The following is a 144,179-nucleotide window of genomic DNA, read 5'->3' on the forward strand; positions in this document are numbered from 1 at the left end:
ATGCTGGAGACACTGGGGGCAATGCTGGGGACACTGGGGGCAATGCTGGAGGGCACACTGGGGCAGATGATTGCTGGAGACACTGGGGCAGATTGCTGGACACTGGGGGCAATGCTGGAGAAACTGGGGCAATGCTGGAGACACTGGGGCAGATTGCTGGACACACTAGGGGCAATGCTGGAGGACACACTGGGGCAGATGATTGCTGGACACACTGGGGGCAATGCTGGATACACTGGGGGCAATGCTGGATACACTGGGGGCAATGCTGGAGACACTGGGGGCAATGCTGGAGACACTGGGGGCAATGCTGGAGACACTGGGGCAATGCTGGAGACACTGGGGCAGATTGCTGGACACACTGGGGGCAATGCTGGAGGACACACTGGGGCAGATGATTGCTGGACATACTGGGGGCAATGCTGGACACACTGGGGGCAATGCTGGAGGACACACTGGGGCAGATGATTGCTGGAGACACTGGGGGCAATGCTGGAGGACACACTGGGGCAGATGATTGCTGGAGACACTGGGGCAGATTTCTGGACACTAGGGGCAATGCTGGAGACACTGGGGCAGCTTGCTGGACATACTGGGGCAATGCTAGAGACACTGGGGCAGATTGCTGGACACACTGGGGGCAATGCTGGAGGACACACTGGGTCAGATGATTGCTGGACACACTGGGAGCAATGCTGGAGACACTGGATGCAATGCTGGAGACACTGGGGCAGATTGCTGGACACACTGGAGGCAATGCTGGAGGACACACTGGGGCAGATGATTGCTGGAGACACTGGGGGCAATGCTGGAGACACTGGGGCAATGCTGGAGACACTGGGCAGATTGCTGGACACACTAGAGGCAATGCTGGAGGACACACTGGGGCAGATGATTGCTGGAGACACTGGGGGCAATGCTGGAGACACTGGGGCAATGCTGGAGACACTGGGGCAGATGATTGCTGGACACACTGGGGCAATGCTGGAGACAATGGGGGCAATGCTGGAGACACTGGGGGCAATGCTGGAGACACTGGGGCAATGTTGGAGACACTGGGGCAGATGGCTGGAGACACTGGGGCAATGCTGGATACACTGGGGCAGATTGCTGGACACACTGGGGGCAATGCTGGAGGACACACTGGGGAAGATGATTGCTGGAGACACTTGGGCAATGCTGGAGACACTGGGGCAGATTGCTGGACACACTGGGGGTAATATGCTGGACACACTAGGGGTAATATGCTGGACACACTGGGGCAGATTGCTGGACACACTGGGGGCAATATGCTGGACATACTGGGGCAGATTGTTGAACACACTGTCTGGGGGCAATGCTGGACATAGGGGCTAATTAAGGGATATTATTACTGCAGTGATGTATTTATTTTATTTTTGAGTATACTGTTTTAAATGGGGGGGTGGTCCTGTTACTGTGCAGAGTGACACTATGTCGCCTTTTTTTCTTCATGTGGTGTAATGTAGAAGTTGGGAAAAATTAAGTAATGTGTTCTGCAAGCGGAGCTCGAGATAACTGTGTTATTTCCTGCAGAGACGAGTCCTGGCTGGAAGAAATGATGGCGGTCTGTGCTGGATGAAAGATGAAGGACTTCACCTAGAGATGTCACTGGTGAGTCAGTGTTACCTATACACTGACACTATACACTGTATACTATACACAGAGGTCCTATGTACAATGTCACCAGTGATCACCGTGTTACCTATACATTATATACAGAGCTCCTGTGTATAATGTCACTGGTGATCACTGTATTACCTATACATTATATACAGAGCTCCTGTGTATAATACCACCAGTGATCTCTGTATTACCTCTACACAGACACTGCATACTAAGTACAGATCTCCTGTGAATACTGGCACTTATGGTGATAGTATTGTGTTGTTGTTTTTTTATTACTGATCAGTATTGTAGTATTCATTCACTATGTGGTGGTAATATGTGGTCTGGAAATGGTGTTGCGGTATTTGTCCCTTGTATGTGCTATTTGGTCTCCAAGTGGTGGTAATATGTGGTCTTGACATGGTGCGGTGGTATTTGTTCCTTGTATGTGATATTATTCGATCACTGTGGTTGTAATTTGTGGTCTGGTCATGGTGCGGTGGTATTTGTTCCTTGTATGTGATATTGGTCATTTTAAAAATTGAAAAACAAATCCAAATATACCTAAATTGTATTGGATATTTTAACAAATATTTAATAGGTTACAGTAGAGTAGGGCCCGGCCATTTTTCTGGAATAATCTGGTTCAGGTATCACATGACCCCCGTCACATGACGGGGGGGGGCCCACAGTGTCTGAACAGCCTGGGGCCCTGGCTACCCTTAATCCACCCCTGGCTGGGAGTCCTCATGTGTTTTTTAGCAAACTCTATGCGGACTTCCATATGTCTTGCACTGAGGAGAGGCTTTTGTCGGACCACTTTGCCATAAAGGCCTGACTGGTGGAGGGCTGCAGTGATAGCTGACTTTGTGGAACTTTCTCCCATCTTCCTACTGCATTTGTGGAGCTCAGCCACAGTGATCTTGGGGTTCTTCTTTACCTCTCTCACCAAGGCTCTTGTCCCATGATTGCTCAGTTTGGCTGGAGGGCCAGGTCTAGGCTAGACTTCTGGTAGTCCCAAACTTCTTCCATTTAAGGATTATGCAGGCCACTGTGCTCTTAGGAACCTTGAGTACTGCAGAAATTATGTTGTAACGTTGTCCAGATCTGTGCCTTGCCACAATTCCGTCTCTGAGCTCCTTGGCCAGTTCCTTTGACCTTATAATCCTCATTTGGTCTGACAAGCACTGTGAGCTGTGAGGTCTCATATAGACAGGTGTGTGCCTTTCCATATCAAGTCCTATCAGTTTAATTAAACACAGCTGGACTCCAATGAAGGAGTAGAACCATCTCAAGGAGGATCACAAGGAAATCGACAGCATGTGACTTAAATATGAGTGTCTGAGCAAAGGGTCTGAATACTTATGGCCATGTGATATTTCAGTTCTCAGACGCCTGGGCATCTTTTTGAGCATTTTGTAAACAGTTTTGCTTAAAAAATGCTAGCGTTTTCTTCATTGTTTAATGGGTGTAAAAAAAAAAAGTCTTAAAATTACCAAAAAATAATAAAAAAGTTTACAGAAAGCACCAACAAAAAACATTAACAAAACGTTTCCTGAAATGTTAACAAATGCTTCAGGGTTTAATACTAGAAATGACAGCAATTCCTGCAGTGTCTTTTGCTTGAAAAGCAGACATTGCTGACTATCTGAAAAAAAGTAAACTTAACATATCTTTAGAGAGGTTGTACAGCCCTAATTTTTTTTCTTAAAGGACAAGTGTTACCTCGGAAAATGCTATTTATCTGCAGATATAGGGTTAATCTGCAGGAAAATAGTGTTACAAAGCGGCTCACTCACCTTACTGCAAATGTGGCTACTTATTTTCTGCAATGACTCTTTCAGTCATGGAGTCATGGTTTGCATGGATCGGCTGCAGGCACCGTTCACTATACTAACAGCAAAGCCGGCTGTCAATCAAAGTGTTGGGTCGTGCCTACAGACCTTGCTCACTATACTGTGCTGTGAGCGGTGACTGTAACCTCTCTGTGCACGCCTCCATGACTAAAAGCCAGTGGCTCAGGGAAGGAAATAAGCTAATTTTCTCTCAATTACACTTTCAGCCGAGCAGCATTGTAACTCTATTTACTAGCAGATTAACCCTATATCTGTAGTTATATAGCGTTTTCCGAAATGACAAGGTCCTTTCAAACACCCTGGATGCTTTGAAGTAATTAAATAATACTCAATTTACAGATCTCCGTCACTCTTTTTCCAAAACTGCCTGAGCAAACTATCGCATCCTGTAAATCTTGTTATGTCTGAGCAGGGCCCAAAGTATTTTAGTGCCCTATGCAGATTAAGCCAATGGCAACCCCCCACCCCAAAGCAAAGGAATTGCTCGGAGACTAAAGCAACAGGACCCCTAATGCCCCTCCCTTCTTCCCCTACAATGGGTTAGGTCGCAAACTCTGATGACTACTTCCATCAGAATTGTTACCTTTTTCACACAAAAATGGCATCAGTAAAAAATAAGTGGTGTACTTTAGAGATGTGACTTAACTTGGAGTGCAATTTCAAACTTATATAAAGAATCAATCATTGTTTCTGGACCATTTAAACAATACTGTGGAGAAAATATTGATATTCATCTCTGAGATCCTACTGTATATTTTAAATGCCAAAGGATAGTTTTGGAAATTATTAAAGCATAACTATAATAGGGGCAGTTTGGTTTCCATTAAGGTTGTTCTTGTGATGTATTCTGGTTCTGGTGACATATTCATGTAGTGATGGTTGTTCTGGTTCTGTATTCATGAAGTGCTGATGGTTATGGTGATATATTCATCACCAGATACATCATCAGTACTTGAAAACAAAGCCCAAGTCATCATCAGTATATAATTAGAGCACCGGAGCCATATACATGAATAAGGCACCAGAAACATCATCAGTAAATAAATAAGTCACCAGAAACACCATCAGTACATGAATACATCACCAGAACAACCATCAATACATGACTACATCACCATAACCACCATTAGTACATGAATTGTCAGGAATGTGTCAGATGCAAGAGTCCCTCTGCGTCTGGCTGCAGAAGGTCTCTGCATTTGGCATTGTAGACGCCTTCTTAATCTTTCTGACTTTTGGACCTAGTGGCAACCTCCCTCTGGCTCTAATTGACACACCTGGACCTGTGTGTTTATAGACTCTCAGTCTGCTTCAGGGAGCCGCCGGTGATATTCACATTTTCCTTTGTAAAGGCTTGGATCTATAGCAGTCGGCTTACTTCCTCTCTGGTGCTCCTGGAGGACGTTTGGTGCTACCTCTCTGGAGTCTGCTCAAGTTAAGTTTCCCCCCCTTTTTTGTCTCCCTTCCTGTCTTTAGCGTACAATAGGGACTGACCAGTGCTATTCAGGGCCTAGCTCTATAGATATACAGGCCTTAGGTTTCCTGCTCGGTGACTGGTGTGGAACCAATATAGGGACGGTAGGGTAGACAGGGTGCTATTGGATCTGCCTAGCGGTCTCCACTCCCCCTTTCCCTAGTGTTTGGGCTTCCTTCCCCTTAACACTTCATGTTGCACTTAGTTTGCCCACACTGTGCGTGACATGAATGCATCATTAGATCCATCATCAGTACATGAATACATTAACAGACCCACAAACAGTACTTGACTATGTCACCTAAACCACCATCAGTAAATTAATACGTCACCAAAACCACAATTGGTACATGAATACATCACCAGAACCTCTATAAGTACATGAATATATGACCAGAACCAAGAGTTCTTGAATACATGAACCAAGCTCAGTACAACGATCAATTGTAATATCAAGTGAGCACCATAAACAATTGTATCACATGAACGTACAACCCTACAGCTCCCAGTATGTCCTTAACAATGGTAAGGAGATAATTTGGAGTTGCTAATAACAACTGTCATCAGATTGAGGACCATACAAGAACCACATTACTCATGAGAATTAGTCAGTATTACAACTAAACATTTACATTCGGGTACCTTATAGATTACATCTTCTGTGGAGTCGTTTGTCATGGGTTTATCGCAACAGAGAAGAGACAGAAGACCACAGGGTCTGATTTCTCCTTCTCCTGCATGGATCAGAAGCACTTCACCTTCATATTAAATGGTGTAAGTCTATTTTAGCAATGCAGGGGTTAATCTGCTCAATTGAGACCTCCTGGAAGCTTTCCTGCATTAAAGCTCTCTGCATTAAAGCTCTCTGCTGTGCACTGTTAACCATTCCCATCTGATATATAATTTGGGTCCTCTAGAGATAACTTTTGCTGCATTGTTGGTGGTTGTTGGTGGTTATTATTGGAGAAGGGGTTTGGTGGATTTATTTATTGTTGCTAGGTTTTGAGTGTGTGATAATTCCCTTTTTCCCCTACTTTTGTTTAACACAATCCTCCACTCCCAGATGCATTCCTTTGTTGTCTGTGTGAGTATATTTGTATGTTTGGTATTTTTCGTTATCCCTGTTCGTATTACCTTGTTAGTCTGGTTGGTGTATTATTTTCCATACTGCTCCCCTCTTCCCTGGATTGGGGAAGGGTGCAGACTGAGGGCGGATTTAGGAGCTAAGGCAAGGTACGTGGCATCAGAAGTAATCTGGGGAACAGGGCAAGCTAGGGCACCCTAGCATTAGGGATAGGGAAGGATCTCCTGGTCCCAGGACTCCCAAAAGAGTCATGACATTGTCTCTTTCTTTTCATCTCCATCTTGTTTAGATCACATGATGACTTTCATCCCCAGCTGTTCTCTGCAGATCTCCCTCTTATCTGGTCTTTTGCAGCACATCCCGGCACAGTACCCTATTATGACCCTAAATAAGCCTTCTATGGAATATGGCCTCCACACTGCCTACCATTATCATCTATAACTGCCACACCATCCGCCCTCATGAACCACGGCCTATTCCATGGCTGTCCTCTCTCTAACTTTCCATTACACTTTCTATATCTCCACATTGTCCCCCCGCCATGCTGACCCATCCATATTGTGCCTCCATTTCACGCTGTCCCCTCTCCATATCCATTCTGTGCCCCTTTTCACACTATGCCCTCATATTGCCCACCACATTGCCTTCTTAAAACTGTAACTATTCCTCACACTTAATGATGTACGGTTTGATATTCACAACAAGGCGCCAATAGTATAGTCAGCACTACAGCCCTAGTGTATACTATGATGTCCACCATAGACCCCCCCATAAATAGTATGATGTCCAAAACAGCCTCCATGTATACTATGACGGCCACCACAGCACCCTATACAATATTATGGCCCAGAAACAGCACCTTAAATTCACCACAGCCCCCTATCCAGTATGGTCACCACAGCCCCCAGTATAATGACCTCCACAGCCCCATATTGTTAGGTGTCGAGTTCCCGCCACTGCACAAGGGGAATCTCAAACCATATCCGCTGCGGTCTCCCATTCTCCTCCAGCCGCAGTGGAGCCTGCTCAGCAGTCGTCTGTCCCAGCATCTTGCTCAAGCTGATACTGTGCGGCTAGTTACTGCTGTCCTTCCAGGCTCAGCCATTGTAACCAGTACTGATCAGCAGCGAGCAGGCATCCCTGGGACTAAGTCCTGCTTTTCTGCTTCTGAGCATGCCCAAGGGACGGCCTCTCATTTTAGGTCGGGGGTCACATGCTCAGGTCCTGTAGCAGCTCCTATTGGACCACTAGGAAGGTCCTGGAGAGCTTCCGCTATAAAAAGTTTGCATGGCCGCACGGCTATGCACTAGTATAAACTTATTATTGTGTGTGTGTGGATGTATGCCTGTCGATGGATGAAAGCTCTGAATCATTCCCATCCCTAGTGTTGTTGACTGTTCGCGAATGGTGTAAGCTACCTAGTGCCTGACAGTGCTTTCCCGCACAGCTAGCACACGATACAGCGTCTGATAGCAGTGACCGCCAGTGCGGCGCCGTACACTAATAGAGCGCTTTCCTGGCCCAAGTGTGGGTGGTTAGTGGCGTCTGCCAGAGCGGCACTGCACGCACTCTTGTGCAGTAAATTATTGTTTCTGTTAATCTCTGACACCCCAGTAGGCGGTGTCGAGCGCAAGAGGTCTAGAGGAACTCTTTCCCTGAGTCTTGGGACAGAGTTCTGTGACTCGTTGCTTGCACTCTTTGTGCGGTACCGCAGCCCTGTGACACAACAGGGTTCGCTTCCTTCATACCGGCTGAAGTTAACCTGTGTGTGTATCCACATTATACCGCCATATAGTCCGTCATTACTCAGCAGCAGGTTCCATCTCTGCATGGTGGACTCCGGGCTGCACCTTATACCATCCTTATAATTACTTGGTGCGTTCCGCTAGCCCTAACACATATACAGTATAGTCACCAGAGCTCCTCATATACTTTTCTGTCCCCCCTTCACAGCCCCTCATTTCATGGCCCCTCTTTTTATACCAACCCCACACAGCCTCTCATTTTATTCCCCCCTTCTGTATAACCCATTTTATTCCCCATCTGCACAGCCCCTCATTTTATTCCAGTTTATTCCCATCTGCACAACCCCTCTATTTATTCACCCCATCTACACAGCCCCTCATTTTGTTTTCCCTCATCTGCACCCCACTCAGTATATTCCACCCTCTTCATAGTTCCAGTTTATTCCCCCATCTGCACCCCACTCAGTATATTCCGTCTGCATAGTTCCGCAGTTTATTCCCCCATCTGCACAGCCCCAGTGTGTATTCACCCTCATCTGCACAGCCCCTCAGTTTATTCTTCCACTCTGCACAGCCTCTCAGTATATTCCCTCATCTGCAGGGCCCCACAGTTTATTCCCCCATCAGCACAGCCCTGCAGTTTATTTCCATCTGCACAGCCCCATTTTATTCTCCCCCATCTGCACAGCCCCTCAGTTTATTGCCCCTCTCTGCACAGCCCCTCAGTATATTCCCCATCTGTACAGCCACTCAGTATATTCCCCATTCTGCACAACCCCACAGTTTATTCCATCTGCACAGCAACAGTTTATACTCCCCCATCTGCACAGACCCTCATTTTATTCCCCCTTTCTGAACAGACCCTCATTTTATTCTCCCCATGTGCACAGCCCCTTATGTTATTCCCCCATCTGCAAAGCCCTTCCTCTTATTTTATCCCCTCCTTGCACAGCCCCTCATTTTACGACCGCCTTCCACAGTAATATAAGAATTAACAAAAAAAAAGCTCAAACTCACACAATCCAGGCTCCTGGTCCTCTGTCTTCTCTTCTGTGAAGTGCAGCGGTGGATGGTGCAATGACATCACTACATCACGCTGCCCCTGTCCTCTGCGTGCGCCTTCTCCAACAAGGTACAGACAGGAAGAGGCCTGTGGCTTGGTGAACGTCCCAGTGGAGCAGAGGACATTACAGCTCCTCTGCTCCTGCCCCGGGTGGCGCGGCTCTGACATCAATTATATTCACGTCTGACAGATGCAAATTTAATTGAGTCCAGGGAGGGAGCGACAGCCAGGGCGCCGGCTGAGAGATAGCTAAGCTGTGTCAGTGACTGATACTGCTACCCTATGTGCCATCACTATGCTGAATGTCTGCATTCAGAGGAAGGTGGTGGGCGGCTGCAGGTATTCAGAAATGTTTTTTTCAAAGTGTGCCCATCTCGGGTAGGCAGGAGATAGGACCCTAGTTAGGTACCTACTAGTGATGAGCGAATATACTCGTTACTCGAGATTTCCCGAGCACGCTAAGGTGTCCTCCGAGTATTTTTTAGTGCTCAGAGTTTTAGTTTTTAGCGCCGCAACTGAATGATTTACATCTGTTAGCCAGCATAAGTACTGTACATGTGGGGGTTGCCTGGTTGCTAGGGAATCCCCACATGTACTTATGTTGGCTAACAGTTGTAAATCATTCAGCTGTGGCGCTAAAAACTAAAACTCCGAGCACTAAAAAATACCCGGAGGACACCCGAGCATGCTCTGGAAATCTCCAGTAACGAGTATATTCCCTCATCATTAGTACCTACCACTTGTCCCAGCCCTGTGTCTGAGCGATCATGTGACCACTGCAGTTAGTTACTACTGGGACGCAGTCAGACGGCTGTATAAATCGGACTGAGACTGGAACACAGAGCACGGACTGGTCGACGGCTCTCCCAAACTGAATGCGACAGCTTCATATATTTCTATGCAGTTGTCACTCTCAGGTTGGGATAGCCGCAGCCAGTCTGATTTATACAGCTGTCTCACTGCGCCCGTGCAACCAGTTTTGTTTGGCTGCAGCGTTTAGGAACAAACAGGAAGTACAAACACTGGCAGAAGACCAGAGCAGTCCTGGAACAGGAGCGACAGGAGATTGGTATGGTAAGTATCATTTTTCTTATTATTCTAAAGCATTTGAGTGTTTTTTTAAACCAAAAAAATGCATAACCTGTAGTAAAACAAAAAAGAACTCACAAAAAGCATAAACATACATATTAAAATTTTTGATACGTTGCTGTATAAAGCTAAGCAGAATTCTGAAAGTTAAGAGCAGACACACAAGGTTACAATGGAACAGGTGACATTTGTAAATGATACTGGTTGTGGAGCTTTGCTCACTGGTGCATGAAGCCCATATACAGTATATTGCAATATTTCTCAGCGTCGTAATTTAATTCCTAGAACAGAAACTACAGAGGTTTATGGGAAGGTTGAGGTATGAAAGTCTTATGGGAGGGTTTCAAAAACAACAGGGTGTGGGTTAGGAGATGATTTGGAGTTAAAACGTGTGTGTCTTGAATAACCAAATAGTTTCTATAATGCTTGGCTTCACCTAGATTTTCAGCTTAGAACTGGAATTCAGAATCTCCAAACTTTTACAATTATGTAGAATAACTTTAACACATATGATTTCCTTAATTTAAATTTTCGATTAATAAAAAGAATACAAAATGTTCTTTGTAGGTAAAACCACTTCTATAGAAAAGTGACAATGGTGCACGAGCACTTTTATTAGCCATTTCTATCGGAATAGCAGCAATGACCAGAGTGGTAGAGAGTGAAGTGTTGGTAAACTGATAAGTCGTTTGGCGGCATTTCCTATTGTTACTTTTGCAGAAGCCACCATCGCAACAAAACACAAAATAGTACATGTGGCTTCCTTCAGCACAACCCAAAATGAATACAGAGCACCCCCCCTAAACAAGTACAGATACATAAATACAAAATATTAATAGGCACATAAGACCAATTAAAAATATATGGACTCCACACCAGACCCATCCCCTGGTTTACATGCCCCAGAGGTGTTTCTGCCTGTTTACAGACCCACGACCAGAACCTGGGAGTTACATCTCCACTGAGACCTGCTCTTTTGATGTCTGCTTCTGTCACCAAGCATCGTCTAGTCATTTTGTTGGCAGTGTTGATGATGAAGAAATGTCAGGACCAAAAGCTCTGGGCGGTGCAAACTTTGTCCAGCTAGAAATGCTGGTAGGGCTGGGAGCTATATTGCTGCCAAGTTTGTTAGTATGGGTGTGTGTGCTGTTCTTTAGGAGTAATAAGCTCCATGCTTTGGCCAATGGGTCAGCATGGCACCTTACTTAATTCCCAGCATACTACTAGGAGGTGCCAGTTATAAATTATACTTGCTTTGGATCAGCCAGTGTGTTTCCCATTTCTGACTGTGGTCCATGTTTAGACTTGTTTAGACAATCCTCCTGACTATTACCTTCCTGTCCCTTACCTCCCGGTGGTCTTGACATTGCTTCCTGACAATCCTCTGCCAACTCACCCCTCTAGTCAGCAGCTACTCTGTGGACTCAAGCCAGGATCCCTGTACAGGAGTTAAAGCGTGAAGGCCAACTCCGGGATTTGAGAGAACTAAGCCTGTTTACAAAAGCCTTCTTAAAAGCTGCAAGGCTACCATGCACAGTGCCCTTGTGAGACTTTATTTAGTCAAGTCGCAACATCACCAACAGACTCAAGACCAGACCTCTATATACACCAATGAAATAAAATACCTCCCCCTATTTCTATGCCTCACATCTGAACGCCACTGCAGACAATGTCCTCAAACTCTTAGATGCCAGGATGATGCCTTCAGTCAGGCTCAGCAATGGGGGGAGCACAGGAACAAGGAAGGGTGAGTATATAGGCGTCCTACATTTACTTGTTCATCGAAGAGATCTTCCTTTTTCGGAGTCTTCAGGACATTTTGCAAGAGTTGGCAAGTGCAAGCATTTGAACCAAAAGCTGGAGTGAATCTACAAGAGTATAAAAAGGAAAGATTTCCTTTTCTTTGGATTCCCAACTATATTTGTTTCAAAGGCTGCCAATAAAATCTTCCACAAAAGATGCATGTGTGGTTACAGCCTTGAGCCGACTAAACATCTGTGTCGTAGGAGCGAAAAAGATTAAAGATATGTTGGATCAGTTTAGCAGTGGGGCTTATTCTCACTGACATCCTTATTACTTATGTTTGATCTCTGGATTCCATATCATAGGCCTTATTTAGAACAGGAAGGTATATAGGTGGGTTGTTTGGGGGTGAAAAAAGCTATTAACCTACAGATATGGAGTTAATCTGCAGGTTACTAGCGTTCTGAACTTGCCCGATGCCCACCCTTAGAGCAGGGAGGAAATTAACTGTATCCCCCTAGGCAGCGTTCGACTTACAGTCATAAGGGTCCACCTCCTTAAAAGACCATTTTGAAATAAAATTTCAGGGGGCTGCCTGACTGTGGCTTTACCATATTGTTTGTTATGAAGTTGATACATTAATACACATAATGGGCGAATGTATGACAAGTCCAGTCATGTTGTAATAAAGGTAGCTAACTAGCCACAACCCTATTATTAGGCAAAAACTCTCACAGCAGTCGTCAGCTATACAATAAATATAGAGTGAGAAATTAGAAATTTAGCAAATTTTTTACTCTAGTTTTTTTAGAGCACCTTTTTTAAAACAATGAGACATTAAGAGTATTTTCTGACAGTTTTTTTCTGGGATATTAAAGCAGATCCACATAGAAATCCACTCCGCATTAACACACCCTCATAACGAGCCTAATAAATGTCAAATGATTGTTGTTCCAAACACAGGCTTACATAAAGAATCATACTTTTAGGTTGGGCTTTGTGTGCGACACTGATGCAACCACAATGTCGGTTTAATGGAGCACAGTCTTGTTGGAAATACTGATTTTTGGGGGCAAAATCATGAGCTCAATTTAAATACTGTAACAGCTGCTTTATGACGCTTTTTTGGATGCAATGCAGTCATCATGCCATGTACTCATACCGTTACATACAAACTAAAGGCCTCCATACACATTGGACCCGATCTGTGCCCCGTACTGATAAATACAGACTAAAGGGCCCCATACACCCTAGACCCAGTGTCGACAGGTTCAACCAACGATCTAATGTGTATGGGGCGCAAGCCAACTGATGGTCGGGAGAGATGACGAATGTGCCTGTCCAATTTCGGACTGAGGATCACATTATTCTCAACAGAGATAAGCCGCCAGTCCCAGTCGTGGGAACGAGCACTCGTGTGTATGGGAACGTTGGCTAACATGGCTGTCTGCTGAACGATCGGCCGGAGCATTGTTCGGCAGACAGCCATCTGGTGAGTATGGCCAGCTTTAAATAAGTGGGACAAAAAATGAAATTCAGTATTTAGTCTGCATCATGCGAGTTCTGCATTTTTCTTCCTTCCGTGCTTTTCTATTGCATTTTACTGGTTATCTTCATCTAGAATTTCTTCTATAATGGTAATACACTTTTGATCGACAATAGGGATATCATAAAACTGTATCCCATACATCATTATTAGGCCGGGATCACACATGCGAGAAATACAGCCGAGTCTCACATGATAATACAAGGCATTGCCGCCGTCACTCAGGAGCGGAGCGTGCGGCCGCATAGCAATACGTGCAGCTGCACACTCCGCTCCTGAGTGCCGGGTATTAACATGCGAGATTCGGCCGTATTTCTCGCATGTGTGATCCCGGCCTTATAGTGATAGTCCACTTCCACATGGACTAACTTGCTGGCACACAGAACCTCCATAAATGATCCATGACTCAAATTTACGTAGCATCTAGACCTGAGGTTTTAAACGGATATTCTGGTTGGAAGAAATTATCACCCATCCTTAGGATAAGTGATAACTGTGAGATTGATAGTGTCTGACCGCTAAAATCATCACCGAGTGTAGAAAGGAGCACATTTATCCCCATTAGTATAGACTGGCAGTGCACATGCTTGATCACCGCTCCATTCATTCTCTATTGGACTGATGGGTTTCTCCAGCAGCCTCATAGAGAATGAATGGAGGGGTGCACTGCCACTCCATTAACCACTATCGGGGTAAAGGTGCCCTGATGTGAAGGTGATAACAGGAATAAGTCATTAATGCGAGTATATGATAAATCATCAGATATTCATCTGTAATGTCTCCCATTCCTGTTCTGCATAGTTATCCACGTGTCCGTGTCTTACATTCCTATGACATCTGTGTTTATATATCAGCAATTAATAAAACGTACAAGACCAAGTCCAGATTCCAATGTAAAGGGCCTAGTGCGTGCCGGCCCGCACACGTAGGTGACATGCGCTCCTCAGGACGAGGCCGAAAGTCACAGAGAATCAAATAGACGCTTGGTTTGCAAAAAATGGCACAAAATTTGCACCCAGATTTCTGTTGTACATAAAACCCCTCTTGGGGAGACCGGAGCACAATGCGATAAAAAATGGCGACTTTTTATAAACTTGCACTTGACAGAATCAACCAAAAAAATATGGAAACCAGAAAGCATGCCACATTGATAAGTATAAGAGAACAAATCCCCCCAAAATCATAACATAGGCTGTAAAAAAGGCGAGAAACACCAAACATGCACCAATGAATCAGCCTGTGCTCCTGGAGATGTATGGCTCCAATACAGCCAGTGCTATGTGCAACCATCCTGCCTATCAGCAGCTGACAACACCCAAACCTCCTCTGGCTGACCTCATTAGCGCACTGTACACATCCCTCCTGCACTGACCTTATTGGGCGGAGTTATGACTTGTGACCTTCATAGGAGGAGTCAGGAGTAGCATGTGACCGTGGCGTCAACTTTTTATTTTTCGTTTTTGACCTTCTAGGGCGTGGCTAGGGACTCAGGCAGCGCTGTGACCCCGCCCACTCTAATCCGCCCTCGCCACGCTATTGGCTGCTGCAGAGCCGGGGGGTTGCTCTGTATCTCCTGAGTACGCGAACCGGAAGCGCCTCTTGCGCCAGCTGGTTGTCATTTCTCTGTGTGCTCGGTGCTGACTAGAAGGACGGGGAGGAGCAGCGGAGACGGACAGAGCCTGGCGAAAGGGATTGTAATCCCCCCGTCCGCCGCTCCCCGAGACCCACACCGAGAGCCCGTTGTCCTTCTTCTCCCCTGACACATACGCACGGCTGTCACCGGAGCCAACCATATGCTGTAATGTCACAGGGACTGGGAGGCGAGCTGCAGCGCTAGGCACGTCGTCTGGAGAGCTGCTGTCACTGAGGAGCTGCTTCTTCGTGAGGTAATGGTCGGTGAGCTGGGCGAGCTGCTTCCGACGTCAGCTTACTCTCTGTCTATTCTGGGCAGGCAGCTGAGAGGAGGAGACGAGCGCACCGAGGCCAGTGCCAGCCTCTCCAGTGCCAGCCTCTCCAGTGCTGCCCTTCATGGAGTGAACCCAGCCCAGTTCCACTAAACCAAAGAGCCATTTGGTAGCTTGCCCCCCCTCATCCTTCATCCCCCTCCTGAGGTAAATGTCTGGCGACAATTGCCACCAGTAGAGAAGCTTCTGTGGAGATTTGGCCTCAAGAAGAAAAAGCAAGACCCGTCTATATTTGCCCCCCAAAAATCAGGAATAAATGGGGGATTACGGCTTTGGAGTGCTGGTGCAAAATAACACTGGGAATAAATCTGCTTTTCCAGTCAGGTTTCACCCTCACCTTCAGCCGCCTCACCACCATCAGAACGCCAGCCCGAGCCCCGCCGCCTTCATCAATAACACCCCTGCCAACGGCAACAGTGCGGGCTCGGCCTGGCTCTTTCCTGCCCCGGCCGCCCATAACATTCAGGATGAGATCCTGGGCTCCGACAAATCCAAGTCCCAACAGGAACAGCAAGAGTCCTTAGAAAAACAGCAGCTGTCCCCGAGCCAAAGCCAAGAGGCCGGGATCCTACCTGACCCTGAGAAGGTGAAATCTGAGGAAAATCAAGGAGACAGCTCTTCAGAAAGTGGCAAGGAAAAAATAAGGATCGAGTCGCCTGTGTTGGCAGGGTTTGATTACCAAGAGGCGTCCGGGCTGGGGTCTTCTAACCAGACCTTGACCTCCTCCGCATCCCCCCTCACAGGCTTCAGCAATTGGTCAGCTGCTATCGCCCCTTCTTCTAACACTATCATTAATGAGGATGCCAGTTTCTTCCACCAGGGAGGGGTCACTGCTGCTTCGGCTAATAATGGTGCTTTGCTGTTTCAGAATTTCCCTCACCACGTGAGCCCTGGCTTCGGAGGTAGCTTTTCTCCACAGATTGGACCCATGTCCCAACATCACCCCCACCACCCACATTTTCAGCACCACCATAACCAACATCAACAGCAAAGGAGGTCTCCTGCCAGTCCGCACCCACCTCCGTTCCCCCACCGAAATGCTGCTTTTAACCAACTCCCCCATTTGGCCAATAATCTTAATAAACCTCCCTCTCCATGGAGCAGCTACCAAAGCCCTTCACCGACACCATCTTCTTCATGGAGCCCTGGTGGCAGTGGATATGGAGGATGGGGTGGGTCCCAAGGTAGGGACCACCGTAGAGGACTTAACGGAGGAATAACACCCTTGAATTCCATCTCGCCCTTAAAGAAGAATTTTGGGAATAACCACATCCAGTTGCAGAAGTATGCCAGGCCCAGTTCTGCCTTTGCACAAAAATCTTGGATGGAAGACAGCCTGAACAGAGCCGACAACATATTTCCTTTTGCGGTGAGGATATACGTGTGTTGTGTGTCTCAAAATTTGTGGACCTTATGTGTTTTAAAGATCTGTCACCGGGTCAAAGGTGGCCAGTTTTTGCCTTTATATTATGACCTATTCTCTATTGAGTATTTCTCTTTAAAATCTGCCATATGGTTTCAGAAACATGGGCCTTTTAATTTAGTGCGCCCGGTATGGTAATTTTTTTAATGGTTTCTACAAGGAGGCGTGGCTCACGGGATAATAATGCAGAGCAACCTAAAGTCACGCCCCCTTCTGAAGACCAGAAAAATTAGCAATGAATATATAGGCCCATATCTTTTGGATTTGTATGGCGGTGTTAAAGGGGAGCAGCAGGAATAAAATTAGAGCAAAAATTCCTATTTTCTGTTTAATGATGCATCATGCTAATTGTAGCCCCAGCGAAAATGGCACCGGTTAAGTCCAGCCACCAGGTCACATGTAAAAATGATGCCACTATCTTCTCTAGTGTTGATGCTATTAATATATGACCCTACATGTCCATGGATTTAATCCCGGAAGACCCAGTTACATTGTAGATTACCACAATGAGAGGTATGCTGTGCACCACTGTGGACTGCTTTCCCTCACCGATCATTAGACCTGGTTCTGATCCGTACACGTCTGTCCAGCTTCTCGCATTTCCATTTGGGTGCCTGTGCCAATATCAATAGTTGCGTCATGATTGACCTTGAAATATTGCAGCAGAGCTCCAGTCCTTGTCCATGGCTCAGCGTTTGGTGATGGGCTCCGTACATTGCAGATAGCACATCAGCTGCTGGCACTGGCCCATGGCCTCAGTCCCTTTTAAAAATAGACAAGGGATCCTTATTGTTTCCATAACAAAGGTTGTGGCTGCAGATTTTCGGGTCAGCTGATGATACATCTCCCTTCCTGTGATACAGGCTAATGGGGACTATTTATAGCCCTGGTATGTAAGAATGTGCTAAGCGCTGCTGACTGCATTCCTGCACTTTGATGCCATACATGCAGCGTGGAGGGTAGATATCTTATACACATCGGATACAGACCCATGCCAAAAGACAAACCCAGCTTTACTGCATCCGTATGCTTGTCCTCGCACCTACCATGTATTGTTTACTGCAGGTACTGTACTTAGAGGCTGAGATGTAAGAACCTCTAGTACAGCAACAATGAAGGGGTGCAATCATTGCATTTATTAATATGTGAACACCCACCCGGCCCCCTGTGTGTGAGCAGTTTTATGCAGTGATGTTCATAAGCCAACCCTGCCCCAATGCCTGCAGTGAATTTCTAGTCTTGGCAGTCAGTGGGTTACTACGACTGCTGGATTATGGCATGGTGGCTTGCAGTGTTCCATTTTAGGTAAGTGCATAAAGAAGGCATGTCATGTTCCACACAGTTCACAATATGACGCAATTCATAAATCCCCTTATTACATAACCGCACCAGTGTCCATCCAGTGTGCATTATTAATTGCCGTCACTCTGTTCTTGGTTCTTCAGCCATTTTTTTTTCCTAACAGGGAAAGATATTGAGGAAGATTTACTATGGCCAGTGCGCCAAGACTGACATAATTGCCACATTTATACTTTTTTTTTTTCCTTTTTGCAGGGGAACATGATAAATGTAGTTCATCTTATGGCTGTTAGCTTTCTACATGATCTCTAGTTGTATATTCCTTACTTTACAGATGAAGCTGAATTGCTCAAATTGTACTTCTAATTTAAATGCTTTTCTGGGTTTTTCTGGCTTTTCATTGCCTATTAATAAGCACATAATATAAAATCTAACCTCACATTTCAGATCTAGGCTTTGGCGGTCCCTGACAGCCCCTTCAGTTAGTCTTGTGCTGCATATTATTCATGTGACCACTGAGGCCAATGATTGGCTGCAGTGGTCAAGTGAACAATGTTTGGCTAGAGTTGACTCTGGTGCAGCTTCCATGTCGGTAGTTTGTTGCTGGTGGGTTGTAGAGTTATGAACCTCCTACACCCTGTGGCATCCCGGGCACCCCTTCTTATTAATAGGTACCTGTGACGTCATGCCTGCATCGAGCTTTAATGTTCTGTTACTAATCAGAAGAAATGCTGGGGATCGCAGCTGGTAGGATGATGTTTTTGTATTGCTATGGACTGTTGGCCACGGATTTTGAAGGTAAAATATATAATATGACCTAGTAATAGGCAAATTTCATGAAATGCTGGAACACTCCTTCAAGGTATGCACTTCTTGCTTGCCCTTTGCCTGGGTACCATTTTTCCATTGAAGTATTGATGATGAACCCTATGAGCATCTCACTGCAGCCTCTGCGTTGTCCTATGCTGACAGTTACTTTGTTACAATCTATTAGTAACGTAGTCCTGTAACAGCAGTTTACACTGTTGCTACATTGCTACCATAGGAATAGCTATAAATATTCAGGTTACTGTAGAATCACGGTCACTGCTGACACTTTTGTCCTTCAGAGGTTGATTGTCATTGCTTTGTATTATTTTGTCCTACTCACTTGTGAATAAATGTGGTTTCCATGCCATCGCAGGTGTCTCATGCCTTAAGAGGATCGCTACTGAAATGAATTTCTGGTTAATGCAGCAAGGACGGTTAAGGCCCGAGTAATCTGGAGACGACTGCTTAGAGATGTGCTGCATTGAAAAGGAAGTGTATCCATAGTAACCACACCGAGCAGTTTCTTGAGCCGGCTAAATGGGATATGGCTTGGATGTGTTTCCTTCTGAATATACGTCGGCTTAATATTGGGGGAAGAAGTAGATGTCTATCTGCACTCACTAGTAATACAGTGTCTGAAATATCAGATTTTCCACATTCATGGCTTCTGACACTTGCTTAGCTCTCAGGCCTGAAAAACAGAACCATATTCAGGAGCTGCATAAAAGGGAGGTATAATTATAAAATACAGGTGTTGTTTCCAGTGGGCACAATACCAGCTGAGTAGACGTCACTGACGTCTCTACAGGCTAGTCTACGCTATAAAAAAAAAAAAAAAAAAAAAAAAGTCACATTTGTAGAGACTTCTTCAAGACAACAAGAATTTTCAGTCTCGTTTCCATCTGTATCCTTATAGAATTCCAGATATGCATATTGAGAAATGAGTTGCCCGTAACGTAGCGACTCCAAAATTATAGCGAAACAAAAGTCCACAAAGCTCTTAATAAAATAATTCTTCTGTAAATATCATATAGCTTTATGGACTCTTGCTTCTTTCTTCTTGTTTCCATTTGTGACTAGGCCGTCTCCTCACTGTTGCAAGATGAGACTTCTTTGTAGAGAAGCATCCTCTCCGGCTTCTTGCCTTCTGCAGTGTCTCTGCCTCCTTGTCATGGGTCTAGGCACTGGCTGGTAGAGGAGAGCAGGTTCATCCAACTCGGAGCATGATTGCTGCAGCATAGGGGACTTGCTGCTAGGTGAATCGGGAGCTGCCTAACGGTAGGCCTTTAAAACCAGCATATGGTTTGTAGCAACCCTTCTGGCGAGAACAAGGTGAGGGCTCATTGGCCCTTGTTACAGAGCCTGAGATGACCTGTACTTTATTTTCAGTGTTACTGCGTATGTGACCAGGTGCACAGCACAGCCAAGCTATTATAATATTTCTGGATCATAGTAGAGCATAGTGGTTATTAGACATCATAGCTGGGTCATGAAGGAGGAGGTTATTATATATCATTATACATGGCGCGGGGTGGCATTACATTATACATTGTTATACCTTGCCTTGGGTGGGGTGGGCATATTATACATCATTATACCTTGGTCATTAATTGGGGAAATACCTGCGTCATTGGGGAGGGATGTTATATTATACTTGGGACTTTATGGGTCATTCTGGGGGATACTGTATTATACGTAATTATACAGTACCTAGTTCATTGGGGGGATACTATATTATACATCAGTATACCTAGGTCATTGGGGATATTATATTATACATTATACCTGGGTCATTAGGCCAATTACAAATATTTTTACCTAGTCCCATTGTTCCCATTGTATGTAACAACCTTATTGTGGCGCTTTATTATTAAACATTTTTGAAAAGTCCAGAGAGTGGAGATGCATGATGTAACCTAGTCCTGTGTGGATATTACCTTCTTATAGAAGCTGATCAGATTAGTTTGATGGGACTGATACCTCAGACTAATGTTGATATTGGGTTATGAGGTTATTCATATTACTCCAGGATACTATCTCTCTGAAAACCCTCAGAGATTTTGCCCACAGTTGGCTAACCTTACAGGCCTATCATTTCCAGCCTCAGGTTTTGTCCCCTTTTTGACTATTGGCACCACATTTTCTATGCTCTAGTGCTGTGGTACAGATCTTGTGATTATGGAATCCTTGAATGTTAGAACTAAACTTAAACTAATAAGGTTGGCTTGTGATTCCACCCAATGGCTGTTAGGGAGACACATGACAGCTGATCAGATCAGCTGTCATGTGCCTGAAAATATGCAGTTTCGGTACCGAAGCCCGCATCAAATGCCCTGGGACACGACCTATGACGTACCTATAAGTCATAGGTCATGAAGGGGTTAAAGGACATGAAAGCTGACTAGTTTGTGATCACTATTACCCAAGTGACCTCAACCAGTACATTTAATATTCTGTCTGGTCTACTGGTTATAATTAGTTATCAGTGCCTCCCTTCTTGTTGGGTCCCGCACCAATTGTGAAAGACAATTGTTTTGTGGTATTGTTGTGAATTCCGTTCTCGAACTCCCTCCTGTTGTCATGAATGGTACTTCGGTGAGTTCTGTCCGTGGACTCCCTCTGGTGGCTGTGAGTGGAGCTGCTGGTTCTGAGATTCCTTCCCCACCTGCCCTCGTTTAGGGCTAGGCTGGATTTTCTATTTAACTCCACTCAGATCATTACTCCATGCCAGCTGTCAATGTTCTAGTACTGGTTCAGATCTCTCCTGGATCTTTCTGAGGACCTGACTACTCCAGCAAAAGCTAAGTTCCGGCTTGTTCATTTGTTACTTATGGTTTTTCTTGCTAAGTTCTAGTCCAGCTTGCTATCATGAAACTGCCTGGCTAGCTGGAAGCTCTGGGGGTGCAGAGTGGCACCACCGCACCGTGAGTCGGTGTGGGGGTATTTTTTGCACACTCTGCGTGGTTTTTGTAGTTTGTTGTGTTGACCGCAAAGATCCCTTTTCTATCCTCAATCTGTTTAGTTAGACTGGCCTCTCTTTGCTAAAGCCTATTTCATCCTGTGTTTGTGATTTCCTCTTAACTCACAGTCAATACTTGTGGGGGGCTGCTTTTACCTTTGGGGAGACGGCAAGGGACCTGACGGACATCAGATGGTGAGTATGAACGGTTTGTTTTTTTTTTACTTTTACGCTGGTAACCACGGTAAACATCGGGTTACTAAGCACGGCCCTGCGCTTAGTAACCCGATGTTTACCCTGGTTACCAGCGAACGCATCGCTGGATCGCTGTCACACACAACGATCCAGCGATGACAGCGGGAGATCCAGCGACGAAAGAAAGTTTCAAACGATCTGCTACGACGTACGATTCTCAGCAGGGTCCCTGATCGCAGTAGCGTGTCAGACACTGCGAGATCGTAACGATATCGCTAGAACGTCACGAATCGTGCCGTCGTAGCGATCAAAATTGCACTGTGTGACAGTACCCTAAGAGGAATGAGGGCCCTGCTTGCAAGCTTACAATCTATGAGGAAATAGGGGAGACACGAAAGGTGGATGATAACAATTGCTTTCGTTGTTCGGACCAGCCATAATGTAGAAAATCGGGTGTTCATGTAATGCTGCATGAATCGGTTATCAGCAAGAATATGTAAAAGTACAGACCCAGAGGGCTATTAAATGCATAAGGCGTACGAGAGCATGATTCAAGGAACCTGGTTATGGTAAGATTTCTTGGAGACGGGAGTGGGTGGTTTTTATTATTGAGGATGTTAACCTCAGATCATTATCAAAACAGAGGGCACAGGTAGGGTGGTAGACTGAGACGAGGGAGGAGATGTAGGGTGGTTCTGAGCCATGGGGTGCTTTGTGGGTGAGGGTGATAAGTTTATACTGAATTCTGAAGTGGATCGGTAACCAGTGTAATGACTGGCACAAGGTAGAGGCATCGGTGTAACGGTTGGTGAGGAATATGATCCTGGCTGCAGCATTCAAGACAGGGAGTGTTTGGTAAGAGGGAGACCGATTTAGTGGAAAATTACAATAGTCCAGACGAGAATGAATGAGAAACAGTAAGCGTTTTTGCAGAGTCGAAAGTAAGAAAGCGTCTAATTCTAGAAAGGTTTTTGAGGTGCAGATGACAAGAGCGAGTCAGTGATCGGATGTGGGGGGTGAATGAAAGCTCTGAATCAAGTATGGCCCCAAGACAGTAAGCATGTTGCTGGGGAGTAATGGTAGAACAACACACGGAAATGTCAGTCAGGCATAGGCAGGTTAGTAGAGGGAGGAAACACAAGGAGTTCAGCTTTTGGAATGTTCATTTTCAGATAGAGGGAGGGCATGATGTTTGATACAGTGGTAAGACAATCGCTAGTGTTTTCTAAAAAGGCAGGCGTAATTTCAGGAGAGGAGGTGTATAATTGGGTATCATCAGCATAAAGATGGTACTGGAAATCTACTGATTGTCCAATAGAGGAGGTATACAGAGAGAATAGAAAGGGGGCCTAGGACTGATCCTTGAGGAATCCCAACAGTAAGGGGAAGATGAGAGGAGGAGCCAACAAAAGATACAGTGAAGGAGCGATCAGAGATGTAGGAAGAGAACGAGGAGAGAATGGTATCCTTGAGGCCAGTGGTGCGGAGCATAGTGAGGAGGAGCTGGTGATCCACAGTGTTGAATGCTGCAGAGACCTAGGAGAATTCGCATGGAATAGTGACCATTAGATTTAGCTGTTAGTAGATCATTAGAGACTTAAGTGAAGGCAGTTTCAGTAGAGTGTAAAGAGCGGAAACCGGACTGAAGAGGGTCGAAAAAAGTTATGAGAGATAACGCATAAGATGGGAGTGGACCAGGCGTTCGAGGAGTTTAGAGATAAAGGGAATATTAGAGACAGGTCTATAGTTAGCAGCACAGTTTTGGTCGAGGGATGTTTTTTTTTCAGTAATGGTATGATGGCATGCTTAAATGAGGAGGGAAAGATACCAGAAGAGAGAAAGGTTTGAATATTTTTGTTAGGTGAGTGGTGACAGCAGGGGAAATGGACTGGAGGAGATGTGAGGGAATAAGGTCACTGGCACAAGTAGTAGGGCAAGAAGATTCAAGGAGCCCGATCACTACTTCTGTGACAGGTTCAAAATCAGAGAGTGAGCTAGATGCTGTAGCGGAGGACAGTGCATGGTATGAAGGGATTGGGAGAAAATCTGTCGGATATGGTACAAAAAGGCCCACAGGGCATTGTCCGACCATGTGGAAATGTCCAACCCTTTCCTTGTTATGCCAGTAAGGGGTTTCACAATTACTGAATAATTCTGGATGAATTTCCGGTAAAAATTAGCAAAAGCCCCAAAAAACGTTGTAGTGCCTTCAAGTTCTCGTGACTGTCCCAATCAAGAGCAGCACAGATCTTCTCCGAATCCATCTGAAAACTTGAATATGACAACTGGTACTCCAAAAACTGCACCTCCTGGACGATAAAAAGACATTTTTCTAGCTTGGCATATAACTTCTCTCTTAACATTTGCAGAACCTGTTTAACGTGCTCCTAATGTGTCTCCAAATCAGGAGAGTAAATCCAAATTTCATCTATATAGACCACCACAAATTTACCCACCAAATGAAGGAAAACATAATTGAAATGCTGAAATATCGCAGGTGCATTGGTCAGACCGGGTGGCATGACCAGACTCTCGAAATGGCCCTCAGGGGTATTGAATGCCGTTTTCCATTCATCCCCTTCTCTGATTCTAACCAGGTTGTAGGCCCCCTTAAATCCAACTTGGAGAACACCTTAGCTCCCACAACCATGCTGAACAGATCAGGAATCGGAGGAAGAGGGTATAGATCTCAGATGGTAATTTGATTTAATTCCCGGAAATCTAAAAGGAGACGTAGGCCGCCATCCTTTTTTTTTTTTTTTTTTTTTTTTTTTTTTCTTCTTCTCGGAGACTAACGCTGCTGCCACAGGCGAAGATGATGGTCTGATGTGTCCCTTCTTCAGACTTTCTGCAATGAAATCTTTCATTGCTTGTCACTCAAGACCAGAAAGATTATACAGTCTGGACTTAAGTAGTTTAGCTCTGGGGTCGGATTAATAGGACTGTCATATTCACGATGGAGGCAGCAAATCCTGACACCTCCTCTCAGAGAAAATATCTTAAAACCCTGACAAAAATGCAAGTAAAGTTTCTGTAGAGACTCTGAAAAGGGAGATATTTAAACAGTTCTCATGGCAGTATCTCTCCACTCAATGATCTCCCTGGCTTGCCAATCCACAAACGGATTATGTTTCACCAACCAAGGAAGACCCAGTACAATTGGGCTGGAAAACCATGCAGGACATGGCAAGGAATTGTTTCAGAATGAACCAACCCCACCATCAGTCTTATCTTCTGTACAATTTGAGTGAGCGCTTTCTATGCAAGTGGCGCTGAGTTGATGGCAAAGATGGAAATGAGCTTGGCTAAAGCACAGCAAACCAGCCAGTGTAATCAGGCAAACTCTGCATCAACCATGCTGATTCCAGCTCCAATGTCAATAAACACCGAAATCTCGGTTTTGCTCTCTAGCACCACCTCTGCTGGCAAGACAATCCGGGAACTGCAGGTTGGCGATAGACGCTCCCCTTGCTTATTCCACTCTAGACTACCAAGAGTTAAACAAGTCTCCTTTTATTTAAGCATCAAAGGATAGGCCCAAATACAATGTCCCTTTTTTCCACAAAAAAACACACACCCTTTTTTTCCCCGAACATCCCATGAAATGTACGATGCATAAGCACCCCCTACTGCATGCATTCCTCCACCCTCTCCCATACGGGTTCACCACTAGACTGCTTCCTTGGTGAAGGGGCAATAACCTGGGATGGGGTCTTACCCACCTATTCCACAAGCATCTTGTCAACACATATAGCGGCCTCCAAGGACTCACGGGTTTCATATACCGCCAAGGCATCTTTCAGACTTTCAGTGAGACCCTGAACAAATTGGCTTCTGAGATCCGGGTCACTCCACTTAGTATCAGTTGCCCACCTGCGGAATTCGGAGCTATACGTCTCCACTGACCGATTCCCCTGCTGAAGGCGACACAACCTGGACTCAGTCAAGGTCATCATAGATAAGGGCTAGAGCCCCAAAAAGTCCCTCCCCAGACTGGAGACAAACTGACAGAGTTCCCAGGACTGTGGATCTCCCTGTAGTAGAGAGATCACAATACCGACTCGTTGCTGTTCATTTCCGGAGGAGTAAGGCCGAAGTTTAAAATTAAAGTTTTCAAGCTTCCATAAAGACAAAAAACTTCTCTTCCTCTGGAAAACCTGTCTGGTAGGGCATCCTTGGGTTCAGGTTGGACTGGCCTACCTGCAGAGACCCCAACATCAGCGACCTGTAGCCACTGTCGCTGCTGCTGAAGCTCATATCAGAGGTTAATCACCTACAAAGATAGAAATTGTAGCTTCCCTGTCAGCCCTGCGACTGGATCCATACCAAGTGAGATAAGGAAAAAAAACACACACACGAAAAAGCACACAAAAAACCATGCCAATTCTTTTTTTTTCCCTAGATATGCACAGCCGGTGATAATGTCACTCACAGTGTAGGAAAGACTAAGGGCAACACGAACGGATAAGGGGAAGGGAACCCAACACTAGGGGAGTGGGGACCCCTAGGCAGATATAATGTCACCCTGTCTGCCCTAAACATCCCTATTTAGGTTCTGCACTTATCGCTGAGCAGGAACATAATCTCTGCCTGATCCTGGCAATAAGACCTTCTTTGGGAAGGATGGGATGACCACACGTCTATCCCCACTACAACTAAAGAGTGCTGGCATAGACAAACATGGGGAACACTTATCTTGAGTAGACTCGAGAGGTAACAGACTTTCGTCAGCAGCACTAAGTAGGAACATAGCTGACTGCTGTAGCTCCAAGCCTCAACAGGGGGAAATGGAAGTATCACAGGCGATTCCCAGCACAGCAGACTGGGAATCTATAAACACCCAGGTTCAGGTGTGTCAAATAGAGCAGGAGAAAGGCTGCCACTGGGTCAAAGAGTCAGAAGAGTTAAGAAGGTCTCTGCAAAGCCAAACACACACACACACACACCTTCTGCAGCTAGATGAAGTGTGACTGGCTGCAGCTTCTGACATACCCGTGACACCATGTTACCGCTCATATGCTTTGCTTGCTCACAAAGCAAATGTAAATTTATGATGCTCCATAGACTTAGATTTAAAAAGCAACTTCTGGTCCTCCTGTGTGATCCAGATAGTCTGATTATTAAGTATTATACTATACTTGCACTGCATTTCATACATAATTGGAGAAAAAAAAATTGTGGAGACTTTCTTTACCCCGTTAGTGACCGGGCCAAATTTTTGAAATCTGACCATTGTCACTTTGTGTTAATAACTGTGGATGCTTCAACATATCTCATTGATTTTTAGTTTTTTTGGGGACGTATTGTACTTTATGATGGTAAATTTATGGTGATATTTTCTGTTTGCTTATTTATAAAAATATCAGAAATTTTACAAAAAAAATTAAAAAGTTAGCTATTTTCAAACTTTGATTATCCCTTTAATCCAAATGCTCAAACCACAAAAAATAACATGTCCCTCATGTCTGCTTTACATCAGCACTAGTTGTAAAATGTAGCAGTCATTTTTTCAAGGAAATGTACTAAATTTATTTTTTTAGGGACCCATTAAGTTTTGAGGTGACTTTGGGGATCCAACATGTTGGAAAACCCCAAAAGTGATGCCATTTTAAAAAAACGCACCCCTCAACTTATTCAAAATTGCTTTCAGGTAGTTTATTAACCCTTCAAGTGCTTTTCATGAGTTAATTCAAAGTGGCATGACAGGAATGAAGAAACTTATTTTTACCATCAAAACGTTAACTTCTGAACAGGCATCTGTAGCCGGCAGACTTTAAGGCCATTATTTGGCCATGAATTGCCATGGCAAACATCAGAACCATACAATCAGGATCTCGGGGTGCCATTTGAGTTAGAGGAAGCCCCCACACTCTGTTAATCATCTAGATACTGTAGTAATTATTGACCGCAGTATTTAAGGGGGGGTTAAGCCACTATAATTGGTAGCAACACAAATCGTGGCTGATGCCTTAAGTTGTCAGCTATAGAGTACTACTGACAGTGGCTGAATTGTCACCCATTGGGAGATGCTAGTCTTATAACGCAGGTGTCATGTCGGACGCTGTTCATACCAGGGCGTTCGACAGACAGCGGTAATTCTGCTTTTGTCCACTATGTGCTCAGTGGCGTCGGCTAGATTTTATCTAGCTGGTCCGGGGTTAATTTAGCTGGTGCTCGGATTGGAAGCTGGGGCATGCCCACTGCCTTTAAATAGTTCTTCTGAACATTGGGTGTCGCCGATTATAGCTTCTGTCTAGTGCTTGGTTATCTCGGTCTGGAGTGGTGAGCTAGGAGTTGGAGTATCGTATCTGGTGGTGTATTTCCCTTTGTCTTATTTACTCCTTCCTATATTTGTATTTATTTTGCCCTGCGCATTTATAGTGTATTCCTGAGTGACACCGGCGTGGTGTATATTTTCCATTATCCTTGTCTGTGCTAACTGTGGGTATTGGTGTATGATCTCTTCACTGGGTGGTGGTTTCAGCCTAGGGTTGAAACAGGAGACAGGGAGAGGGTGGAGGCCTAGACATGCACACAATCAGTGTAAACTCTAGGTAGAAGGTCAGTCAGGATTTCCCTAGTCTGAGGGAAATTGCAGGGGCCCGGGTTATTAGCTCTTGCCCACCTAGGCTTTCCGTGACAGCAGGTCAGTAAAAAGATGTTTTGGTGGTCATTAATGGGTTAAGGAGGCATCCTATAGCACAGATACTCTGAGTGAAATAAGAACTGTAATTCTCTTACCAGTGGCGTAACTACAAAGTTATGGGCCCCTCTGCGAACTTTCAAATGGGGACCCCATGCCAAAATATTTTACACCCATATTCACATTTTCCCTATTCATTTTGCACACTATAGCTTTGTTGCAATGTTGTATAGTCTGACCTCAGTGGCGTAACTATCCGGTGCCCCATCCTGGTATATATTTGTCTCCCGTACTGCCATTGTTCTGTAATGTATAAAAGAAAATAAACCGTTATACTCATCAGGGGCTTACATATAAATCATGGGGATCCATATAAGAAGTATAATGCACCTCCATGGGCCTGTATAGTATAATGCACTCCCCATGGGCCTGTATAGTATAATGCACTCCCCATGGGCCTGTATAGTATAATGCACTCCCCATGGGCCTGTATAGTATAATGCACTCCCCATAGGCTTGAATAGTATAATGCACTGCCCATAGGCCTGTATAGTATAATGCACTCCCTATAGGCCTGTATAGTATAATGCACTGCCCATAGGCCTGTATAGTATAATGCACTGCCCATAGGCCTGTATAGTATAATGCACTCCCCATAGGCCTGTATAGTATAATGCACTCCCTGTAGGCCTGTACAGTATAATGCACTCCCCATAGGCCTGTATAGTATAATGCACTCCCTATAGCCTGTATAGTATAATACATTCCCCATAGGCCTGCATAGTATAATGCACTCCCCATAGGCAGCCAGTGCTGTATAATGCACCGCCATTAGGCAGCCAGTGCTGTATAATGCACCCCCATTAGGCAGCCTGTATAGTATAATGCACTCGATTAAAAAACAAAGCAATACTCACCTTTCTTCCTCCTTGAACCCACGGTGCTCTGAGCGCCCCGCTCATCTCGTGACAGCCGGCGCCGTGTACTGACGTCATCGCTACCCCCTGTCAGTGTCGGCATTGGTGACGTCAAACGCTGACAGGGGGATGATGGGAGAAGGAGCGTAATGCTCCCTCTCATCAAGCTGACCCTGCGATGACGGGCAGGTGGCCCGCTGCTGGCACAGGGCCCCCCACTGCCTCCTAGGGGGCCGCACAGCGGCTGGTGGCAGAGCAGGGAGATCGTGTCTCCCTGCTCTGCCGCAGAATGTAATTGTATTGGCGCGCTGTGCATGCCGATACAGTTACAGTAGCAAAACTCCGGGTGGACCCCCACAGAGCACGGGGCCCTGGGCCACCACCCCCTCTGAAACCCCCCCCTGGTAGCTACGTTACTGCCTGGAGGGCAGGTCTGTCTGTTGCTGTTCGGGAGGAATCTCCTGCATGGCAACAGATTTTAACTTTTGCTGGAGTCGGCAGCTGACCCACTGGGCCCCTGATCCGCCAGGCCCGGTCGCAGTGGCGACTGCTGCAATCGTGGTAGTTACGCCACTGTCTCTAACTAAACCCAGCATCCATTAGATTTCTTTTTTTCAGTACTGCTTTATTTGGATGCAGTGCAATACTATTCCATCATTAGCCTTTTTGCTTTCCACTTACCCTTCTCAATTCTCCTCCTGTGATACTCCCTAGTATATCTAATAAAAGTGCGTGCATGCATTTCAGCCTATTACTAATGCATGTAGAGAAACAAGTTAATGCAGTTTTCTATTAACAGTAGCAAAGTTGACACAAAAAGCGATTAGTCAGCACGTCCAGTATCTGGGAGGAATTTATGATTAAAACATGTTGTGAAATAAAATTTAAATGTGCAATTATAATTATTGTGGAATATGGAATAATCTGACGGTTGGATTGCTATCACATTATAATTATCGCGAAGCTAGCTGGGGAAAAAAAATCCTTGCAAAAATGCTCATTTTAAATGATATATACTGTGTATATATATATATATATATATATATGTGTGTGTGTTTTGTGTATATATATATGTGTATATATATATGTGTATATATATATATATATGTGTATATATATATATATATATATATATATATATATATATATATATATATATATATATATATATATATATATATATATATATATATATATATATATATATATATATATATATATATATATATATATATATATATATATATATATATTATAATATAACAGTCACTGGTGAAGTAATGAAGGGGAGACACATGTCACTAACCAGAATAGTTTCCTTCAGCACACTGTGTTGGCTCAGTTTATTGAAAGTTATATTAAGGGCTGGTTCTTGTGGACCTCCATAGAGCGGGAGGTAGGGGGTCCACCGTGTCTCCATATGCGAAGTCCTGACAGGACCTGTCATGTCTATGTGATCAGTCACTTGGAGAGTCACATTGTCTAGCTTTAAAGGGAGTCTGTCACCCCCAAAACCGTATATGAGCTGCGGCCACCGGCATCAGGGGCTTATCTGCAGCATTCTGTAATGCTGTAGATAAGCCCCCAATGTAACCTGAAAGATGAGAAATAAAGGTTATATTATACTCACACAGGGGTGGTCCCGCTGCGATCCGGTCTGATGGGCATTGCGATCCGGGTCCAGCGCCTCCCATCTTCTTACGATGATGTCCTCTTCTTATCTTCTTGCCGCGGCTCCGGCGCAGGCGTACTTTGTCTGCCTTGTTGAGGGCAGAACAAAGTACTGCAGTGCGCAGGCGCCAGGAAAGGTCAGAGATTCCCTTTAAATAGCTGAACTCCAGGGTTAGTCCGGGCTATTGAGGGCTTGGGGAGGATGACTCCAGGAGAATGTTTGTGAACATAATGCTTGTGCAAAGACATTGTTAACCCCGAGTAGGCTCACCCCCACTAGTGCAAGGACTGCACAAAGTGCTACCGTTTTGTTTTGCCCAGGAGATATTTATATTTTTATTTTGGGTCTCTTGTATTAGTATTTGGAACCGTGGGATTGGACAACCATCTAATGTGATGTGCATGGGGATATTCCAATGGCAGCTGTTGCGGGTAGAGGGTTGGGAGGGCAGAAGGGTTTAACTTGCTTGGTATTAACATAGCCAATCTTTTGTTCTCATGGGTAATAAGCTGGTGTCTGTCAAATGCTTCCAAGCCTCTACTTATTGAGGATACATGCACCTTGACTTTGAGCATGTAGTGTATTGGGGGGGTTCAGGAGGAATGGCTGTTGGCTATATGTACTCTATTTAACCCCTTCACGACCTTGCTATTGTCCATTTTTTCACTTTCTTTTTTTGCTCCCCTTCTTGCCAGAGCCATAACTTATTTTTCCGTTGATATGGTCCTATGAGGGCTTGATTTTTTGCGGGATGAGTTGTGCTTTTGTCCTCCACTATTGATTTTACCATATCGTGTAGTGGAATACGGGAAAAAAATTCCAAGTTTAGTGAAGTGCAATTCTACAATTTTTTTTTTTTTAACCATGTTCATGCTAAAACTGACTTGTCATTATGATTCTCCAGGTCATTACGACCTTTTTCTTGATCTGGGGCTAGGTGAGTGCTTATTTTTTGCACGCCAAGCTGACGTCTTTATTGGTACCATTTTGGGGTAGATTCGATGTTTTGATCACCTTATTGCATTCTATTGCAATGTTGCACTGATCAAAAAACTTATTTCTGGCGTTTTAATTTATTTTCTAGTTACGGCGTTTACCGATTGGATTATTTTTGTATTTTGATTGGTCAGACGTTTCTGAACACAGCGATACCAAATGTGTGTTTTAAAATTTTTTTTTTTGTTTTATTTTCAATGTGGCAAAAGGGGGGTGATTTGAACTTTTTTTTTTTTTTTTTATATTCATTTTGTTTTTTAAACAATTTTTTTTCTACTTGTGAATTGCTTCAGTCGTCTCCTTAGGCCGGCCTCACACTGGGAGTAAGACAATACGCCACGTATTATACGTCCGTACTACGGCCGTAATACGGAGAAATGTTCCCAAAATATTGATCCGTAGTCAGGGTGTGTCAGCGTATTTTGCGCATGGCATCCTCCGTATGTAATCCGTATGGCATCCGTACTGCGAGATTTTCGCGCAGGCTTGCAAAACCGACATCTAATGGATTTATGTGCTCAAATGTTCGGGAAAACATATATACAGTATATATATATATATATATATATATATATATATATATATATATATATATATATATATATATATATATATATATATATATATATATATAATGTCATTGAGACACATATATATATATTCTGTATTTAGATTTCATTCAGCACAATAAGTGTTAAAAGCCGGTAATTCAATTGCCGGCTTCTCATTTCTCCTTCACAAACCCGACAGGATATGAGACATGGTTTACATACAGTAAACCATCTCATATCCCCCTTTTTTTTTGCATATTCCACACTACTAATGTTAGTAGTGTGTATGTGCAAAATTTGGCCGCTGTAGCTGCTAAAATAAAGGGTTAAATGGCGGAAAAAATTGGCGTGGGCTCCCGCGCAATTTTCTCCGCCAGAGTGGTAAAGCCAGTGACTGAGGGCAGATATTAATAGCCAGGAGAGGGTCCATGGTTATTGGCCCCCCCTGGCTACAAACATCTGCCCCCAGCCACCCCAGAAAAGGCACATCTGGAAGATGCGCCTATTCTGGCACTTGGCCACTCTCTTCCCACTCCCTGTAGCGGTGGGATATGGGGTAATGAAGGGTTAATGCCACCTTGCTATTGGAAGGTGACATTAAGCCAGATTAATAATGGAGAGGCGTCAATTATGACACCTATCCATTATTAATCCAATTGTTAGGAAAGGGTTAAAACACACACACACACACACATGATTTAAAAGTAGTTTAATGAAATAAACACAGCGGTTGTTGTAATAATTTATTGTTCTCTCAATCCATCAGGAACACCCTCGCTTGGAAAAATAATAAACGCACAAGATACATACCTTCTGGTGAACCGTCTCGTCCCACGAAGTAATCCATCTGAAGGGGTTAACTAATATTACAGGCAGGAGCCCTGCTAAATGCAGCGGTGCTCGTGCTTGTAATTCCCCAGCGAATGAATGAAATGTAGGTCATTGACCTACATTTCCTTCAGTCGCGGTGATGCGCCCCCTGGTGGATGTCCTCATATGACCTGGAGCGTGGGAAAAAGTTCCCAGGCTGCAGTTCATGAGAACATCCACCAGAGGGCGCCTCACCGCGACTCAATGTAAGTACAGATCCTGCTTTCCTTTCAGCACCCGGGGATTCCAGGCACCAGCGAGTGGTTTATCGCAGCTCGTGCCTGTAATATTAGTTAACCCCTTCAGATGGATTACTTCGTGGGACGAGACGGTTCACCAGAAGGTATGTATCTTGTGCGTTTATTATTTTTCCAAGCGAGGGTGTCCCTGATGGATTGAGAGAACAATAAATTATTACAACAACCGCTGTGTTTATTTCATTAAAATACTTTTAAATCATGTGTGTGTTTTTTTTAACCCTTTCCAACAATTGGATTAATAATGGATAGGTGACATAATTGACGCCTCTCCATTATTAATCTGGCTTAATGTCACCTTACAATAGCAAGGTGGCATTAACCCTTCATTACCCCATATCCCACCGCTACAGGGAGTGGGAAGAGAGTGGCCAAGTGCCAGAATAGGCGCATCTTCCAGATGTGCCTTTTCTGGGGTGGCTGGGGGCAGATGTTTTTAGCCACGGGGGGGCCAATAACCATGGACCCTCTCCTGGCTATTAATATCTGCCCTCAGTCACTGGCTTTACCGCTCTGGCGGAGAAAATTGCGCTGGAGCCCACGCCAATTTTTTCCGCCATTTAACCCTTTATTTCAGCAGCTACAGCGCTGAAATTTTGCACATACACACTACTAACATTAGTAGTGTGGAATATGCAAAAAAAAAGGGGATATGAGATGGTTTACTGTATGTAAAACATCTCATATCATGTCGGGTTTGTGAAGGAGAAATGCAAAGCCGGCAATTGAATTACCGACTTTTCACTAACACCGCTGCGTATTTCTCGCAAGTCACACTGCTGGTCAGTGTGGAATCCGTATTTTTCTCGCCCCCATAGACTTTCATTGGCGATTTTTTTTTTTTGCGCAATACGGTGACAAACGCAGCATGCTGCGATTTTGTACGGCCGTAGAAAGCCGTATAATACTGAACCGTAATATACGGCTAATAGGAGCAGCCCCATTGAGAATAATTGTGCAGTTTATTTTGCGAGTTTTACGGACGTAGTTTATGCGCTCATACGTCCGTAAAACTCGCTAGTGTGAGGCCGGCCTTATGAGACTTGAAGCTGCGATGTTCTGAGCGCTTGTGCTGCACATAGTAAGGTTTCAGCCCTGCTATGTGTAGCAGAAATCACCATCTCCTATGAACGTCGGCAACGGGCGTTCATAGATCTGCAAGCATCGGGGGTCTTCTGCAGACACCCAGCTCTGTCGTGCTAACCCATCGGCGCCCCATGATAATGTGATGGGCGCCGATGTTATATAATTGCGATTCCACCCGTTGCTGTTAGGGGCACGTGACAGCTGATGAACTCTTGAGGCAGAGTTGACTTCCCGGCAGTGTTCTCCCCAGAGCCTGGAAGACATCATTTATATAGATTGATAAAAGATGATTTCTGATATGAGACATACAGGTTGGATTTTTTTCAGCAGTCTTTAACTTTTGTGCTCATATTAATAGTTTTAGATGGATCATATGTGACAGATTCCTTTTAAAACTGGTGTCCAGATTGTAAAAAAAGAAAAAAAATAATCTTAATACTCGCCACACCCTTCCCCATGGCTCCCATATGGTTTCCATTTCCTGGTCCCGCCTCGTGACTACTTTACTAAGCAAATTGCTGACTGCAGCGAACGGCCACCTCCAACATTGAGTGGTATTTCATCTTTGGAAAGCTGGGAACCGAATAGAAACTGCAGTGGATTTGGGCAGCATAAAACAACCCTGTAACCCAATCTGAACCTTTAATAAATTTCACCCTCTGGACAACCTATTTAATTTCCCAATTGACTACATTTGTGAAATTAAATTTGACAACAAATTATTGTTTTAACCCACAGATGACACACAATCCTCATTAGGAATAATGTTTCAGAATGGAGGTATCAGTGGCCAGCAGATACTGATTTCAATCTGCCTTGGCCTGTGGTAGTGTATAGAATGTGTGTAAGAGCTTTATTGTCCTGCAATCATCATGGGAGGTTGACACAATATCGGGGGGGGTAGTCATGCTGCAGTTTTAGTAACTGATGGATCGTGGATGATGCTGGATTCCATGGCCCTGATTCATTAAGACTGGTATTTTGTACTCTAGTCCTAATGAAGAGCGTGCTTGAGGAAGTTGCTCCTAATTCATTAGGGGGCATCCGCCTCTAAATTAATTGGACACCTCTTACAAATGCTGTGCACCTTTGCCATAAATTTTACTCCAGCCAGGGGCTGACACCAATGTCTGGCTTAATTTAAGCCATACATTTGGGTGAATTCTTGAGGCGAGTTTCACTTTGGTCCTTGCTACCCCCAGCTCTGACCACATTTTTGGTGAAGTTGGCCGGGACTGGCCTAAAAACATCAAGTCGCCACGTTTTTGCTCCATTTCGGGATACGCAAAAATTTAGCAAAATTTCAAGGAGTTTTAAACCAGAATTCTGTCAGTCTCCTTGAAACGAACAGGTACACTAAGGGAAGGTTACAGGTTTAAAGTTTTGTAATTGTTTGACTATTTAATAAAAGATATTTCTTTTATTTTGGTGGTGTTTTCGTTTATCATTGGAGTACTTCACCTGATAATAATTTGTATCACTTTTTGGGGAGAGTTAAAATTGTACTATGCCCTCGGCCTTTGAAAACTTAACATGCTTTTTTATTATTGTATTTGATAATGTGAAAGATGTAGATTCACTGCTGGGGATCCTGCAACTACCACAGCAGATCTAATATTCAGAGAATGCGGCCTTGCTGCCGACAGTCTTCAATAGTTCTGCACTGCAGATTTAGTTTGAAAACATTCATAGCTAGTCTGCAGCATGTCTATAACATAATCCACCTGCTGTGGATGGTAAATGCCATTCCTCAATTACTTATCTGCTGTGATATTTTTTTTGCTCAATATCTAAAAAAGTTTTGTTAAATTACTGCAAAATGTTATGGCAATCAACATCACTGTGAATTTTCCCTGTGACTGGAAATAGACAGCAAATCCACCACATCTAGATACAACCATGTGGGACTGTATTGTTTTCTTTAGTAAAATGAGAAGTTAAAAACTTTTTTTACATTAGCTAATCTGAAATAATTTTTTCTTTTGATCTATATTGACATACATTAGAAGATCACATTCAAGTCTGTGATCTAGATCTCCTAAATGGAAGGGAGTAAACCTTTTTAAAGCGCCACTCCAGCATCTTTTTTAAAAAAAAATTTTTATATCACTAATGCATGTTTACTGCCCATAGTATTCTACTCACCAGCCGCGTCTGCAGCTCTTCCCGACACCGCTCCAGTCCAGTACAGCCATCTTGCGACTGCTGATTCTGACTGACCAGAAGTCTGAGATGTAGGGTGTGATACCTTTTAATGGCTAACAAAATAAAGTGTATGATGTTTTGGTTCTCCCACTGAGAGCACTATATATTTTTGTTTTTCTACTGGCTAACACTGTCCCAAATCATTTTTTTTTTCGTTTAATACAAATCTATGCACAGTGCTCGAAGGCTTTTTTTTATTACTATTCCTCCTACTTTGGAATTGGCCGTAGCAGGTCAGTGCTTCCAGCTACTAACCAGCCTAATAAATTATACAGATTGTAGCATGATACAGGTAATGGGATCGCAGCAACAAGCACACAAGGAACGTCCACAACAGGATCTTGTGTTAGAACCAACTTCGGCTTGCTCCATTTAGAAATTTGCCTAACACCGCAGCAAGAGTAAAATCCTAGAAAAAAGACCTTCTAGTTGTCCTGCCACTAGCTAGATAGGGAAGCTGCTATCTGTGAGCCTATAATTGACCATAGCAAGATGCCCTGCTCACTCCTGCATGGTTTCTAACCTATGTTTCATCCATTTGCATTTTTCGTGACCATTTTTGTCATTTGTAAATGCAGACCATTAGATCAGTGATCATACATTTATCACCTCTCCAGTTAGTAGTAAATGTATTTTCAGACATATCTTTATCAGACAGTGTCAACTTTTCTATTGTCCAGTGGCAAAAAGGCTGGTCTTTTAGAAAGTATTTTATTGCAGACTGAAAGTGAATCTAATGTCTTATTCACAACAGGTTATGACAGGTCTGGGAGGGGTCTGTGAACTGTTCAGACAAACATTGGGGGTGGGTGAAAAAGGCTAATACTTTGCCGACAGATATTAAGCGATTCATGTGATAGCCTGCCAAACGTGTCGAGCAGGAGCTCACATGGCATCATATGTACATAGTAATAGTAGGTGAGCGACACACATGTACATTTCTTTGAACCCCCAGTTAGTAGTTGAAAATACTCCTGACTTGTTAAACTGTAATGAAAAATAGTATATGATGTCAAATTTTTTACAAGGGAGCTCTCTGTAGGCCCATTTTGTATTTACTTTTGTATGCAGGACATGTCTGGAAGGAAAAGAAAAAGTAATGGAACATTGGAAGAAAAGAATATTCCAAGAGTAGAATTCTCCTGCCAATGAGATACACTGGTGAATCCATTTCATATGTTGGAAGTTTGCTTTTTGTGAATCCATATACACTATATTAAAAGTATTTGGACATCTTATAGAAGCTTTTATGGCATTCCATTCTAAATCCCAGGCATTAATATGAAGTTGGCCTCCATTTGCAGCTAAAACTTCTTGCACTTTTCTATTCAAATTGCCTCTTCTGAGAAAAAGAGGACTTAAACTCTATAGCGCCACCTGTTGGAAGTAGCGATCCTACAAGTCACAATCAACCCTTCAACGAGTCGTGCAATATGACTTAGGCCAGTCTCACACGTCCAGATAATTCTGGTACCGGAAAAATCGGTACCAGAGTTGTCCGTGTGTCCGTGAGCGCGCGTGGCACATCAGTGTGGCACACGTGCGGCAGCCGCGTGCCGCCCGTGTGCCGACTGGGTACCACACGGACTGTGCAGGAGAGACAGTGCTACAGTAAGCGCTGTCCCCCTGTGTGGTGCTGAAGCCGCCATTCATCCGTTCTCTCCAGCAGCGTTCGCTGGGGAGAAGGGATGAAAAATCTTTTTTTTTTTGGGGGGGGGGGTTTAAAATAAACTTTCGGGCTTCCTCCCCCCTCCCACCCCCTGTGCGCCTGGCCGCCGGCATTAAAATACTCACCCGCCTCCCTCGACGCTTGCTCTTCGCCCCGCAGCTTCTCCTGTATGAGCGGTCACGTGGTGCCGCTCATTACAGTTGATGAATATGCGGCTCCACCTCCCATAGGGGCCAGGCGCACAGGGGGTGGGAGGGGGGAGGATGCCCGAAAGTTTATTTTAAACCCAAAAAAAACAAACAAAAAAAAGATTTTTATCACTTCTCCCCAGCGAACGCTGCTGGAGAGAACGGATGAATGGCGGCTTCAGCACCATGCTGGGGGGACAGCGCTTACTGTAGCGCTGTCTCCTGCACGGCACACGGACTGCACACGGACAACATCCGTGTGCGGTACGTGTTTTACACGGACCCATTGACTTTAATGGGTCCGTGTGATCCGTGCGCTCCCACGAACACTGACATGTCTACGTGTTTTTCAAACGGACACACGGTCCGCAAAAACACGCTGACATGTGCAGAGACACATTGATTTGAATGTGTCTACGTGTGTCAGTGTCTCCGGTACGTGAGGAAACTGTCACCTCACGTACCGGAGCCACTGACGTGTGAAACCGGCCTTAGGATAAAAAGCCAAATCAGTATTTCAATTCGCAGACACGCACTTTTCTAGTAAGGCTTTCTACTAGATTTTTGATTGCAGGACTTCTTGCCTATTCATACAGAAGAGCATTTGTGACGTCCAAAAAGCAAAAAGGAGGAAGTCAGGACCCTCTAGTGCCATCTATTAGTTAGCTATTAGTGATGAGCGAATATACTCGTTACTCGAGATTTCCCGAGCACGCTCGGGGGTTCTCCGAGTATTTTTTAGTGCTCGGAGATTTAGTTTTTATTGCCACAGCTGAATGATTTACATCTGTTAGGAAGCATAAGTACATGTGGGGGTTGCCTGGTTGCTAGGGAATCCCCACATTCTAGTACATAAGTGGGGTACTTATGCCCCACTTATGCACTACAAGTATGATTTGCATAGAGGCGAAGTCCATTATATAATTGTTCTAATTAATTTGCTATTTGGGGTGACAGATTCCCTTTAATCGGGTTGAGGTCAAGGCACTGTGTGGACCTATCAAGTTCTTCACACCAGACTTCTCTAACCATGCTTTTTTTAACCTGGTGTTGAGCACCGGGTCACAGTTCTGCAGGAACAAAAAAGGACTTTACCAAACTGTTGGAAATATAAAATTGTCCAAAATGTCTTGGTATTTTAAAGAATTAAAGGGTTATTCTCAAGTTGTGTCTTCAGCAGCACCCAGTGTTCAAGACTCCTCCACATCTTTGTTGCTGAGGTAGGGGCACTCTTTCTCTAGTGAGATAATTCTGGTTCAATAGCTTTGTTCTACTGCTGAGTTTGTTATTGTCTCACAAATGGTCTGTCAGTGCTTAGTCTGGACTCTACTGCTATCATATTTGCATGTAGAGATAAGCTTGCCTTTGAACAGGTAAATGACTCAGGAAATTGACAGCAGTGATTAAAACTGCTCAGTAGTGACGAAATTCTTGAATACTATGTGTTCCAAATGAACATGCTGGATGCTCGGACATGCTCCTTCACACTAAACAACTTTCCAACGAGAACGACAACGATCCGTGACGTTGCAGCGTCCTGGATAGCGATCTCGTTGCGTTTGACACGCAGCGGCGATCTGGATCCCGCTGTGATATCGCTGGTCGGAGCTAGAAGTCCAGAACTTTATTTGGTCGTCAGATCGGTGTGTATCGTCGTGTTTGACAGCAAAAGCAACGATGCCAGCAATGATTTACATGGAGCTAACGACTTGTGACGACCTGTGAGAACGATAAGTGAGTAGCCCTTACCTCACAGGATCGCTCCTGCATCGTTGTGGAGCTGCTGTGTTTGACATCTCTACAGCGACGCTCCAGCGATCGGCTCATTGTCTATATCGCTGCAGCGTCGCTGTGTGACGGTACCTTAAAGTAGCGAGCATAATGGAGGTTTTTCTGGATCTCTCCCTCTCCCTCTCCCTCTCCCTCTCCCTCTCCCTCTCCCCCTATCCCTCGTCCTCTTCCTCTCCCTCTCCCTCTCTCTCCTCCAGTCTTGATGATTTGAGGACTAGCATACTATTTTTTTTCAGAAAACACCTGTACATAGCCACAATAGTTGTATCCTAATCCTATCTTTTGTATTGAAGTGTCTTAATAAGATTGTGTAAAAGTCATTGTAAAGGGAGGGTGAACAAGGTCAGGTGTTAAGTATTGTATTGTGGCCACAGGTTTGCATAAAAAAAATGTTTAAAAAAGCCTGCAAAATCTTAAAAGAAAGATGCATGTAACAAAAACCTGATTTAAAGAATAGGTTAATTTTCGATGATCACTCCCCTTTAAGATGCCGAGTTGTTCACATTCTGCTTATAGTAGCATACTGCATGCATACAAATTGCTTAGTTCATTTTTGCTAACTACGAGAACCACAGGTTTTGATCTGTGTCCCTACAAATTTGAATAATTTTTTATTCCTTTATATTTGTCTTGATTCAAATGCAATATTTTCTCAAAATTCCTTCTAAACTGGATGACGGTCTTCAATTTTAGTCAGGTTTATTTTGGGGGGGGTAAAATATAAGGACAAAAAATCATATCCCCTCTAAACTTATATATTATTTTTATATATATTTGTGAAAATCTCCAAATTAACAATTGTTGTTGCAGTTCTCTTAATTTTGCATCTATGTGTAAAAAAATCTCCCCCAAATGTGGCAAACTGAGCATATATCCTCCCTGATTGGAAAGGAGGAGAGTGATAACACTAGGAAAGGTCTCTGTATTCCCCCAGGATTCTGAAGACTGTACAAGGAGAAAGATGACGGTAATCGGCTTCAGTCTTCCTTCCTGCTGTCACTTGCATTTTTCTCCCTCACAGCTGTCCCTTACAGATGCACAGAAGACCTCATATTATTTGTTTTGAATAATGTAACCTTGGAAGTGATAACTACCTTTTCTCAAAATTTGATGACGTAGCTGTACAGTTCTGTGCAAAAGTTTGTCAGGCGTGGAAAATAAAAGAAACAAAACCAAAGCTAAAAGCAAAATAAGCAAGCATCCTGCAGTAAACAAATAGCAATGGTGAATGAAAATATAGGGTGCTTAGTTAACATAATTGAGAAAAAAACATAAAAGCCATCCCACCATGTCAAGGTGACCCCATTGGGAACGGACCTGACCTCTAGTATAAAAACCTTACTATACAGTGGGTACGGAAAGTATTCAGACCCTTTTAAATTTTTCACTCTTTGTTTCATTGCAGCCATTTGGTAAATTCAAAAAAGTTCATTTTTTCACATTAATGCACACTCTGCACCCCATCTTGACTGACAAAACAGAAATGTAGAAATTTTTGCAAATGTAATAGAAACGAAACTGAAATATCACATGGTCATAATTATTCAGACCCTTTGCTCAGACACTCATATTTAAGTCACATGCTGTCCATTTCCTAGTGATCCTCCTTGAGATGGTTCTACTCCTTTATTGGAGTCCAGCTGTGTTTAATTAAACTGATAGGACTTGATTTGGAAAGGCAAACACCTGTCTATATAAGACCTCACAGCTCACAGTGCATGTCAGATCAAAAGAACTGGCCAAGGAGCTCAGAGACAAAATTGTGGCAAGGCACAGATCTGGCCAAGGTTACAACAGAATTTCTGCCGTACTCAGGTTTCCTAAGAGCACAGTGGCCTCCATAATCCTTAAATGGAAGACGTTTGGGACCACCAGAAGTCTTCCTAGACCTCGCCGTCCATCCAAACTGAGCAATCGTGAGAGAAGAGCCTCGGGGGGGAGAGCGGTAAAGAAGAACCACCATATCACTGTGGCTGAGCTCCAGATATGCAGTAGGGAGATGGGAGAAAGTTCCACAAACTCAACTATCACTGCAGCCCTCCACCAGTCGGGCCTTTATGGCAGAGTTACCCAACGGAAGCCTCTCATCAGTGCAAGACATATGAAAGCCCACAGAGTTTGCTGAAAAAAACACTTGAAGGACTCCCAGACTATGAGAAATAAGATTCTCTGGTCTGATGAGACGAATATAGACCTTTTTGGTGATAATTCTAAGGGGTATGTGTGGAGAAAACCAGCCACTGCTCATCACATGCCCAATACAATCCCAACAGTGAGACAAGGTGGTGGCAGCATCATGCTATGGTGGTGTTTTTCAGCTGCAGGGACAGGATGACTGGTTGTCATTGAAGGAAACGTGAATGCGGCCACGTAGCGAGATATCCTGGATGAAAACCTCTTCCAGAGTGCTCTGGACCTCAGACTTTGCCAAAGGTTCACCTTTCAACAAGACAATGACCCTAAGCACACAGCTAAAATAACAAAGGAGTGGCTTCAGCACAATTCTGTGACCATTCTTGACTGGCCCAGAGAGAGCCCTGACCTAAACCCAATTGAGCATCTCTGGAGAGACCTGAAAATGGCTGTCCACCAATGTTCACCATCCAACCTGACAGAACTGGAGAGGATCTGCAAGGAAGAATGGCAGAGGATCCCCAAATCTAGGTGTGAAAAACTTGTTGCATCATTCCCAAGAAGACTCATGGCTGTACTAGCTCAAAAGGGTGCTTCTCTTCAATACTGAGCAAAGGGTCTGCATACTTATGACCATGTGATATTTCAGTTTTTCTTTTTTAATAAATTTGCACAAAAAAAATACATTTCTGGTTTTTTTTCAGTCAAGATGGGGTGCAGAGTGTACATTAATGAGAAGAAAATTAACTTTTCTGAATTTACCAAATGGCTGCAATGAAACAGAGTGAAAAATGTAAAGGGGTCTGAATACTTTCCGTACCCACAGTATGTCAAATGAGGTATAAGGGCTGAGCAGGACAGACACCGACTAATGGAGACCCAGCCATGGGGTGTATATAAAGCTCTATAAATATAATGTCCAGTTCAAGGAAAAGTGACACCATGCCCTTATATGTGCAGAGTGTAAAAACTTGAAACAAAAACCTAGAGCGATGAACTTGAATGTAAGTTGGTGTGCATGCAGAACGTAGGCTCAAGTTTACATTGGCCACTAATCAGACAAAACCTAAGATAAAAACAAGGTGAGCAAATAACCTGCAGTAAATAAATTGCAATGGTGAATGAGAAAAAATGCTACTTGGTTAACATAATTTTCATTAAAAAACATACTCTGTTATTTTCATGCACCATTGCCATTTATATACTGCAGGGTATTTTTGTTCACTTTGCTTTTATCTTTAGGTTTTGTTTGGTTTAGTGAACATGCGCTTAGACGCTGCATACACACCAACTTATGTTCCAGTTCATCTCTTTAGGTTTTTTTTTTTCTTCAGGTGTGGAAAAATGCTGCAAAGTTCGAAGTACACATGCTCAGTTTTTGAAAAAGGTTGTTAAAAGATCACGGAGAACTAACCACACATCTATTGATGTAGGCTTGTGCAGATCATTCTGTCTCTCCATGTAATCCCAGATATTATCAAATTGAGTTTATGGCTCTGTGTGGGCCAAATCGTCTCCTCCACCTCTTGTTCTTTCTGCTAAAGATAGTTCTTATGTTAACTGTATGTTGGGGATCTTTGTCCTGCTTGAGAATAAATTTAAGCTTCCTTGATGGATAAGTATCTGTATTTCTCAGTATTAAGGACACCAAGAAATGGGAAATGTTGAGGACATTAGACTCAGTGGTCGGCCATTGTAACTTAGCATAATGAAAGGCATATCATGCTTACTTTAGAAATTGAATCTCATTCTGCAGTGCCATTAGTGCCACTGGCAGCAATCAGTGGACCTCAGATACACCCATATTCTGTGCAGAGAAGTCTGGAAAGAAGTGCTGTACATGGAAGAACTGTGTCCAAAAGCCAATCCTTCATCGTGGAAACAAGGCCAAGGGACTCAACTATGTATGAAAACCAAGGAACTGGGTTGCAGAAAGATGGCAGCTGGTTCTCTAGATTGAGGAGTTCAGAATGTGAGATTTTTAGCAGTTTTTTGGGGCTAGAGCAGTACAGTAATGAGTGTCTGCAGCCAACAGTGAAGCATTGTAGAAGTTCATTGCAAGTTTGGGGGTGTATTTCAGCAATTTGAGTTGGGGATTTGGTCAGGATTAGAGCCCTCAATGCTAAGAAATTCAGGCAGGTACATACTCATCATGTAGTACAATCAGGGAGGCCTCTTATTGGCTCCAAATTTATTTTGCAGGACAGTGACCATCGAACATACAGCCAATGTCTTTAAGAGCTGGTGTAAGAACAAGGATTCTTAGAGGTTATGATATGACCCCCACAAAACGCTGTTCTCATCAAATCTCTCTGGGATTTCATGAACAGACAGAAGAACCACAATCTAGGGAAAGTCTGTGGTTCTCCAAGACGTTTGGAACATCCTCCTTGCCTAATTCCTTTGTAAACTATTTGCTAGTGTATCTAGAAGACAAAGTGCGATTACCCCAAGTATTGATTTGGATTAAGCTTTTTCTTTTGATCATTTACTTTACAATTACTAAGTTATCGATAAACTCTTCTATAGTTTTGAAAGGATTCTTACTTTGCAGCATTCTCTCCTGCCTAAAACTCTTTCATCGTGCTATTTAAGAGATTTGATTTATGAGTGTTGATCCAGAGAATTCCTGATCTCCTGATTTGCCCTGCTGCACACTGATCGGCAGTGTAGGAGAAGACAATGTCCTATTGACTCGTTCTTTTCTAAGTTTATCGTTTCTTTAGGCCATAGATAAAGTCTAATCAAAGGCAGAACAGCTATGGTGCTTTTTCCCAAAACCTCCAACCTTCCCTTCCCCCAGATATTCTGATCTATGGGCCTCTCCTCTCTACTGCTTACTTCCTGTTTTCCCTTGGCTTCAGGAAATAACAGAACTGTTCTGTCAGACCTCAACCCAGGTTCCCCAGCACTGCTCATAATGGAGGATGACCCGCTGCATTGTGGCGGAGACCCCTGTAGGCATTGCTGCACTCTTCTGTGTAACTGCCTGTAAGAAGGGAGGAGGTCTGATGTCTGCCAGGTCTAGCCTCGTATCATGCCGAGTTTCTATATTAAATGTTATGGGTAATACGAAGTACACTGGGGACATGGAGCAACTCTGATTTAGAGGGAAAGTGCAGTAATTGTCCATGTAACCACTCAGATCACTGCCTTTATTTTCTACATGGTTTCTATAAAATGAGGACAAATCCTGCCGTTACCTATGGGCAACTACTCTGCTCTTGTCTTTTGTAGTAGTTTTGATTAATCTTTCTCAATAGTAAGTGCTTCTTTCACACTTCCGTCTTCTGCTGTGCGTTGTTGTGCAGTAAAATGACGTGCCGAAAATAGAGAGAGCGAGACTTTTTCCCGGACTTTAAAATCCTCCCGGGCATGCTCAGAGTGAAAAGACGTGATACGTCGCTGGATTCCAGTGTTTGACGGTCATCGACGGATCCTGCGTCCATAGGCTTCCATTATAGCTGACGACGGACAGCGCAGGACCCGTCGCTGACCGATTTTCCGATGTGCAGAAAAAACGTTCCTCTGAATGTTTTCTCTCCACGACAGACCGCTATTTTCCGACGGGACCAGTGCACGACGGATGAAACGGATGGCCATCTGTCACAATCCGTCGCTAATACAAGTCTATGGGAAAATGCAGGATTTTTGCAGGATCCTGCATTCTCAAAAAACGACATATCTCGACGGGAGCTGAAAGACGGAAGTGTGAAAGAGGCCTTAGCTGTTTAATTACACTGCCAGCTAGGTGCCTGCCAGTATGCAGTCACCCACATACCACCCCACCACATGTATAGTACTCGCTTCCCAGGAGTAAGAGACCGTACCGCTGAGTAATGCTGCCACCTGGTGGCTTCATTGTGTCTCCTATGGAAAATATTTATGGTGGAAGCCATTATGACAAGTGACAACTGTCTGTGCAGCCAGAGTGGATGGGACAATAATGTGCACCTGGTAACTTCTTGGGGTATGTGCACACAATCCGTAATAGCTGCAGATTTGACGCTGCGTCCAAATCGCTGCTACTTCCGGATCGTGTGCACCCGACCTGGGGGATTTTTTTGCACTTGATATATTGTTAATTAGCAGTAGTTTATTAAACACATTACAATTTGATGTCACATTGTTACATGCTGTAATATGGTCTCTTTCATCCTGTTTTCTTCTATGTGATGTTTTTTTTCTGTGTCTTTTTGGCATTGTATTCTTTCTCTTTGGTTTTTATCTAAATATTATGTGACCTTTTTGCAGGATCGCACCAGGACATTTGACATGCATTCACTGGAAAGCTCGCTGATAGACATAATGAGAGCAGAAAATGATTCACTGAAAGGTAAATATGCATTTCTATCACCTCTTCACTTGGAGTTATGCAGTTTATATAGGTACAGTCTGGGCGATTGGGGATCCACGGAGACATTGCTGAGACAACTTGTTCACATTTTTTTCTTTAGTTCTGTGTACTCAGATTTTTATACTTGTTTGTGACGTACGTGGTATTATTTAGAGGAGAATAACCCGAGTTGTTTTACAAGTGTATGGACGTCTGTGCACTTTGGCCTTGCCAGTTTTCGTGTTCCCATTTGGTGCATTTTCCTAATGCTCTTCACACTTTATGATTAACATAAGAAAGATTTATGTAAATTCATTTCAGACGTTAAATGTGGGCCGAAATTGCAGTGACAGCGACACTTTGGATGCAGCAGAGTATATTTTTTACTGCGCTGTTTTCCATAACTGCTCTCATGTCAGTGTAGAGTATGGAGATCTCCCAGCATTGTTTGCTGTGATTTTCTAATACATAGTGGGCATTCCTCCTCTCTTCTCTCACCCTGTAGTATTACATGGCACATGTAGAGTGAGAGCTCCTCTTTGCTGACCCAGCGGGATGTGTCTAAGCAGAATTCCTGTAGTTAAATGCTGCATTGAAATCCTTCTGCAGATTCAGTGGTGGAGACTGTGGGGTTAAGCAGCACATTTCACCTTGGCATTTTATCAGGTTAAATCTATGGTGACATCCTTGGCATAAATTGATAGGCTGCGAATTTCAAATCCACAGCTCCAATTTACATGGCACGTATTCTCTGAAGCGTGTGCATTAGATCACATCTTACACACAGCACTGCTACTGTAAAACGCAACAGATTTTCTGTCTGGTGCACATACCCCAAAGGTGGCCGTACACATAACCATTCAGTACAACCATCTTACTATTTTATGTTTAGGGGTTGTGCCAGCGCTCTCCCCCAACGTGCACAATCCTTTGTTCTAAAGGAGATAGAGATGTGTCTGGCAACGACTTGCCTCTCCCCACTAAAAACATGTGCACACTGAAACTGAACTTGCATGTATGAGGGAGTCGGGAGGAATAGCTGTCAACTAAATGAGTGCACAGACGTTTGCTGAAGGTGAATGCTTGCCTTGTGGCCACACGTTCACGACTCTATCCCTGCTTTGTGCAATCTCCGAACTGTACTGAGCCTCAGAAGTCTAAGGATCTTTTGTATTCCTTTTATGGAGGCATTAAGCAGGAAAATAATTTGGCTTGCTTAAAGGGTTGTTCACAAAATGGTAAGTTATTGCCTTTTCAGCATTTGCCTTTTTCTGGGAATGAATGGAGCGAAGGTCAAGAATACACACCTCTATCATGATCAGAATGAGGCTGTGCAAAGCTTTGTGGGGGGTTCCAGCGGTCAGATGCCCAGAGATATAGTAAGTTCTCCCCAATTCTATGGATGGGGGATAACTTACTATCTTGAGATCAGGGCTGTGGAGTACGAGTCTGTCAATTTTGGTAAAGTCTATATAAAATGGCCTGACTTCTAAAATATATACTAAATTGGGTGCAGTAGTTCAATGCAGATTGTGCTGTAAATATTTTCATAAGAATTTGGGAAAGTTATGAAATGTCCTATAAATGTCTGTTCTGTTCCTTATCTAAGGATCTCGGTTTTTAGTTGAGATAAATCTGTGCTGCACTTTATGTACATGCTTAGTAGTGAGGCAGGGCTGTGGAGTCAGGAGTCGGAGGTTTGGCTTGCTGGGGGTTTGGCTTGCTGAGGTTTGACTTGCTGGGGGTTTGGCTTGCGGGAGGTTTGGCTTGCTGGGGGTTTGGCTTGCTGGGGGTTTGGCTTGCGGGAGGTTTAGCTTGCTGGAGGTTTGGCTTGCTGGAGGTTTGGCTTGCTGGGGGTTTGGCTTGCGGGAGGTTTGGCTTGCGGGAGGTTTGGCTTGCGGGAGGTTTGGCTTGCGGGAGGTTTGGCTTGCGGGAGGTTTGGCTTACTGACTCCACAGTCCTGCTTGATATTATCCCTTTATTCAAAAACCATGTTATTTTTTCCATGAAAACAATGCAATTTGGTTCCACACAACTCACTTAGGTCTGCCCTGTGGGTCCTAATAAGATCATCACTTATTAAAGAGTGCACTCCCTCCTTTAAATACACCTAGCACTTTATTTATTTCTGTGCTCCTGCTATGCAGGGTGCTTCAGGGGGACAATTTCATCAATCTGTATCCTGCAATTTCCTACTATTATCAGATGATACACTTTTAGCGCACTCTCCCATGTACTTGTAATCCTACGATTGTAAATAAAAGTGACAATGATATTCCGAGTAGCCGGAGATGGAAATGTGTATGTGTCGTCAAATTGTATTCTACCATCTGCTGCTGGATATAAGCCATCTCTCTAAGTGGATTCCTCACTTGATAGACTGTAACTGGGAAGAATTGGTGATGTGGAAGACTGATACAACTGTTACTAAAACTGACAACTTACCTGGGCTTTCTGTGCCGTGTCACTGCATTCAGGGCCATAATGGCAGTCCTATGGAGCTTTGCTGCAAAACAAAGCCTTCCACACCAGTAGGATGTGATGGGACCACAGACTGTTGTAGGGCAGTAAATCTACCTGGTTGAGCCTCTTTACACACAATTCTATGGAAACGCTGGTTTGGATTAGTGACGTGACATCATTCCATAGGCACAGAGCGCATGACCGCAGAGGAGCTGCATACTGCATAAATGGTGCATTGTAGTAGCCGTGCACGTGGGACCTACAGAGCCGAGTCAATGCTGGGAAATCTCAATGTGATCCACATGGCTAATAAAACCATAATAATACTTGTCTGGTGTTTTCAGCTGCACTCCCGTTAGCAGAACCTGATAAGATGGGGGAGCATCATGCCAATAATAAGCTGCTGCTTCATTTTTGAACTTCTGCAGCAGCTAGGTTGTAATCTTATAATTTAGAGAGTGGGTATATTGTCTTATGTATATTGCTAGGTACAGAGGTTCTCCTTATAGTAAATACATCAAAGTTTTTATTTCACAGTCAGCTAGTGGATCCCAATTATTGACCCATGATTGGATGATGGCATTTTTAATTTCTTGTATGCCACTGTAAGATTGAGATTACTGCTGAAAAGTGGCTGCATGACTGAATTAATTGTTAGCATGGATGGATTCAAAGAATCCAGAATATGCATAGATTTGGTTCTACTGTGGATGGAAAGTGTCAGTCAGTCCAAGCTCTTAAGGTACCGTCACACTAGGCGATATCGCCAGCAATCCGTGACGTTGCAGCGACCTGGATGGCGATATCGCTGTATTTGACACGCAGCAGCGATCTGGATCCCGCTGTGAAATTGCTGGTCGCTGCTAGAAGGTCTGCACATTATTTGGTCGCTAGGTCGCCGTGTATCGCCGTGTTTGACAGCAAAAGCGACGATACCAGCGATATTTTACACTGGTAACCAGGGTAAACATCGGGTTACTAAGCGCAGGGCCGCGCTTAGTAACCCGATGTTTACCCTGGTTACCAGCGTAAAAGTTAAAAAAACAAACAGTACATACTCACCAGCGCGTCCCCCAGCCTCTGCTTCCTGACACTAAAGCGCCGGCCCTAAACTGAAAGTGAAAGCAACAGCGGTGACGTCACCGCTGTGCTGTTAGGGCCGGAGCTCAGTCAGCGTCAGGATGCAGAGGCTGGGGGACGCGCAGGTGAGCATGTACTGTTTGTTTTTTTAACTTTTACGCTGGTAACCAGGGTAAACATCGGGTTACTAAGCGCGGCCCTGCGCTTAGCAACCCGATGTTTACCCTGGTTACCCGGGGACCTCGGCATCGTTGGTCGCTGGAGAGCGGTCTGTGTGACAGCTCTCCAGCGACCACACAGCGACGCTGCAGCGATCGGCATTGCTGTCGCTATCGCTGCAGCGTCGCTTAGTGTGACGGTACCTTTAGCCTATTAGGCAGACACTCCCTGTTCTGTAGAAGACACTTCATTATCTTATCAAGGGCACGATTATAATGAAAGGTAACGCCTACAGAATATATAGAGGACACTGGTCTAACATGTACAATGGATGGTCTATAGAAGTCAGTGAGTCAATGTGTCTGCTATGAAGTATACCTCTCAAGTATCTGCCCTGTGTTTTTTGCCTTCTCTGGATGAAAATGTTAGTCTGTAGGTTGAACTCGATGGACTCACAGATTGATTCTCATCTCCAAGATCCTATCCCAATATGTAGTATGTGGAGTATTAATAATATTAGCAAATACTACCAATTAGAAATGTAGCATATTTTTTTCTGATTCACTAGGTCTTTCCTCATGTGCAGGCACTGCAGGTATCCATGGTTATGACCACTAGCAACTAGCTGTCACTATATCAGTGGTCAGAACCATAGATGCCTGAGATCCTGCAGTGCCTGCACATGAAGAAAAAGACGCAGCTACATGCTACATTTCTAATTGGAGTTATTTGCTAATAGTATTAATATTACACATACTACATATTGGGATATGATCTTAGAGATGGAAATATCTATTTGTCTACCTTCAACCCTAAAAACTATGAAACTATAAATGATATTCACTTTAGGTCAGGTCTTTTGACACGTTCAGTTATCATCCAATATTTAAAAAAACAAAAAAAAAAAACAAAACACCTTAATCCGTTAGAAACTGAGCAAAAAACGAATGTGAAACAGAAACTAAACTGTGCATCCCCTTTTGCTTTGCTTGTAACTGATCAGTTTTTAGCAGAGGCATTTCTAACTATCCCTAGTATTCTGGACAAGGCTAGGGCTAAACAATGGATCCATTAACAAATTACATTACAGATGACTATCTGTTATAATCCTTTCCACATAACTAACTTGTTAAAAACCAATAAATCCATTTGCGATCTATTTTTTTTTTCTTTTGGTACAATGAAATAAGGCCTCTTTCACATTAGCGTCGTACGACGCACGTCGCAATGCGTCGTTTTGGGGAAAAAAAACGCTTGCAGGATGCGTTTTTTCTCCATAGACTAACATTAGCGACGCATTGCCACACGTTGCAACCGTCATGCGACGGTTGCGTCGGACCGTCGGCACAAAAAAACGTTGCATGTAACTTTGTGCGTCGTGTCCAGCATTTCCGACCGCGCATGCGCAGCCGGAACTTCGCCCCCTCCTCCCCAGAGCTCACAATGGGGCAGCGGATGCGTTGAAAAACTGCATCCGCTGCCCCCGTTGTGCGGCGCTTTCACAGTATGCGTCGGCACGTCGCATTGCGATGCTAGTGTGAAAGTAGCCTAAGCTGTAGACTGGTTCTTAAAGCTCTGCTGGACTGATGGCATTTCTGTCCCTATTCAGATGAATGGATACCATACTAGATGATTTTATTTCCATTTTTGTCTTTCTAAAAATGGAAAAAACTCCTGGATATGAAAAAATATGCTCAGGCATGAAAAAAACTATAATAAAAAAATAAAAGCTAATTAGAAATAAGAGTGACTATCTGGTTTTATTTGGTATAAAATCTAGGTGATTTATATATGTTATAATAAGGTATTAGGAAGATCATCTTGCAGTGTCCTTTTTTGGTTCCCTTATTTCCTCATACCCGTAAATTAGTTAGCTGGAATTCACGGTTACCCACCCTTTCCCAGCAGTAATAACACAGGGCGAGCTGTCGGAGGAATCTGGTACACAAGATGTTCTGTAGAGCAGGGCAGGATGCATACACTCCTTACTGGACAGATGCCTGCAGGCCTGCGCTCTGACACCTAGCCTGCAGAAAATACCCGATTCTATAGAACTCGTGGTATTGGAAACTACTGGAACTAGACTAGTTTTAAATGAATACTATTAAAGTTCAGTGATTTTATCTCTTGGAGCCGGATTCCCTTTTTTCCACATGTACATCTGGTATTTCCCCACGATGTCATCTGTTTGACAGCGCAAGAAACACTGGCTCTGACTGGTGGTAAGTTTGTTACCACCAGTCAGAGCGCTGTGGTTCACATACTGTCAGACAGATGACAGCATGTGAGCCAGCAGCTCTGACCAGCAGTAAAAAGGTTACCGATGGTCACAGGCATTGGCTGATGAGTGCAATTCTCATTAGCGTACGCCTGCTCTCGCTGATGGCGACGGGAGCAGGCGAGGCTGATGGGTATTAATGGATTATTGTGGGACAGGTGAGGAATATGGGGCTTTATATTATATTTTATTTTACAGTAATAATTGAGTAAAAAAGGGTGGGGAGTTTTTATTTCAAATAAAGGACTTTATTCTGGCTGTATCTTTATTACAATTTGACTATGGGGTTAATAGTGGGGGTGTCTTATAGACAGTGTCATGTTGGTGTCTATATTGATTAAAATGATACCTTGGTTGATGAAATCTGTCCTGTGGTTGTAGTTTTCAGCTAATGACATCCTCGTGCTTGATCGCGTGTTTAATGTGCATTAAATTATTTTATTTGCGGATATAAATTAATTCAGATTTTTTTCTGAAAGTGTCTCAAAATGACTCCTGCACAGTAGCATCTATTAGCGATCTTATAGCTGCTACTGCACAGGCACCATCTTGGTAGAGGAAAAAATTTGTCTCCAGCAAGACGGCGCGGGTGCCATTTTGACAGTTTTTTTTTATTTTTTCTTAATAAATTTGTATCAGCAAATAAAACAATTTAATGCATATTATACATGTGATCATGTGGCAGTGCAGGCACCACTGCTGGGGCCTGCCTGCTGAATGTGTTTTTTTGTTTTTTTTCTTCAATATAATATTCCGTATGTAAAATATGGGGCAGGTCACTGAGGGATCGGTATGAATATCTAATAGCAGAGCACCACATAAAGTCCTCCCCCACAGGCCGCCCCGAAGCACGAGAATCTCATTAACTGAAAACTACAAATACAGATCAATCTACAACCACAAGACGGATTTCATGTGGAATGAGGATGTGACACTAGCCACCAGTGTCACTGAGCATCTCCACACCGTCCCATGGAACTGTTCAGTTTTCCATCTGCCAAACTGTGGATTAGGAGACTAAATTTGCCCCTAACCACCCACAAGCCACACTGTTCAATTAAAGCGTTTTGAAATTTAACTGCCTTCAAAATTCTTCCATTGCAGCTGGTGTAGACGGACAGTTTAAAAATCTGATGGTGGTGGCTGTCTCATAGTATGTTGTTCACAGCCGGTACTACTTCTCCAGGCAGTACATCCCTGCCCGCACACAACTTGTGGTATACAAAATCAGGTGTGCACTGTGCAACACCAGCAGTGGCAAGGTCCACATAACGACTAATATGTGAATCAGTAAGCACGGCCAGGGATGAAACATCTCCCTAACTGCCCACTGCATAAATGTAGTGGCGGCTGGGCCAGAGGCAGAAGGGATTCTAGCGGATGTCCTCTCACCACCAAGGATTGCTGAACGTTCCTTTAGCCAGGTTACAGTTTCCTCCTCCATTTCATCATCCACTCACAGTAAGACCTGCACCACCATCTTGAGCTCAGCCAAAGGGAAATGACAGTAGGTGGTTCTGAAACTGATCTGTTTGAGTGATGGATCCCACACTGCACAGGAGCTGTGGACTGGGATCAAAGAACAGACAGATGAGTGGTTGGTGCAGCTGCATTTCAAGCTCGGCTTGGTGGTGTGCGATAATGGGTGAAATCTGGTAGCAGCTCTTGGAATATCATATCCCTTGGCTGGCGCATGTTCTTGATTTTGTCATGCAGAGTTTCCGCAAAAAATACACAAATACAGGTGGTTCTTACAAAATTAGAATATCATCAAAAAGTTAATTTATTTCAGTTCTTTAATACAAAAACAACTCATATATTATATAGAGTCATTACAAACAGTGATCTATTTCAAGTGTTTATTTCTGTTCATGTTGATGATTATGGCTTACAGTCAATGAAAATCCAAAAGTCATTAGCTCGTCTGCATTGTTGGGTGTGGTGTCTCTCCTCTTCCTCGTGACAATAACCCATAGATTCTTTTTGGGGTTAAGGTCAGGCAAGTTTGCTGGCCAATCAAGCACAGTGATACTGTTGTTTTTAAACCAGGTATTGGTACTTTTGTACAGGTGCCGAGTCCGGTTGTAGAATGAAATTTCCATCTCCAAAAAACTTGTCTGCAGAGGGAAGCATGAAGTGCTCTAAAATTTCCTAGTAGACGGCTACACTGACTTTTGGTCTTGATAAAACACAGTGTACCTACACCAGTAGATGACGTGGCTCCCAAAACCATCACTGATTGTGGAAACTTCACAAAAGACCTCAAGCATCTTGGATTGTTTACCTCTCCACTCTTTCTCCAGGCTCTGGGACCTTGATTTCCAAATGAAATGCAAAATTTATTTTCATCTGAAAACAACATCTTGCATCACTGAGCAACACTCCAGTTCTTTTTCTCCTTGGCCCAGGTAATACGCTTCTGGCCTTGTCTATTGGTAATGAGTGGCCACAAGAAATGCAACACTTGCAGCCCATGTCCTGGATATGTCTGTGTGTGGTGGCTCTTGAAGCAATGACTCCAGCAGCAGTCCACTCCTTGTGAATCTCCCCCAATTTTTCGAATGGCCTCTTCTTAACAATCTTTTGAAGGCTGCGGTTATCCTGGTTGCTTGTGCACCTTTTTCTACCACACTTTTTCCTTCCAGTCAACTTTCCATTAATATGCTTGGATAAAGGACTCTGTGAACAGCCAGCTTCTTTAGCAATGACCTTTTGTGGCTTACTCTCCTTGTGGAGTGTGTCAATAACTACCTTCTGGACATCTGTCAAGTCGGCAGTCTTCCCCATGGTTGTGGAGCCTACTGAAATAGACTAAGGGCCCTTTTTAAATGCTTAGGAAGCCTTTGCAGGTGTTTTTGTTAATTATTCTAATATACTGATGTAATGACTTTAGGGTTTTCATTGGCTGCAACCATAATCATCAACATTAACAGAAATAAACACTTGAAATAGATCACTGTTTGTAATGACTCTATAATATGAGTTTCCCTTATTGTATTGAAGAACTGAAATAAATTTAACTTTTTGATGATATTCGCACGGGTGAGTCGCTCTGCAGAACAACCATCCTTCACCACCAATGACTGGGCCTCCATGAGGGGATGTGTATCATGTTGTGGTGCTTTGAATATTCCAGCAATCTGGCCAGCTCTGTTGACACCATCATCAGTGTTACAATACCAATTGTTTTTTCTGCTAGAAAAAGCACTACAGGCAATGATGCATGAGGAATTGGAAGAGGAGGGAAAGGAACAGGGAACATTTGCAATGTTATCAGACCTGTCGTCAACACAAGTGTACAGCCAGGAAACACTTTTGGATAATGAGGAGGAGGAGGATGACTAGCCTGTTCACAGCAGGGTGGCTCTCAGAACAGCTGAGGAGCATCATTGGAGCGTAGATGGTGGGATAGTGAGGGACACAGACTATACAGCTCCCACTGAGGACAGCTTATCATTGCCTCTGGACAGCATGACACACATGAGCCAATACATGTTTCAGTTCCTGCTCAACGACAGCACCACCAGTGCAAATTGCTGGGTGACCACAGTGCTGGATCCCTGCTACAAGGACAGTGTTTCATAATAGCTTCTGTGAGTGGAGTGGGATCTAAAAATGCGGCAATACAAGTAGACAATTGTACAGAAAACGCTTGTACAAAAACTGTTTGCTTTCCCATGTGACAACGGTGACTCAGCATAGCAAAGTAGAGGCGGAAGAGGAAGTCACTCACACGGCTCTAGCACCAGCACCACCACCACTTCGAAAGGCAGGGTTAGCACGGCCGCAATGTGGCAAAATTTAATAAGCATGCCACAACATACATACAGCACTACCAGGTGATACTGCCTGTATCATCAGGACGCAGCGTTTCCAGAACATGGTGAGAGTGCGTGTCCACACATATCCATGTACAAACTGATGGGTCTGCACCATTTATCTATTGGGTATCAAAATTGGACACATGACCAGAGCTTGCCCTGTATGTTTTGGAGGTGTTGGCCTGCCCTTTAGCAAGTGTGATGTCAGAGCGTGTCTTAAGCACCACAGGTGGTGTCCTCACATACAGGGTCATCTGCTTGTCCACAGACCACATGGGGGAAGATAATATTCCTAAAAATGAACAAGGCGTGGATCACAAAAAACATGACCATACCTTTAGCTGACTAGACAATTATACCAGCCGCACCAAGCCATGGTTGCACTGTATTTTGCATATATTTAATTTTGTTGTGTGCCAAAATTTAAAACAGTGTTGGTCTCCTCCCCTTCGTCCACGTACACCTCCTCCACCCCCTTCACCACCACCTCTGCATCATGTTTTTATTTTTTTATTTTTCTTTTTTTTTGTGTCTGATAATTTGTAAGCAGACCTTGGCTGACTTTAACCAGATGAGGGAAGGCTGGGAGCTGATGTTAATATTCTGGGAACAGGCCTATATCTATAACGGTTCCCAGGCTATTCATGTCAGCTGACAGATGTTTGCTTAGCTTTTACTGGTTATTATAGGGGAGAAAAAAATTCTTTTTTTTTTTTCTTTTTTTTTTTTTTTGAGGCTCAGTTCAGTGTTCTCCTGGATTCACGGCTGGACAGTTGTCATGCCACTGTTCAACCATGAAATCCAAATGTAGCAAAGTTCGACAGCTTGTGGGCTTGAGGTCAGATGACATTAGAAAGCTGATCTCAACCCCACAAATATTACCCCATTTTCAACCGCATCGGGGCCAGTGGGAAGAGCCAAGAAAGGCTCCAGAATTGTTGCATCTAATAGATGCGCCTTTTCTTAGGCGGCTACCGGCTGCTTTTTTTAGGCTGATAAGGGAAACAATATCCATGGCCCCTTACTAGTCTGAGACTGTCAGCCCCCAGCTGTCTGATTTAGCTTGGCTGGTTGTCAAAAATGAGGGGACCCTACGTTGAGTTTTTAAATTATTTAAATAATTAAAAAAAAAAACCTTTTGAGGACCACTCTATTTTTGATAACCAATAGTGATGAGCGAGTATGCTCGTTACTCGAGTTTCTCCGAGCATGCTTGGGTGATCTCCCGAGTATTTTGGCGTGCTCGGAGATTTACTTTTTGTCGATGCATCTGCAAACAGGCAATCCCCATATGTTTTCAAGCTGTCTAGCAGCCACAAATCATGCAGCTGCGTCGACAAACTAAATCTCCGAGCACGCCAAAATAATCAGATACCACCCTTGCATGCTCAGAGAAACTCGAGTAACGAGCACACTCGTTCATCACTAATAACCAACCAAGATGACGCTGACAGCTAAGGGCTACAGCCCGCAGATGTCAGTTTTGCCTGCGCTAGTTATCATAAATAGAGCAGAGCCCACGCCATTTTTATTTATTGCACAGGTGCCGGCTGATGAATACTCTCATCGTACGCATGCTCTCGCTGCTATCAGTGAGATCGGGTCTATGGTGATGAGTAGTACTCTCATTAGCCTGGTCTCAGCTGCTGGCTGACATGCCGTCATCTGTGTGAAAGCGTGGGAACCGCAGCTCTGACTAATGGCAACTTGAAAAGTTACGGACGATCAGAGTCTGTGATTCTCACGCTGTCACACATTTACTATACAATATAAATCTAGAAAATATAGAAGGATTTTTCCGGAGCGTTCTCTTCATGGGAATACAAATAATTACTAAGACATTTGAGAAGTGGTGACAAAGTTAAATATGAGAATCTGCTGATACTTCTGTACTAAGTAATAGATCACTCTGGTCGAAGGGCCAAAACCTGAGGCTACACTACTTACGGTATGTCTTCACAACAAGCTCTTTATCCTGTGCCCTATTCCTATCATGTCTTCCCACAAACATTGTATAAATTACACAGGTCAACAAAAAAATTTTTTTTTTCTGGTGTCCAAAATATTTTAATGAATTTGGGGTATTTTTGGGGTGCTGATTCTGAATATGCTATCAGTTTTGCCAGATTGGCTCCAGTTTTTGAGATTTTTGGTATCTTATTTATAGCACTTGTTGGTAAATGCGACGCATCATCTCATTAATTTCTTTGGATTAGTACTTGAACTGAGCAGTTCTCAATATAGTTTTGTGTTAATTAGTGTTCTAAAAGTTTGTTCATAGCTTGATTTTTTGCACTAACTTTATGTTGTTGTCTGTTTTCCAGTGAAAAGCATGAACTCATCAAGAAGAAGTTGTCTTAACGATCCAGACTCATTCTGTTACATTTGTGGTGAATACACACTGCCAAAACATAGAAGAAACATAACAGACCGTAAAAAAAAGTGTATTTTGCCTATTTTGGGGTTATGCTTGGGGACCAAGACAAGTTTTGGGCACCACACATAGTGTGCAAAGCATGTATCGAATTATTACGAAAATGGAGCAAAGGACAAAGAAAAAGCTTCAAATTTGGTGTTCCAATGGTGTGGAGAGAGCCAAAAAATCATCATGATGAGTTATTTCTGTGCAGTGCAAGGACTCAATAAGCATAAGAAACGAAAATGGGAGTAACATGGAATCTGCAAGAAGGCCTGTCCCTCATTATGAAGATGTGCCTGTACCTGTGTTTACCATAAATAACAGTCATCATGATGATTTTTTGACTCTCTCCACACCATTGGAACACCAAATTTGAAGCTTTTTCTTTGTCCTTTGCTCCATTTTCGTAATAATTCGATACATGCTTTGCACACTGTGTGGTGCCCAAAACTTGTCTTGGTCCCCAAGCATAACCCCAAAATAGGCAAAATACACTTTTTTTTTACGAAGTCTGTTATGTTTCTTCTATGTTTTGGCAGTGTGTATTCACCACAAATGTAACAGAATGAGTCTGGATCGTTAAGACAACTTCTTCTTGATGAGTTCATGCTTTTCACTGGAAAACAGACAACAACATAAAGTTAGTGCAAAAATCAAGCTATGAACAAACTTTTAGAACACTAATTAACACAAAACTATATTGAGAACTGCTCAGTTCAAGTACTAATCCAAAGAAATTAATGAGATGATGCGTCGCATTTACCAACAAGTGCTATAAATAAGATACCAAAAATCTCAAAAACTTGAGCCAATCTGGCAAAACTGATGACATATTCAGAATCGGCACCCCAAAAATACCCTAAATTCGATGAAATATCTTTGGCACCAAAAATGCTGTTGACCAGTGTTATTCATCGCCATCTTCTCATTGAAAGATTTTTCTGTATTTTCATGACTATGAAAATTGTGCATTCACACTGAAGGCATCAAAACGATGAATTAACACATGTGGAATTATATACTTAACAAAAAAGTGTGAAACAACTGAAAATATGTCTTATATTATAGGTTCTTTAAAGTTGCCACCTTTTGCTTTGATGACTGCTTTGCACACTCTTGGCATTCTCTTGATGAGCTTCAAGAGGTAGTCACTGGTTATGGTTTTCACTTCACAGGTGTGCCCTGTCCGGTTTAATAAGTGGGATTTCTTGCCTTATAAATGGAGTTGGGACCATCAGTTGTTTTGTGCAGAAGTCTGGTGGATACACAGCTGATAGTCCTACTGAATAGACTGTTAGAATTTGTATTCTGGCAAGAAAAAAGCAGCTAAGTAAAGAAAAACGAGTGGCCATCATTACTTTAAGAAATGAAGGTCAGTCAGTCTGAAAAATTGGGAAAACTTTGAAAGTGTCCCCAAGTGCAGTGGCAAAAACCATCAAGTGCTACAAAGAAACTGGCTCACATGAGGACCACCCAGGAAAGGAAGACTAAGAGTCACCTCTACTTCTGAGGATAAGTTTATCCCAGTCACCAGCCTCAGAAATCGCAGGTTAACAGCAGCTCAGATTAGAGACCAGGTCAATGCCACACAGAGTTATAGCAGCTGACACATCTCTACAACAACTGTTAAGAGGAGACTTTGTGCAGCAGGCCTTCATGGTAAAATAGCTGCTAGGAAACCACTGCTAAGCACAGGCAACAAGCAGAAGAGACTTGTTTGGGCTAAAGATCACAAGGAATGGACATTAGACCAGTGGAAATCTGTGCTTTGGTCTGATGAGTCCAAATTTGAGATCTTTGGTAACAACCACCGTGTGTTTGTGCGACGTAGAAAAGGTGAACGGATGGACTCTACATGCCTGGTTCCCACCGTGAAGCATGGTGGAGGAGGTGTGATGGTGTGGGGGTGCTTTGCTGGTGACACTGTTGGGGATTTTTTCAAAATTGAAGGCATACTGATCCAGCATAGCTACCACAGCAACTTGCAGCGGCATGCTATTCCATCCGGTTTGCGTTTAGTTGGACCATCATTTATTTTTCAACAGGACAATGACCCCAAACACACCTCCAGGCTGTGTAAGGGCTATTTGACCAAGAAGGAGAGTGATGGGGTGCTACGCCAGATGACCTGGCCTCCACAGTCACCAAACCTGAACCCAATTGAGATGGTTTGGGGTGAGCTGGACCGCAGAGTGAAGGCAAAAGGGCCAACAAGTGCTAAGCATCTCTGGGAACTCCTTCAAGATTGTTGGAAGACCATTCCCGGTGACTACCTCTTGAAGCTCATCAAGAGAATGCCAAGAGTGTGCAAAGCAGTCATCAAAGCAAAAGGTGGCTACTTTGAAGAACCTAGAATATAAGACATAATTTCAGTTGTTTCACACTTTTTTGTAAAGTATATAATTCCACATGTGTTAATTCATAGTTTTGATTACTTCAGTGTGAATGTACAATTTTCATAGTCATGAAAATACAGAAAAATCTTTAAATGAGAAGGTGTGTCCAAACTTTTGGTCTGTACTATATGTATATATCTATGTGTATATGTATGTGTATGTATGTATGCGTATATATGTGTGTATGTATATATATATATATATATATATATATATATATATATATATATTTTTTTTTTTTTTCAAGTCAGGATTTCAGTAAAATCAATTGGCCATTTGAACACATCAATCACATACATATGATGTATTTTTCTACTGGTTTTATTGAATGGACATTGGTTGGAAATCTGTAAAGGACACTTGGTGGTCGGCGCTCAGCAAGTGAACATTTCTGCTACACACAGGCAATCTGTTCATCGCCTGTGTGTACCAGAGGAGCTCAAAGTAGTGTAGCTTCTAGTCTCCCATGAAGACTATTGAAGCATGAAAAAAGTGGGGAAAAAAAAAATTAAATATCTAAAAAATTAAAAAATCTAAAAGTTCAAATCACCCTCCAAATCACCAATCGCCCGATCTATCAATACAAAATAAAAATTAATCCGATCACTAAATGGCATAACAAGAAAAAAATTCTAAACGTCAGAATTAAGTTTTTTTTGGGTCGCCACTACAGTTGCAATAAAATGCAACAGGCAATCAAAAGATCGTATCTATACCAAAACGGTATCTATAAAACGTCATCTCAGCACGAAAAAAAATAAGCCCTTACCCAGCCCCAGATCACCAAAAGTGGAGACGCTACAGGTCTCGTAATATGGTGCCATTTTTTTTTCCATCCGGTTAAATGAACAAGAACCTAGACATGTTTGGTGTCTATGAACTCGTAAGGACCTGGAGAATCTTAATGTCAGGTCAGTTTTAGCATTTAGTGAACATGGTTAAAAAAAACCCCCGTGGAGTTGCACTTTTTTTTGCAATTTCACCGCACTTGGAATATTTTTCCCGTTTTCCATTACACGATATTTTAAAACCAATGGTGTTGTTCAAAAGTACTACTTGTCCTGCAAAAACATGTAGCCTCATTGATCGAAAAATAAAAAAAAGTTATGGCTCTGGGAAGAAGGGGAGCAAAAAACGAAAGCGCAAAAACTAAAATACCTGAAATAAGTATTTGATCACCTACCAACCAGCAAGAATTCTGGCTCTCACAGACTTGTTAGTTTTTCTTTAAGAAGTCCTCCTACTCTGCATTCATTTCCTGTATTAATTGCACCTATTTAACTGTATGAATGACACCTGTCCACACACTCAATCAATCATACTCCAACCTCTCCACCATGGCCAAGACCTAAGCGCTCTCACTTAGGGACACTAGGGACAAACATGTAGACCTGCACAAATCTGGGATAGGCTATAGGAGACTAGGCACGTTGCTTGGTGAGCAGGCAACAACTTTTGGCACAATTATTAGAAAATGGAAGAAACACCAGATAAGTCAATCTTCCTCCGTCTGTGGCTCCATGCAAGATTTTTCCTCGTGGGGTAAGTATGATTCTGAGAAAAGTCGGGAATCAGCCCAAAATTTCATGGGAGGACCTGGTCAATGACCAGAAGAGAGCTGGGACCATAGTCTCAAACATTATTGTTTGAAAATGTGGTCCCAGCACATGTCCAGGCACGTTTGAAGTTTGCCAGTGACCATCTGGATGTTCCATAGGAGTCATGGGAGAAGGTCATGTGGTCAGATGAGACCAAATTAGAACTTTTTGGTATCAAATCCACTTGCCGTGTTTGGAGGAAGAAGAAGGATGAGTATAACCCCAAGAACACCATCCCAACCGTGAAGCATGGTGGGAGAAACCTCATTCTTTGAGTTTGCTTTTCTGCAAAGGAGACTGGAAGACTGCACTGCATTGAAGGGAGGATAGATGGGGGACATGTGTCGCAAGATTTTGCCAATAAGGTCCTTCCCTCAGTAAGAGCATTGAAGATTGGTCGTGGCTAGGGCGTCCAACATGACAATGACCCGAAACACACAACCAGGGAAACTAAGGAGTGGCTTCGTAAGAAGCATTTCAAGGTCCTGGAGTGGTTTAGCCAGTCTCCAGACCTGAACACAATAGAAAATCTTTGGAGGGAGCTGAATCTCAATATTGCCCAGCAACAGCCCTGAAACCTGAAAGATCTGGAGCAGAACTGTATGGAGGAGTGGGCCAAAATCCCTACTGCAGTGTGTGCGAACTTAGTAAACTACAGGAAACGTCTGACCTCTAATTGCAAACACAGGTTTCTGTATGAAATATTAAGTTCTGTTTTTCTATTGTATCAAGCAGCTAATTTGTATTTTATTGCATGAAATGTGTAAAAATCATACAATGTAATATTTATGGAATTTTTTTTTAAACATTCTGTCTCACAGTTGAAGCGTACCTACGATAAAAATTACCTCTCCATTCTTTGTAAATGGAAAAATGTGCAAAATCGTCGCAGTGTATCAAATACTTATTTTCCCTACTGTAGATAGAGATATATGTAATGGGGACAAACTTGTTATCAAATCTAATAGTTTTGACCAGAAAGCCTCTTTGGCAAACCATTCTACAACAGTATTATGATCTCAGCCAATTTTCAATCCTACAAGATAAATCAGAAAAACAACCAAGTTCTCAGTATGTGATGAATACTAATTGCCCTAGGACAGAGTACAAAACTCTGCTTTCACATGACTGCCAAGAAGAGCAAACCAAAACTAGAATGCCAATGATATTGTGAGTAGCAGCTCGAATGATTGTGTAGTGGCTGCCTGGATGGGACTTGTACCATAATACAGGAAGACTATTACTGTGGGGCAGCTAGATAGCAGTATTCAGGGTGTATATAAACTTCATAAGGTTCCGTTTAGTAAAAAGCCAGAGTGGTAACGAATAATAAAACTTCATTGACATGATCGTTTGGATGGGATATGTAATATCCGTGAAAATGAACACATGACAGTCTATGGTACAACGTGGTGTTGGTGGATGGAACGAGACATTATGTCCCAGATGTGCTTGATTGGATTTAGGTCTGGGGAATGGGCCAGTTAGTCCATAGCGTTAATGCCTTCATCATGCAGGAATTGCTGACACACTTAAACCACATGAGGCCTAGCATTGTCATGCATCAAAAGGAACCCAGGGCCTAGTGTGCCTACATATGGTTTCACAATGGGTCTGAGGATCTCGGCACAACACCCACTTGTGGATGTCAGGCCCTCATACCACCGTCATGGAGTCTGTTTCTGACAGTTTGAGCAGACACATGGATGTTAGTCAAAAAAACTGACCGTCACATCCAAACATAAATCGGGTCTGAACAGGTGCTTACCTAGAGTCGCCAACTCCATATACAATGAAACAGATAAGGCAGCACTCTGTAGCGCTATAGCATGCAAACATAAAATATGAAAGTTTAATTGCATTACTGCACTAGAAATGTGAAAAATTGAGAGTGTTTAACGCATAAATTGGCCAATTCATGTGTACCTGGCATCCACGTTAAGGCGATTCTCGTTGCCAGGACCTAATGCCAATTCTCTCTTAGACAGTCTACATGTCTCTGGGAACCTAATATGAATCCTGTCTTGGACTGAGGGGTAGATTCCTTTTGCAATTAAAAACATTTAAAGCTAAGGGGCAGAGAGCTCAGTCTGAAGGCTAATACAGAAGTAGCCTGCTGAATGTCATTTTGCAAGGCTCTGTCACTGCTCCTCCTGTTCCTCGCACAAAGGAGGAGGTAGCGGTCCTGCTGCTGGGTTGTTGCCCTCCTACGGCCCCCTCCACGTTTCCTGGTGTACTGGCCTGTCTTCTGGTATCTGCTTCATGCTCTGGACACTGTTGACAGACACAGCTACCCTTCTTGCCACAGATCGCATTGATGTGCCATCCTAGATGAGCTGCACTACCTGAGCATCTACCAGTTGTCTGTTCCATTTGCACAACAGCAGGAGAAATTGATTCGCAATCTGTGTTGCTTCATAACTAGACAGGTTGATTTCACATAAGTGTGATTGACTTGGAGTTACATTGTGTTTAAATGTTCCCTTTATTTTTTTGAGCAGTGTGCTTTGCAGTTTTGTTACTTGTCATCTCATTGTCCATCAGATAAAGCCTAGTTTATTGAACCCTCTGTGACCATTTAAAATGAAAATGCCATGCTTTTATACAGTATCAAACTGCGACATCTTAGGCATACCAGACAAAAATTATTATGACTATATTGAAGGCCTATCCTTAGCAGTTAGTGGATGGAAATACTGAACAGCTATGCTGCACAGCTGTTTGTGTAGAAACCTGCTGCGGAGTACAGCACATCACCACCTACTAAATAGAATAGGAGCAGATCTGCAGCGGCATCTACACATTATACATACAATGGGGAAAATAAGGATTTGATACACCGCCGAGTTTTGCAAATTTTCCCACCTACAAAGACTGGAGAGGTCTATACTTTTTATTGTAGGTACCCTTCAAATGTGAGAGACTGAATCTAAAAATAAAAAACAGAAAATCACATTGTATGATTTTTAAATGATTAAATAGCATTTTATTGCATGAAATACGTATTTGATCACCTACCAGTCAGCAAGAATTCTGGCTCTCACAGGTCTGATAGTTTTTCTTTAAGAAGCCCTCCTAATCTGCACTAATTACCTGTATTTAATTGCACCTGTTTGAACTCGTTACCTCTATATAAAAGACACCTATCCACACAATCACACTCCAAGACCAAAGAGCTTTCTAAGGACACAAGGGACAAAAGCAACTTGGTGAGAAGGCAACAACTGTTGGCACAATTATTAGAAAATGGAAGAAACACAAGATGACTGTCAAATCTTCCTCGGTCTGGGGTTCCATGCAAAAATCCTGAAATTTTCACACTGACTATTTGGGCTATTTTAGATTCATACATCCTGTCCTTTCAGGAAGTTTTTAGCAAGCTCACTATCCTCACAGGCAGGATTACAATGACAGGCAACACTTCAATGCACCTTTGATAACACAGGATCCACCAATCATAATAAGTGTTGCAGCTGACCCTGCTCCTCCTCTTTTCACAAAGACCCTCACTCATTAAATGCTTTAGTACATATTCTGTATATTTTATTAGAGTGTGATGTAAAAAAAAAAATAATAGAAAAACATTACCAGAAATTAACCTGCTGTCTCAATTTTTTTTTTTCATTTTCTGGTGAAAAATTCCCTTGTAAGCTTAGTTCATTCATTCCATAGTGAGTGATAAGGGGTACCATGTTTTCGGGATGTCTACATTTTTGTTTATTTTTTTAATTGTACTTTTCTCGGGGTCGTCAGTATTTTCATTTTGTGTTATAATGAAACAGCGACCACAAGTCTAGATTTCTCAATAGATATTTGCTAAGCAGCCATTTCAGAGAAGCCGTAAATGACATACTGTACAGAGGATGTAATTAGATTTTCTAATCTCGATAACATTTTCTGAAAGGTTCTTTTCTTTCTCTGACATGCAGCAAGGACATACGGGCGGAGGAGAGGTAATATTTCTGCTTTTCCATCTTCTAACAATGTTTATAATGCCAGTGATCAGCTCCAGGTTACTATACTAACGTTGCATTTAAGTACTGCTTACTGGAGAGATATTACTGTTTTGCTGACAGGGTTTATTTCTTGCCAACCTAAAACTACAACAGTTAACATGTTTTTAGGTCAAAATACATGTTAGCTACCTCTTGCAAAACTACAAATCTGACTCTGTTCCCGAATCCTCAAGTCCATTAACATGTACAAACCCCCCTTACTAGTTCAGCTTTGTACTACATACTTCCTTTTTTGTGCTCCACTTTGTAGCAGAGGATCATTGTGTTGGCTATAATCACAATGCTTGTCTTCATCTAGAGATTGCCATGTGCCTGAAACATGGGATTTTACCATACACCTAGCAATTTTACTGTAGACTCCAACACAAAGAACCATCAGGATGTGCAAACCTTTAGACATACACTTCAGAATTACTCCATATAGTTTCATTTATTTAGTTCTACGATCTAAAAATGCCCAGTGGGGATAAACTAGGAGTTTAAATAATAAAATCATGATTCAAATTGAATTGTCTTGATATTCACAAAGCTGAGTACGCCTCTACTGCTGCCTATATAGAAATGAAGACAAAAGGCAAGTTATTTTACTTATGGGGCCAAGTCATAAGGACGTAGAAGTATAAAAACAATAAAATGCTATGCACACGCTTTGCAGGTTAACTGAATAAGCCCAATACAGTCTTCATAATTCAAGCACTTGTCTCACTGATTACAGTTACTTCCTACTCTGCAGCGTCCAGATGTTACAGCATAGTGGAGAGGATTTTATGAAATCCCATCTCTACTATGCGTACAAACACACACGTGGCACACCTGCGTAACCGGACATGCGGCACGTCTTTATAGACCACAGCATGTCTATTTATCTTGTGGAGACGCTCCGTCTCCGCAAGATAAATTACACAGTCTATGTATAGGATGCGGTGATTCTGCTTGTGTTCAATGAACACAGGCGGAATCACCGCGTGTACAAAAGGGGGCAGGGCTTTGGTCGGAGCGGGTTATCCGCTGCTTCCAAAGTGCCTTATACATGTGAATGCTTGGTCAAATCTGCATGTGTTCTCCGTGTGGAGAGGAAAGGAAGCTGCAACCAGGCAAATTTTGGTGGCTGCAAAACCATACATGCATTCATTAAATTGGGGGTGGGGAATCTCTGGCCCATAGGCCATGTACGGCCTGCAATGACCCTTTCTCCAGCCCCGAGCAAATTCCTGGGACTGTAGTGCTCGGAACGGCAGTCGTGTTTTTCCGGCTGTGGTCCCTTTTAATACCTTTGTACACGGCTAGTATATGCATGCAGCATTCACTACTGAGCATTGTGGGGCATGCAATGAAGGATTACTTCCTGACACAGGTAAGTGCCAGCGTGAGGACATTCTTTGTGGGCGGCATTAATGCATGATGCGCTCCTCTCCCAGAGAGGAAGACAGCAGCGGCAGCCCCCATGTCCTCTGTGATGTATCTGCTCCTGCCTCAGTGTCTCCTGTAATGTATCTGCTCCTGCCTCTGCGTCAGTTGTACATGTTTTGTTATACACCTGTTTATTTCCTTTGTATGTAATGAAACAAAACAAAAAAGAGAGAAAAAAGGCAAATTGGACATAATTTCAAACTAACGCCGAAAAATGGTCCCGACATAACTATTGGCATCCTCAACTTAATATTTGTTTGCACACCCTTTAGAATAAATACTTGCAAACAATCATTTCCTATAACCATCAACAAGCTTCTTAAACCTGGCAACTGGAATTTTGGACCACTTTTATGCAAACTACTCCAGGTCTCTCATTTTTGAAGGGTGCCTTCTCCAAACAGCAATTTTAAGATATCTACACGTGTTCAATGGGATTTAAATCCAGGCTCATTGCTATCCACATCAGAACTCATCAGTTCTTTACCATTCATTTGTGGGTGTTTCTTGAAGTGCTGTATGTTTGGGGTCATTATCCTGCTGGAAAATCCATGACCTAGGACATAAACCCAGCTTTCTGACACTCTGCACTACATTGCTACCCAAAATCCTTTGGTATTCTTCAGATTTCATGATGCCTTGCACACAGTCAAGGCACCCAGGGCCAGAGGCAGCAAAACAACCACTAAACATTTTTGAACCTCCACAATTTTTGACTGTAGGTACTGTGTTCTTTTTCTTTGTAAGCCTCATTCCGTTTTTGGTAAACAGTGGAATGTGCTTTACAAAAAGCTCTCTTGCTCTCGTATCCAAAAGGCACTTTCCCAGAAGGATTTTGGCTTACTTGGGTATAGAGATGGGCGAACCCGAACAGTAAAGTTCGGCGTCCGTACCGAACACCTACTGTTTGGGTACTTACACTGACTTGACCAGGAAGTCTATGTTACTGTTCGGGTTCTGCTGCCCGAACACCAGGTGTTTGTAGTGCTATCATGTGAATGACAGCGCGGCAAACACCGCTTCTGATCGGCAGTGATATCATCCCCGCCAGTGAGGGAGCCGCAGTTCCCACGCTGTGAAAAGACCCCGCAGTTGTGATTGAAGGTGTAAATTATATAATTACCTCCGGTCACTGGTATTATCTGATGGGACTACTGCTGCTGCTAGTAACAATGAGAGCAGGAGCGGCTGAGAGAAGTATTCTTAAGCCGGCTCCTGCACTGTATATAAATAATTAATAAAAAAATGCTTGGGTTCCCCTGTATTTTTGATAACACAGGCAAAACTCACAGCTGGGAGCTTGTTATCAAGAATAGAGGGGTCCCCACACTGTATTTTGTAATTATTTAAATATATATTAAAAAAAAATTGTGGGGTCCCCCCATTTTTTTTCAACCAACCTTGCTAAAGCAGACAGTTAGGGGCTTGTATTCTCAGGCTGGTAAGGGGCCATGAATCTTGCCCCCCAGTCTAAAAACAGCAGCCCGCAGCTGCTCAGAAAAGATGCCTCTATTGGATGCACCAATTCTGGCGCTTTGCCCAGCTCATCCCACTTGCCCTGTAGCGGTGGCAAGTGGGATTGATGTCACCTTTTGTATTGTCCAGTGACATCAACCCATGGATTAGTAATAGAGGGGCTTCTATAAGACGCCTATCCATTACTAATCCTATAGTTATAGGGTAAATAAACATACTGCCGGAATAAAGTCTTTTATTTGAAACTAGATGGTAGCCCGATTTTAACGCATCGGGTATTCTAGAATATGTATGTAGTTTATTTATGAAGATTTTAGAATAATACATTGAATACACAGGATTTGGCCGGACTGCGCCTGTCGCTGATTGTTCGCGGCCAGCTGCGTAGCATATAACAGCCTACGTAGTAAATAGCACAGCCGCGTAGTATATTGCACAGCCACGTAGTATATAGCACAGCCACGTAGTATATAGCACAGCCCACGGAGTATATAGCACAGCCCACGGAGTATATAGCACAGCCCACGGAGTATATAGCACAGCCATGTAGTATATAGCACAGCCCACGGAGTATATAGCACAGCCCACGGAGTGTATAACAGCCCACGTAGCATATAACACAGCTCACGTAGTATATAACACAGCCCACGCACGCAGTATATAACACAGCCCACGTAGTGTATAACACAGGCCACGTAGTATATAACAGCCCACGTAGTGTATAACACAGGCCACGTAGTATATAACAGCCCACATAGTGTATAACACAGCCCACGTAGTATATAGCACAGCCCACGTAGTATATAGCACAGCCCACATAGTATATAGCACAGCCTGTTGTGAATTCCGCTCTTGGGCTCCCTCCAGTGGTTGTAAGTGGCACTTTTGTGAGTTCTGCTCTTGGGTTCCCTCCGGTGGATTTAAGTGGAACTGCTGCTCCTTGGATTTAGCAGTCAGCAGCTGCTTCCACTGATCGTTTATTCTGGCTCGGCTATTTATCCTGTCTCTATCCTTCAGCCAGTGCCAGTTGTCAATGGTTCCTGCTTGGATTCACATCTCTGCTTGGATTTCCCTGATATTCTGACCCGTTCAGCAAAGATGTCCTTGCTTTGTTCTTTTGCAGTCCACTTGTTGTGGACTTAATCGTTCTGCACTTTCTATGTTTTTTTTCTAGTCCAGCTTGTCAGTATGGATTTATACAGTTAAGCTGGAAGCTCTGGGAAGCAGATTTACCCTCCACACCTTTAGTCAGGTGTGGAGATTTTTGTAAACTCTGTGGTGGATTTTTCTTGTTTTTAATACTGACCGCACAGTATTCTGTTCTATCGATCTAGCTAGACTGGCCTCCTTTGCTACATCTTGGTTTCATTCTGCGTATGTCATTTCCCTCTCCACTCACAGTCAATATTTGTGGGGGGCTGTTCTATCCTTTGGGGATTTTCTCTGAGGCAAGATAGCTTTCCTGTTTCTATCTTTAGGGGCAGTTAGTCCTCCGGCTGTGACGAGATGTCTAGGGAGTGACAGGAACATCCCACGGCTACTTCTAGTGTTGTGTTAAGCTCAGGTACTGCGGTCAGTACAGGTACCACCTCCTCCAGAGCACATCTCATGTTGCTCCTGGGCCACCAGTTCATAACAGCCCACGTAGTATATAACAGCCCACGTAGTATATAACAGCCCACGTAGTATATAACAGCCCACGCAGTATATAGCACAGCCCACGCAGTATATAGCACAGCCCACGTAGTATATAGCACAGCCCACGTAGTATATAGCACAGCCCACGTAGTATATAGCACGGCCCACGTAGTATATAGCACGGCCCACGTAGTATATTGCACGGCCCACGTAGTATATTGCACGGCCCACTTAGTATATAGCAATGTGGGCATCATATCCCTGTTAAAAAAAAGAAAAAAAAAAAAAGTAAAACAAAAATAGTTATATACTCACCTTCCGTTGGCCCCCGGATCCAGGCGAAGCATTTACCGATGCTCCTCGCACGCTCCGGTCCCAAGAGTGCATTGCGGTCATCATCTCGCGAGATCGCAATGCATGGAGCGGTCATTGGAGCGTCGCGAGGAGCGGGAAAGGCCTGTTCTGGATCCGAGGGGCCGACGGACGGTGAGTATATAACTATTTTTTATTTTTTAATTATTTTTAACATTAGATCTTTTTACTATTGATGCTGCATAAGCAGCATCAATAGTAAAAAGTTGGTCACACAGGGTTGATAGCAGCGTTAACGGAGTGCGTTACACCGCGGCATAACGCGGTCCGTTAACGCTGCCATTAACCCTGTGTGAGCGCTGACTGGAGGGGAGTATGGAGCGGGCACTGACTGCGGGGAGTAAGGAGCGGCCATTTTGCCGCCGGACTGTGCTCGTCACTGATTGGTCGTGGCTGTTTTGCCGTGACCAATCAGCGACTTGGGATTTCCATGACAGACAGACAGACGGAAGTGACCCTTAGACAATTATATAGTAAATAAAACAAAACACACATTTCCATTTTTATTAAAAAATAACAGTTATACTCCCCTAACGCCTAATTCCACTGAATCCCTCGACTCCTGTAATACAGCAAAAATAAGAAACTACAATAGCTCTCACCTGTCCGACGTTCTGTCCCACGCTGTAATCCATGTGTGGGAGATAAACCGTTTTCAACCTGGAAGGTGCCAAGATGCGACTGTCCAGGCTGAGAACCACTGCTGCGAGCGCAGCCTCAGTGGCTATTGCTGACATCATCAAGGTTACTGCAGGTCACTGAGGCTGCGTTCCCAGCTGGGAAATGAACTGCGGTGAACTCTGGGAGATCCCCGCTAGCACTGTGAGGAAAGTCCCACGGTGCAGAGGCCAGTTCACCAGTAGAATTTCACAATGGTGAATTTGTACTGCGATGAACTTGCCTCTGCACCATGAGACTTTCATCTTATGCTTGAAACAAAGTTGTTTACCCACATTTTTGGAAAGGGCCAACAATTTTGTTCCACCCTTGTTTGGGATTTAGTGTGAACTTATGTCCAATCTTGCGTTTTTCCTCTTTTTTGTGTTCCAATACACACAAAGGAAATATATATGTGTATAGTAAAACGTGTAATTGCAATAAATTTCTGGGAGAAATACCTAATTTTCTGAAACCGTTTCAAGGGTGCCAATAATTTCAGCCATGACTGTATATGCTCCTTCTCCACTGTCTATGTGATATATTTGCTCCAGCCCTATTGTCTCCTTTGTGATGTATATACAGGTGTCTCAGTGTATCATATGTGATTTACATACTCTAGACATCCCACTGCATGATTTCTATCATGCGTCAGCAGTGATGAATTTCACATTGTGAGGAGACATTCATTGTGATTATGCATCTGTGTTCAGGACAACTTACTGCTGCGAGTTCTTCAAAACCTTATCATAAAGAGCAGGGCCGGTTTTAGACAAAGTGGAGCCCTGGTCAAAAGTTTTAAGTGTGGCCCCATATGCTACATATTGCACAACACGCAGAAACATTTCGATTTTATTTAGATGTGCTGAGTTCTGGCTGTTAAAATGGCGTGAACGACAATATTAAAGTCATTTGAAGATTGTTCCCGAGTTTCTTTACAACGGCTGTGGAAGAATGATGGGGAAAGATAGTCCTCATTAGAGTATAATGCAAATCCCATGTAGTATAATTAACTCCTCATGGCCCTTGATAGAGTATAGTGCAGCCCCCACCCAGAGTATGCTGCAGCCCCACACACACAGAGTATAATGCAGCTCCCTCATAGCATATAATACAGCCCCCCTTCGAGTATACTGCAGTCCCACACACAGTATAATGTACCCCCTTATAGTATAGTGCAACCCTACACACAGTATAGTGCAGCCCCCATACACAGTATAATGCAGCCCCCTCTCACACACAGTATAATGTAGCCCCCCACACGCAGTATAGTGCAGCCCCCCACACACAGCATAGTACAGCCCCACACACAGTTTAATGCAGCCCACAAACACAATATAATGTAGTGCCCACACACACTATAATGCAGCCCCCTACCACCACCACACATGCTATAATGCACCACCCCACAGTATAGTACAGCCCCCTCCCACACAGTATAGTACATCCCCCACACTCAGTTTAATGCAACCCTACACACTTACTATAATGCAGCCCACCACCACAAGCACAAACTATCATACAGCCTCACCACATCCATACAGACACTCACACTCGCCTCTCCTCCTTGTTCCCTGCACTGCTGCAGGCTCTGCTCCGGGCCCATCAGCTCCACTGCTCCTTCATCACTGCTTTCAACTGTATCGCCATCTATGATGCCGATAAGTTGAATGCACAATGTGGGGGGGCTGGGGTCCCCTGGAGGAGAGGGGGCCCTAGGCAGCTGCCTGGTCTGCCTGCCCCTAATGCCATCCCTGATAGTCAACTGCGTTCCAGACTGACGCAAACTTGGAAAAGCAGTTGCGAACAGCAACATATCACCTAACATCACATGCCGCACCAAAGAGAAGCAGCTCCAGTTATGACATTAGGGGAGATGACCAAATATAGCAGGATACTTTTTTATGTATGTACAATTTGGGGTACTTCCTTTTACAGACCGCATAATACCCTGTTGGAGTGGGGCTATGGGGCATCATACAGTATGTGTGGGGGCTTTCTGTGGGCACCCAGCATACTGTGTGTGTGTGGGCGCTGTGGGAGTTCAGCATGTTGTGTGAGGGGAGCTGTATGGACATGATGCTGCGTGTGGGGGAGCTTATGATCAAGGTGCAAGGGTTTAATATCCCACCCCAAAAAAGTTGGCAAATAAGGGCTGAATAGTAGGAACAATATAATTTACTGTTTTTAAAAAACTTTCTAAAAAGCAGTAAAATATTTGGTTTGGAATCGCTGCTACAGGCAAGAATACAGGTCACCATAAGCCCTATGGTAACTAGTATTACCAGTATCAGCTAGTTAACAACTTTTATTCTGCTCAATATTAAGTGGTAAAAGTTTAATATATAGTGCTGTGAGAAGGTAAATCAGCAGCCATGCAAATCTCTCTGCTAGTTTGCTACAATGTATCAGTCTGGAGTCCAGGCAGATAGCTGGCAAATCATTACTTAGACTGGATGCAATTGTTTCCACATCTGAGCTGAGAACATTCACCATACCTCCCAACTTTTGAGGAAGGGAAAGAGGGACAAAGTCAGCGGCAAATTTTAGGACACACCTCTGACCACACCCATTTCACAACTAGTCACGCCCCTACCACACCCATTTAGCACTTCTGATCACAATGTTTCGTAAACAATAATTATAAACAAAAAAATATGGCCACACATGACGCTCCATACTGTATAATGGCCACACATGACGCTCCATACTGTATAATGGCCACACATGACGCTCCATACTGTATAATGGCCACACATGACGCTCCATACTGTATAATGGCCCCAAATGATGCTGCGTACAGTGTACTGGCCCCACGTGATGCTCCATACAGTATAATGGGCCAACATGATGCTGCATACTGTATAATGGCCACACATGATGCTCCATACTGTATAATGGCTCCACATGATGCTCCATACTGTATATTGGCCACACAGTGCTCCATACTGTATAATGGCCACACAGTTCTCCATACTGTATAATGGCCACACATGATGCTCCTTACTGTATAATGGCCACATTATGCTCCATACTGTATAATGGCTACACATGCTCCATACTGTATAATGGCCACATTATGCTCCATACTGTATAATGGCCACATTATGCTCCATACTGTATAATGGCCACACCTGATGCTCCATACTGTATAATGGCTCCACATGATGCCCCATACTGTATAATGGCCACACATGATGCTCTATACTGTATAATGGCTCCACATGATGCTCCATACTGTATATTGGCCACACATGATGCTCCATACTGTATAATGGCCACACATGACGCTCCATACTGTATAATGGCCATTGGCCACATTATGCTCCATACTGTATAATAGCCCCACATGATGCTTCGTACTGTATAATGGCCACACATGATGCTGCGTACTGTATAATGGCCACACAGTGCCCCATACTGTATAATGGCCACACATAATGCTCCATACTGTATAATGGCCCCACATGATGCTGCGTACAGTATACTTGCCCCACGTGATGGTCCATACAGTATAATGGCCTCACATGATGCTTTGTACAGTATAATGGCCCCACACGATGCTGGGTACAGTATAATGGCCACACATAATGCTGGGTACAGTATAATGGCCCCTCATGATGCTCCATACAGTATAATGGCCCCACACAATGCTGGGGCAGTATAATGGCCACACATGGTTACCCCACCCCCATCATTGCCTTCTCCATCACTACACACACACACCTTTCACCGCGCTCCCTCGCAGCAGCCGGCAGCTTCCACTCCCATGGCGCTGAATGGTGTCATCCAGCTGCGCCGCTGACTGCTCACGTCGCTGCAGCTGTGATACGCCACTGATAAAGACCTCCGTGTCTCCTGCGCAAAGCAGTGTCAGAGCGAGGAGCAATATCTGCTCCGATCCGACACAGCCAGCGTCCGCTCCGTACACATGCGACTCTGCTCCATACACCTCGTACACACACGACTCCGCTCCATACACCTTGCACACACACGGCTCCGCTCCGTACACCTCGCACGCACATGGCTCCGCTCCGTACACCTCATACACACATGGCTCCACTCCATACATCTCGTACACACATGGCTCCGCTCCATACACATTGCACACGCTGCTCCGCTCCGTATACCTTGCACACACACACGGCTCTGCTCCGTACACCTCATACACATACGGCTCCTCTCCATACATCTCGTACACACACTGCTCCACTCCGTACACCTCGTACACACACAGCTCTGCTCCGTACACATTGCACACGCTGCTCCGCTCCATATACCTTGCACACATGGCTCCGCTCCGTACACCTCATACACACATGGCTCCGCTCCGTACACCTCATACACACATGGCTCCGCTCCATACATCTCGTACACACACGGCACCACTCCGTACACCTCGTACACTCACGGCTCCGCTCCATACACATTACACACGCTGCTCTGCTCAGTATACCTTGCACACACACGGCTCCGCTCCGTACACCTCATACACATACGGCTCTTCTCTATACATCTCGTACACACACGGCACCACTCCGTACACCTCGTACACACACGGCTCCGCTCCATACACCTCATACACACACGGCTTCACTTCCTACACCTCGTACACACACAGCTCCGCTCCATACACATTGCAGACATTGCTCCGCTCCGTATACATTGCACACACACGGCTCCGCTCATTACACTTCGTACACACGGCTCCGCTCCGTACACTTCATACACACATGGCTCAGCTCCATACACCTCGTACACACACGGCTCCGCTCCATACACCTCGTACACACACGGCTCCGCTCCATACACATTGCACACGCTGCTCCACTCCGTATACCTTGTACACACATGTCTCTGCTCCGCACACCTTGTACACACGTGGATCTGCTCTGTACACGTCGTACACACGTGGCTCCGCTCCGTACACGTCTTACACGACTCTGCTCCATACACCCTTCACACGCTGCTCCGCTCCGTTCACCTCTTACACACACGACTCCGCTCCATACACCTTTCACACACTGCTCCGATCCATACACCTCATACACACACGGCTCCGCTCCATACACACTGTAAACACCTGACCTCACACATGCTTACCTTCCTCCGGGGCCATGACAACCAGCAGAGTCTTGTACACGGGAATCCTTTACTCCCGATCATGTGACCCTTGACTCCTCCCATCCTGTGACTTCATCACAGGTCCTGTGTGCACAGAGCAGCCAATATGCTGCTCTGCGGGTGCAGGGGCTCAGGGAGCTGACCGGGTGATATATACAATACACCTCCCAACCAGTGCGGGACAACTAATGTCCCGCCTGGGATCGCGGGGCTGACTGTCAAAATCGGGACAGTCCCGCTGGATCCAGGATGGTTGGGAGGTATGCATTCACTGACAACAAAGCCTTGAGCAAATCAAACCATAACGAAAAACGTGAGGAACCTTTTATTGTCGACTATACTTTTTATTTTATTTTTACTTGAGAGGCATTCACAAGTGTTGGTGTGGGAGGAAACCTACAGTATATGCAATAAAACACAACAGTAAAGGAAGAAGAAAGGGGTCTATTTATTATTATTATTATTATTCATGTCTGGGCTGCTTCTGATAACCGCCTAGGTAGAGGGGAATAATCTCTGGACCTTTTCATGGTCTGTGTCCAAAGTGACAGCTGTCTAACATTCTTGAAACTAATCATGTCTTTAGTCTGACTTCATCCTGAAACGTTAACGCATACAACAGGCTGCAGCACTTAATACCAGACCATTGTCTTCTGAAGAGATCTCTGCATTGACTTAATAACCTTTTCACATGTAAATTGTAGTTGAGGATGAACAGTATGGCAGGGTAAGTAGGCGTTCTTGTGTTAAAACAATAGATGTACTATCTCGGCCTGATATAGCCTCTTCCTAGAGTTTCTCTGAGGAAGGTTCACTACGTTTCATAAGCAGATTAGTTTAGATTTTCTTCTATTTTATTAATCTTTTCTCTACTTGATCTCATTTGTAATTTTCTGGTTGAATTGATTCTCTTGGTTGAGGTATGTGCATAGGATTGACCACGAATAGTCAACAGCAGCAGTGTGGTTTGGCTGTCGCTCTCTCCTGTTCGGCTGACCACATGCGGATAAGGACTTTGGGGCATGTTGCCAAGATCAACATTTTTTCTGTAATGGAGGATGCTGAATATATTGTATTGTTTGTTCATCAGGACAGTCATCTCTCTTTCCAATGGAAGATGGCTTTTTGGATGACGGTCGAAGTGATCAAACCCTCCACAGTGGCTTGGGATCCCCTCATTGCTTTCCCCATCAGAACGGTGAAAGAGTGGAGCGCTATTCTCGTAAAGTGTTTGTTGGTGGTTTGCCTCCTGATATCGATGAAGGTGAGTAAAGACACAGGCATTTGGATCTACTGTATAGGGAATGGTAGTGGGCCTTTAGTATTGCATTTTTAATTATTCATACAGCATTTAAGATGGGTGTTATGAGACACCAAGGCTTTAAAAAATAAAATACATATGCAGAGTAGCAGAGCTGAACATCTCATGAGTACAACCTAATTATGCTATCAGCTTCACTGGTCCTCGATTTTCACTACTGCATGATAATATACAGTAGATACTTGTGTGATTTGGGGTAAGTTTTGGGTCAACCCAAAATAGTCATAAATATTCATAAGGGTGATGCCCCTGCTCTGTGAATGCTCTGTGTACTCTAACTAGCTAAATGTACAATCCTGTTCTTTGCCATTATGTGCCCAAATTCACCTAGTCTCACCCCTGATTTTATCCTAACAGTACATTTATTTATATCCTTTTCATTTGGATTTGTAATGTATGATTACGCACACACATTCATGCATACATACTTAATGTCATCATTGCTGCACAGGTGATTTGTGTTGGACAATTCAGTGGGTACGGAAAGTATTCAGACCCCTGTAAATTTTTCACTCTTTGTTTCATTGCAGCCATTTGGTAAATTCAAAAAAGTTCTTTTTTTTCACATAAATGTACACTCTGCACCCCATTTTGACTGAAAAAAATCAGAAACGTAGTAATTTTTGCTAATTTATTAAAAACAGATAAACTGAAATATCACATGGTCATAAGTATTCAGACCCTTTGCTCAGTATTGAGTAGAAGCACCCTTTTGAGCTAGTACAGCCATGAGTCTTCTTGGGAATGATGCAACAAGTTTTTCACACCTGGATTTGGGGATCCTCTGCCATTCTTCCTTGCAGGTCCTCTCCAGTTTCGTCAGGTTGGATGATGAACGTTGGTGGACAGCCATTTTCAGGTCTCTCCAGAAATGCTCAATTGGGTTTAGATCAGGGCTCTGGCTGGGCCAGTCAAGAATGGTCACAGAGTTGTTCTGAAGCCACTCCTTTGTTATTTTAGCTGTGTGCTTAGGGTCATTGTCTTGTTGGAAGGTGAACCTTCAGCTAAGTTTCAGGTCCAGAGCACTCTGGAAGAGGTTTTCATCCAGGATATCTCTGTACTTGGACGTATTCATGTTTCCTTCAATGACAACCAATCATCCTGTCCCTGCAGCTGAAAAACACCCTTATAGCATGATGCTACCACCACCTTGTTTCACTGTGGGGATTGTATTGGGCAGGTGATGAGCAGTGCCTGGTTTTCTCCACACATACAGCTTAGAATTATCACCAAAAAGGTCTATCTTCGTCTTATTAGACCAGAGAGAATCTTATTTCTCATAGACTGGGGAGTCCTTCGTGGTTTTTTTTTTTTTTTAGCAAACTCTATTTGGGCTTTGATATGTCTTGCACTGAGGAGAGGCTTCCGTCGGGCCACTCTGCCATAGAGCCCGACTGGTGGAGGGCTGGAGTGATAGTTGACTTTGTGGAACTTTCTCCCATCTCCCTACTGCATCTCTGGAGCTCAGCCACAGTGATCTTGGGGTTCTTCTTTACCTCTCTCACCAAGGCTCTTCTCCCACGATTGCTCAGTTTGGCTAGACGGCCAGGTCTAGGAAGTCTTCTGGTGGTCCCAAACTTCTTCCATTTAAGGATTATGGAGGCCACTGTGCTCTTAGGAACATTGAGTACTGCAGAAATTCTGTTGTAACCTTGGCCAGATCTGTGCCTTGCCACAATTCTGTCTCTGAGCTCCTTGGCCAGTTCCTTTGACCTCATGATTCTCATTTGGTCTGACATGCACTGTGAGGTCTTATATAGACAGGTGTGCGCCTTTCCAAATCAAGTCCTATCAGTTTAATTAAACACAGCTGGACTCCAATGAAGGAGTAGAACCATCTCAAGGAGGATCACAAGGAAATGGACAGCATGTGACTTAAATATGAGCGTCTGTGCTAAGGGTCTGAATACTTATGACCATGTCATATTTCATTTGTTTTTTTATTAAATTTGCAAAAATGTCTACATTTGTGTTTTTTTTCAGTCAAGGTTGAGTGCAGAGTGTGCATTCATGTGAAAAAAATGAACTTTTTTGAATTTACTAAATGGCTGCAATGAAACAAAGAATGAAAAATTTAAAGGGGTCTTAATACTTTCCGTACCCACTGTATGAGACCTGCAGTCCTACAAAGAAGCCCTGCTCAACAATACTATTGTTACTGCACTAACCTACCTTTATATGCTTCTTTCAGATGAAATAACTGCTAGTTTTCGTCGGTTTGGTCCTCTCATCGTGGATTGGCCACATAAGGCCGAGAGCAAATCTTACTTCCCACCAAAAGGTAGTTCAGCTTTCAACTAGTTAATTTCCATTCATAACTATAAAAAAAAAATTATATATATATATATATATATATATATATATATATATATATATATATATATATATATATATATATATATATATATATATATATATAGTCTTATAGGGTTTTTTTTGTTCACAAGCAGAAAGGAAATACACGTTTCTAGTGTTCTCTGAGTGATGTTTATAACTTGCACAATACAGTACGGTATATATCTTAAGGGAAGATTTAAGGGTACCTTACAAATGGTTACATCATAGCTATCTATAATTGTAGCATGCAGTGCTTTATAGCTAATGGTACCGTCACATTAAGCGACGCTGCAGCGATATAGACAACGATGCCGATCGCTGCAGCGTCGCTGTTTCGTCGTTGTGTGGTCGCTGGAGAGCTGTCACACAGACAGCTCTCCAGCGACCAACGATGCCGAAGTCCCCGGGTAACCAGGGTAAACATCGGGTTACTAAGCGCAGGGCCACGCTTAGTAACCCGATGTTTACCCTGGTTACCATTGTAAATGTAAAAAAAAAAAAACGCATACTCACATTCCGGTACCTGTCACGTCCCCCGGCATCCGCTTCCCTGCACTCCTCCTGCATCCTGTGTAAGCGCCGCCAGAAAGCAGAGCGGTGACGTCACCGCTGTGCTCTGCTTTACGGCCGGCCGGCGCTGACACAGTGCAGGGAAGCGGACGCCGGGGGATGCGACAGACACCGGAATGTAAGTATGTAGTGTTTGGGTTTTTTTACATTTACAATGGTAACCAGGGTAAATATCGGGTTACTAAGCACGGCCCTGCGCTTAGTAACCCGATGTTTACCCTGGTTACCAGTGAACACATCGCTGGATCGGCGTCACACACGCCGACTCAGCGATGTCAGCGGGTGATCCAGCGACGAAATAAGGTGCTGGCCTTCTAGCTCCGACCAACTATGTCACAGCAGGATCCTGATCGCTGCTGCGTGTCAAACACAACGATATCGCTATCCAGGACGCTGCAACGTCACGGATCGCTATCGTTATCGTTGTTAAGTTGTTCAGTGTGAAGGTACCTTAACAAGGGTGTAAGGTAATGCTCACGTTCAGTGAAAAAGAAAAATGTGTGTGAAAATATATATATATATTTTTTTCTTTTTGCGACCCAGTATCCTTGCAGAGGTGGTTGGGGGTAAGGAGTAGAAATGTGTCCAACTTTGATCCATGTCATGGATCAAAATGACATATTTAAGTACGGTATATGGATCCGTCGAAAACTTGGAAAGCATACTGCATTTTAGCACTGTCTGTTTTTCACTGACCCTGAGAACCCTCCATCATTTTGGGGTATTTTTTTTGCACATATCATAAAAACTAATAACACTCTGATAGTAAAGACACACAAACTATACACTGATGATCAATCTGCACCTGAATTAGGCCTTACAGAAATCTGACCAAGTAAAAGGTTCCAGTTAACATATGTACAGTGTTATAATCTGGTTCTTTTTCTGGTTTCTTATAGTCTTCTCTTTTATAACCCAGGCTATGCATTCTTGCTGTTTCAAGATGAAAGTTCTGTGCAGGCTCTGATTGATGCTTGCATTGAAGAGGATAGTAAGCTCTACCTGTGTGTGTCAAGCCCTACCATTAAAGACAAACCTGTGAGTATTCATTATATAAGATGTCATCAATTCCCTTTGTAGTTATTCATGCAAGGTAAGTTGACGTACAAGTATCACCTAATGCCTAAGCTTGCAAAAGAAATCTTCATTGAAGCACCTCCAGTGTTTACATAGAGACTTGAAAGCTTTCATTGGGTGGAACGTCCTGCCTTGTGCATTACTTGACAACTTCAAGTGCGCTTTATAGGTTCTTCTTAATTTCAGAATGAGGCCAGTCATCAAAGTGCTGCCAATACTCTGGTCTCATGAATAGCCCATTAGTAGTAAACTCCTGCTGTGTAGCAGGTATATATAAAAAGATGGTTTTGTCTGAAAGTGGAGAAGATGGTTGGACCTACTGTAGTGTCATCTGTAATTGCTGAAATACATTTTATATTTCAGACCTTAAAGCGTTGTATACAATTAAAAGCTTATGGTTTACTATTGCATAAAATTGATAGTCGTGTGAAGCGAACATTGAAAATCAAGTTTCAGTGGCCTGGTGACTATTGGGCAATAGATGCACTATTAAAGTGTTCATTATAACACGTAGGGTAAAATGTTGGCTTGTATTCGGTATTCATTCTATCCTTGCTGTAAGCGATCGATTGACATTCATTGACTTCTCATCACGCTTCTGCATGTAGATAGCAATCTGAATATACAGTATTTCAATGTAACACATAGCAGAAGCCTGAATCAGTCTTCCTTAGGTTGGAACAGTTGAAAAAGCATCCAACACTGAAGAAATCTGTTAATCAAAGAGAAATAAAAAAAAATAATTGTTTTCACAAAATAATTTCAAAGTGGACCTAAACTGTAAAGAGAGTCTGATCTATGTAATCTGAGACCAGCATGATGTTGTGATTCCAGCAAAGTGTCAATTGCTGGTCTACTTGCTGTTGATACAATCATAGTTTTCTTTGCTGCAGGTCTAGCAGTGCTCAGGAAGCTAAAACTTGTACAATCCCGTTCACACCACAGTTTTTTCCTTCATCTCATTGGGGTACACAGGACTGTGGGTGTATGCTACTGCCGCTAGGAGGCTGACACTAGGTAAACCTAAAAAAGGTTAGCTCCTCCTCTGCCGTATACACCCTGACACTGGCCACAGGCTAATCCAGTTCATGCTTAGTGTCTTTAGGAGGCACATGTCTGGTTTTTCTCAGACCTCTTTTCTCTTTTTTACCATGAAGATGACAGGGGTGACGAACCCTTTTGAAGGGGTCCCATCTCCCCAAACCAACAACGGGCGAGCACGTGGAGTGTCGCTTCCACGTATCCTCTCCCGCAACGTGGGACAAGATGCCGGACTCAGCCCTGACCACCCTAAGGTATTGAAACCCTAGGTTGTACAGGTGCATATGTGCAGTCCGTGCGGCCCCCACTGCATCACCAATGCTAAAGACTGAGGTCATGGAAGGAGGCAGAAGGTCCCTCTCCTCATCCCCTGAAGGGAAGATGGAGCTAGGGTGCCTGCACCATCCTTTACGCAGCCCCCCCCTCTAACCTGAAGCTGGAAACCTTTGCAGGAGTTGGGGGCTGAGAGGGCTCCTGCTGCAGCGCTCTTCCTGGCACTTCCATGCGCACACCTCTTCCCCTGTATTGTCCGGCAGGTCCGGGTCGACGGGCGGAAATTTGGCTTTCGGTGCGTCTTCCGGCGGCCTCGCGTCAGCTCCGCCCCCGTATTCTCGTGCAGGCGCTGGAAATTTAGTCCCCGGCTTTTGCTAGTACTAGGCCACTGGTGCAAGTCCCGCCGTTCCGGAGCGCGTCTGCTTCCGGTGGCCCCGCCCCCATATCCTCGTGCGGGCACCGGAAATTTAGTCCCCGGTTTTTGCTGGTACTAGGCCGCGGGTGAAAGTCCAGCCTCCGGAGCGCATCTGCTTCCGGTTCTGCCCCTACGAGCAGAGCGTGCTTTTTTGAAGATAGGGAGCGTCGGCATCTCAGAGGATCTGTTTCTTTTCCGTTGTTCCGCAGGATCCAGGGACACAGGACTGGGGTGTTACTCCCCCCCAGTCTGGCAGCTCTTCTCTCTTGCTTTCTCTCCCCCTGCTGCATGTATTCTAGATTGGGGATTCTTTCGACAGCAGGCCCACCATGTCTAGAGGGACCAAGACCCATACGGTATTATATACCTCATGTTTTACCTGTCGATCTGCTTTTCCGCATGCCCAGAGGTTCTGTGAGGCCTGCGATTCCGAGCTCACTTAGAAGCTCTCCCCTGCGACTGAGCCCAGTGTGTCGGGTTCCCCGTAATGGGCCCTGTCTCTGTCGCAATCTATGGTGTCGCTAACTAGAGCAATCAAGTCCCTTCAGGCCCCAGATAGGAGCAGGGACAGTGGTTTGCTTGTCTTGGAGGAATCCTCCATCTTACAGGAACCTCTGGCCTGCAGGGGCTGCTCTCTCTCTAAGCAAACGCTTTGGAAACGAACCCACACAGCGTCCTTTGGTCCGTCTGGTGCCTCGGCATCCATGAGTTCCATCTCTCGCTCTCCCTCTCGAGGAGAGGTTAGTGAACAAACTCGGATTATGATTCCGAAGGATCCCTCAATTTAGAGGCACCTAATTACCAGGAGACAATCGACAGCCTCATTGAGGCCGTCAACCAAACCCTCAGTATAGACGAAAAATCCACCTTGGCCTCGGGTCATAAGGTGTCATTTAAACGGACACAACAGTCTCATAGAGTATTTTGCAATCACCCAGAATTTGAGGATATAGTGCAACGTCACAGGGAGCCACCGAAGAAGCCGTTCTCTGGTCAGAGGGCCCTGAACACAAGATATCATTTCGCTCCCGAACTCCGTAAGAAGTGGGCAGAATCCCCTTCAGTGGATCCTCCCGTGTCACGATTTGCTTCTAAAACTTTGTTATCCCTCCCTAATGGTTCTTCTATTAAGGTTCCAACTGATTGGCTCATTGAGAGCCTGGCTCGCACAGTTTTTGAAGCTTCCGGTTCAGCCCTTTTGTCCTCTTTTGCAGTGACTTGGGTAGCTAAGGCCATGATATCCTGGTCAGTCATTGAATAGAGCCCTGCAGGAATAGGACCTGCTATACGAGGTGGCCGAAATCTCAAATCAGATCTCTCTAGCGGCAGATTTTTTGATTAATGTATCTTTGGATGCGGCGAACTGCGCAGCACTGGCTGCCGCAACCGCAATTTCCATTAGGAGGGCTCTATGGTTGAGGACATGGCGGGCAGATTCAACCTAAAAAAAGTCCCTTACTACTTTGCTCTTTCAGAGTGGCCAGTTATTCGGCGAAAAATAGAAAAATTAGATCAACTAATTTCTGACGCCACAGGGGGAAGAGCAACTTCCTCCCGCAGCGAAGGACTCAGCAGCCATTTCGTCACCGGTTTCAGACACAGTTTAGGGCCTTTCGAAACCCGGGGTGGACGGCGGAGGCTGATCCCATCAGTTCAGGTCAGCCTAATCAGAACAGGGATCGTCGGATTTCATACAGAACCAACCCGTTGGGCAGGATGCGGTCCCACCAGCCAAGATCTAGAGGATCTAGGCCCTCCAGATTCTCATCCAAATGACTGGAGGCAGTCTCTGGCCGTCGCCAGCAAAGTGGGTGGCCGCCTACTCTGGTTTTGTCAAGTCTGGCTCACCTTCATACACGACAGATGGGGAAGAGAGCTGGTGTCCTCCGGGCGCAAGATAGAATTTATCAACTGCCCCCCGAGCCGATTTTTTTTCTGTCTCGTCTTCCCAGTTCAGAATTCCGGGCACGGGCCTTATTCAAGGCTGTCAAGTCTCTTTTTGGCTCAGCGGAGTTATCCTCCCTGTACCGGAGATCGAGAAGTTTCAAGGTTTCTATTCCAACCTGTTCATAGTCCCCAAAAAGGACAGAGCGGTAAGGCCCATTCTAGACCTGAAGCTTCTGAACAGGTTTGTCAGCGTTTGTCAGCATTTGTCATTTCCAAATGGAATCTCCTCCGCTTGGTCATTGCTGCCATGGAAAAGGGAGAATATTTGGTGTCTATAGATATCCAAGATGCATATCTTCACATCCCCATATTTTCCCCGCATCAGAGGTTTCTTCGTTTTGCCATCAGCAATCTGCATTTCCAGTTCACAGCCTTGCCTTTCGGACTGGCCTCCGCCCCCAGGGTGTTCAAAAAGCTCATGGCGGTCGTGGTGTCCATCCTGCATTCCCGGGGTATAGTAATCTTGCTATATTTAGACGACCTCCTGGTCAAGGGTCCATCTTTTCGGGCCTGCGAGGAAAGTGTCAGCATCACGCTTGATACTCTAGCTCGCCTGGGATGGCTGGTGAATTTAAGAAAGTCGTCTCCTGTGCCATCTCAGAGGATCACCTTTCTGGGGATGATCTTCGACACCTCCCGAGGGCTCACAATACTCGCCCGGGACAAGGTCTTAGCACTCCGGCAGGAAGTGCGGATCCTTCGCCAGCCGGTCCCTCATACCATCCGGTATTGCATGAGAGTCTTAGGAAGAATGGTGGCAGCGATGGAGGCAGTTCCGTTTGCACAACTCCATCTTCATCCCCTACAGCATGTCCTCTTGGCAGCTTGGGACATGAACCCATTCTCTCTCAATCTCCGGTGCCGTCTGACCACTCAAGTCAGACAGGCGCTCACATGGTGGACAATGAGTTCCTCCCTTCAACAAGGGAAACTTTTACCCCCAGTCCAATGGCTGGTGCTCACGACCGATGCCAGTCTCCTCGGATGTGGAGCGGTGTTTCGCCAACATACAGCCCAACTCCAACCTTCTGGAGATTCGGGCTATTTGGCTGGCTCTACAGCACTTTCATTATCTCCTGGCAGGACACCCCCGTCCGGATCCAATCGGACAATGCCACGGTCGTGGCGTACATAAATCATCAAGGGGGTAAACGCAGCAAGGTGGCCATGAACGAGGTAAAACAGATCCTCTGCTGGGCCGAGAAGTACCACTCTGTGATCTCGGCAGTCCACATTCCGGGCGAGGAGAACTGGGCGGTGGATTTCCTCAGCCGACAAGAGTCTGGCGTCTAGGGAGTGGTTGCTTCACCCCGATGTTTTTCAACAGATTTGCCAACACTGCGGGACCCCGGATGTGGACCTGATGGCCTCCAGGGTAAACACCAAAGTGCCCAGGTTTGTCGACCGATACTGGGATCCACAGGCAATCGCCGTAGATGCGTTAGTCCTACATTGGAACCAGTTTCACCTCCCATACCTGTTTCCTCCGCTACCACTGCTCCCAATGGTCATCAAAAAGATCAAGATAGAGCGGGTCCCAGCAATGCTGGACGCTCCAAATTGGCCTCGGCGGTCTTGGTACGCAGACCTTGTACAGCTGCTCACCGAGACTCCCTGGCGGCTGCCAGAGCAAGTGGATCTTCTCTCACAGGGCCCGATGTACCACCTGAGCTCAGGGGCCCTGTGTTTAACGGCCTGGCCTTTTAATCTTGGATTCTAACCTAGGCCAGGTTCTCCCAGAGGGTGGCCGCTACTATGATTAGTGCCCGGAAGCCCGCCTCAGCACGTATCTACCATCACACCTGGAAGGTTTTCTTCGCATGGTGCAGAGAGCGCGGTTATTCCCCACTTCGTTTCTCTATCCCCAACATTTTAGCGTTCCTCCAAACCAACCTGGATTCGGGTCTAGCACTAAGTACCCTCAAGAGACAGATATCGGCCTTGTCTGTCCTTTTTCAGCGCAGGATTTCTACCACTTTACAGGTGAAAACCTTCATACAAGGCGTTGCTCACATGGTACCACCTTATAAGGCCCCCCTGGACGCTTGGGACCTTAACCTGGTGCTAGGTATCCTGCAGGAATCTCCAGTCGAGCCTCTTCAGGACATTTCCTTGACATAGCTTTCCTGGAAGGTAGTATTTCTAGTGGCCATAAGATCCATCAGGTGGTTCTCGGAGCTGGCGTTTTTGGCATTCTTTCGGCAGACACACACTGTTCGTCCTCCCCAAGGGTCGCAGGAAGGGACTCGCGGTCTCAAAATCGACCATAGCCAGGTAGATACGGTTGACTATCCAAGAGTCCTACCGCATCAGAGGCTCAGTTGTTCTGGCTGGGATCAGGGCATACTCCACTCGGGCAGTGGGCGCTTCCTGGGCTCTTTGGCATCAGCGGAACAGGTTTGCAAGGCGGCGATCTGGTCCAGTCTACACACTTTCTCTAATCACTATAACATCCATACTCGGGCTTCAGTGTATGCAAGTCTGGGTAGGAGGATTCTCCATGCAGTGGTAGCACATCTATAGGCAATAGGTGCTCAGGGACTATACCGTGGAGTCGGTTTCCCACCCAGGGACTGCTTTAGGACGTCCCACAGTCCTATGTCCCCCAATGAGACGAAGGAGAAATATGGATTTTTGCGTTACTCACCGTAAAATCCTTTTCTCCGAGATGCTCATTGTGGGACACAGCACCCACCCTATTAGCCAGATAGCTTCTTCCTTATTATTTGGTGTTTTTTCTAGACATATTGCACCTGTGTTAAAGCTGATTTATTTTTTTGTTGTTCTCCTACCGCTTTTCTACACCAAACTGGATTAGCCTGCGGCCAGTGTCAGGGTTTATACGGCAGATGAGGAGCTAACTTTTTTTATGCTTACTTAGTGTCAGCCTCCTGGTGGCAGTAGTGTACACCCACAGTCCTGTGTCCCCCAATGAGCGTCTCGGAGAAAAGGATTTTACGGTGAGTAATGCAAAAATCCATATTTCTGTGTACATTGTTGACAGAAAGCTGCTAATCATTGGTGGGAATGGAGTTACATAGAGCAGTTGACTAGTTGAGGCAACTAATCTCAGTGATATCTCCTGCTGAAGAAACACTGATTTTATTGAAACAAGTGATACATCACTGGAATCGGGGTCTTTTACCCTAGATCATGGTGCTCTCAGATTACACAGGTGTCAGATTCCCTTTAAGCGGTCATGAAGGTTCTGCGACATTTTCTTATGCCAGGAAAATGACATTGCTCCTTAGACAAGCAGGTTGAGCAGGCTACATTCTGCATTCATGTAAGAGCTTTATTGCTGCAGCCACCACACTGTTCACATAGACATTGCTATATTGTTACCAGGTTCAGATCCGGCCCTGGAATCTTAGTGACAGTGACTTTGTGATGGATGGCTCCCAGCCCCTCGATCCACGGAAAACCATCTTTGTTGGCGGTGTCCCACGACCTCTGCGAGCTGGTATGTTTTTAAAGTAATGTGTAAGTTTTAATCATCAGTTTTATGCAGATATTGTTGCATAGATATAAACTTAATAGGAAAACCACTAGGAAATGCTTTCATGAATCAAAGTGCTAACATTGGTTGCCCTATTTTAAATGTTTTCTTAAAGGTACGGTATATACTATTGTTCAATTCATTGTATTATGCTAGTTTCTCTACTTCCACAGAATGAACATCTGTCCCATTACATGATGATCACAGAGGTGACTGGGTAGTAAAGTCATCCATACACATTAGGCTACTTTCACATTTCCGTCTTTTGCATACCGTCACAATGCGTCGTTCTGTGGAAAAAAAAAACGCATCCTGCAACGTTGCCCGCAGGATGCGTTTTTTTCACATAGACTTGTATTACCGACGCATTGCGACGTATGGACACACATTTCATACGTCGTGCATTGGATGCGTCGATATTTGGCGGGTTGTCGTATCGAAAAAACGTTCAAGGGAACGTTTTTAAGTACGTTGTGTCCTGCATTTTTTTACTGCGCATGCCTGGCCGGAACTCCACCCCCTCCTCCCGGGGACTTTACAATGGGCAGCGGATGCATTGAAACACTGCGTCCGCTGCTCACGTCACTCACAAATTCGCAAACTTCCGTCGGTACGTCGCGCCGACGCTTGGCGATGGCCGAGTACCGACGGAAATGTGAAAGAAGCCTTAGATGGCTGTCATGACAGCCATCTCATTGAACACTGCTATGTTTGAGCGCCAACTCAGCCTAGCTCTACCGTACTCTGAGACATCCACCAGCTGACAAGTCAGCCAGTGGGTTATCTTGAGTTGAACAATGTGATCAGCAGTTCAAAATTGGACATGCTCAATCGAAATCCCTCCTGACCCTTAGTCGGCCAGCGCCCATGCATATTACACTGTTATCCGAACCCGTCAATATCGGCAAGTTCATCTGAATTTAGTCTATGTACGGGGGGCCTTTACGATACAGTTATCAGAGTGGTCTCCTGTAATAAGCTGTGCACCTCAGGGGGGTGATTACCTAGACAGATCGCTGTCCGTGAATGGAAATCTTCATTGTTTATGTTAAGGGTATAAGAAACTAAAATGAGAAGTAGATGAAGTTTTCTGTTTTTAGGGCCCAGTATATAAGGTCGTTTTAGGCAGTAGATTATTTTTTCTATTTTCTAATTATATAATTTATACTAAATGCATATCCATATTCAGTCCATGCACATATAGCATGATTACTATAAATCTACTATTTCTCTGTTTTTTTTTATAGTGGAGCTAGCTATGATTATGGATCGCCTTTATGGAGGTGTATGCTATGCTGGCATAGATACAGACCCTGAGCTAAAATACCCTAAGGGAGCTGGGCGAGTTGCCTTTTCCAATCAACAAAGTTATATAGCTGCTATCAGCGCCCGCTTTGTTCAGCTGCAGCATGGAGAAATTGATAAGCGGGTAAGTGGTTTAATATCTTGCTTGTTCTTAAAGAGATCCTGGCAGCAGGGTTTATCAATATACAGTGAAGACATGGCCATAATGGCATTGTTCTACTGATTGATTCACCCAAGGTAACAATTTAATGTGATCTGTGGTTCTTGTGTAATCATCATTTGAAATTTTCATCTAATGATATTTCAGTGCACAAGGGTGGCCATGTGGGTATGGTCTTCTCCTTGTGCTCTGGCCCCTTCGCCTGCCTCTGGAGTTTCAATGACAGGCCTGCCACCTGTTTGAAATTTCATGTTGCAGCCATCATTGGGTTGTGACATAGGCGCAGGTTGAGATCTCTGTTTAATGAAGAAGTCATAGAGCCGAGATCTCGATTTGCACATGCACTGCCTATGACGACATTTTATTGACGACCAGGAGACCAGCGATTAAATCAAATGGAAGGAATCAGTGACTTGTCATTGAAACTCTGGAGCCAGAGGAGAAGACCCTATCCACAGTCTCGCCCTTGTGCAATGAAATATCACTAAACGAAAACTTCAAATCTTGATTGAACAAGAACCATGGATCGGATTGATTCATCAAATATATCAGTTTGATCAGTAGAACAGCACCATTTACTTTATATTGCTAAATCTTGCTTCTCTTTATACTTTGTCTAAAGCTATAATGTAACTGCCATAAATGGGATATACACATGATCTCTCTTGCTGTCTACAAAACTCTATGCTTCCTGCTCCTACAGGGAATATTTAGAGGTACCGCCATCAATTAACAACCTTTCTCAGCACTCCATTTTTTGAAAGTTCTGGTGACCACATATTTCTCCTGCAGCAAATTTCCTGCTGCCTGTGAAATGTGAGGTCTGCTCCAATTCATGTAGTATTTTAGACTAAATATAACGGGCAACCATGTAGTGGAGTAAAGAAAAAAAAGTGTTTTCTTTTGTTCGCATCTCTACACTATAGTTAAACAGTGAGTTCTCCAATGTCCATATAACCTAATATAATACATGTACAATAATTGTGTTGATTGAGTCTTTAAATTATGAGTTAAATCCTAAATTAACTGGATATAATAGAAAATTTGGTTTATCAAATACGATTAACAGCCAGTTACGAAGAAGGAAAAAAAAGTGTGAAAAAATTAGGTTTTGGAGTAAAGAAACCTCAGGAAGGAAGATCAAAATAACAGTATTAACACTACTCCTATCTGAAACTGATATTACACCTCCAAAAGCTATTGGAAAGGTGGAATTTGATTGACCCATGTCTTTTTCGTTCAACTTATGTAACTTTGGTTTGCAAGACAGCTATCGCATTTGACCTTCCCATGCACATTTGGTTTGGCTGAGAATTCTCATGCTCTAGATGGGGAGAGGAAAGAAAGCTTTTGCTAGATACAGTATCTTATCTCCCAGAGATGCCTAAGCTACTGCATTGTCCTGCATATGGAGAAATTACATATTGGGATAGGATCTTGGAGATTGGAATACATCTTTAACACTCTTCCGACCTTGGGCGTACCCAGTACATGACGTAATGGGTAAGTCCAGGCGATTTTACGCACTTAACCCCCTAAATGCTGCGATCAATATCGATTGCAGCATTTAGAAAGCAGGCAGAAGGAGGGAGCCATGGTCACCCCAATGTTGCCATGATGGCATCCGGGTCACCAGACTCCAGCAAGTTAGTTAGATCATGAGCAGTGCATGACCTAATTAACTTGAGGCAGTGCAGCACTGACCGTTATAAGCCATTTTAATCCTCGTGTATTGCAATGGTTTATAACAGCGATCAAAGCTATAGAAGTGAAAATCCCAAGAGGGACAAAGTAAAAAAAAAAAATTGTAATTTTTTTTAAAAATCTTAAAATAATAATAAAAAATATATGTATATTGTACCAATAAATTTCTATTTTTATGTATAAAAAAAATACAAAAAAAGTACGTTTGGTATCGCTGCATCCAGAATGACCTGCCCCATAAAACTGTCAAACTAGTTAACCCCATCAATATACACTGTAAAAAAAAAAAAAATGGTAAAAAAACTATGCTTTTTCATCATACCGCCAAACAAAAAGCGGAATAAAACGCGATCAAAAAGGTGAATGTAAGTAAAAATTATATAACTGAAAACGTAATCTTGTCCCGCAAAAAACAAGCTGTCATAAAGCTCCATCAGTGGAAAAAATAAAAAAGTTATAGCTTTCAGAATAAAGCGATGCAAAAATAATTTTTTCTATGAAATGGTTTTTATTGTGTAAAAGTGCCAAAGCATAAAAAATGATATAAATGTGGTATCGCTGTAATTGCACTGACCCTAAGAATTAAACTGCTTTATCTATTTTACCACACGTGCAATAGCATAAAAAAAAAGTTTTTTAATTGCAGGTTTTTGTTCATTCTGCCTCCCAAAAGTCTGAATAGAAAGCAATCAAAAAATGTGACCGAAAATGGTAATGTCAACTCGTCCCACAAAAAACAAGCCCTCATATGTCTCATGTGGGTCGACATATGGAAAAAATTATAGCTCTCAAAATATGGCGATTGCTAGTTTTTGTAATAAAAAGCGTTTTTTAATGTGTTACAGCAGCCAAAAATAAAAAGCCGATATAAATCTGGTATCCCTGTAATCACACCGACCCGAACAATAAATTTGCCTAATCACTTATACCGCAGTAAGAATGGTGTTTAAAAAAAAAAAAAAAAAAATTCTTCACCTGCTGCTGTTCTGTTCATTCTGACTCTCAAAGTTCACAATAAGGCTCAGCTCAATTTTATCCTGCGCTCTACGCTGAGCGCTTACACCAGGCTTTCTGTGCAAATCTTTGAAATGCGTGATTCAGAAGGAACCCCTGACAGAAGATTCTCTATAATGAGGCAGATGGAGTCACTGTGGACACACTCTGGCCTGTGATTCGACAGTGTCCATTTTTTTAAGCATTCATAAAAGCATGGTTGGCCATAGTTTTGGGCACTTCTAAAAGGAAGGACCACGCTCAACAGAGGCCAGACTGAGTAACTCTGTTGCCTCATTATAGTGAATGAATCACGTCACTTGGAGATTTAGATGGAAACTCGGATGTAAGTACTCTGCACAGAGCGAAGGATAAATGTGATCCCAAATGTTATGTAAATTGTTCTTCAAATCAATCAACAAAAAAAGCAAGGTCCACTCAGGTCCATCATCTGTTAGCGAAACTGTAGGGGGCTACCATATTACTCATAGTACAAAGGCTCTGGGAAAGCACTTTGGCTCTTCGCCCCCCAAAAGAAATTCAGCGAGTTTTGCGCTCTCAAATCCAAATGCCCCCCCTCCCTTCTGAGCCCTAGTGTGCCTAAACCACATTTAGCGTCCACATCTTTGGCATTTCTGTAGCGTGACAACCCACCTAATTTATGGGTGTACAACGTACAGTGTAAAAATTTGAAATCTGAGGCTAAACTAATTTTGGTGGTAAAAATGTAAATAATTTTTTCTTCACTGCCCAGTGGTATAAAAATCTGCGACACACCTGTGATGTCAATATGATCACTGCACCACTAAATGAATCATTGAGAGGTGTATTTTGTAAAATGGGGCCACTTATGGGAGGTTCTGCTGTTCTGGCACTTCGGGGGCTCTCCCAGTGCATCATGGCTTCCGTAAACCTTAACAGTAAAATCTGCACTACAATACAATATGCTGCTCCTTCCCTTCTGAGCTTTGCACTGTGCCTGAAAAGTATTTCCCGATTATATGTACGAGACCTACGGTGGACTCCGTGTCTGGAGGCAGAGCCCTCTCTTACCCTTTGTCGGCATCTACAGCCATTAATACCTGATTACAACGTGTGGCCTCCGCCCTACCCCAGCAGCATTTTTTCTAAGCCAGATTAAGTACTTTTATTGTCCACATACAGTGCGGCGGCGCTATTGCACAATATATGCACCTTTCTCCCGGTATACAAACCATACCAGATAAGCCTATCAAAGCACGTGACTGATGAAAGTCCTTATGGACTGAGACGTTTCAAGTGCTACGAATAAATCTACTATTCATGCTTAAGTTGAGTGCTAGACTTTTTCATATTGACTAGATGGTTTGGGAACCTAGTCTCAGCACCACTATATAGCAGTGCACACGGTGTTTATAGTCATATATGTACGATATTGGCACTATCAGGAGAATTTTTTTTAGAACAGACCAAGGTCAATTTTGTCCTATTAGCCCTCAGAAAAATTAAAAACTTGGGATTAAAACAACAACAACACTGAGAACTACGGGCTCAATTAATCCCTCATTGAATATAAATGTAAAGCGCACTAATACCACAAGAAGTAACAAAAGCAACGTTAGGGCATGTATTTTCTGTGGTGTGCACGTGGATATCCCGGGCGTCCCTCTGCCCTGACGCGTGTTTTACACTGCTTATTGAGGGCTCAATTGAGCCCGTGGTTCTTGGTTGGTTAACCTTTTGTCTCTACGTGGCATGTATTTCCTTTCCTTTCCTCAGCTAGCATAGGTTTGGCCACCTGAGACCACTATTCTGCTCTACCTTCTTTTATAGTTTGCTGCCTTACCTTGCCAAGTTTCTGATGATCTTATAACCACCACTTATTTATGCATTAGAATTGTTTTCATTTTTGCACCTTGCACTTTGAGATTTCATAGGATATCCCCTTTAGTTGTGATTTTATATGCATTATAGCATGTTGGGCTATGCTTTTCTTTATAGCTTGTGTCACGTGGTAGTCCATGGTACTAAGTTCCTCTTTTTATTGATCTAGCACCTTTCGTTAGGCATTTTTCTACTACATTGTTTTATTTTATTTGTATTAATAAAATATTATTTTTAATAATGAAATACCTTTGCTTACCACGGTATTAATTTACTTTTGGTTATAAACTTTGTGAATTGTCATTATTTATGGTGGGACATTAACCCCAAAATTTTATGGGTCACATACTTTAGGACATTTATGTGTTGTAATTCCTTGAGGGGTCTAGTTTCCAAAATGGGGTCACTTATGGGGGGTTTACGCTGTTTAAGCTCGTCAGGGGCTCTCCAAACGCGACATGGCGTCCGCTAATGATGCCAGACAATTTTGCGTTGCAAAAGTCCAATGGCGCTCCCAAACAGTGGTTTTCCCCCACATATGGGGTAACTACATACTCGGAAGAAATTGCACAGAAAATTTTGGGATCCATTTTCTCCTGTTACGCTTGTGAAAATAAAAAAAAATTGCGTTTAAAGAAAAAAAAAAAGTGTGAAAAAAAGTTAAATGTTAATTTTTTTCCTTCTAACGTTCCATTAATTCCTGTGAAGCACTTGAAGGGTTAATAAACTTCTTGAATGGGGTTTTGAGCACTTTGAGGGTTGCAGTTTTTAGAATGGTGTCACTTTTGGGTATTTTCGTTCATGTAGGCCCCCCAAAGTCACTTCAAATGTGATGTGGTGCCTAAAAAAAATGGTTTTGTAAATTTTGTTGGACAAATGAGAAATTGCTGGTCAACTTTGAACCTTTCTAACTTACGAACAAAAAAAAAATCGTATTTCAAAAATTGTGCTGATGTAAAGTAGACATGTGGGAAATCTTATTTAGGCTACTTTCACACTAGCGTCGGGCTCGGCTAGCGTTGTCTCCGCCGCACAACGGGGGCAGCGGATGCATTTTTCCAGCGCATCCGCTGCCCCATTGTGAGGTGCGGGGAGGTGGGGGCGCATGCGCAATCGGAAAAAGCGGACCGTCGTGAGCAAAAAACGTTACATGTAGCGTTTTTTGGTCCCGACGGTCCGCCACAACACGGCGCAACCGTCGCACGACGGTTGCGATGTGTGTCAATCCATCGCAATACGTCGCTTAATGTAAGTCTATGGGGAAAAAACGCATCCTGCAAGCACTTTTGCAGGATGCGTTTTTTCGGCAAAACGACGCATTGTGGCAGATTGCAGTTAACGCTAGTGTGAAAGTAGCCTTAGTAACTATTTTGTGTGACAAATCTGGTTTAAGGACATACAAATGAAAAGTTTGAAAATTTCTAATTTTTGCAAAATTTGAGATTTTTGACAAACGCAAGTCATATCGAACAAATGTTACCGCTATCATGAAGTACAATATGTCACGAAAAACAGTCTCAGAATCACTAGGATTTGTTAAAGCATTCCAGAGCTATAACCTCATAAAGTGACACTGGTCAGAATTGTAAAATTTGGCCTAGTCATGAAGTTGAAAACCGGTTAGGAGGGAGGGGAGGGTGTATAATTTATAATAAAGATTGTAATATGAAAAAGATGGCAGAAATGTTTTAAAAATATATATAAAAAAAAGTTTAAACAATAACTCGTTTTCTGATGGTACACTCCAGAGATGTGGAGAGTTGGGTGATGTAGCATAAAAGGTGACTGCTGAAAAAGTGTCACATTACACCGGTATTTTGGGGCAAAAGAAAAGGTCTAAAATAAGAGTTGGTATGAAGTTAGACAATTTTCTAAAGATGCACCAATTTCATCACCTAACATGAGCAGCTTTGATTAATTTTAGTTCATCTATTCTACTTCCTTGTATCTAAATATTTGGAATTGAGAGTCCTCAGTGGTTGATACCATTTAATGGCTAACTGAAAAGATGGTAACAAATTGCAAGCTTTCGAGACTACTCAGGTCTCTATCTACTGGCTAACACGGTACCAAGATATATATCTTTCTTGTTTCTAAATTTAAGACACTCCTAAATCTGCCCAAGGTTTTACTCCCTTCCAGTTATTTCACGTTTAGACTTACTACTGCTACAGAATTTAAGAGCCCTCTTCTCATACAGTCATACATGTACACCTAGATTATGTTATATAATTGGCACATAATATAGGCCCCAATTCATCATTTGCGGGTTCCTTTTTTGTTTTGCGGCACATGTGATTTATGAATTTGGCACAAAGTCAAAAATTGTATTTTTCTTCCTATGTCTAGAATTATATTTGCAGCTTTTTGCTGCAAATGGTCTCACATTTTACAAAACGGCGCAAAAATTGCTGTATAATATCGGTGTACTCTAAAATACGCCAAGGGAGACTGGAGTGGCGTTGCGACCTATTTTGTGACTTTTTAAAAACATTAGGAATTGCTAAACCTTTCCCACAGAGCTGAAAAAAAACACAGGCAAGCACTTATAAAATAGACTTCAATAAAGGCACAACTAGAATAATGAATTGGGGGCAAAAAAAGAAGGCTCAAAAAAACACAAAACTAGATAAGAAAAAATAGGCACAAAGAGCGAGGCTGAATCTGGATTTATCTGTTCTCATATGTTTCTCTGCTTATTCTCTTCTCAGGTAGAGGTGAAGCCATATGTCTTGGACGACCAGCTTTGTGATGAGTGTCAAGGAGCTCGCTGCAGTGGCAAGTTTGCTCCATTCTTCTGTGCTAATGTTACCTGTCTGCAGTATTACTGTGAATATTGCTGGGCTGCTATCCACTCGCGTGCTGGCCGGGAGTTCCACAAGCCGCTAGTAAAGGAGGGAGGAGATCGCCCAAGGCATATTTCATTCCGTTGGAATTGAACCACCCTTTGCTTAACTTCCTTCCAAGGATCCAAATAAGTGCACTCTTCTGTTCTCTTAACCCTCCTCCCTCCTTACCATCCTTAGGAAAGCATGTCCTCTTGTTGTAGTCTGTATTTTAACAATAGTATAACGAAAGAATGACCTACACCATAGGTATTTGTAAAGTCTTGTGTCATTGAGAACTGTATTGGAAAGCCTTTTTGTTCATTACAATATCACTCTGATGCATGCATGTTTCATGCTGTCCTCATCGAAAACCAAGGGAGCAGGGAGACTGCAACTAATGAATTATTATTATTACTATTATTATTATTATTTTTATTATTCAGAAAAGAGTTTGAAAGCTTGCAAGTAGATAATTATTAAGAAAAGAAAACCAGAGTATTTTTTTTAATTAAATTATTGTTAAATGAGAAATAACAGAAGAATACTGTTAATGTAACCATGCAACCACAGTAACACTATTGGTCTGTTTGACACAGCTTATTTTTTACTAGGGGGGGGATTTTTTATTTCTTATTTATTGGGGATTATTTTTTAGTTTTTTTTATTTGCTTTTTACCTTTTTAGTGGAAGTAATTGCCTATTGTGAAATGAAATAACCCACACAAACAAAAAAAAAAAAAGTAAAGCAGCGTTGTATGTGAACTATTTTTGAAGGGTAAAACAATGGCAGATGCCTCCAATATTTATGTTTTCTAGTAACTCCTTGTCACTTTTTCCTGTTTTGGCATCCACATAACTGGCTGATTCTCCTTAGAGCTCTGAAGTATTTTAGATGTTGAGCTATTTAAGCTTTTTAAGAATGTAAATGTTGAGTGAAGTTACTACTGAGGGGAGTGCACTTATTTATTTTTTCAGTGAAAAATAATCTAAAAAAAAAAAATACGTAAAAAAAGTTCAACAAAGTAACATCGTATCAGTTACCTATATTCCCCGGGAAAAAAAAGTCCTACCAAAGCTGAAAGAAGTGAAATTACAGAAGGCAGTTTTTTTTCTGCTCAGAAAGAACAAATGTATAGATTTTTATTTTTTGATGCTTAATATATATCTATAATCCTAACTTGCTAAACCTATACCAGGTGCCAGCTTCTGTTTTCCATTTGACACCGAACACTTGAAAGATACCTCAAGGAAGGAATTGGACGTTTGTACTGCCTCCAATCTAGAATTCTAGACATTACCAGAGAAGCCCATTCTTGCTGTTTGAGAGTATAGTGGCAGCACGCATCAGTTTCCCATGTCACACAGATGTATTATGGCCCTTTGGACATCAAAGGGCCAATGAAGGGCTTCCCTCAGCATAATGTCACTTTACACGTGCTTCTTCTGCTTGGCTGTGGGTAACAACATTGTACTGTCTGGGTGATGACCGTGCGTCATTGTAAGAGTTGTCACTTTTGCTTTAAACTTCCCCCTCCCTTGCTGTAGATATAATCATACATTTAAATGAAACATTCTGAGCTGAGTTTGGCTAAGGAACTTTCAGTACCTAGTTTTAATGCCTTTTTGGCACTTTAGACTTTAAGCTGCTTATACCACTGAATAATCTTGATGCCTTAACTCTTTACAGGCCAAGTAACTTAGCCAGCACTCATCTTTGCCTGCTGCTGAGGTATAACAACGTTAAAGATGGCTTCCTAAGAATCATATTGGTAGCACTTTAGGTGCAAGGTTGGATATTTTGGTGTTTTAGTCAGTAGCAAGCGCTGCCCTGTATATTCAAGCAGATGTGTCCATTATGTCCAATGTGCAATATTGTTACACTTGGAAATTTGCTGCTACCCATCACACAAATGTGCGTTACTGACTGACCTCAACACCGATAAGGCTGTCTTGAGATAGTTATGCATGTCTGTAAATTCCAGGAACTGCACACTTCCAATTTATACAGTATGTGTCAATTTTGCTGACAAGAAGTAGAAGCAGTGGTCTTGTAGGAGGACTGGTATATATTGCGGTGAAGTCTTGAGGCAATAGGTGCTCGAAACGTAGAACTTGGTTCACTTTAAAATATACATATCTCCATTTTGTGCAGGCGAGAAGTTTACTTTAAATACTATTTGTCACTAGGTTAGACCGCTTTTACTTTGGGCATCCAGATCCATTGGATTAGCCGGTGTATGTGTACTCACTATATGGCTTCCTAGGCTGCTGCACATGATATGACTATGTAATGTGTATGGTGGCCTCACAGCTCTCCCCCGACTGCACATGTATAGGAGATAAAGATTAGTTAGTTTAATTTCAGGTTTGTCAGCCATCTTGGCAAAATAGATCTTATTTTATGAGGACCTCCCGATAGATTTTACCCAAAAGAGGGGAAGGGAAAGGATCGATTAGAGGTTACCACCCTATCCTTCTAATTTTACAGGCAAGATAACTTGTCTGGCAGAGGTGCTAGTCAGCACTTTATTCCCTTCTCCCCATTGACAACACATGCCTGCTTAGTCAGACCGAATGTGTATTGATGGAACAGGAAAATGGCTGTAGTTTGGCCCTAATTCCATCAGCTGATCAATATTTACAGCCTCCTTGACTTTTCCTAGGCAGGAAATGCTTCAGGCAGTTTGATATTAACATGAGGTTGGTAGGGATCACAGTGGGTCGCAGCAACTTATTCGGTCTACCCTCAAAAAGCAGTTTAACCATGCAAAGGAAGCCATTAGCTTATTATTAGTGATGAGCGAGTGTACTCATTGCTCGGGTTTTCTCGAGCACGCTCGGGTAGTCTCTGAGTATTTATGACTGCTCGGAGCTACTCGGCTACTAGTCAGGCTGAGTACATGTGGGGTTTGCTTGGTTGCTAGGGAATCCCCACATGTACTGAGGCAGGCTAGTAGCTGTAAATCATTCAGCTGCCACAATGAAAACTAAATCTCCGAGCAGTCATAACTACTCAGAGACCACCTGAGTACCCTCGCTCATCACTACTTATTATCCTAGTGACCGATACTATGTAAAGTAAATATCCTGTATCATGCTATATCATCATAGCAGGACTGGATTGAAACTCCGTATTGTTTAGCACAGGATCCTTGGGATTTCTGTAGAATTGCTGCTGTGAAGGGCAAGACTTACACAGGCTTGTTTTGTGAACTTTTATGGCAGTTCATAATCTGGTGCTGTCTGGCTGCAAAAGGGTTACAGTGACCTCTTGCTATACGCTTGTAGAGGCGAGTAGTAGCTCTGAAAACTGACCGTTTTTTAGAAACCCTGCAGATGTAACTGGTTTTAGTGCATTGCTTGCTAACAATGCTCTCACAGGTTGTGGAAACCAAAGACTTGCTTCAGTGCTGCTTAACTCTTGAGGAGCCCCTGTTATTACCAAATTTCAACTTCCAGAATGAGATCTGGTTTAAAGTAGAGTATTGAGGTATTTCACTCTCGCCGAGGAAGCCAGAGCCTTCCTCCCTTCCCCTCAGCATTAACGTTACTAAACAATGCACCTGCCTTTTTTATGATTCTCGGTATTCCTTTGTATGTGTTATGACGTGCATCGCTACCATCAGAGGGGTATGGGAAATATGTTTGGAAATGGAGACACTTGCTGATGGTTCTAGAGAACCCGTTGAAGGAGCTGCTTACAAAACCAATCCTTGTACTGCAATGACAAATGTCATTTCTATAGGTGGGTGCTGTGGTATACATCTAGTAGGTGGGTCGACAGACTGTTTTGACCCTTTTGTGAGTGTAGATGGCTTGGGGTGTGCAAGAGTGCCATTCCTACCAGTAAACAGTGGCAACAGCTTAACCTTTTCATTGCTGGAAGTTTGCACAGCAAAGCCAAACAAAAAGCCCCTTTATGCATCCAAGATACAATAGTCTGCATGGCTTTGTTTAGACTCCACCTCAGCATGGAAAAGGTTAACTCCGGAAATAAACCACTGTTTGGAAGCTAGCTTTTGAAGAATATTTTCTCTTTATTTCCCTTTGTACATGACCTGCTGACTTTCGGTACAGTGTTTTTGTAGCTAACTTATTTTTGTCATGCACATATTGTACACTTGTTATGCACTAATTTTATATATCTTATGTTTCCAGCAGTGAGCATTTAGGCCCACTTTTCACTGGCGGGATATCTCTTTATGCAATACCTCAATTTTTCATATTGCAAAGAGTAGCTTTTTGTACTTTTATTACGGAGAGATCTTCATATAACTTCATTTTTTTAAGATAAATAATTTTAATAAATTTTTATTTTCTTATTCTGCTTTTTATACATTTCAGTGCTCCGCATACATTACGAATGATGGATGTTGCGCACTGGTAATGCTACTTCAGAACCTGCAGAGATACAAAGCACGTGGCTTCAAATACGCTAGCCCGCACCAAACATTTGGTGGATGTTTCATTTAAAGATGTTCCAAATCTAATATTGAGGAGATGAAATCGCATGAACCAGACAATTTAATCAACTCTTTTAGTCCCTTGGAAAAATATAAAAAAAAATAAATAAATAAAAATTGTAGCATAGAAGATTAAAAGTTAAAGTAACAACTTAAAAAAAATGTATTCTGCTTCTTCATATTTCTCATTTTTTAAAGAAGTGAAACAAATATATATATAAACTGCAAATTTTTTTGGTGAATGTTTAGCCATTTTACATATTAATGAAATTAATGTTAGGTGTTTTATATTGCAGACAAGTCTGCAGTTTGGAAAAAAAAAAATTTTTAAGTGGAAAAAAAAATTTAAAGAAATAAAACCCATACCTTCGGGGTTCCAGACGTGTAATGTTAGTATGCATGACTAATATAAGGAAAAAAAAATCTAGTTATTCTACTAATATTCACTTGTTGTTATTGTGTGAAAAGCGTGTTTACAGATACAGACTTGGTAACACTTTAATTTACAGAGCATAAAGTCCCATGACCTTACTCCATTGTACGGACTCATGGCTTCAGTATAACGTATGCTAGTAGATAATCGTCCACTAGTCGGCACCTCGGATTATTAGCTGGGGCGAAGCATGTGATATATAGCATAAGTCCGTGTCTTTTCACATGCTAGAAGTTTTTGGTTTTCTGTAACCTGCTTCCTTCTAAAATAAGTCTTTTTAGCAGTGAGTGCAGTGCTTGTACCTGTAGCTGAAAAGCAGCCCAAGCATCACGTCAGGATGTTACTATGAATCTCTTATGCACTGCAAGACGGAACCGCATTACTTTAAGTTTCCACGCAACGGAAACCCTCACTGCCCAATGCTTTGGCCTAGTATATACTTCTCCATACACAGACCTCTGCATAATGCAAGTTAATATGTTTGCAGTGAATGACCAGCATTTTCTAAGAAGTGCTGTTGGAAAGACTTGATAATCCCACCGTTTTTGGTTTTTTTTAGTTTTGATTTTATTTCCTTTTTTTATGGTTTTTTTTTATTGCTTTGATGAGTTTAAGCCTTCTGTTTAAAGGTGATTTAAAACTTGAATATGATAATATATTGTGGCGAGTTGAACTTCAAGTTGTTATGTGCAATACTTATTTCTGACTTTTGAGAGATCTTTGCAGTGTAATTCTTCATTGTTTTTAATTGCAGGCATTTAAAGATGTCGTTTTCTACTGTTCTAGTAATCCTCTTTCTTGCTGGTGTTTCTAAAGAAAAGAATCAGAAATCAATCTTTCTACTAATGTAAAACTGAGATTATTTTTTAAAAAAATGGAATAAAAGAGGTTTTGGTCATTGGCGTTATTTTGTTACCTTATTTTAAAATCTGGTGTCAGGGAGGAGCGCGAGGCTTTCCGAGACTTGTGCCTCTCTAGACAGTCAGGGTTTAAAGCTACTGTGATTGATAACATTGTAAGAATTGGGACAATATTGTATTCAACTGTTTTATTTTTTATATTTTTAAATTTGAAAGCATAATTAGTTTTTATAATTTTCATCAGATTCCTTTGTTATATTTTTTTGAAAGTGAAATTATTATTATTATTAACAAGTGGGTGTCTAGTTTTTACTAATCCCTAATGTTATCTTCTTTTCCATTGTATTGCTCATTTACCAGAAGGAAAAAAAAGTTATTTAAGTATGTCAATTAATTGTACCACTTGGCTGAATTTACACATAGTTTTTACTGTGTATGGGGAGGTTGTAGTATTTATTATAGCATTTTAAATAAAGATAATTCATTTTTTATTAAAGTCATTTTCACTTTTAAGTTCATATTTTTGTATGTTTTACTCTAATTAAGTTATATAACACAAGTTCTTTTTTAAAGAGTTCATTTGTTGAAGTGCTAGTGAAAAATTAATGTTATTAAATAGTTTGCAAATGACTATTTATACCAGTATGCATATAATTTTTAAATATTTGTAATGTGAGATGTTGAATGAATAAACTTTTAACTCTAAATTCTTGCTTGGCTTAATTTTTGACTTTTGCATTTCTTTTCTACTTTATATCCGTACTTTACACCAACAATTTATATAGAGGTATTTTTTTATACAGTGGTCATGTGTTTAATGCATACCATTGGAAAAAAATCGGTTAAAAAGTTAAAATTAATCTAGTACCTTTTTTGCAAAAGTCTCAATAATTGGAAGCTTTAATTTGACAATGCACATAGAATGACATTTTATCATTTATGTTTTATGAACAGCTTCTGAAAGAATAATAGACAACCAACATGGATAATATTTGTTACTTTATCAAAATGTTCGCTTCGCACCAGATAGAGTTAATTGTTAATTACCAAACATCAGATTGACTGCCTAAAGGCCCCGTCTCACTTAGCGACGCTAAAGCGATCCCGACAACGATACGACCTGTCAGGGATCGTTGCTGCGTCGCTATGTGGTCGCTGGTGAGATGTCAAACAGTGAGGTCTTCCAACGATCGCAGCTGCGATCTCACTGTTTGACATCTCACCAGCGACCTGTAGCGACCTGTACAACAATGTCACATGGGAGCTATTATGACGATTCATTGTCTGAGTCGTCAACGAGGTCGTTGGTAAGGTGTCAAACACAGCGATGTGTGCTACCCAGCGGGACCTCAACGGTCAAAAAAAGGTCCAGGCCATTCCGACACGACCAGCGATCTCACAGCAGGGGCCTGGTCGCTGCTACGTGTCACACATAGCGAGATCGCTACTGAGGTCACTGTTGCGTCACAAAACTTGTGACTCAGCAGCGATCTCGCTAGCGATCTCGCTTAGTGAGACGGGGGCTTTACATTACACATATACAGTTGAAGACAAGCTTACATAAACCATAGCCAAATTCATTAAAACTCAGTTTTTCACAATCCCTGACACTTTAATCCTAGTACACGTTACCTCTCTTGGGTCACTTAGGATCACTACTATATTTCAACAATGTGAAATGTCAGAATAATATTAGAGAGAATGATTTAGTTCAGCTTTTATTTCTTTACCTTTCCAGTGGCTCATAATTGTACATACATAAGGTGTTAGCAATGGACAGCATTTCCTTTAAATTGTCCAACTTGGGTTATTATATTTTGGTAATCTTCCACAAGCTTCTAACAATAAGTTATTGCAGTTTTGGCCCATTCCTCCTGACCGAATTGGTGTAATTTAGGTTCGTAGGCATCCTTTCACACATTTTTTTCCCCACTTGAGCCTATAAATATTCAGTGAAGCTAGAGCTTTGTGATGGCCACTCCAATGCCTTCTCTATATTGTCCTGAAAGTGAGTTTAATAAGATCAGCCACCCCAAATCGCATCTATGAGCAATGCAGGCTTTGAAAGTTAAATCCATTGATACCTTTTTATATCTATTGCTGTATTCCTATAAAAACAGCATTGTAATTCACATGGAAATTAGTTTTTAAAGTGCTTTGGGCATAACCGAGCACTTCCTAAGCTGCTTCCTCTTAAGGCTATTTCGCTGGCTAGCACCAGCCTCTTCAGCTTGATTGATAGTCTTGTATTTCTTTGCCTGGTGTCACACAAATAGTGATCTATCAATCAATCTGAAGAGGCTGCTGCTGGACAGTAAACAACATGGGGTGGCAGAGGCTCAGAATGTGCTCAGTCGTGCCCGGATTCAATTATGGTTTGCATGTGAATTACAACGTTGATTTCTTGCAGCAAAACTTATTAGATTTAGCTTTTGAACACCTGCATGACTATATATGAGGCATTGGGCCTCATTCACTCCTTCTTGTTAAAATATGTATATGAAAAAATGGACCCGGTGTCATCAGTGTTTTGGATCTGTATTTTTACCATCAGAGGGTGTTGAATATTTTTCTCAAATGGATAAATAACTTACAAAGCATCTCCTATACTTTGTGGTGTTAAATACAGACAGCACACTGATGCCAGCTGAGTGCTGTACGTGTTTTTCACAGCCCCATAGACTTATATTGGCCTTTTTATTGGTGATAACGGAAAAAGGGAACATGGACATTGTCTCCGTGACGCGGACATGTGAATAGCGTCGTAGACTATAATGAGTACGTGTTGTATCTGTGGAAAAAAAACTATAGGACACGTACGTCCAGGGGAGGCCTTATTGACAGTTTGCATTTTAAACCACTTTGCCGTTTTTGTGGAAGGACGCTTGCAATCATCCATTTGGAAGACTCATTTGCAAAGAATTGATTATTTGGAACAATTCTAGAATTTGATTGAAACTCTTCAAATGTGGGCTAAATAATGCAACATGACAGTTAGAATTCTGCCTTTTCCACACTCCATACACATCACCTGCGCTCATGTAACTGCCCCAAATGCGATTTTAATACAACCGCTGAAATACCAAGCACATTTTTTTTCTATACTCTCAATTGAGACCATTTGGTTAGGTTGGCGTTGGTATATCCAGCTGCTAATTTATTCTTAAATATTAAAAGAAATAGCAGAGGATGATGTTGAGTTTTGATGATGGATTTTCCATTATGGTACGTTGGTAATGAAACTGCCTGCTAAATAAAGCAGACGCGTTAAGAGAGGTGATGGGTACTATTTGAGCAAATGTAACTAAAATTATACCACATTTTAACTGAATGTAGTTTTACAGAATACTATCCACGTCCTCTTTTCAAAATCTTGTCTAAAGGAAATTCAGATAGCCAAACAACTTGTAATTCATGGTTTGGTTTGTTTGTGAATGCTGCTTCAGTAAACCCAAAGTCAGAATAAAATTATCTTTAGATATAGTTGAAATATAAATACATACAACTTGTTAATGTATTTACAGTTGAAACCAGAAATTTACATACGCTATATAAAGACACATTAATTTTTTTTCTCAATATCTGACATGAATATGTGACGTCAATGAATATACTCGTTTCTCGGGATTTCCCAAGCATGCTCGGGGGTCCTTCGAGTATTTGTAAGTACTTGGAGATTTAGTTTTCAGTGCCGCAGCTGAATGATTTACATCTGTTAGCCAGCATAAGTACATGTGGGGGTTGCCTGGTTGCTAGGGAATCCCCACATGTAATCAAGCTGGCTAACAGATGTAAATCATTCAGCTGCGGCGCTGAAAACTAAATCTCCGAGCACTAAAAAATACTCGGAGGACACCCAAGCGTGCTCTGCAAATCTCGAGTACCAAGTATATTCGCTAATCACTAAATATGAATAAACCTTCCCTGTTTTAGGTCAATTAGGATTACCATAATTATTATTTGCCAAATGCCAGAATAATGAGAGATTGTTTTAAGGCATTTTTATTCCTTACTGCAAAGTCAAAAGTTTACATGCATTTCATTAGTATCTGGTACCATTTGGTACCATTGCCTTTAAACTCAATGACTTGGGTGAAACATTTGGGATATCCTTTCACAAGCTTCTCACAATAGTTGGTCGGAATTTGGGCCCATTCCTTCTCACAAAACTGGTGTAACTGATCCAGGTTTGTAGGTCGCCTTGCTCACACCTGCCTTTTCAGTTTTGCCCATAAATTTTCAATTGGATTGAGAATCAGGGCTTTGTGATGGCCACTCCAAAACATTGACTTTGTTATTCTTAAGCCACTTTACCATTTTGTCAGTATGCTTCGGGTCATTGTCCATTTGAAAGACTCTGCCCAAGGTTTAACTTCCTGGCTGATGTCTTGAGATGTTGCTTCAGTATTGTCACATAATCTTATTTTCTCATGATGCCATCTATTTTGTGTCCTTCCTGCAGCAGAACAACCCAACAACATGATGCTGTCACTCCCCCGTGTTTCACAGTTGGGATGGTGTTCTTAGGTTTCCAAACTTCTCCCTTTTTCTTCCAAACATAACAATGGTCATTATGCCCAAAAAGTTAAATTTTAGTACCACAGGACATGTCTCCACCAATTAAGGTATGTGTTCCTGTGTGCATTTGTAAACATTAATCTGGCTGTTTTATGTTTCTTTCGGAGAAATGGCTTCTTCCTGGAAGAGTGGCCTTTCAGCCCATGTTGATAAAGGACTCGTTTCACTGTGGATATTGGCGGAAGCTGGTAAGATTGTGTCATCTTCAAAAGGTCTTTTGCTTTCGTTCTTAGGTTGATATCCACACGTCAGACCAAAGCACGTTCATCTCTGTGACACTGAACCCATCTCCTTCCTGAGCAGTATGATGGCTGGACATTCCTATCTTATTTGTACTTGCTTATAATTATTTGTACAGATGAACGAGACTCCTTCAGGTATCTTGAAATTGGATGAGCCAAACTTGTGCAAGTCCACAATTCTCTTCCTGATATCTTGGCTGATTCTTAAGACTTTCCCATGATGCTTCACAAAAAAAGCAGTTTAACTCAGATGTTGCCCAAAAAACGGAAGCTTCCAAACACATGACAACATTAAATGGGCAGACCCGAATTGTTTAAAGGCATAGTAATCTTAGTGTATGTAAATGTATTTTGACTTTGCAATAAGGAATAAAAATGCCTCAAAACATGCTCTCTCATTATTCTGGCATTTGGAAAATAATAATTATGGTAATCCTAATTGACCTAAAGAGGGGAAGGTTTATTCTGATTTCATGTCAGATATTGAGCAAAACATGCATGTGTCTTTTTATATAATGTATGGAAACTTCTGATTTCATCTGTATGTGTACAAAAGAGCCCCAATATTCAGATATCGGTGTTTGTCATAGCTAACTTGGGATTGATGCAGAAGGAATCTTGCATCGACAAGTTTATCAGTGTCTGTCAGTTATTTCTGGTTTTGGCTTCCATTGATGACTTTTTAACTGGAGCATTGTCCGCAAAAAAAATCCAACACAGCACATTGACTTTTTCACAGTTAGGTGTTTTCCATCAGCATCAAATCTCGTATTGGGGACAGAAAATGGTCTATATCTACCATTAGTCATCCAAGATCAAGCGTTTGAACAGTTTTTTTTCTGATATTGTTTATTTTATGAGTTACATTATGTTGATCATTGTCACCATATCTTCTTTCATCACTTTACTCCACTTTTAGATCCTTGAATAGTTTTCATTCTCCTGATGCATTTTTCTCTATCATATTATTTACTCCATTTAATCTCCTAGTCTTTCACTTATATATGAAACCAGTAATTTCTTCCTTCTAATAATAATCTTTATTTTTATATAGCGCTAACATATTCCGCAGGGCTTTACAGGTTGCACATATAAAAAAAAAAAAAATCTTGCAGTAAATGTTTGGTATTTAGACACTTACAGAAGCCCTCCATTTTCACAAAAGTAATTAGACAGATGACTGATATATAGTTTTGTTTTATGATGAGATGTGGCGTATTCCCTCGATATTTCAAAACAAATTACGAAGGTGAAAGGTCTGGAGTCGATTCCAATTTATTTACGTTTCATATGGGAATTCTCAATAAAGGATCCAAAGAGTTGGTAATGCAAAAAGATCATCATTATATATAAAGTCTTAACAAAAATGAGTGCACCCCCTTTCATAAGTAAGCTTTTTTATGAAAATATCACCAAACACAAGAACAATTTCCAACATTTTTACAAGACAGTTTCATAGAACATTTTTAACCTTTAACATGAATGCAAGGTCAATAATATAACTCTCATTGCAAAATCTTAAGTTTTGCTGAAATTAGTTGATGCAAAAATGAACTCGCCCCACATCAAAAACTACTCTATCTAGTGTTTTGTATGACCTCCATAATTTTTAAGGACAACACCAAATCTTCTAAGCATAAAATCTGTCTCTCTTTTTTTTATTCTTCAAGAATGACCTCTCTTAGGCCGGGGTCACACATGCGAGAAACTCGTCCGTGTCTCGCATGTGAAACCCAAGCTGTGGCGCCGGCACTGTGGAGCGGAGCGTGCGGCCGCATAAGAACACATGGATCTGCACGCTCCGCTCCCAAGTGCCGGCGCCAGAGCTTGGGTTTCACATGCGAGACACGGACGTGTTTCTCGCATGTGTGACCCCGGCCTTAGAGACTGGATGCTGTATGTAGAGTGATGTTCAGAATTCCTCATAGGTGTGTGTTTGTGCTCAGTTCAGAAAACATGCTCAGCCACTGAATCACTTTCACCATGTTCTTCATAAAAAATGCAACAATGGCCATAGATGTGTGTTTTGGATTATTATCATTTTGGAAAAATGCACATCTTCTAAGTGTATGGAATAATGGTATCCTCTTTTCTTTCATCTGTGAAAGAAATGAGAGAACATGTCTATGGGTGCTTGTGAAACAAGGTGCAAGTCTGGCTACTTTCACACTAGCGTCGTACGACGAATTGCGTCGTTGCGATGTACCGACGCAAGCAGTGAAAGCGCCGCACAACGGGGGCAACGGATGCTGTTTTTCAACGCATCCGCTGCCCCATTGTGAGGTGCGGGGAGTTCCGGCCGTGCATGCGCGGTCGGAAAAGACGGGCACGACGCACCAAAAACCGTTACATGTAACTTTTTTGGTGGCGATGGTCGGACGCAACCGTCGCACGACGTTTGCGACGTGTGGCAATGCGTCACACTGCATCGCTAATGCAAGTCTATGGAGAAAAAACGCATCCTGCAAGCACTTTTGCGTTTTTTCTACAAAACGGCGCATAGCGACGTGCAGTGCACGACGCTAGTGTGAAAGTAGCCTCTATTGATGCGTGTGAAACATCGGACTACATTTGGATGTCATCCCAGTGTAGTCCGATATATGCTGAGTGAGGCCATGGAGAAGATGGAGAAATTACCTTCTCCTCTGCACCTATGCTGCAATTCTCTTGTGAGAGAATCAGCACAGTGCACTGACACTTGGTTTATGCTCGCAGCAGAGCTGTAGCCAAGGGTCAATTAGTATATCACATCCGATGCTCTCAGTCTTAGATATTAACCTCCGTGGTCAGCTTGGATATCTCTGGTTTATAAAAAATTTGTGTCACTTTTGTTACAGTACTCTAACTGATAAGTACAGCTTAGCTGATCTTCTTGTAGCATTCACATTTCTGATGAAAAGAAATTATCAGGTTTTATGACATTTCTCTTCCATGTGGTGCCATTGCTGACAACATGAAATAAGAACGAGTTTTCTTTTAGTAACACCCTTTTATAGTCAACTGTCTGCTGGATAAATGTTTTAATGAATAATTAGACTTGTGATTAAATGTACATTAATTAAAATTTTGTACTTGGGATGTACTCATTTTTGCAGCATGGTCTTGAATGTATTTGTTAAGATTAGTACTTTGGATGTGCAAAATAACAAATCTTGTATGTAATCAATGGTCCACATTTGTCGGAGTATTTTTGTGGTAAGGTATCCCATAGAAAATGCTGATTACGAAAGGAAACTAAAGGTTTTCTAACATACCTATTGATGTGTACTCATTCGTGCTGAGCAATGCGTGTGTGTGTGTGTATGTATATATATGTATGTATACACACACATACACAGCGGCTGAAATAATTATAGAACATGTCACTGATTTTCTAAGTAAATATATTTCTATAGGTGCGATTGACATGAAATTCTCACAAGATGTTGGTAAAAACCCATCCAGTTCACACAGGCAAAGAAATCAAGCCATAGATGTCCATAAATTAAGTTGTGTAATAAGGAGAAATGACACACGGAAAAAATATTGAATACATGTAGAAAGAGACGTGCAAAAAGCCCTGGGAAGTCATGACACCAGCTGAAGAATTAAAGCAGCTGACCGACAGCACAACAGATGGGCGGATGCACGTCCTAGTTCCACTGGACCCCCATGGAAGATAACATACCACATAAGAAAGGAAGGACAGCATCCAATCCAGGTGAAGGTGTTCAAAAGTGAATTCCTTTATTAAGCCACGGTGCGACGTTTCGACCCCGGTGGGTCTTTATCAATGCTTTATCAATGCTTGATAAAGACCCACCGGAGTCGAAACGTCGCACCGTGGCTTAATAAAGGAATTCACTTTTGAACACCTTCACCTGGATTGGATGCTGTCCTTCCTTTCTTATGTGGTATGACACCAGCTGAAATCTATCAGTAATTAGAAACCAATCTTGCCACTTAGTGAAAAATAATATCACATGGTTACATAGGTTGAAAAAAGACATAGGTCCATCAAGTTGAACCTTTCTCCTCCAATTATACATTTTGTCTCTAATTTAACTAATTTGGAAGGAATAAAGGTACCGTCACACTCAGCGACGCTGCAGCGATATAGACAACGATCCGACCTAAACTAGATCGCTGTAGCGTCGCTGTTTAGGTCGCTGTAGAGACGTCAAACACACCAACTCCCGAACGATGCAGGAGCGATCCAGTGACGTAACAGCGACTCACATCGTTCTCGCTGGTTGTTAGCTCCATGTCAAACAGCAAGAGTGTAACGATCCGACAAATTTCAGCGTAGCCAGATAGGCGTGTTTCTCCACATGGAGACACCCAGGATGTGACGTTCCGGCGTCTCGGAATATAAACTGCGACTCTACATCGATTCAGTTGTTCCATATTGTTTGAGAGCTGCGTCTTCACGTTCTTCTGCCTTTCCAGCGTCCTGTCCGGAACGACCCTCCGCCAGCTACGATCCTCTTCTCGCGTGAGCGTTCTCTCCGGAACGCCGTACTCAGTATACTGCAGGCGTCTTCATTGGTTCTTTTCTTGCTCATCAACGGTATGAAATAACTTTGAGTTGTTTGTTTCTTCTGTGTATTGTTATGGCTATGCAGCAGTGGTGTAACTACAAAGTTATGGGCCCCGGTGCGAACTTTCAAATGGGGGCCCCCCCCGCCAAAATATTTTCCACCCAAATCCACATCCTGCCCATGCTCCTGCCCCATCCGACTCCACATTCTGCCCCATCCGTCTCCGCATTCTGCCCCATCCGTCTCCGCATTCTGCCCCATCCGACTCCGCATTCTGCCCCATCCGTCTCCGCATTCTGCCCCATCCGTCTCCGCATTCTGCCCCATCCGTCTCCGCATTCTGCCCCATCCGTCTCCGAATTCTGTCCCATCCATCTCCACATTCTGCCCCATCCATCTCCACATTCTGCCCCTGTCTCCACATCTCACCAAAACAGCAGGAACCGGAAATCTGCTGCTGGTTGATACCAGAGAACACGAGCTACACACAACCAGGACTGAGCTGAGAGCTGAAGGACCTGTAGTGACGTCATCGTCATGTGATCAGGAGGCAGAGCTGATAAATGGTGAAAGACCTATGATAATGATGACGTCACCACAGGATCTTTAGTTCTTCCTTTCAGATCAGGCGTCGGCTGCTGATCTGATGTGTGCGCCCGGCAGGTCAGGTTGAGGGCAGGTCTGTCTGTTGGCGTGCGGGAGAAATCACCTGCACGGCAACAGTTTTTAACTTTTTGCTGGTGTCGGCGTGCATCTGACCTGCCGGGGCCCCTTGACTCCCCCGGGCCCGGTCGCAGTGGCGACTGCTGCCACCGTGGTAGTTACGCCCCTGCTATGCAGCAATGCTTATCTATGTACAAGGTAAAATGATGTATAAAACATCTCTGGCAGCCATCTTGTGCATCTGGCAAGCGGATGCACAAGATGGAGGCACTTTAGGATGCAGTTAGCAACTCTTTTGCGCTGGCTGCCATTTTGTGCGCACACTATATGGAAAGGTAAACCAACTCTTTTGTGTCTGCCTTGGCTTGGCTGGCCCTGGCCTGCTCCGCCAGTAAATTAAAACAGCACACAAAATAAAGGTAATAATAAACTTTTTTTTTAAACAACTCGTAATACTTTTTTTTTTTTTAAACAAAAAAATCTACATCCTCCCACGGCGGTGGGCTAACAGGTGTCGCAGCGTGCGTCCCTGCTGCTTCACCTGCTCCAGCAGGCGCGCTGCTGTCCCCTCCAGCCGCTTCTGCTTGGCCAGCCACTCTCTCACGGTGGTCGATTCTGTGGATAGAAGAGGTCAGAGAACGGACGGTGATTACGCTGCAAATACGGCATGTGTGAACATACCCTGAGCTTTACTACACACTCAATTTGGTCCTGTCCCAGAGGGCGAGAACGTTTTTTTTTTTTGTCGTTCTTGTCGTTGTCAAATGTGACATCCCACCGATAACCCCTCCCACTATCTGTATACTTACGGAGAAGGGACGCCGGCTGTTCATCCCCGGAAGAGGTGGAAGAGCTGCTCACCTCCCATCCCCTCGCTCGGGCCACAGCTGCCGCAGCTAAAAGGAAGCAAATACATATCTGGTTAACAATTGAACACGCTGTGGGGAAGCGCTCGCAGTTTTGGTCACTTACGAATGGTGGCCTCTGGGGAGAATGCCGCCGACCCGGGGGAGGAAGATGAGTGGCGGAAGGGTGGTGTTGTGGCCTGCGGTGGGGTGCTAGCGCGCCTGGTCCTTACTGCGTCTGTAATGTATACAATATTTCAGCTCCCCTCTAATTTCCCGTATGCAGTAATAAAATTGCAAGGAATGATGGTTAACATATGTGATGTGCCGGGCTGTGGGCTGCCGCTGGTGGCGGATGAAGGCGTACTGGCTGGTGCTGGTGGCTGTTGCCGGTGCCGTCTCGCTACACAAACATTAAAGAACCGCAATATTTTGACACCAAAAGTACAGGGCTCCAGAATTAATAAAAATACCTAGGTGCCATTGGCGGCAAAAGTTAGGAGCCAAATTAAATGCTCCCCTCTAATGTCCCGTATGCAGTAATAAAATTGCAATGAATGATGGTTAACATATGTGATGTCCCGGGCTGTGGGCCGCCGCTGGTGGCGGATGAAGGCGTGCCGGCTGGTGCCTGTTGCCGGCGATGTCTCTCTACACAAACATGAAAGAACCGCAATATTTAGACACCAAAAGTACAGGGCTCCAGAATTTAAAAAAATACCTAGGCACCATTGGCGGCAAAAGTTAGGAGCCAAATGAAATTTTTAGTCGCCAAATGTACGTACATATATAGAAAACAGAGATCACTCTTCCCAGTGATGCTAGACTCTGCATTGTCTGGGGGCTCTGGTGTTGAATGGTCTGCCTGGCCTTGGACACGTATTATTGCATAACTAGGAAGCGCCTCACGGCAACGCACGTCTCCTGATTCCCCCCTCCCGGCAATTGCGGACATCCCAAAATTTTATATCTCGGTGGAGATTCTGGAACCCCTGACCTGACCATTTTTCACATTCCAACCCTCCCGCCATCCTTGCGTCTCCCGATTCCCCCATACTGGTACTTACCACGCCTTATCTCCGCCCGCAACTCTGCCAGAAGCTGTGGGGTCTTGTAGCGGAGGTCAGCCCACTTTTTCCGCAGCTGCAGCGCACTGCGGCGGATGCCGAACCTCCTCTCCATCATGTGCTCAATGCGGCGCAGCACCTCCTGCTTGTGGAGGTTCGGGTGGGCAGGTCCAGTCTCCAGGCCCTCATAGTCCAGGGCATACATTTTGTGCACAAAAAATGCAAGCTCAGGCCGCCCCAGAGGAGCTGAACGTTGTCGCGCCGCCATTTTCCCTGCAAAGACGCTGAACCGCCTAACCACGCCCAGAGGAGGTCCTTGACTCAAGCGTGATGCCGCGTGATCCGCATCGCAATAGCGTCTCTGTTTATACACAGCGTCACGGTTGTGGCTCCGGCAGTTTTAACGTTTCGACCACACAGTGGTCTTGATCACAATACAGTGCCATATAGGTTAGGCCGCCTTCACTTGCCAGGACACGGACCGTGTCGGCACCTCCCACTGGACCACCAACGCTGGTCACCGGATACTCCACTCTCCACCGCGCAGCACATATGAGCAAGCTATCTTATCCTGTGTGATGGTATCACACCCCTTGCTGTCAGCTCATATTCTCAGTAACAGCATAACTTTGCATGGGCAAGCAGGATTGAACCAATCGTATGCGCAAACTGATGGTTTTGGGCATTTATTCACCCTTCCAGGCGCTCTTGGTTTGTTCTGCAGATTTTGCTTCCCAAAAAACTGTGGCTTGAAACTTATCTATCTCCTTCTTCGTTTGTATACGAATGATGCAACATATTATGCTTGAAACGAATAACCTATATGGCACTGTATTGTGATCAAGACCACTGTGTGGTCGAAACGTTAAAACTGCCATAACCACTTTCCGTTTCAACTGCATCACCATATTCTAAAAATACATTTTTCACTTCAGCAAAGAACTTTTGTTTTTCTCTGAACTGGATGAGTGCAGTGATTCTTGTATACTGAATATTCATGAGATCATTGGTTCCTTTCACATGCACCTCCGAACTCTATAATTAGTCGAGTGCTAGCTCTTCGTTGACTGTACTACGGTTGTGGCTCCGGCTCCTGAAATCACTCTTTAGCATTCCCGGTTTCAAAGCAGCGCTCATCGTCCTGGTTTCATCGTTCCAGCGGCTTGTAGTGATGTTAGTGTATTAATGGGGAATGGCTGTAGCGTCAATGCTGCTTATTAGCCCTGCGTATTTTACGGACATATAATATGTAGCGAATATGTGATGTGTGAACGTTACCTTATAGTATTCGATGTCAGTTTTGCAAATCATAACTACTAATTCTTTTTTTTGGTTTTTCAGGTTGCCATGTCTATTTCAGATGTACCTGTGATTGTAGCGGCTGCGTTGTTGTTTGAAGCTCACCGCCAGCTGGAAGCTCACGCACGGAACACTCGTACAAAGCGACAGCGCCGCATGTGGACCAGACAGTGGCTGCAGAAGAGGAATCAATTGTCCCATATGGGCCTAATAAGGGAACTGCAGGAGAACAACCCGCATGATTTCAGGAACTATCTGCGAATGTCGGAGGATTCCTTTAATGTGCTACTTGCTGCTGTGGAACCTTCTATCAGGTGGCAAAATACCAGGATGCGAGCTGCTGTTCCTGTGGATGAGAGACTGGCTGTCACGCTGCGGTTCCTGGCGACTGGCAGGTCTATGCAAGACTTGCATTACTGCGCAGCTATTTCCTGATCCCTGCTCAGCGTCATCATCCCAGAGACCTGTAAAGCAATCATCTCAGCTTTACACCGCACTTACATGCCTTTCCCGGAGACCCCGGATGATTGGAAACAGATTTCCCATGGATTTCAGCAGCAATGGCAGTTCCCTAATTGCGGTGGGGCCTTGGATGGGAAACATGTCCGCATCACCCAACCACCACACTCCGGCTCATTTTTCTACAATTACAAGGGTTATTTCAGCATTATTCTCATGGCCCTCGTTAATGCAAACTATGAATTTTTTAAGTGTGGCTGTAGGGATGAATGGGAGAGTATCTGATGGCGGAGTTTTGGAGCACACCGATTTTGGGGACCACTTGAAAGAACACAAACTGGCCTTGCCGCCCAACAGCGACACAACTGGAAACATGAACTTTGTGTTTGTCGGAGATGAGGCGTTCCCACTGCATCCCAACCTTCTGAAGCCCTTCTCCCAGAAAACTCTGACACCGGAGCGACGCATTTTTAATTACAGACTTTCAAGAGCTAGACGCGTTGTGGAGAATGCTTTTGGTATTATGGCAAACCGATTTCGGGTTTTCCACACTGCACTCAACATGAAACTCTCGTCTATTGACTCTGTGGTGCTTGCTTGTTGCGTCCTGCACAGCTTTCTACGCCACCGTGATGCCAGTGCATACAGCCCTCCACAATATGTTGATTCTGTTGACCCTGCAAAAGGAGATGTAACCCAGGGCGAATGGCTTCTAGACGAGCACAGGGTTTCAGGCTTGGAAAGTCTTGGATCCAGAAGGAACTATGATGCGACGATTTGCAGGGAGAAGTACTGTGACTTTTTCAATGGGCCAGGGGCTGTCCCATGGCAGCATCTCCAGCAGTAGCGTAACTGTAGCCATTACTTTAACCATGTATTATCGAATACATTATTTTGGGTTGATGTGCTCTCGTGTACTTGTACCATGTAATATGGAAAAGGTTTTTTTGGGTTGATGTGCTCTCGTGTACCATTTTGTTGATGACCCATGCAATTCCTTTTTTTTCTGTCTCAATGTCTATATAAATATATATCTATCTATCTATGCACATACTCTAGTTCTGTATCAAACATATCAATAAAAATATCTATCTATGCACATACTCTTCTGTATCAAACATATGAATCCTGGGAGTCTGCAGCATACTCTGCCTTAGTGCTTTCATGATTTTCATCTCTCTCTCTCTCTCTCTCTCTCTCTCTCTCTCTCTCTCTCTATATATATAATTAGATGGTGGCCCGATTGTAACGCATCGGGTATTCTAGAAGATGCATGTCCACGTAGTATATTGCAAAGCCCACGTAGTATATTGCCCACCCACTTAGTATATTGCCCAGTCACGTAATATATTGCCCAGCTACGTTGTATATTGCCCAGCCACTTAGTATATTGCCCAGCCACTTAGTATATTGCCCAGCCACTTATATTGCCCAGCCACAGAGACACGTAGTATAGAGACTTAAAAAATTATTATTTTTTTATTATTTTTTACATGACATATTAATACTAGGGTTGAGCGACCTTGACTTTTTTAGGGTCGAGTCATGTTTCACGAAACCCGACTGTTGGAAAAGTCGAGTCGGGCGAAATCGGCCGATTACTGCGCAAAGTCGAGGATCGGCCGGAACACGAAACCCTATGCACGTCAATGGGGATTTTTTTTTTTCTCTCTCTCTCTCCCCCTCCGTCCCAGCACAGAAAATTTCGTTTTACACATTCCAAATCGCTACTGCGCACAAGCGATAAAATGATGATAGGCGTGCACGCCCTAACCCCTATGTCATCACTCTGCCCACGCTCCTTCATTGGCTGTAAAAATGGCGCTAAACGCGTCATACGAAACGCGACTTTGGCGCCAAGATCGCGTACCGCATGGCCGACCCCACACAGGGATCGGGTCGGGTTTCATGAGACGCCGATTTTACCAAAAGTCGGCGACTTATGAAAATGAACGATCCGTTTCGCTCAACCCTAATTAATACTATTGATGCAGCATAGGCATAGGGGGTTACGGAGTTTATGAAACAGAAGTCTCTATTGTTTTTAAGCCAAGAACCCTACAGATTTTGATAGTAGGTGTCCATCTCGCTGTACTGGTGTGTGGCCGTAGGAGGCCCTTGTGAAAAGTCACCAAAAGAAGGGGGTGGAGGTGGTGTCCGGAACTGCAAATGATGTGGGCCAGGTCTGCGGACAGGAGTGCTGTGCATGGGCTCCTGCTGCTGTCCCCAATAAAACTGGCCACTGTGCTGACGGTCACTGAGGGTTAGCTTTGATGTGTCACTCAGTTTGCCAGCGTCTGCCGCGTGCAAAACCTCAAACATTAATCTCTCCGCGTGCTTTCGCTGTGCAACGTCCAATTTGTTTATCCGTTCCGCAACGAAGGATGGGAATGTGGTGAGCTGGGTTGTGGCATGCTGGGTCATTATGTTGTTGGCCAGTGCCAGGAGATCCACAGGTGTGCCCGCAGTCGCCTTTCTTTTGCGAGATGGCCACTGTGGACGTGTCAGCTCCACACGGGCTTATGGAGGACTGAGGGGTCTGGTCATCGTTCCCTTCCGGTGTTCCCAGCTGTTGCGGAGACACCTGCGAGTACAGGAAAAAAAAAAAAAAAGTCAATAACATACAAATAAATCAGCCCTAGAGAGCCCCCACCTCCTCAACACCTCTATGCCCGTCCATGGGAAGCTATGAGGAACAGTTATCTAGGTAGCAAACCATAGGGGTTACAGCTTACAGAGCTGGGCTGAACTACTTTCGCCGGCTATACTGTACGAATGTGCGGAAGATACAAAATGTAAATATATGTTATAGACTTTATAAATAAGACAGCATTTAAAGGAAGGGAAGGACTGTTGGGACATACTTATCTGAACAGGAAGTGGCAACTGTTATTATCTGGGGGATTAAACATGAAAAACGTGAATTATTATTATTGGAAACCGTGCAGTCTCATAAACATACAAGACACACGGCATGCTACAAGCAGGGAAGCTAGGGGGTACTTACATGCTCATCAGGAGACTCGGGCAGGATCTCTTCGGCAGATGGTGCACAAAGGCTTGTCACGGTCTGGCACGGGCGAGGGACTTCCTGGTCACGAGTGAACACCATCAGGTTATAGTACCACAACTTGGGCGCATAAATGTCGTCAGTTCCGGACCCAGACTTCTTGGACTTTTCCACCTTATTCAGTTCTTTTTTGTACACTGTGCGGAGAGCCTGGATCTTCTTCCGCACAATGTTTTCATCCACCATCTCGGTGGGATGATGCTCCTTGTAGAGGGCCACTAGCTTCTCGTACGCATCTTTTTTCTTGTTGCGGTTGCTGTAATCCGCAGACTTGATCTTCCATAAGCAGGGCAGGGAGCGGTACATCTCGATGAGTGCCCGAATAAACTCCTGTTCATTGGCAGACATCTGAAAAAAAGAAAGAAATAGTTAAGTTTACAGCAAGCAAAAAAGTGAGCTTTTCCCTACTGTTAGCAGCCATTTTGTGGATGGGATGGGCCGGGCCGTGAGCTTTTCCTTACTGTTAGCAGCCATTTTGTGGATGGGATGGGCCGGGCCGTGAGCTTTTCCCTATTGTTAGCAGCCATTTTGTGGATGGGGTGGGCCGGGCCGTGAGCTTTTCCCTATTGTTAGCAGCCATTTTGTGGATGGGATGGGCCGGGCCGTGAGCTTTTCCCTATTGTTAGCAGCCATTTTGTGGATGGGATGGGCCGGGCCGTGAGCTTTTCCCTACTGTTAGCAGCCATTTTGTGGATGGGATGGGCCGGGCCGTGAGCTTTTCCCTATTGTTAGCAGCCATTTTAGGGATGGGCCAGGCCGTGAGCTTTTCCCTACTGTTAGCAGCCATTTTGTGGATGGGATGGGCTGGGCCGTGAGCTTTTCCCTATTGTTAGCAGCCATTTTGTGGATGGGATGGGCCGGGCCGTGAGCTTTTCCCTATTGTTAGCAGCCATTTTGTGGATGGGATGGGCCGGGCCCTGAGCTTTTCCCTACTGTTAGCAGCCATTTTGTGGATGGGATGGGCCGGGCCGTGAGCTTTTCCCTATTGTTAGCAGCCATTTTGTGGATGGGATGGGCCGGGCCGTGAGCTTTTCCCTACTGTTAGCAGCCATTTTGTGGATGGGATGGGCCGGGCCATGAGCTTTTCCCTATTGTTAGCAGCCATTTTGTGGATGGGATGGGCCGGGCCGTGAGCTTTTCCCTACTGTTAGCAGCCATTTTGTGGATGGGATGGGCTGGGCCGTGAGCTTTTCCCTACTGTTAGCAGCCATTTTGTGGATGGGATGGGCCGGGCCATGAGCTTTTCCCTACTGTTAGCAGCCATTTTATGGATGGGATGGGCCGGGCCGTGAGCTTTTCCCTACTGTTAGCAGCCATTTTGTGGATGGGATGGGCCGGGCCGTGAGCTTTTCCCTATTGTTAGCAGCCATTTTGAGGATGGGATGGGCCAGGCCGTGAGCTTTTCCCTATTGTTAGCAGCCATTTTTTGGGTGGAAAAAGTGTTAATTCTAATGGTGGCTACTTTGTGGATGGCAAATTAAAATTTGGCGGTGGCCATTTTGTTGGTGAACATCTTAACATCCTAACACACCACATCACCAAATCCTTGTTACCCAGTAATGACCACTAACGGCCAGTACTACAGTGCAAAAGCGTATATGTTTACAAACTTGCAAGCTCAAACAGATCTCTGCAGAGATATAGTATACATCACTCTACAATACACATAAATTAGCATTACTGCATGGCAGATGAAATAACAGCACAAAGATATTACTTACCGTTGATGAGCAGAAAGAGATATAAAGAACAAAGACAATGCAGAACTCTGGATCTCCAAACAGGACGCTCACCGGAGGCTACTGAACAAAGACGATGCAGAGTTATGGATCTCCAAACAAGACGCTCACGGGAGGCTACAGAATGAAGACGATGCAGAGTTATGGATCTCCAAACAGGACGCTCACGAGAGGCTCGTAGATGGCGGAGGACGCACAAGTGATTGCAAAGGAATAGAGTCGAGGTTTATATTTCGGAACGCAACTACAGATGATTCTGAAGTGGCCTATCAGCGTAGACAGGGAGACGCCCAGTTACCATTGTTCCTGCTGCAAGATCCCTCCCAGGCCGTCGCGGCTGAGGGCGTCTCCATTTGGAATGTAACACGCCTACCTGGCTAGAAGGAGACGCTTAGACGCCCCCTATGATCGTTGCTGTCGTTGTTGCTTTTGATGTCAAACACGACGATACATGCCGATCTGACGACCAAATAAAGTTCTGGACTTCTAGCTCCGACCAACGATATCACAGCGGGATCCAGATCGCTCCTGCGTGTCAAACACAACGATATCGCTATCCAGGACGCTGCAACGTCACGGATCGTTTTCGTTCTCGTTGTAAAGTTGTTTAGTGTGAAGGTACCTTAAGTCATGTGCCAGTCTTTTGTACTGACCACACATATATTTACACATGAAAATGAAATCTCCTCTGAGGCGTCTTTTTTCTAAGCTAAACAAGCCCAACTTTTAAAACTTCTCATCATGTGAGAGAACTTCCATCCCTTGTAATAATCTAGTTTTTCCGCATTTGAACTGACTCTAACTTCTGAATATCCTTTTTAAAATGTGGAGACCAAAACTAGATCCCATATTCTAGATGTGGCCTCACCAGCCATTTATAAAGAGGTAACAATATGATGGGATCACAGGATTTTATTTCCTTTTTATAAACCCTAAAATCTTGCTTGCTTTTGCTCTCTGTTACAAGAGAGTCTAAGAATATGAACTATATCGGTCTGTAAATTACTGAGCTCAATTCCCTTAAAATCCGTGGAAGAATGCCATCTGGGCCTTGGGATTTTTCAATGTTTAGTTTGCTCAGACACAGATATACTCCTTTTTGTGTTAAACTAGTTATGGGTCAACTGATGGCCTATAAAAAGGTGTCTCATTACCGAGGTGCCACACAAGAAACATCTCATGATGAGTAAAACCAGTGAGCTGTGGCAAGACCTTTGCAACCTTATTGTTGCAAAACAATACTGATGGGATTGGATACAGAAGAATTTCTAAACTACCGAAGGTTCCATTGAACACTGTTGGTGCCATAATCCATAAATGAAAGAACATCATTTCACAATCATTTCAAATGACCACAACCAGGTGCTCCCTGCAAGATTTCAGACAGGGAAGAGAAAAGATTTATCAGAAGAGTTGTCCAAGAGCCAAGCACCACTTTTAGAGAACTACAGAAGGACCTGGAATCAGCAGGTACAATTGTTTCAGAGAAAGCAGTAAGTAATGAAGTCAACCGTCCGTGGCCTGTATGCATGCTTACCGCACAAGACTTCATTGCTGAACATAAAGCATGTTCAAGTACATTTAAAGTTTGTGCAACAACATTTACACAATCCTGTGAAATACTGGCAGAATATAGCCTTCTCAGATTAAACCAAAATTAATCTCTTTGTATGCCATAATACACATCATACTTGTAGAGCAAAAGACACTACATATCACTCTAATAACACCATACCAACAGTGATGTTTGAAAGAGGGAACATTATGGTGTGGAGTAGGGTTGAGCGACTTTTATTTTTATAGGATCGGGTCGGGTTTCACGAAACCCGACTTTCTCAAAAGTCGGGTCGAGTGAAATTGGCCGATCCTATAAAAAAGTCGGGGTCGGCCGAAACACGAAACCCAATGCAGTGCAATGGGATACTATGGTTCCCAGGGTCTGAAGGAGAGGAAACTCTCCTTCAGGCCCTGGGATCCATATTAATGTGTAAAATAAAGAATTAAAATAAAAAATATTGATATACTCACCTCTCCGACGCAGCCTGGACCTTACCGCTGGTAACCGGCAGCCTTCTTTGCTTAAAATGAGCGCGTTCAGGGCCTTAGATGACGTCACGGCTTGTGATTGCTCGCGGCCGCCCATGTGACCGCCATGCGACCAATCACAAGCCGTGACGTAATTCTCAGGTCCTAAAATCCTAATTCTAGGAATTTAGGTCCTGAGAATTACGTCACGGCTTGTGATTGGTCGCGTGGCGGTCACATGGGCGGCCGCGACCAATCACAAGCCGTGACGTCATCTAAGGCCCTGAACGCGCTCATTCTTAGGAAGGAAGGCTGCCGGAAAGAAGCCGAGGGTGAGTATATTCCTATTAGGTATATACTCACCCTCGGACGCGCCCTGCTTCTTTCCGGCAGCCTTCCTTCTTAAGAATGAGCGCGTTCAGGGCCTTAGATGACGTCACGGCTTGTGATTGGTCGCGGCCGCCCATGTGACCGCCACGCGACCAATCACAAGCCGTGACGTAATTCTCAGGACCTAAATTCCTAGAATTAGGATTTTAGGACCTGAGAATTACGTCACGGCTTGTGATTGGTCGCATGGCGGTCACATGGGCGGCCGCGACCAATCACAAGCCGTGACGTCATCTAAGGCCCTGAACGCGCTCATTTTAAGCAAAGAAGGCTGCCGGTTACCAGCGGTAAGGTCCAGGCTGCGTCGGAGAGGTGAGTATATCAATATTTTTTATTTTAATTCTTTATTTTACACTTAAATGTGGATTCCGATACCGATTTCCGATATCGCAAACATATCGGAACTCGGTATCGGAATTCCGATACCAGATTCAGATCGCCGACCTCATGGCCGACCCTACACAGGGGTCGGGTCGGGTTTCATGAAACCCGACTTTGCCAAAAGTCGGCGACTTCTGAAAATGGCCGACCCGTTTCGCTCAACCCTAGTGTGGAGCTGTTTTTCAGCATACGGCACTGACCAACATCATGTAATTGAACGAAGGATAAATGGACAAATGTACCGAGAAATTCTCGAAAAAAATCTGCCATCTACCAGGTTGCTGAAGATGAAACCAGGGTGGACATTTTAGCAAGACAATGATCCCAAACACACAGTCAAGGAAACACAATTGGTTTCAGAGAAAGAAAATAAAGCTGCTAGAATGGCCCAGACAATCACCTGACTTGTATCCAAAAGAAAATTTATGAACTGAACTAAAGCTCATAGAAGGAGCCCACATAACCTTCAGGGTTTGAAGAGTATTTGTGTGGAAGAATGGGTTAAAATCACACTTGAGCAATGCATGCAACTAGTTTCTCCATACAGGAGGTGTCTTGAAGCCGTCATCACCAACAAGTGCTTATGTACGAAGTATTAATTAAATTTCAGTAAGTGAGATTAATACTTTTCCCCTGTGTAATTTCTCATTATTCCATGTAACTTAATTTATGGACATATCTGTGGTTTGATTTATTTGCCTGTATGGATTAGATGGGTTGTTACCGACATCTGGTGAGAATTTCATGTCAATAGCATCTTTAGACATATATTTACTTAGAAAATTGGTTATAGACATTCAATACTTATTTTACCTGCTGTATATATATTTACACTGTGTGTACAACTGTTTAACAAGTGAGTATTTTGACCATGTCATAATTTTTATGTGTATTTTACAACTCGGTGCGCAACTCAATAAAGTTTAATGTTTATTGGAAGAAGCACACCAGGTGATGTTTATTTCTCTAATAAGTGGATACCTAAGGATATGATCATCCTTCATCATGCTATGCAGCATTATTTAGGCTTCTTTTTCTCAGGTAAAAAAATGAGATTTGTCGGACTCTGAAACCTCAACAATTGTTATATGTCTGACAAAAGGATTCAGCACTCTTAAACTTGTGAAGATATTGTGGTGTGACCACAGAATCCTCAAAAGTTTTGTTTCAAATAGTGAACAAGTGCGGAAAGAATGTGTTGAGAAAAGATGCTCATTAATTGCCAAAGTTTTGAGAAGATTCAAATACGAAGAGACCAGGATCCCATTTTCTTGAAATGCTATCATATTCCTGAGCTGTAATGTCCTTGGAATGCCCAGAAGTACAAGTGGTTCAGTAGTTAGAGGCATGGTCAGTGTAATATAGTGTGAAATAAAACACATACGTTGAAACATCAAGAGATATCTGACGACCGATTTTATAAAGGATTTATGAACTTATGAGATAAGAGTAACCTTTGATGGACCATATAGTATGATGGTCCCTAACAGCTTCATATAGTATGATGTTCCCCCACAGCCTCCATATAGTATAATATTCCCTCACAACTCCAATATAGTATGATGGTCCCCCACACAGTGTTATGTTCCCCCACAGCCCCCATATAATGTGATGGTCCCTCATAGCCTTCATACAGTATGATATTCCCCACAATCCTCATATTGTATGTTGTTACCCTACAGCCACCATATAGTAGGATGGTCCCCCACAGCCCAAAAAAGTGGGATAGTCCTGCAAAGCCATTATATATAGTATCATGTTCCCCAAAGCCCACATATAGTATGATGTTCCCCCACATTACTCATATAGTATGATGGTCCCCCCAAGCAGTATGATCTTCTCCCAGACCCAATATAGTATAATGTTCCCCACACAGTCACCATATAGTTTGATGGTTCATCACAGCCCCCATATAATATGATGTCCTCAACAGCCCTCATGTAGTATGATGTTCCCACACAGCCCCAATACAGTATGATGATCAATATAGTATGACAGTGCCCCACAGGCACTATATAGTATGATGTTCCCCATAACCCCAATATTTTATGGTATTCCCTCATGGCCCTTATATAGTATGATGTCCTCCACAGCCCCAATATGTTAGAATGGTCCTGCACAGCCACTATATAGTATGATGTGCCCCCATATAGTTTGATGTTCCAAAACAGCCCTTATGTACTCTGAGATTCCCCCACAGCCCCCATATAGTATGATGTTCACTCACAGCCCCAATACAGTATGATGGTCCTCCACAGGCCTCACAGTATGATGTTCCACCATGGCCCCCATATAGGATGATGTTTCCTCAAAACCCCCATATAGTATGCTCCCCCACAGCTCCTATGATAGTCTCCCAGTGTCCACTTACCTAATCCAACAGCAGTTTCCCTCTCCTCTTCTATCCTGTCTTGCTCATGAGCAGCACAATGCAGTGATGTTATCGTGCTGGCCGACGTCTCCTGCATGGCGCCGACCACCAGCAGACTTGAGGTACACTGCGGCCTGCCAGAGTAAGTGACGAAGCATGGAGTCTGTATACGCCGATACTCTTAATTGTGCTGCAATTAATGGAGCCCACGATCAGACTGGCTCATCTGGAATTTGCCAGATTTTCCAGAAGGCCAGTCCAGCCCTGCCTCTAATCCTGTCTGGTCCTTTTGGTACATGCTGTAAGAGTCATGTCGGTCTGGTAGTCGGGGGCAGGTATATCTCGCCCAGGTATTTGTCCTATGTGAATTAGGCCGCTCAGTATCTTCAGGATACCGAGGGGTTAATAAGTGCAGGAATAAAGGCTGACCAGCTGGAGGTTTCAGGTGTCAGCCTGGGGCACACAGAATGCCTGTCTGTGTGAGACAACCGTGAGTGGGAGCTGTGCTCGTGACCTGTGTAATGTTAGCTGGGTGGGAGAAGCCCCCCAGTTGTTAGATAGGAACGTATTTGTATAGTTAGCGCCGGACAGGCAAGGATTTATTTTTATGTTTTGTTTTCTGTATTTGCTTTCACTTTAATAAACCTGACCTGAGGTCAGTCTACTTGGAAACCTGCTGTCGCCTCAGAGTTTAATGCACAAACCACGTGACCTTTGACCCCAGCAAAGGCGATCCCGGAGTGTTTTGTTACATTGTGGTGGAGAACGCGGGCACTCCGTGGCACAGGCGACAGTATGGAAGACGTGGTGAAAGCCCTAGTACAGTTCGCTGCCGTACAGCAGGAAGCTAACCGCTTGATGGCCGCACAGCTGAAGGAGTTGGTGGACGTGACGACTGCAGACCGCCAGCTTCTCCAACAGGTGGCGCAGTGCTTGGTGAGCATGCCTGAGGCTAACCCGGAAGCAGAGTCCAGGAGAATCCATGTGAGTCGGTACTGGCAAAAGCTGACCGCAGAAGATGACGTCGAGGCGTACCTGACAACGTTTGAGCGGACAGCGTTGAGAGAGAAGTGGCCGAAGGAACGATGGGCCGATCTAATTGCTCCGTTTCTCTCCGGTGAGGCCCAAAAAGCTTACCATGACTTGGACCTGGAAGTCGCTCAGGACTTTGAGAGGCTGAAAGCTGAGGTCCTGGCCCGGCTGGGTGTGACGACGGCTGTCCGTGCACAGAGGGTACATCAGTGGACCTATCAGCCAGATAAACCGCCGCGATCGCAGATGTTCGACCTGATCTACTTGATTAAGAAATGGCTGCAACCCGAGGTACTGACAACTCCGGAGATAATCCAGCAGATCGTTCTGGACAAGTACCTGAGAGTACTACCACCGGCGCTGAAAAAGTGGGTGAGCCAAGGAAATCCCGCGACTGCAGATCAATTGGTGGACTTGGTGGAGCGTTATTCCATGGCGGAAGGACTTCCTGATGATACCGCTACTACCCGAACTGTACCTCCTCCTCGTGGAACCGGTAAGACTGTTCCAGGGACTGCGGGGGAAGGAAAATTGCCAAAAACTATGGGGGAGGAACACGGGACTGCTCGCACCCCGAGATCAAGGGTGTCGGACTTTGGTTTCAATAGGGGGCCTGTTAAGTGTTTCCGTTGCCATAAGAAGGGCCATGTTTCTGCGAACTGTCCTGTTACCACTAAACCCATGCAGTGCGACGTTACGGACTCTAAGAAACGCATGTCTTTAGTTACACGGCTAGTAAGTGTGAATGCGGGTCAAAATGATACAGCGAAACACCTGCGTGAATTGTCTGTAGATGGGAAAAATGTTGTGGCATTGCTAGACTCTGGAAGTGTGGTGACTCTGGTGAAAGCCAGTCTGGTGGCACTTCCATCTGGTCCGTCTGATAAATTTTCTGTAACGTGTGTGCATGGTGACACCTGCTCATATCCTACAGCGGTCATATGTATCTCCACTCCCTATGGGTCTGTGCAACACAAAGTGGGACTTGTTCCCGCATTGTTACATGATATAATCCTGGGCAGGGATTTTCCTCATTTCTGGCAGTTGTGGGAGAATCAGTTGCTCCTTCACGGTAGCTGTAACCGTGAATCTTCCCCCATGCCATCTGGAGGTCCCGAGTTCCTAGACGAGACCCCACAGGAAGATGTTGCTGGGGAGGTTATTGAATCTAACCTTCAGTTCCCCTTCTCAGTTATGGCGGGGGAAACTGAGGAAACTGAGGAAACTCAGCGAGAGGCGGAGGCAGACAGCCATACAGCACCCTGCCTACCCGATTTGGGAGTTCAGTTGGATGACTTCCACAGCGAACAAATGAAAGATCCTACTCTGACTCAGGCTAGGAAAAATGTAAAAGTGATAGATAGCGTACCCGTAGAACCTGACACTAGGCTAGCGTACCCGTACATGGTTCTTGAGAATGATTTACTCTACCAGGTAGAAAAAAAAGGGGAAGACACTGTGCAACAGTTAGTGGTACCCAAACCTTATCGGCGGAAGGTACTGGACCTGGCCCACGGACATATAATGGGGGGACATCTGGGGGTACAAAAAACCACAGAAAGGATATTGCATTGTTTTGTGTGGCCCGGAATACACAATGATGTGCGTAACTATTGTGAGTCCTGTCCAGAGTGCCAAATCTCGGCACCTAAACCTCGGTTCTGTAGCCCTTTGGTACCCCTCCCTATTATTGGGGTCCCGTTTGAGAGAATTGGGATGGATTTGGTTGGGCCCCTTCCCCGGTCCGCACGTGGGCATCAACATATCCTCGTCATCATGGACTATGCCACTCGTTATCCCGAAGCCATCCCTTTGCGTAACACTGCTACCAAAACGATCGCCAAAGAGTTGGTACAAGTGTTTAGTCGGGTGGGAATTCCAAAACAGATACTCACCGACCAAGGGACTCCCTTTATGTCAAGGGTGATGAAGGAGCTCTGCAGGCTCTTACAAATAGACCAGTTGCGTACGTCTGTCTATCACCCTCAAACAGATGGCCTGGTTGAGCGGTTCAATAAAACCTTAAAACAGATGCTCCGGAAGGCGATAGACAAAGATGGGAAGAACTGGGATTACTTGTTACCCTATTTGCTGTTTGCCATTAGGGAAGTTCCCCAGTCTTCCACAGGATTCTCGCCTTTCGAGCTATTATATGCCCGTCGTCCCCGTGGACTGTTGGACGTCGCAAAAGAAACCTGGGAAGGTCAAGTCACTCCCTTTAAAACGGTGATAGACCATGTAACGCAAATGCAGGACCGGATTGCTGCTCTCATGCCCCTTGTTAGGGAACATATGTTACAGGCCCAGGGAGCCCAGAGGCAAAGTTATGATAGAGGCGCCAAGGTCCGTACATTTGCACCCGGGGATAGGGTGTTGATCCTAATCCCTACGGTGGATAGTAAATTTCTGGTGAAATGGCAGGGCCCCTTTGAGGTCATGGAACGAGTTGGAGAAGTGAACTATAAAGTGCACCAGCCTGGTAAGAGAAAACCAGAGCAGATTTATCATGTGAATCTGATAAAACCCTGGAAAGACCGCGCTGCCCTAACAGCGGATCTGCCCCGTCCGGTTTGCTCACCTACCGTACCGGAGGTGCAGATTGCCGAGACTCTCTCTGAACGACAAAAATCTGAGGTTAAGCAGTTTTTGTTACAGAACCAACAGTTTTTCTCGGAAAAACCTGGCCAGACTAGGCTAGTGAAACATGAGATTGTCACAGAGCCTGGTGTCACAGTTCATGTGAAGCAATACCGGATTCCGGAAGCACGCCGTGAAGCCGTCTCCCGGGAGGTGAAGGCCATGTTGGACTTAGGAGTCATTGAAGAGTCGCACAGCGCCTGGTCCAGTCCAATCGTGTTGATACCTAAGCCGGATGGCTCTATACGGTTTTGCAATGACTTTCGGAAACTGAATGCGGTTTCTAAATTTGATGCCTGCCCTATGCCCCGGGTCGATGAGTTGATCGATCGGCTGGGTAAAGCCCGATATATTACGACCCTGGATCTAACAAAGGGGTACTGGCAGATCCCTCTGGCCAAGGCGGCCAGAGAGAAGACGGCATTTGCTACACCGGAAGGGCTGTTCCAGTATATCTACATGCCGTTTGGACTTCACGGAGCCCCAGCAACGTTCCAGAGATTGATGGATCGAGTCTTGAGGCCCCACAGGCAGTACGCCTCTGCCTACCTAGACGACATCATAATTTACAGCGTGGACTGGGAAGCTCACCTCCGGAAGGTACAGGCGGTGATTGATGACCTGAGAGACGCAGGCTTAACGGCGAATCCTAAGAAATGTCACATCGGCCTTGAAGAAGCCCGATACTTGGGCTACGTGATTGGCAGAGGAGTGGTTAAACCCCAGATCGACAAAATACAGGCAATTCAGGGCTGGCCGCAACCAGTGAACAAGAAACAAGTTCAAGCTTTCCTGGGCATTGCCGGCTATTATCGCCGGTTCATACCCAACTTTGCGGCCATGGCTACACCCTTGACGGATCTTACCAAAGGGAGGGATTCCGTCATGGTAAAATGGACCTCAGCGGCTGAAGAGGCCTTCCACAGTCTGAAACGGGCTTTGTGCTCTCAGCCCGTACTAGTGACTCCTGATTTCAGCAGCGAGTTTGTGGTGCAAACGGATGCTTCTGATACTGGTATCGGAGCTGTACTTTCCCAGGTAAGGGACGGAGTCGAACACCCGGTCCTCTACCTCAGTCGGAAACTGAATGTACATGAGCAGAGGTATGCCGTGATTGAAAAAGAGTGCCTAGCCATCAAATGGGCTCTCGACTCCCTCAAATATTACCTGGCAGGTAGGAAGTTTAGGCTGGTCACGGACCATGCCCCTCTCAAGTGGATGCATCTCCACAAGGACCGTAATAGTCGGGTAACCCGGTGGTTCCTTGCTCTGCAGGCTTACTCGTTCACGGTGGAGCACCGCCCCGGAGTGCAGATGGGGAACGCTGATGCCCTGTCCCGAGTACACTGTTTCGAGAGTATTCTTGCTCGACCTGAGTGGTCTGAGCAGGGGGGGAGGATATGTAAGAGTCATGTCGGTCTGGTAGTCGGGGGCAGGTATATCTCGCCCAGGTATTTGTCCTATGTGAATTAGGCCGCTCAGTATCTTCAGGATACCGAGGGGTTAATAAGTGCAGGAATAAAGGCTGACCAGCTGGAGGTTTCAGGTGTCAGCCTGGGGCACACAGAATGCCTGTCTGTGTGAGACAACCGTGAGTGGGAGCTGTGCTCGTGACCTGTGTAATGTTAGCTGGGTGGGAGAAGCCCCCCAGTTGTTAGATAGGAACGTATTTGTATAGTTAGCGCCGGACAGGCAAGGATTTATTTTTATGTTTTGTTTTCTGTATTTGCTTTCACTTTAATAAACCTGACCTGAGGTCAGTCTACTTGGAAACCTGCTGTCGCCTCAGAGTTTAATGCACAAACCACGTGACCTTTGACCCCAGCAAAGGCGATCCCGGAGTGTTTTGTTACAACGCACACAGAAATAGTTCTCCTAGTAAAGTTGCTTAATGTTTTAACCTGTACAATACACCTTACTTGACCCTCATAAAGTATTATTCTTCCCCATGATGTTACCCACGACAGTAGTTCTTCCCAACAGTACACCCTGCACAGTATTTTTCCACAGTACATTCCCCTCAAAGTTTGTAGCCCCCACACTGACACCCAACACCGTATGATGATCCAGTGTCTCTTTACATATTATAATGTTCCTATAGGGCCCCCTTAAACACTTTGGTGCCTGCACTATACTCCTTACACAATATGATTCTTCCACCACAGTGCTATACTACCCAGAATGGAAGTTCTGTTCTCATGATAAGTGCAGAAGACTACTTTATACTCTATACTATGTTTGTTTTAGAGATGTCAACGCATGTCCTGCATCAAACTTCAGCTAATGCAGAAGGCACCACAGGTTGGATGGTCGTGCAGGGAGCTGATGACTTCCTGCTCCAATACTATGTTCAACTGTATCTGTGGACTAGGTATGCTGATACAATTGAAACATTGAATTGGACATTAGCTACTGTATGCATTAGTAGGATTGCTGAGGATGTGTGAGGCGCTACTTTCTCAATAGGTGTTAAGGTACCGTTACACTAAACGACTTACCAACGATCATGACCAGCGATACGACCTGGCCGTGATTGTTGGTAAGTCGTTGTGTGGTCGCTGGGGAGCTGTCACACAGACAGCTCTCTCCAGCGACCAACGATCAGGGGAACGACTTCGGCATCGTTGAAACTGTCTTCAACGATGCCGAAGTCCCCCTGCAGCACCCGGGTAACCAGGGTAAATATCGGGTTACTAAGCGCAGTGCCGCGCTTAGTAACCCGATATTTACCCTGGTTACCATTGTAAAAGTAAAAAAAAAAAAACAGTACATACTCACATTCTGATGTCTGTCACGTCCCCCGGCGTCCACAGGGTTACGCGCCGCTGCCGAGAGCTTCCGGTGGACGCCGGGGGACGTGACAGACATCAGAATGTGAGTATGTACTGTTTTTTTTTTTTACTTTTACAATGGTAACCAGGGTAAATAACGGGTTACTAAGCACGGCCCTGCGCTTAGTAACCCGATATTTACCCTGGTTACAAGTGAACACATCGCTGGATCGGCGTGTGACAGCGGGTGATCAGCAACGAAATAAAGTTCTGGACTTCTAGCGATATCACAGCGGGATCCAGATCGCTGCTGCGTGTCAAACACAATGAGATCGCTATCCAGGACGCTGCAACGTCACGGATCGTCGGCGTTCTCGCTGCAAAGTCGCTTAGTGTGAAGGTACCTTAAAAGATTACGGGCACCACCCTTTAATCCTGGGATCAACCTATAGCATACTGAATTAAGTAACTGTAGCAGAAAATAGAAAAGAAATATGCAAAAACAGGGATCACCTAAAAGTAACAAATAATTTATTTAACCCCTTAACGACCGCCGATACGCCTTTTAACGGCGGCCGCTAAGGGTACTTAAACCACAGCGCCGTAAATTAACGGCGCTGTGGAAAAAGTGAATAGCGCCCCCCAGAGTCGGATTTTCTCTGGGGACTCGGTTACCGGGGGTAGCCGAGACCCCAGAGAACATGATTCGGGGGTTTTTTACCGACCCCCGAGTTGCGATCGCCGGTAATTAACCGTTTACCGGCGGTCGCAAAAAAACCCAAAAAAACGCGATTTCCCATTTCATTTCTCTGTCCTGCGATGTGATCGCACATCAGAGGACAGAGAAATGGGGTTTCCGATCGCCCCCCGATACTCACCTGTCTCCCCAGGTGCTCCTCGTGGCTCCCGATGGGTGCCGCCATCTTCTTCCGGCAAAAAAAATGGCGGGCGCATGCGCAGTGCGCCTGCCGGCCGGCACCTGGGAGGTCTTTGGGGTCTCGGCTGCTGGGGGTAGCCGAGACCCCAAAGAACATGATCGGGGTCGGTTTTTACCGACCCCTGTTTTGCGATCGCCGGTAATTAACTGTTTATCGGCGACCGCAAAAAAAAAAAAAAAAGCGATGTGTAATTCTCTGTCCTCTGATGTGATCGCACATCAGAGGACAGAGAAATAGGGGGATTCGGGGACCCTATCATACTTACCGGTGTCCCTGGGTCCTCCTGCGTCCCCTCCTGCCCGCCGGCTTCTTCCTATGGAAAGAAAATGGCGAGCGCATGTGCAATGCGCCCGCTCTCTGCTGCCATCTGCCGGCCGGCAGGAGAGAGGAGTTGGGACTAAAATTAGGGCTAGGGTTAGTGCTAGGGTTAGTGTTAGGGCTAGGGTTAGGGTTAGGGCTAGGGTTAGGGCTAGGGTTAGTGTTAGGGTTGGGGCTAAATTTAAGGTTAGGGTTGGGGCTAAATTTAGGGCTAGGGTTGGGGCTGGGGCTAAATTTAGGGCTAGGGTTAGGGTTGGGGCTAAAGTTAGGGCTAGAGTTAGAGTTGGGGCTAAAGTTAGGGTTAGGGTTGGGGCTAAAGTTAGGACTAGGATTGCGGCTAAAGTTAGGGTTAGAGTTGGGATTGGTGTTTGGATTAGGGTTGGCATTAGGGTTACGTTTGGGATTAGGGTTAGGTTTGGGACTAGGGTTAAGGTTAGGGTTGGGATTAGGGGTGTATTGGGATTAGGGTTAGGTTTAAGGTTAGGGTTGAGATTAGGATTAGGGGTGTGTTGGATTTAGGGTTCTGATTAGGGTTATGGTTGTTTTGGGGTTAGGGTTGCGATTATCCTTAGGGTTGTGATTAGGATTATGGATCGGGTTGGCATTAGGGTTAGGCCTCTTTCACACTTCAGTCTTTTGGCGTCAGTCTGAAACCGCCATTTTCGTCATTTTTTTTGGCGGACCCGCTATTTTCCCATAGACATGCATTAGCGACGGATTGTGGCGGATGGTCGTCCGTTCCATCCGCCATGCGACGGATCCGTCGAGATTTGGCGGACGTCATCTAGACATTGACGGCCATTGTAACGTTTTTTGTCTGCGCCGAAATGGCGGTTCGCGACGGATCCGTCGCGTTCGTCATTCCATAGAATGGCCGCCTATGGGCGACGGATCCGTCGTTACCGTCATTTCGGTGGATCCGTAGCCCCAATCCGCTTTTTCAATTGCGCATGCTCCAAAAAGTAGATACTTTTCCCAGACAACCCCCAAGTAACGGATCTGTCAAAAAAACGGATCCGTTCGAACCGTTTTCTCAACAATTGTGATGGATCTGTCGATCCATCACTATGTCGGAGCTGACTGACGCCAAACAACTGAAGTGTGAAAGAAGCCTTAGGAGTGTGTTGGGGTTAGGGTTGGAGTAAGATTTGGGGGGTTTCCACTGTTTAGGTACATCAGGGGGTCTCTAAACGCCACAGCCAATTTTGCGCTCAAAAAGTCAAATGGTGCACCCTCCCTTCCGAGCTCTGCCGCGCACCCAAACAGTGGTCCCCCCCCCACACATGGGGTATCAGTGTACTCAGGACAAATTGGACAACAACTATTGGGGTCCAATTTCTCTTGTACCCTTGTGAAAATAAAAACTTGGGGGCTAAAAAATCTTTTTTGTGGAAAAAAAAAATATTTTTTATTTTCACGACTCTGCATTATAAACTTCTGTGAAGCAGTTGGGCATTCAAAGTTCTCACCACACATCTAGATAAGTTCCTTGGGGGGTCTAGTTTCCAAAATGGGGTCACTTGTGGGGGGTTTCTACTGTTTAGGTACATCAGGGGCTCTGCAAACGCAACATAACGCCCGCAGACCATTCTATCAAAGTCTGCATTCCAAAACGGCGCTCCTTCACTTCCGAGCTCTGCCATGCGACCAAACAGTGGTTTACCCCAACATATGGGGTATCAGCCTACTCAGCATAAATTGCACAATAAATTTTGGGGTCCAATTTCTCCTGTTACCCTTGAGAAAATAAAAAATTGCAGGCTAAAAAATCATTTTTGAGGAAAAAAAAAAGGATTTTGTATTTTCAAGGCTCTACTTTATAAATTTCTGTGAAGCACTTGGAGGTTTAAAGTGCTCACCACACATCTAGATAAGTTCCTTAAGGGGTCTAGTTTCCAAAATGGTGTCACTTGTGGGGGGATTCCACTGTTTAGGCACATCAGGGGCTCTCCAAACGCGACATGGCGTCCGATCTCAATTCCAGCCAATTCTACATCGAAAAAGTAAAACGGCACTCCTTCTCTTCCAAGCTCTGCAGTGCGCCCAAACAGTGGTTTACCCCCACATATGGGGTATCGATGTACTCAGGAGAAATTGCACAACAACTTTTGTTGTCTAATTTCTCCTGTTACCCTTGTGAAAATAAAAATTTTGGGGCAAAAAGATCATTTTTGTAGAAAAAATGCAATTTTTTATTTTCACGGCTCTACGTTATAAACTTCTGAGAAGCACCTGGGGGTTTAAAGTGCTCACCACACATCTAGTTAAGTTCCTTAAGGGGTCTAGTTTCCAAAATGGGGTCACTTGTGGGGGGTTTCCACTGTTTAGGCACATCAGGGGCTCTCCAAACGCGACATGGCGTCCAATCTCTATTCCAGCCAATTCTACATTGAAAAAGTAAAACGGCACTCCTTCTCTTCCAAGCTCTGCGGTGTGCCCAAACAGTGGTTTACCCCCACATATGGGGTATCGACGTACTCAGGAGATATTGCACAACAACTTTTGTGGTCTAGTTTCTCCTGTTACCCTTGTGAAAATAAGAATTTGTGGGCGAAAAGATCATTTTTGTGTAAACAAATGCGATTTTTTATTTTCACGGTTCCACTTTATAAACTTCTGTGAAGCACTTGGGGGCTCAAAGTGCTCAAGTCACCACACATCTAGATAAGTTCCTTAAGGGGTCTAGCTTCCAAAATGGTGTCCCTTGTGGGGGGTTTCCACTGTTTAGGCACATCAGGGGCTCTCTAAACGTGACATGGCATCCGATCTCAATTCCAGCCAATTCTGCATTGAAAGAGTCAAACGGCGCTCCTTCTCTTCCAAGCTCTGCGGTGCGCCCAAACAGTGGTTTACCCCCACATATGGGGTATCGGCGTATTCAGGAGAAATTGCAGAACAACATTTATGTTTAAATTTCTGTTTTTACACTTGTGAAAATTAAAAAAAATGGTTCTGAATAGTGTTGAGCGATACCGTCCGATACTTGAAAGTATCGGTATCGGAAAGTATCGGCCGATACCGGCAAAGTATCGGATCTAATCCAATACCGATACCAATACAAGTCAATGGGACTCATGTATCGGACGGTATTCCTGATGGTTCCCAGGGTCTGAAGGAGAGGAAACTCTCCTTCACGCCCTGGGAACCATATTAATGTGTAAAATAAAGAATTAAAATAAAAAATATTGCTATACTCACCTCTCCGACGCAGCCTGGACCTCACCGAGGTACGGACGTATAATACGTGGCGTATTGTCTTACGCCCAGTGTGAGGCCGGCCTAAAAGAGCCACCTTGTTAGAATGCAGCATTACTGCTGCACAAGGTGGCTCTTTTAGTTTATAACGGCTGGAGGGGGGTGACAGTGGCCCTTTAAGTACCAAATTGGCTCTGTCACTAATCGCTGCGCATTGCCGGGGAACAAAACAAAGGGGGCACCATAGTTTGGGGAACTTTCCCCATGGCACACCCGACTAGTGTGCCGCGGAACACTGGTTGAAAATCACTGTTCTAGACCTTTCTACACCATTGACAACATAGACCACCAACTCCGACTTAGTGTCAATATTTTGGCATTAAATGGGATATTTACCTTTTTTTTTTACTTAAATGCATGTATTTGGGGCTAAAATAACTTTTACAATTGGGCTTCGTTAAAAATTTTGATCCATTTGGCTTTTAAAGATTCTACATTTCATTATACATAGCTGTCTGTAAAATTAATGAAAAGGATTATCCAGTTTGTATAGGTTTAATAATAACACAGCTGTTACCCTCCCAGGTCCAGTGCTGTCTGTCTGCTGCTGCTTTGGTAATTTTCTACAGGCTGCAGCAGTGAAGTCACGACAAGAATACATATCACTGCTGCAGCCAATCACTGAGTTTGTCTGAAATCATTCCTGAGAAAAATGGATGATTTTACCTACATATGCTCGTGTAAACAGGCCTACATGTGAATCTGTCAGCGAGCTCGTTCTGATGATATGGTTTGTAAAAGTTATGACCAAATACAACCACACTGTTAAGGTATGTGAACTGTCTATCGTCTAGTAGCAGTAATGCAGTTAAAAATTCATACATTCAATGTTCACATATACTTTTACATGATCAGAATGTGGTTGTATTTGTTTGTAAGCTATAGCAATGCAGTCATGGCAGCCCATATGTATACATTCAGGGCCGTGTCAGCACCTGGTTAGCCCGTGGTAGTGCCGGGGTCCTGAGCAGGCGGGGTCCACTTGCCGTCCGGGACAACAGCGCACTATGGGTGCCAATGCCAGCACCTGCGAGTGGGCCTACCCTGCTTGCTCAGGGCCCCAGTAATTGCGATTCTTACCTTTCTCCGTTCCACGTCTTCCGCATCTTCTGACTGTGAAGTTTCAGGTCAGAGGGCATGATAACATGACTAGTGTGCACCCTCTGCCTGAACAGTCACAGTGCAGAGAGCCGGAAGACACAGATTCTGAGGAGTCCGGAGCAGAGCAGCGACCAGCGAGGAGAGGTGAGAATTTCATTTTTTTTTTAATAATGTTTGGAGAAATAGATGTGGACCATCATATACTGGAGCATCACACGGGGCCCATTATATATGGAGCATTATATGGGGCCCACTATTGTTCTGTCCTCACTAAATGAGACAGGCCCAAGTAGCTATCCAGTCAGCTAAACCGCTATACCGGGGTCCAATAAGGAGACTGTGGTTGAGTCTGTGCTTTATTAAACGTAGTGGTATATTGATGCGGTGAAACTGTGAACAATGATATACATAGAATCAGTGCATGGTAGGGAACAAATACATACTACACATGATAAACGTTATGCATTACATTTACAAGGCTAGTAACTGAACTAGGAGTGCAACTGGTTAAGCTAGGCTAATATAGAGCAGAAATATCTACAGAGAGCATAAAGACATACCGGCAATGCAATCGCAAGGGGGATGAAGTGTAAGCTTCTTTCCTGGAAGGCAAACTGGTAGTGAAATGATAATGGAGGGAAATGTAGGCTGAGCTACCATAATGCATTGCAAAGGAGGAGGAGAATCAGACATAAAAAATACATAACAGAAAAATACAACTGTCAACATGACTCTGACCGCTAGAGGGAGCCAAAGCACTACAAATAAAGGTATGAATATATCAAGTCCTGTATACTGGCTGAGAAACTGCAAATTATGCAAACAGAAAATTGGAGGTAACAAATTAGATGGCGGAGACAGAACACTCCCCGTCTGACATCAACGGATGTCACTACTCCTTTCTTCCGAAGGCAACAATAGGACCAGTTCAGATACCGGTCTGGAAAATGTCTTTCCCTTTGGTCATCCTTAGTTCAACTTTGGGGACGTTGCCGTCCTTGCTCGGGAATGTTGCGGTAACTAGACCAAGTGGCCACTGGTTCCGGTGAATTTGACAGTCTTTCACAAGAACAAGGTCACCTACGTTAAGATTAGGTTTAGTAGATTGCCACTTCGTACGTGGCTGCAGGGTAGACAAATATTGTTTGCGCCACCTGTCCCAGAAAGTATTTGCAAGACTTTGTACCTGTCTCCATTGGCGCTTGTAGAGGTCCTTAGCGTCGAATCCTCCTGGAGGGGCACTGGACAGTCCCGTTTTCTGGGTAAGTAGAGTAGCTGGAGTCAATAGCAAGGGCTCCTCAGGGTCGTTAGGAACTGGAACCAGGGGTCTTGCGTTAATTATAGCTGCAGCTTCTGCCATGAAGGTGATGAGGCTTTCATGGGTGAGCCTCGCTGCTCCTTCTTGAAGAAGAGTGGAGTCAAGAATTCTCCGTACTAGACCAATCATTCGCTCCCAAGATCCTCCCATATGTGAAGAATGAGGTGGGTTGAATGACCATGTGCAACTTTGGTCACTGAGGAACCTCTCAAGAGTCTTATAGTCTAGATTTGAAGGTATTCCCAATTCCTTTGCTGCACCGACGAAGTTGGTACCTCTGTCTGAGCGTATGTGCTTGATAGGACCACGGATGGCAATAAAGCGTCTTAAGGCATTGATGAAGCTTGACGTGTCGAGGGACTCAATGACCTCTATGTGGACGGCTCTGATTGACATGCAAGTGAACATGACTGCCCAATGTTTACTATTGGCTTGGCCGCCTCTAGTACGACGTGTAACAACTGACCAAGGCCCAAACACATCGAGACCAACGCTGGTAAAGGGAGGGTCTGGGCTGAGTCTATCTGCTGGTAGGTCAGCCATCTTTTGAGTTTGAGTCGAACCATGAAGCTTACGGCAGGTAATACATTTGTAGATGACACTACTGATGAGTCTCTTTGCACCGACGATCCACACACCGGCAGACCTGATGGCTCCTTCCGTAAATAGTCTTCCTTGGTGCTTGACCAGATTGTGGTAATGTTGTAAGATTAGGTAGGCAACATGACATTTTCCGAGAAGTATAAGAGGGAATTTCTCCACAAACTCCATCTCAGCTTCTTTGAGTCGACCTCCTACTCTCAGTAGGCCACTGTTGTCGATGAATGGGTCGAGTTTTCTCAATACGCTGCTCACTGGTATTGGAGCTTTGTTGATAAGACATTGGATTTCTGCAAAGTAGGTTTCTCTTTGAACAGTGAGGATGATGTGATTTCTAGAGAACTCTAAGTCGGAGGTAACATAGGTATTTTTACAAAGATGCCAACCTTTACATTTTTCTGTGCCACAAGTTCTGGTGGTCTTGAATGAGCGAGCTATATGAGTCAGGCAGGTAATAGCTCGAGTAAGTGACTTCCAACTTGAGAATCTGTCGAACCTGCAAGATCCAAGCTGGATAACAGAGGTCATTGTATGAAGTGTAGACACCTGAGGGCGGATTTCAGCATCTGAGTCCTCTCCTACTAGTTCAAAGGTGTCTGGAAAACATTCCTCAATGTACTATAGTTTTGGTCCTGACAGCCACGTTGTGCTTCCTAGTCGACTTGCGTCAACTGTTCTAGTTGCATGATCTACAGGATTCTGGTCTGTGGGTATGTAATGCCACTGCTTTGGATGAACTGATCTCCTGATTCGTAGCACTCTGTTATTGACATAAACGTAGAATCGCCTGGTTTTGTTGTGGATATATCCCAGGACTACTTTGCTGTCTGAGTAGAACTTGGCCTGTGTCAGGTCGATATCCATTTCGGATGTGATGAACTCTGCTAACTGAATGGCTAGGACTGCGGCACAAAGCTCTAACCTGGGTATAGTGTGCTCTGGTTGTGGTGCGAGTTTGGCCTTCCCCATAATGAAACCAATGTGGCACTGACCTTTGGAGTCTACAGTTCTCAGGTAGGCAACAGCGGCAATCGCTTTGACAGAAGCATCTGCAAATACTTACAGTCTTTGGCTTTGTATTTCAGTAGATGGCACAGGGGCGTATGGTCTTGGCACATTCAGGTTGGAGAGTGCCGCTAACGAGTTCTTCCACTCTTCCCACTGGATCCACTTATCAGGTGGCAGAGGTGCATCCCAGTCAGATGTTTCCCTAGTTAAGTCTCTTAGTAGGGCCTTGCCTTGTATAGTAACAGGAGCTGCGAAACCCAAGGGATCGTACAGACTGTTGATGGTAGACAGGACGCCTCTACGTGTGAAAGGCCTTTCTTCCTGGTTGACCTGAAAGGTGAAAGTGTCTGACTGTAGATTCCAGAG

General features: G+C 43.9%; 1 protein-coding gene and 1 long non-coding RNA gene across 4 annotated transcripts; one reads left to right on the top strand and one right to left on the bottom strand.

Moving 5' to 3' along the window:
- The first annotated feature begins 14,807 nt into the window (after nt 1–14,807).
- On the top strand, nt 14,808–100,418 carry CPEB4 (cytoplasmic polyadenylation element binding protein 4). Of its 3 annotated transcripts, none has more exons than XM_077265806.1 (9): nt 14,808–16,559; nt 47,109–47,190; nt 67,334–67,357; nt 79,188–79,361; nt 81,610–81,699; nt 83,245–83,363; nt 90,427–90,541; nt 91,825–92,006; nt 99,314–100,418. In XM_077265806.1, exons 1-9 carry the CDS (start codon nt 15,447–15,449, stop codon nt 99,539–99,541), a joined length of 2,127 nt encoding a protein of 708 aa, XP_077121921.1. In that variant the 5' UTR covers nt 14,808–15,446; the 3' UTR covers nt 99,542–100,418. The 3 variants fall into 3 exon arrangements, with proteins under 3 accessions (XP_077121921.1, XP_077121923.1, XP_077121924.1); XM_077265809.1 differs by lacking the exon at nt 14,808–16,559 and adding an exon at nt 17,846–17,918; XM_077265808.1 differs by lacking the exon at nt 67,334–67,357 and having other exon boundaries at nt 14,818–16,559.
- A 20,722-nt stretch (nt 100,419–121,140) lies between these two features.
- LOC143773804 (uncharacterized) lies at nt 121,141–122,037 on the bottom strand. The gene is made up of 3 exons (XR_013215373.1): nt 121,867–122,037; nt 121,724–121,755; nt 121,141–121,443 (listed from the first exon to the last, which is right to left on the bottom strand). It is a non-coding gene; the product is annotated as an uncharacterized LOC143773804 (long non-coding RNA).
- Between the last annotated feature and the right edge of the window lie 22,142 nt (nt 122,038–144,179).

This window comes from Ranitomeya variabilis, chromosome 5 (genome assembly GCF_051348905.1).
Source record: "Ranitomeya variabilis isolate aRanVar5 chromosome 5, aRanVar5.hap1, whole genome shotgun sequence".
NCBI lineage: Eukaryota > Metazoa > Chordata > Amphibia > Anura > Dendrobatidae > Ranitomeya > Ranitomeya variabilis.

Bases quoted from the DNA above. Each gene is read 5' to 3' on its own strand.
- CPEB4 (XM_077265806.1), top strand. From the start codon at position 15,447: ATGGGGGATTACGGCTTTGGAGTGCTGGTGCAAAATAACACTGGGAAT. The intron at 47,191-67,333 runs GTAAATATGCAT...TCTGACATGCAG, and splicing joins AGAAAATGATTCACTGAAAG to CAAGGACATACGGGCGGAGG. The intron at 79,362-81,609 runs GTGAGTAAAGAC...TGCTTCTTTCAG, and splicing joins GCCTCCTGATATCGATGAAG to ATGAAATAACTGCTAGTTTT.